Raw genomic sequence first — 134,287 nt, forward strand, 5'->3', positions numbered from 1 at the left:
GCTGTTATGGAAAACAGTATGGAGAGTCCTCAAAAGACTAAAAATAGACTTACCATATGACCCAGTAATCCTGCTCCTGGGCATATATCCAGAAGGAATCCTAATTAAAAAAGATACCTGCACCCCAATGTTCACAGCAGCAGTATTTACAATAGCCAAAATATAGAAACAACCTAAATGTCCATCAACAAATGAATGGATAAGGAAGCTGTGATATGTTTATACAATGGAATACTAGTCAGCCATAAAAAATGATAAAATAATGCCATTTGCAGCAACATGCATGTCCCTGGAGAATGTCATTCTAAGTGAAGTAAGCTAGAAAGAGAAAGACAAATAGTATATGATATCACTTACATGTGGAATCTGAAAAAAAAAAGAAATGAACCTATATATAAAACAGAAACAGACTTACAGACATAGAATACAGACTTGTGGTTGCCGGGGGGGGGGGGGAGGGAGGTGGTAAGGGATAAACTGGGAGTTCGAGATTTGCAGATACTGACTGGTATATATAAAATAGATAAACAAGTTTGCATAGCACAGGGAAATATATTCAAGATCTTGTAGTAGCTCACAGTGAAAAAGAACATGAAAATGAATATATATATATATATATATATATATATATATTCATGTATGACTGAAGAATTGTGCTGTATAGTAGAAACTGACAGGACATTGTAAACTGACTATACCTCAATCAAAAAAAAAAAAAAAAGGAGAAGAAGAAGGAGAAGAGGAAGAAGTGATGCTTGCAAGTTAAAAAAAAATACACAGAGAGGCCAGGAATGCTGTCTTTATGAAGAGACTTGAGTGGTTTAAGAGCCCCGGCATACCACTGAAGTGAATTCCGAGACTTCACATCATTTTAATGCCAGGATGAAGTAAAGACAGAAGAGTTTAGAATCCCCAGGCACCTTAGAAACAGCACAGGGGAACCCAACTGGCAGTCCCAACTGGTTTAAATCACAGTGTAGTGGTACGTAAACACTCGCACACAGGTGTTTTCATTGTGTTTAAAATGATTTATTCACAATGCGTTAATCATGGAAGCTCGTCTGGAAGTGTGGCTTTCCAGATTTTACCTTGATAGAAGTTTTCAGTAAAGATAAATGCTGCAGGTGAGCGAAAGAGGGGAAAAAAAAAACCCCTCTTGATTGCAATAGCCAGAGAAGGACTGCCCAGGTAGCACAGGGTGTTTCTGGTTCCTGGTGAGGGCCATTCTTGGAGCTTTGACTGTTTATCATCCGGGCTGGGTATGTGATTACACGTGACATACCAGGGAGGGGGAAGGAAAGGTGACTCCGAAGTCGTACGCCTCACTGATTCCACAGTAATGGCCATTGTCAAGGAAAATATTACCAAGAAGAGCGGTTGGTTCCACCTTCACAGGAGGAGAAAGGTGGGCAACCTGTGGCACAGGCCACACTGGCCCCCTTGCCGTCCCTGAGCCCACCAAGCCCAGCCCCCTGAGGGTTTGCACCTTCCATTCTCAGCCCGAAATGCCCATCCCACTGAGACGGGGGCTTCCTTTGTGCTCCTGTGATGTTCTGTCTATGTCACTGACGCTACATTCACCACACATTGTGGTGTCTGTGTAGGTACTTGTCTCACCTGCTGCATAATAAATATTCATTGAATGAGTAGAAGAGGAATGAGGAGAGACTGCGTCGGGGCCACGTGTCAGAAATCAGGGTCTTGGAGTTCTCATAAGTTGGTCAGAATACGTGTTATTTCAAGGAACATAATACTCGCATGCTCGTTGTGGGCCAGGCATTTCTGGAACAAAAGCCAGACAGTTTTAAGCAGCGTCAAGATGACGCTCTCCATTTCTTGGCTGTGGTATTCTGAGCACTGGCCTCATCTCCAGGCAGGTCATTCCCAAGCGGCAGCCAAGTCAGCACTCACTCCTTCAAAACAGCTCTGTCTCCCCTGGAGTCATTGTCTCCCTCTTTGTAACTGGGGGAGGGGGGCCCCTTAGTGGGTCTGAACCCAGGCCAGAAGTGGGAACGGTTTTGAGAGCAGGGTATGATATGAGGGCAAAAACAAAAAGTCACGAGTCCATTCGGGAAATCGTAAGAGGCCAGCAAGTGGCACAGGGGTCTGAAACAACAGCAGGGGACAGAAGGGGGGAAGAATAAATTCACTCTCCCCCTCCTCCACCTTACTGTCAAAATTACTCTCTACTGCCAGAGAGAAGGATGGGTGCTGGTCCCTGAGATTGTCTTTGCTGTGTGTTTGAGGTTCTGTAGATAAAGGAGAGCTGAAAAAAAGCTTCAGCTGACATTAACAGAGTAGGTTCTTGTCAGAGACGAGACACAGAGGTCAAGGCAGTGAAGTGAGGATTTATTAAGTGATAGGTGCTCTCAAGGGGAGGATGGGCAGACTCGTGTGCTGCAGCGGAGCTGCTTGGGCAAGCTGGTTACACAGGGTGCAAACATGAATGGGCAGGACATTCATTGGAAAGGGAGAGATTTGGGCTTGTATTCCCTGATTTTAATCCCAGATCCACCTTCCAGAGAGGAGGAGGGATTTTTGTCCTTGTTCAGAAGTGTCATGGCCTCGGTACATGATGGATATTTCCTATTTGTAATGAGGGCATAATAAGCAAAAGGTTACATTTGGACACTGGAGATTCCTGCCTATCTCACCTTTCCTTGTCTGCCTCTAGGACACTTGTCACCCCAAAATGTGATTTCTTATCAGTCCGGAGTTTCCTGCTTTCTCTGTCTGTACAAGCTCCCCCGTTGTCCACAAGATGTATGGTTTCCTGCTATTTGGCCCATGTCCCCCTGTCTCTGGTCACATCTATCCTCCTGCTCTAACAAGGTCACCGGTCAGCATGGGAACATTGAGCCTCAGTGTTTTTATTTGTTTAAACATTGTGTCTGGTTTGATATAAAAATATAAGTCAAATATAAAAGTTTTATATAAGCTTTTAAAAGGTCTCTAAAGCTATTATATATATGTATATATATTTGTGTGAAGCCTAGACAGATGACTTAAGCTTTTGTGTCTCATACTCTCTGGTACTTACCTAAAGGTTAACTAAGAGAATGCATGAAAAGCACCTAGCACATTGTCCAGTGCAACCATCAATACTGATAACTGTTATTGGCATCATTGTTGTGGCTTAAGAATTTTTTTATTGTGGTAAAATATTCATAAAACATACCGTTTTAACCATTTGTAAGTATGCAGTTAAGTGGCATAAAGTACATTCACCGTGTTGTACAACCATTACCAATATCCATCTCCAGCACGTCTTCCTCTTCCCAATCGGAAACTCTGAAACCTAGTAAACAATAGCTCCTTTTTTGGCTTTCCCCCCAGTTTCTGATAAGCACTGTATTTTCTGTCTCTCTGAGTTTGCCTAGTCTGCACATCTCATGTAAGTAGAATCATACGTTTGTCCTATTGTTGCCAGTGGCTGTAACCAGTGTTGCAGGTTCTTGTCCCGTCCCAGAAAGAGTTCAGAGACAAGATGTAGAGGTTAAGAAAAGTAAAGTGAGGATCTATTAAAGGATGGATGGGATACTCTCAAGGGAAGAGCAGGCAGGCTCAGGTGAGAGGCTGCCCTGAGTTTCTTTGGCAAGGTAGCTACACAGGGTGTAAAAGTGAATGGGCGGAATATTCACTGGGGAGGGAGGGGTTTGGGGTCTTATTCCCTGATTATCATCCCAACTCCACCTTCCCAAGGGGAGGAGGGATTTTTGTCCTTATTTAGTCTGGATTGGAAGTGCATGGTGTTGGTGCATGATGGGTACTTCTCATCTGCAAGGCTAATTGTATTGAAATGAGGGCATAATGAGCAAAAGGTTACAGTCAGATACTGGAAATTCCTGCCTTTTCTCAACTTTCTTTGTCGGTCTCCAGGCCACTCATCATCCCAAAAGGTGTGACCACTTATCAGCCCAAAGGTTCCTGCTTTCCTTTCTCTGCCCAGGGACCCCTGGTGCTTACATGATGTGTGGCTTCCTGCATTTGGCCTGGGCCCCTCTTTTTTGCCCAGATCCTGCCATGTGGTCTGTGTCCCCCTTTCTCTGTTCACATCTAGCTGTCTGCCTGCTCTGACACTATTGTGTCTGGCTTAATTAAGATTTTCTAAACAGCAAATGCTAAATCTAGACTTTTTAGTCATTGATTTCTGAGGTTTCTGTACTACACAGGCCCTAACAGATAAGTCTAAATTCCAACATCTCGTTGACAGTATATACCGGTTTTTATCGGCACAATGTCAGAAAGTGAGAAACCGTCCCTGCAGTGCGGGCCCAGTCTACTTCCACTGCATCACAGAAGCAGAGGGTTTTTTTCAGTGACTGTAGAATCTGTAAGTATTTCTGAAAGGTAGCTCAAGTGCACGGGTGCTTCAGCTGTGGATGAGGATAAAACATCTCTAGCCTGAGTATGGCAGCTTTTTAGTGACTGGCCTGAGGATGTCTGTCCCAAAGCAACTGTTAACTGTGCAGTCAGTAAACAAAACAGACATCAGCAAGGCATTTATATTTATAATTAAACAATGATGAAGGCCTAAATCAAGAGACAAAATCGTTCAGAAAAAGCTCCATTTAAAAACTTTCTCACAGGAATCTAAAAATAATAATATTAAGGACATAAATGAACTAATTATTATTTTGATTTCTTGAATATGTGTCAGCACATCTGACTGTCCTTTGTGATTTGATTACCGCATTCTGTTGGTTCTTATTTTGTAGTTGGCTTTATTCCTTTGATAACTATGTAAGTTTAAAAATCTAAAGCTCTAATCTGTTCTTAGAAACAATAATTAGTACATATATATAAACTAAAAAAAGTGCAATATGCTGTATGTATGTATTTACATGCAATACAATGTGTATGTGCAGTTGAACTGTAATAATTCTACCTAATAAAACTGAAAAAGGAAAAAGCTGTGCAGCAACTACACAACCTGCTTCTTTTTATCATGTTACGGGCTCAGTGAGCTGTTTCCCTCTCTGGCAAGTCTGCATGCCTTCAGTTCTGCATAACGATGCCAGTTCCGGGACAGAAAGCAAGAACTGTTCAGCCCACAATCATCAAGTACCAAGCAAAGTTGTTGCTGTAGCAACAAGTCACCCATGCGAAATCTCTTAGGGTTTTTACCTCTTTACTTCAATGACTTTTCAATGCAAATGCAGCCATTACCAGTCAAGTGGAACATCCTAAAACCGCTGCTTAAAAACCTGGGAGCAGGCTCTTTCCCCTAAGCTCAGCTCCCTCAAGCCTGGTCTTTCTTGTATTGCTTGTTTTCTGAGGGGAGGTAATTAGGTTTCTTCACTGATTTCCACTTGGAGGAGGTACCGGGGATTAAACCCGGGACCGCCTGGGCGCTGAGCCCGCGCCCTACCACTTGAGCTGTGCCCCTCCCCCAAGCCTGGCCTTTCTGATGTCCATAACCCCGACTCCGATAAGTCACCACAAAGCACAGTGCCACTTCGGACCGTAGTTTCTGCTTTCTCTGTATAATCTTGGGCAAACAATTTATGATCTCTGAACCTTAGTGTTTCACCTGCGTAACAGGCAAAAAAAGGCAGCTTGTGAAAATGCCTGGCCTGGCGTGTGCCGCGTAGTGAGGCTTAAAGGCAAGTGTTAGATTGAGGAAAGAAGCATGTGGAGTGTGTATGTTGTACTTTTCCAGCTCTCTTTCTCCTTGAAACGCTTTCTCATTTCTCTCCTAACAACCACTTCGCAGCTTCTTGCTCCAGTATTTAGGACTGAAATTTTTACCTCATTTGCCCTTCCACCAGCAGAGCCAGTCCTGGCATAAGCTGAGGCTACAGGCTGGAAATCACCGCCCTGCGACTCTCTTATGTTCATCTCATACATCCCTTGGCCCTCAGGACTCTGCCTGATGCTCTGCGGAAAGCAAAAGTTCGATAGCCTGCTATTTCTAGTTTTTAACCTAAATGAAATGGCATAGTTTCAGTCAGTCATTTGAAAGGACTCTGTGATAATTAAGAAAGGCAAACATTCTGTAAGAACAAAAGCAAAAGAGGTATTTACATTTTATATTAACCCTGCAGTCTCTGTCAGAAAGCGTGATGCTGTGGTTGTTGCACACTTCTACTTCTTTGAACAAGTATGCTGATATTTATTGAGTGCTTACTACAGCCCAGGCACTGCGTTAAGCACCTCACGTATATTATTTATTTCACTTAATCCATCCAGCATCCTAGGAGGTAGACGTCATAAGGTTAAGCAGCTTGCCTAATTACCCGCAGAGCTGGATGAAAACCGCACTGCCCCAAGGACCCGCAGTCTGGCTACCGTGCCCGGGTGCTCCGTGCTGTGTTCCAGGGCAGGTCCTCAATCCAGAGGAGGCAGCGCTGAGTCATTCCTGTAAACGAGCAAGCCTCTGCCAGACTTTAAATGATGGTCTTCTTCCTGCACATTTCCCCCTCTTATTCTCTTTATTTTTCTCTTATTGAGGTCCTTAGGTTTAAGTTTAATACTAAAACCTGTCTGTTCTCTGTTCCTTGCAGTAAGAACCGTAAGGCTTCAAGAGGGCCATCCAGCTTTCCAAGTTTGAAATCCTCGCCAAGGACGTGGCAACGGAACACACTGCGTCCATCCAAGAGTAAAAGGTGGCCTCAGAGATTCTTGTGGTCCAGATTTCTCTTTCGTAATCAAAATAGTTAAGGACACTTGATTAATTTTCTGTGTAAGTGTCCCTACACAATATTTTATTTCTTCAAGTAGAAAATATACAGTCCCAGATGCAGAATTTGTTGTGTATGTGAAAAAGAAAATCAAGACCCAGAAGATTTTATGTGGGATATGACAGCTTCCCAAGACAGTCCCTTGGGAAGGGTCTATTTCTTCTATTAGAATTTTGATTTCTACTTTTTTCCTGCTCATTATTTTTTTTTATTTTAATTTTTGTGTGTAGTTTATAATGTATATGGATATTTTATACAAACATAATATATACTTTATATATATGATTAATCTGAAATTATGTACTACTGTTTTATGTAAATGATAACATGTAATATATGTTCACATGTATTCATTATTTTTACTTTATTCTATATATTCATACATTTTTGTTCATATATATAAAGTATACGTCAAAGCGTTTTACTGATGAAATGAGTGATCATAAAAAGCCTGGAAAGCACAGAGATCTTTTGAAATTCTAAAGTATTAGTAATTCTCATGAGTTTGATAATTAAGCTTCCAGCATTTCTAAAACATAATAAGCATTCATTTTTTGTAACCTAAACAATCAGAATTTTTTAAAGGATACAGTATTTTCATAAGAGCTAAATCATAAATAAATACACCAGGTGATAAAATCAAAAGGCCACTTTTAGGATTCACCATGTTCATCTAAAGTATAATGATGATTAAAAGCTATAGCATGTTCTTGGGGCTTTGCAAAATTCTCAGTTACCCTCTAGCATAAATTGTCTTAATTGCCTCTAGTCTAAAAGCAAAATTATATAGTCCAAGTCATTTGCAAGTTATTTTTTCTCAAGCTGACGTCATACACTTTCAGTGGTTGCATTGTCCCTGAGATGACGTGCAAGGTTATCTAGTATCCTGATGGCGTCCAAGCCTACCTCATTGCCCAACACTACACCCCTCCAAGTCTATCCTAAGTTCAATTTTCTTTTACAATTTTCTTGCCTTTGGGCATTTACAGGATCTATTTCTTCTTAATGAGAGAGAGAAACCCTTTCCTGCTCTTTGCCTGGCTAACCTCTTCCCATCCTTCCCGTCCCAGTTAAAATCCTTTCCCTTCCCTTAGTTTGTATTAGTTGCCTCTTCTATGTGTTCCGTGGCATCTGGGGTGCTCTCCTTGCCTTTAACATTTATCACATTGCCTATTTAGATGTCTGTCTTCCAGCCTTGAACTGTAATACTCACCTCACATTTCTGGCAGATCGGACCATCTGTCTCAATTCCTTGGATCCAAGTCTGGGTGGAGAAATAATGGCACACGACTGAAGCCTTCTTACTTGGTAATGCAGAAGCTTCTCTGGCCCTTAAGTGGCACACTGCATACCCTCACTGGTCAGCTGGTTTAAACCTTGTGGACTATTTATTATATGCTTTGATCTTGATGCTATGTCATTAAAGAATAACTCAGCAATTAGTATCAAGATGGCAGGAGATCTGACTTCCAGTAGACCTTGAGCTTCATTATATGCTCATTGTAATATATTAGCGTGCTAAGCGACACACCTACAGGCACCAAGACAGTTCTGAGCCTGGTCATAAAAGGTCAAAAAGTGGGCAGTGGCCCAGATCTTGGGACTCCCCACCCCTTCCTCAAAGTAGTTAGAATAATCTTCCCACTTGTTAGCATATGAAGTTACCAAACCCATACAAACTAACAACTCCCACACCTCATGGCTAGTCTCACTTTTCTAGATGACCCCATGCTCTGAGGCTGCCAACTCTAGCCTCCTTCTTCTCAAGATGGCCTGTGTTCTGCCTATGAAGTGTGTATCTACTTTTGCTTTAATCACCCCCGACACCTCATAGCCTGTCTGGCCTCTGAGATGGCCCACACTCAGTCTATAGAATATGTATCTTTCTGAATAAGTCTGCCTTCACTCTACAATGGTTCGCTCTTGAATTCTTTCCTAAGCAAAGCCAAAGACCCTCATTTGGGAGAGCACGTCCCAGGGACTCGCCTGAGACCTGGGACACCACCATCCTCTCATGCCTCATTTTTCCTGTATCAGTATCTTCACTTAAATCATTCACCCACTCCTTTTTTTCCCCCCCTCTTGTCTCCTTGTCTTCTCTTCTTTTGTTAGACTGACAGGCTAGCCCTGCTAATATTTCTGATTTTCCTCCACATATCTACTGTCTATAGGAAATTAACCTTGCTCCTCCAGGCAGTGTCAGCAAAACTTACCCACTGATCTAGAATGGCCAGCTGAGAAATGCTGCTTAACAGGGGCAAGAGAATGCACTAGCAGCATGGGGGAAGGACCAAACTGATGTTAGATAAGATTTGGTAGGATATTTGACCCTTGATTAACAGTCCTTTAATGCAAATTTTCTCTAATTTGGGGAAAAGGAGTAGGCTTTTCTTTCTCATTTCCTAATCTTTTTTTTTAAATCACAAAATGCTTTTTCTCTATCTTTACATCTACCTGATTCTAGGGCAAGGATGTTAGAAATTATGCTGTCAGAAAAATTATATTTGATTATGAAAACAAAAACATTGCTGAATTATTTGAAATTCTATTCTGTTTGTGTTCTAATTCAAATTTGACCTTGACTTTGTTTGATGGCTATAGATTGTGTATGATAATCATTCATCAGCCATTTTTCTGGATTATGAATTCAGATGTATATTCTTGTTAGCTGATTTGAAAAGTGCTTTAAGTTTTCATTGTGTTGAATGGATCTGAATTGTGGATTTCCTCTTCTCCTCTCTCCCAGTGCTAACTTAAGCAAAATAGACCCGTAAGATTTACTTTTACAATATTTTCTTTTGCCTCTTTGTGAAATTGTTGGCTTTAAAATCTTCTCAAGATCTCAAAGCCTTACCACCCCTTCTCATGAAGGGATGATGCAATCAATTAGATTGGAGTTTGAATGTCAGTTTTCAGAAATTAGTGGTGGGAGGGGGAGGTGAAGCATTGTTTTCTATCAAAACTACCTGTTTCTCAGGGAAGGGACTTTGCTGCCTGCCAGCCTCTCCCACGAGAGATTTACAGATTCAAGAGTGCAGGGAAGCAGGAAGTAGCTCAGTGGTAGAGCATGTGCTGAGCATGCGTGAGGTCCTGGGCTCAAACCCCAGAATTTAAAAAGAGAAAAAACAAAACAAAACAAAACAAAACAACAAAAAAAACAAACTACAGATCATGCAGGGAAATAAATTATATTATGATGGGGGGAATATTATGCCTTATACTGGAAATTAATTTGTCAATTTCTTAGTGTCCAAAAGTTTTCTTTTAGATTTTTGATAAAAAGTCAGAATTATTTTAACTAGCTGGAAGTTAAAGTGTGAAATTCCTGTTAAGGACATTGTTTGCCTTTTAATGTTTGGATATATGATGAAGTAAACATCCTAAGGTTCACATTAGTAAAGTTACCACAGTAGTTTTCAATAATTTATTCTAATTAAACGTAGAAATGGTTGAGCAGGAGACCATGAATATGCAGAATCATGTCCTGTTACTAATCACCAATTAAGAACAGGCTGAGTTGGATTTACATGTTAATCAGTTTATTTAGCTTTTAACAAATAGAGTGGACTTATCTGTCTTGAGGAGTGAGTTCACATAAGTGACTTTTAAAAAGCTGAACTAGTTACTTGAAAATAATATATATACACACATATGTATTTCCTTAAAATTCCTTTTTCTTACTGCAAGATGTGGAGAATCCAGAAAATACAGAAAACAAAATAACAGATAATTACCTGAAATCAAACTACCCAGAGACAACTAATATTGTGTATCAAACTAAGTTTAAAGTAAGTGTACAAGTAGTGTGTATAAAATACCTATTTGTGCAAAATGATAGAAAACGGTAAGGTCTCCTCAGCTTCTGGCTGTTGTTTTGTTTTTGATTGTACACTTCCTGGTTTTTAACACAGAAACCTTGTAGATATACATACACACACACACACACACACACACACACACACACACACACGTGTGTGTGTGTGTGTGTGTATATATATGTGTGTGTGTATGTATATATATCTCAATACGTCTTTTTAATAGATAAAATGTATATTTACACCACCCAAACTTAGTACAATTTTAACAAAGCAATGCTTGGGAAAGCCTCAAGTTATACTGCAGATACATCTGGTAGGTTATGATTCAAATGTACATGTTTTGGGGTGCTCACAAAGTGTCCAAAAAAAGTCATGTGCTTCTTTGAAGTGAGTACCTGAAATGCCCTGTTGAGGCATACAAGGCAAAGGTTTATTAATAGGTCTATTATTAGTGATTAGTAAGTGATGTTTCAAGGACTTTATATCCTAATATGATAGTATGTTACATATATAAACATTTAGTGTGGCTTATACATGGTTTAGGAATTTGGGAGATAGGGGGCTGATATGATACATTATAAGATGCATTAGAATGATGAAAAACAGACACCTGCTTAACATTCTCTTGCTGATTTTCAGGACTGTATTATTAATGTTAATGTTGCCGAGACCAAATTTGTCCTTCTCGCTGCATGACAGGCCAATAAATTGGGAGATGAGGTGTTGGGGCAAGGAATAACGACTTTATTCAGAAAGCCGGCAGACCGAGAGGATGGTAGACGAATGTCTTAGAGAACCATCTTACTCCAGTCAGAATACAGGCTCCTTTTATACAAAAAAAAAAAAAAAAAAAAAAAATAGGGGAAGGGGTGTGGTTGGTTGTTGCAAACTTCTTGCTGCAGAAATTCTTTGTTCTTGCAGCCATCCAGGAGGGTCAGATCATGGTGTCCCTGTAAACCTCCAACAAAACAAATGCTATTTTCTATTCTGCAACTTGTTATCTTTCTATAAGTGCAAAAGTGTTAATATCCTTAAAGGTCATAGCCTTGAAAATAGGCTCTCCTGTCTATTTCAGGCTAACGGCAACATTGTTTCACAAAAGGTGCAGCACCAGCAAGACTAAGCCTAGAAAACAGGGCACAGGGTTAAAGCCAAAGAAACAGACCTAATATGGAGTCAGATTTGTTCTTTTCTATTACATTAATAACAATTAACATTAATGTGCAGGCATTAACACTAATTATATAGGTGTGTTAAATGCCTGTGCATGTAACTGTGTGTGCAAAAACAATTTCTGGAAGCATATACAAGAAATTGGTATCATTGATAGTCTCTGGGAAGGGGACTACGTCACTGGGACACGAATGTCAATTTTGAATCACGTGCATATGTTGGCTATCAAAACTGAAATCATATAAGTACAATCAAATATTATGTGAAAAATACACTCATATGACTAATTTTATCCATTTACAGTAAAAACAAACATGATTTAAGCTTAATGATTCACAGTCTCTACCAGTATTAACTGTATAATGATTTACTCAGGGGCTACTGAGATATGTTCACATCTATCATAGACTTAGACTGGTGGTCCTGAAATTCTAGTAAAGTATCCAGTGGCCGTTTTAAAGAGCCATTAGACAAGAGCTGGTATGTCTCATTAAGAAAGGTATTGGGGAGAGAAAGGGAGGGAGGGAGAGAAAGAAAAAACAAAGGAAGAAGAGAAGAAAAAAAATTGTCCTCACATTTCTGCATCTTTTTGCTTGATATTTACCTGATTCACAATCCATTGCTCTCATCTACAGTTGGCCTTCCGACTTCTCAGGTTCTGAATCCCTGGATTAAAGCAACTGCAGCATGGAAACATCCAGGAAAAAAAATTCCAGAAAGTTCCAAAAAGCAAAACTTGAATTTGTTGTGTGCCAGAAATGATTTACACAGCACTCACATTGTATTTACAATTATTTACATAGTAGTATTAGATATTATAAGTAATCTAGGGATGATTTAAAGTATATTGGATGGTGTGCATAGGTTATATGCAAATGGTACATCATTTTATATATAAGGGATTTAAGCATCCTCAGATTTTGGTACTGGGGGTGGGGGTGGGTCTTGGAACCAATCCCCCATTGATACAAAGGGTAGCTGTACAACTTTTGTCACCAACACTAATAAACTCCAAGTGGTTGTTGTTTTTTTTTTTTTCAGTTTTACTGACGTATACTTGACATTCAGCATTGTTTAAAGTATACAGCATAATATGACTTGTATACATCATGATTACCACAGTAAGCATAGTGTACACCCATCATTTCATATAGATACAAATAAAAGAAAAAAAATTTTCCCTTGTGATGAGAACTCAGGATTTACTGTCAACAACTTTCATGTATAACACACAGCAGTGTTAATTATAATAATAATTTTGTACATTATAACCCTAGCACTTAGTTAAACTGAAAGTTTCTATCTTTTGACCTCCATTCAGTTCCCCCTCCCCTTCTCTAGTAACCACAGATCGGATCTCTTATTCCATGAGTCTGTTTTTTGAAGTATAATTGACTTACAGCACTATGTTAGTTCCTGGTGCACAACGTAGCAATCCATTACTTCTGTACATTACAAAATGATCATAAGGATCAGTCTAGTTACCATCTATCACCATACAAAGATGTTACCTTACTATTGACTATATTCCCTCTTCTGTACATTTCATCCCCATGATTCATTTATTTTATAACTGGAAGTTTGTAGCTCTTAATCATCCTCAGCTATTTCCTCTCCCCGCCTCCCCTCCCCTCTGGTAACCATGTGTTTGTTCTCTGTATCTATCAGTTCCCTTTTTGTTATGTTTGTTCAATTTGCTTGTTTTCTAGATTGTACAATACATAAAATCATATGGCATTTGTCTTTCTCTGACTTATTTCACTTAGCATAATACCCCCTAGGTCCATTCATGTTGTCACAAATGACAGGATTTCATTCTGTTTCTATAATTATGTAATATTCCACTACACGCATGCACACATGCACGCACACACGCACGCACACACGCACAAGCCACATCTACTTTATCCAGTCACCTATAGATGGGCATTTTTAGGCTGCTTCCACATTTTAGCTATTATAAATAATGCTGCAGTAAACATAGGGGTGCATATATCTTTTCAAACTTGTTTTTGTTTTCTTTGTATAAGTACCCAGGAGTGAAATTGCTGGATCATCTGATAGTTCTACTTTTAATTTTTTGAGGAAACCCCATACTGTTTTCCAAAGTGGCTGCACCAATTTACATTCCCACCAACAGTGCACAAGGGTTCCCTTTTATCCACTAGGCATATCTTAATGCTCTCCCAGATGCTACTTGGGCTGCCAAATGAAATCCTGCCTGTAGGAACAAAGATTGAACTTCCTTCCTGTTCAATGATTTTTGGAACTGCCCTTGTTCCAGATTTGTCTAGCTCCAGTGCAGTGTAGGGAAACTCACTTGGTGTAGAGAATCTGACCCTCTGAAGATTTTTGGAGGCTTGTGTTCTAATTGCTGACTTACATCAGAGAAGTCCAAGGCCAGGCTTCTACTCCCCTGTGCATTAATCTCAAGATACAGGATTTTCCCATGTGGGAAAATAATAATGAATGAAATGAATCCTGGCTACCTTTCAGGCTGTTCATCCTTATGCCAAACCATTCATCCTCCAAATGTTTCCAAGAAGGCCTATTTGAACTTTTTTTTTTTCTTGTATAACACCCCCCTTAGTTTGTTAATCAGGCACCCACTCTTTGCCACAAGCCATGTGGCTGGCTTATTATGGAAGTCTAGCCTTGGCTGAAATAAACTACATGGTTTTTGGCCTTTTGGGGTGGGTTTGAACTAGTTTCACATTAGAACTTTAGCTACTTGCTAAATCTGGGAGCCTGATAAATCATGGCATCTCTCACAGCCATAAGAAGTTCTGATGACTGTTAAGGTTTATCAAGGCTTGGTGTCCCCTCCTCTTGCAGACTCAGGACAGTCAAGGCCGATTACTTTAGTACGATTCATTTGCAAACCACCAACAGCTTTCCAATGATAGAAGTTACCAGAAGTCCTCCAACAGCCAGTCTGACACTCTGTCCTCTAAGTGTTTTCTGGCTTTCCTAAGAACATTGTCTCAAATAATTTTTCATTCTAAAATTTCAAATCCACTCAACATAGGCTACACCAAACCAGCCTGCTCCGAATCCTCAGTTGACATTAGCTGGACACCTGGTGGTTACTGAGAAGAGGTTCCATTGTTGTCATCCTGTCAAGGAGGCACCAGGTGCACGTGTTACACTTAGGCAGTGATACCCTCCTCCCTCACCCCCACGAACACCCTAATGCAGCCGAAGTTCCTGTAAGATACCTCTATTAGGTCTGCTTTATCTTCCCCGTTACAATTCTGTCTGCTTCCTCATTTCTGCCTAACATCAGCTTTGTATGTCTCATTTTTCAAGTGGAAACTTTGAATTTTAATAGTATGCAAAATTCTGTGCTTGCAGATGGCGATCCTTGATCTTTAGAAACATACTGAGAAGCAGAAAAGAGTAATGCCTTAATTACTGTGATGCCAATCAGCTGACTGTGCGCTGTGTCAGGAGTCCACGCAAACCACAGCGGAAGTTCACAGGAAGGATGAAGTGGCAGAAGGCTTCACGGAGGAGACGGCGTCTGAGCTAAAGATGTGAAGGCTGGCTAGGGTTTTAAACCACAACTGAAACAGAAGAGTTGACATTCCAGGAAGAATAAATCATCAAGAGAATGGAAGATCTGAAATTATGTTTAGAAAGTCATCAGCGGCCCAGTGCTGGCTGAAACATGGAGCACATGACAACAGTAAATCTAGACACTGGGGTCAGCCTGTAGCATGCTTTGATTTTCCAAATTACAGAACTGAATTAATATGTAATAAAAGGGAAATGTCAAGATTGGAGCAATGTTTTAGAGATTAATTTGATCCCAAAATGCAGAACTGATTAATCAGGAGGGTGGAAAAATAGTTCAAAGATTACTGAGATAATAGTAAAGCTCTCTTGAAAGCAGGAATAGAAAATAACTGAGTGCTATAACAAGGGGTTAAAATAAGTTCTATAATGAAAACTATGAAAAAATAGTGTCAGTGTACAGCAGCCAGTCAGCTATTGTAGACCTCATGGACGACTTAGAAAGCAAAGGAATGATATCACACTGCTTGTTTTGTTAGCTATGCAGCATTTATCATTTTTCTTTGCACATAGTAGGTATTCTATACATATGGATTTAGATGATTTTTTTTAAAGTGTAAAGGTTTTTTTTAAATTGTGTAACATAATTTAAGTCAATAAATTTTTAAAGAATTTCACACATGTTCTGATTCTTTCCACAGCCCATTAACCCTTAGTTCCTCCAATGTCTGAGTCATAATCTTCAAGACAACCCTTTCAATAATTTTTGCTCAATCAACAGCTGGCAGTCAGTCCATAATTCTTTGAGTTGGGCTTCTTTGATTTCCAGTGGAACACGAGGACACTTCAAAAGCTCCTCACCTGTAATCTTTGGGATCTGGTTTCCTCAAGGAATTTACTTTAGGACTGTTACATATTTGGGGTCAGGGAAGGTGGATCTGCCTGGTTCTGAATTTCTGACACCCTCTAAATATGCATTCAGTTCAAATCATTTACTCCTAAGCTCATCACACCCTAGAACAGTACCGATCGTTGCCAATACCTAAGATAAAAAAGTTTGACTGTTAGGTTTTTCAATGTTTATTTAGCATCTCTGTCTTGTAATTCTTTCCACAGATCTAACATGTAGTTCTGTGAGTAATGGAAACCACATAGTTACTCTATGAGGAGTTGCAAATGACGTAGGTCTATGGGAAAAGCCCCATCGGGACAGACCTCAACCAGATGAGCTGCTTTTAACATATGATTTCAATATTCAGGATATTCCTGGTTAAACTGGCCTCAATTCTGTGGCAACTAACTAAAATTGCTGGATTTATAACTACTAGAAATTGAAGTGCACTACAATACTATTAATATATCACCACTGAAATCCTTTTGTAATTTATTACAAATTTTTGAGTGTGCCACCATAAATTTTAATCTTTACCTTTTATTTAAAAGAGTAAAACATACTTGTAACAAATTCACAGAATATAAGAGCATATGAAATAAAGAAAGCAAATTCCAGTGCCCCTGGAGGCCTGGCAGGTAACATCATGAACTAAGTTTAACACAGAGCAGGCACATTCCTTTTCAAGGGGTCAGTGTTTATCCAGATCCAGCCAATTGTTGCTAGGCAGGAATACAGGCCCTGAGTTCCCAAATCTTCTTATTTTAAGAGAACTGGAAGTCTAGGTTTTCTCATGAATGCCTTTGATTTTTATAACATTCTCTCTGTAGAAACCTTACCTGCTGTGACTGGATAAAGAAGTGTGGTATATTTATACAATGGAATACTACTCAGCCATAAAAATGACAACATTATGCCATTTGCAACAACGTGGATGTCCCTGGAGAATGTCATTCTAAGTGAAGTAAGCCAGAAGGAGAAAGACAAATACCATATGAGATCACTTATATGTAGAATCTAAAAAAAAATCAAGAAGAAGAAGACAAATGAATTTAAATATAAAACAGAAATAAACTCACAGACATAGAATACGAATTTGTGGGTGAGAAGGGACAGACTGGGAGTTCGAGATTGGTAGATACTGACAAGTATATATAGAATAGATAAACAAGTTTATACTGTACAGCACAGGGAAATATATTCATGACCTTGTGGTAGCTCACGGTGAAAATGAATATGACAATGAATATATGTATGTTCATGTATGACTGAAAAATTTTGCTGTATGCCAGAAATTGACACAACATTGTAAACGAACTATAAGTCAAATAAATAAATAAATAAATAAATAAATAAATAAATACCCATAGCTGCTGATTGAATCTAGCTGACAGGTCACCAGTTTGTACTCTCAGATATGAAGTTAAAAAGTGAGTCTTTGTGCACTAGCCTCGTTTCATACAGATGTGCTGCTAACAATTTGATCTATGTCTCTAAAGCATTATGTCTATTAGTCTATATAAGTGTTTTTGAAATTAACAGTAGATCGAGGCCCTTTCACATGTCAGCCTGTGTAGATGCTCTTCTACCTCATCAAGCTCGCAGTTTTCATTGCTGGAGTTACATAATTAAATTATCTATTCATCCCACTTAAGGGAAATTTATATTATTTCCCTTTTCTCAAATGACAGTTGGTAATAGATAGACATCCTTACAGATGTATTGTTCTTCTCTTGTGCTAACATGGATTCTGTGATGTGATGTTGTTGGGTGAGAGAAACAGCATGTACATTTGAGATTTTAATCGATATTTTGTAATAGCACTCCCAAACTATAGCATGTTAGAGAGTACTAGCTTTCTCATCTCTTGTAAATAGCAGATAGAATCTCAGACATTTTTCTCAGCCTGATTAAAAATGTTGTATTTAATTATTTTTTACTGGTGAGGTAGAGCATCTCTCCCTGTGTTAGCTGATCATTTGTGTTCTTCAGTAAATTGCTTCCTCTTAGCTTTTGCTCGTTTGTCTACTCAGGGTGTCTGTCTTAGTTACTGATTTGTAGAAGCTTGGTATTTTCTCCTATTCTGTTTGCTCTTCGCTATATAGTTCATGTAGTTTACCTCTTCACTTTCTTTCACTGTATGGAAATTTTAATTTTCTGTGCAATCAAATCAGCAAGTCACCGAATATTTGGCCCTTGAGTTCTAGGTCATACTTGGAAAGGCCATCGTCTCTTCAAGAGCATAAATGTATTCGCCCATATTTTCTGGTACAGTTATATATATATATATATATATATATATATAAAATAGAGATATACGCTTATACATATTATATGCTACTATACTGAATTGAGATATGTAATCCACATGAAATTTATTTCTCTAAAAGGTTGAGGTAGGGATTGACCTGGTTTCCCTCAAATGTCCAACTGTCCAAATACCATTTATTTTGGCAACTGGATCACGACTTTGAAGAGTCACCTTTGTTATATATGATTTCCCATACATAACTGAGTTTATCTTTGGTCTCTCTGTTCTGGGCTACTGATATATTTATCTATTTTAGTACCAGTACCAGATTTATACATGTCTATAGCATTATATTACATTCTTATATCCAGTAGGAAACTCCTTTTTTGAAGAATTTCTTGACTATGCTGAAGCATTCACTCTCCAGCTAAACATCATTTGACATAGTTTTATGACTCAGTAATATATCATGTATTACTATGAATACAAGATTTCTACAATGTTACTTGAAAAAGTTTGAGTTTACTCCTAGTTTATAATTGAGGTTGTTGGTGAGTGAAGTTTTTTAAATTCATTTTATTACTTGGATACAGTTGTTATATAGGAAATCTCTGATTATTTATACATCATTGGCAGGGACTATCTTATCTAACATAACTCTTTCTAAGCAGCTGATTTTAGCCCCCTGTTCTGTAGAATGTTGGGAGAAAAAGATCAGTGAGTTAAGCTGTCACAGAAGGAAGCTGAGGTTTTCGCAGTCTACTGTGTTTTTCTGAAAGTTTGCTCAGAGTAGGCGATGGTAGTATGTGACCTATTAATGCTCCACAAAATGGAAATGAGGTCAGTTCTCAGGACTCAGAAAACTCTCAGGACTAGTAAGAACTGATAACATACATTCTAAAGCCAATTAACTACTAACTGAAAATAAATTAAGATGTTTGTATTGCATTTCCAAGGGACAGTGGCACTCAGTGTTAAGTTCTGAAGAAAACTGTTACGAATAATTCTGTTAAGAGGCCTTGGTTTGAAATGTCTGCACAATGATTCCGCAGTTTATTGAGGTCAAATTTTAAAAACCCCGATCACCAACTTTGATCAATAAGCCTGTTTTATAAATGGGATTATGTTGAAAAGGTAAAAAACTTCAAGTTCTTTTTGAGTGTATTTAACAAATATTTCTTGCAGCAGTAGTAACAATCTAAATTTTACAAAGCTTTGTAGTTTACATAGATACATACCTACACATGTATATGTACATATCTCTTTTATATATTTGAGATCATTTAATCCTCAGAAAAATTCTTTGAAATAGAAAATGAGGCTCTAGTGTTACCTTGCTTTCTCAAAGAAGAAACTGAGGTTTAAGAAGGTTCAATGAGTTGTCCAAATTTATGTAAGTCTTAAGTGGTAAAGTCAGGGTTTAGATGCAGATCCCCTGAGGCTTATGTCAATATGCACCATAATCTACACTGCTGCCTCCAGAAAGATCCAGCATATTGTAAAATGTGACATGAAATACCCCAATTGTCTTGTCTCTGATCCTGGATTACGTGGTTGTGCAATCACATATACAATCTGCGTGACCCTGCTCTGACTTTAACATTGCCTGGATACACCAAAATGCTCCACCATGCAAGTCTGAAACTGCCTTTCTGCCACGGCCAATGAAGACTTCATTAAATCCCCCCCAATGCATTTTTTTTTTTTGATATCTATATTGACTTTATGCTAAGCAACTGTGTTTTATATTATAATCAATTACAACATCATTCCAAAAGAAAATTTTCAACATCTACAATCTTAAATTCAGTGAGCTGCCTATCCTGCCATTAGTATGACTATTTGATATTCACAAGGATTTGATGTTTTTGTGAGTTTTAGAATCTAGAATATTTTTAAAAGCATTTTGAACTTTTGTCTTCAAACTGTGAGGCTGTAGAATTTGTATATTGTTTTTCGTATGTCATATACACTTTTCCCTGGTAGAGAGGGACTGGGGAAAAAGAGGATAGAATATTAATAGATTAATCTCCAACAAATGTCCTTTGATGGCTGGGGAACATACTTTTAAAAATGCAGTTAGTTACACACTGAACCTTTTGAAAAATTGAGATCTTGTTATGATTCTTACTTCTAAAACCGTCACTTCCTCTTTTCTACCACTTTCCTCCCCTACTCTTGTCATATAACTTTTTCCACAAATTCACCAGATCCATTTCATTCTAAGCTATCTCTATACAGCAAAGTGCTGGATAACAAGTAGGGGGAAAAAAAAGGAATCTTTCAAATATTTTTCAAGTTGAAGAATAATATAAATAAAAGAATACCTTGAAGATTAACTTTAGAGTTCTATTTTGTGCTGGGTCCTCAAGCACAATAATTTGAACTTTGAATAAAAAGAACATATGACCGAAAAATAAGTAACCAAAGTGAAGTAAAAACAGTACCCTTTCTGTGAAAGTCTCAGAAAGTTCTGGTTAAAAAATGAAAAGTCAATATATCATATACTGTGTTCATCATACCACATGCCAGTTTTTAACAGAGCAAACTATCAGTCCAAATTACAGCTAGATGAAAAATCTCTTTCTAAACCAGTGACTGTAGTAAAGACAGAGACTATAAAAATAAAACATTTTCTCTGAAACAATAAAAAAATGCATAGAGTATCCTAACCAAAGCAAACTTTGTTTCATGCTTACAACTGAATTTCTCGTAAAATAGAGACACACTGTCATGGTGTTGCACCTCTAGGACCTCAGGGAAAATACTGTCAGTGTAACAAACTTATATAAAAATACACAAAGCATTCACAAGCCTTTCCATATAATATTCCAGCATATGTTTAATTTTCTCACTTATTTCTATGAGTTATTTTCTGTTTACTTGGTTAAAGAGTAAGATATTACCATAATGAGTCTGAATGGCATATTCCCTTGTTACCAGTAGAGAATTCTCTAAAGGTTTGGTTTCTTAGCATAACTTTTTGCTTGCTAAGTTTAACAAGAACTCTCAGGTTGGTTGAGTGTGAGTGATATTAGTAACATACAATAGAAGTTTTAATTAAACATCAATTTTGATACGAACATAAACTCCCTCTATTCTCCACCAGTAAAATATGGCAAGTAGCTTTTATGCCAATTACAGTTTTTCTTTATTTTAGAAAAGAGGAAGTTGCTCAAAAATAATAATTCCTGAAATTGACCCTTGCTATGGAACTAGGCTAAAAATCGAACAGGATAGAAAATGAGTTTATTTATATCCATTTTTCACCTAAGAAAACTTGAAGGACAAGGTCACAAAACCAGTGAATGGTGGGGACAGGATTCAGTCCAGGTCTACTTAAATTTAAAACTGAAGTTTTAGCTGGACGTACAGCTACAGAGGAGCATTGGGAGTAGCTGGCTTCCCCTGAACATATTCCTCAAAAGATATATCTTTTTAAGAAGACAAATTAGAACATTATACTGATGTGATGGCTGTTATGGTTATGATAGTGGCAGCAGCATGAAAATAACAATGTCACAATCTGGCAACAATCCTGCTTTAATCACTACACTAGAGTGCTTTCCAAGACACTGAGTACTTCATGAGGATTTTTGTTTGTTTCTATTTTATCTTTTCACCCATTATCTGATTATTATTGCTTGATCTTCCTAGAATTCCTGGAGGGACTGGGTTATCTTTCTTCTCCCACAAAAATAATCCTGTCTTCTTATGAAGAAAACGACAGCAGGTCATGAGATAATTACTTTTTCTGTTAGTAGTGGTAACTGCACCTAGATGTAGTCTTACTCTTTCATGTGCCCTAGTTGACGTATATTTTTAGGACATCTGGTAAGATTCAGTAGGTTAGAGAAGCCTGCAAACTATCATGGGGTATTGAGTTACACCTTTAAGAAAGGAACGTGAATGTATCCACCCAAACATCACTACTGGAAAAAGACTCCAGAGCATCTCTCACAGTTAAGAATCTCACTTATTAGGTTTTCAACAGAGAAGACTTCCTGCATACAAGTAGATGGTAGAGCGCTTGGTCAGGAATTAAGTATGATCCTGGACTTCTCAGAGTTTGCTTATGACATTGGACAAATGCTTTATCTATTCAGTGAAATGCCTCAGGCTTGAATCTGTGTTGGGACAGCTCATTGGCAACTAAAATATTTATCCCACATTATCTGGGTCTATTATTCATTGAACTGTGTCCTCTACAGATTTGTATGTTGAAGATCTGACCTCCAGTAACTTCAGAATGTAACCGTATTAGGAAATGAGTCATGGCAGATGTAATTAAGTTAAAATGAGGTCATATGGCAGTAAGGTGGGCTCCTAATCCAACACGGACTGGTGTCCTTGTAAAATCAGGAAGTTTGGACACACAGACACACATGCATGTGTATGTGAAGGCAGAGATGGAGGTGATACATCCACAAGTCAATAAATAGCAGATTTCCTGCCAACCACCAGAAGGTAAGAGAGACACATGAAGATTATCCCTCACGGCCCTCAGAAGGAATCAGTCCTGCCAATATCCTTGATCTCAGGCTTCTGACAATAAATTTCTGTTGTTTGACTAGCCTAGTTTGTGGTACTTCGTCATGACAGCCCTAGCAAACTAACACATGGTCCTTCACAGAAAGGTCTTAGTTGATTTAGGATTAAATATATGTCTCAATGCCTTCAGAGAGTTGATACGAAAAATGTTCTGTTTAAATAATTCTTTATATTTTATAAAGCTATTGTTAAGATAGCAGCACACTATGAAAAAGACTATTATAATAAATTCCTACCTGGATTTAGTTGCAAGAAAAGTTTTGCCTTAGTATGCTCATATATATGTTTTCCTTTTAAAATGTGTCTCATTGTGCTTCTCTTTTTACTCCAGCACCCAGAAAGCTTAGAACCAAGTGTATTGCCCCCAAACTGAACACATGTATCTGAAAACATCTACTCCTGAAATGAAAGTATTTGCCTCCTTTAGATGGTTTCTCTCATTGTATCCTCACTTGTCTCGTTGGATGTAAATTGTAGGTAGTTTCAAAGCCTTAATGAAATGAAAGAAAAATCAATTTCAATTTTTAAACAAATAAATGATAATATATGCCCTCGAGAAGTTAGTCAGAATTTGTGACAGTCTAGAATTATTAGCTGGAGAACAGAATTTGGGTAGTCTTGAGTGCTGAACAGCTACTGATTTGGAAAAAAGTGTTTGGGTCAGGGGCATGGAATCATGCTTTTGAGATCCAGGAAAACTCTTGTCCAAGCAACAGAAAGCATCAAAAACCTGAGGATTTTCCTATATAGTATATGGTCAGTCCATCAATAGTATTATTTTCTGTGATTGGTTCATGATGTCTATAAAAGGCTCACCTTTTTTTTGTATACAAACATTGAAACAAGCAGAGATAGCATAAGATTAATGTCCTAGGAAGAAACAAAAACCAAGCAGTCAGAAGAGGATCGATGGTGGCAAAAGCCAATGCAAGAAAGCACAATGACAGCTGTGGTAGCAGGGTTACAAGGAAGCAGGTATCTTGATGTCAGAATGAAGTGAGTCAGTGAGTCAATCCTGAATGTCAATGAGGTTTCCAGTCTGATGATACAAACTGCAGATTGCATTTCTGCACTGAAGTCCATTAGCCAGAGACACAAGACATCTGGAAATACAGAGCATCAACAGTGATGCCACAAATGTGTGCAGGGAGGACAGCATGAAATTCCAAAGTTCACCTGAACCTCAGTAATTCTCCAGATGATGCACAGCGGTGTGCCAGGGCACATCGATAAACACAGCCCAGCAGCTGGTGACTGAGGTGGGTGTTTGCCCTGATTGCCTATAGCTCAGCATTCATAGCTCCATGTCATACACCCTCTCCCTCTGCGATCACTGCACCTGCACTTAGGGCTGCATGAGCAGCCATGAGTTCCAGGCACTCGGATAATTTATGATCTCATATAATCCTCATAATAACCCTATGAAATAGATTTTTTAAAAAAATTTTGCTTTAAGATAAGGAAATTGATGGGGGGAGGGTATAGCTCAAGTGGTAGAGCACATGCTTAGCATGCATGAGGTTCTGGTTTAAATCCTCAGTACTTCCTCTAAAAATAAACATAAATAAATAAATCTAATTTACCCCCCCTCCAAAAAAAAAGAAAGAAAGAAAAATAAGAATGTCCTTTGAAAAAAAAATAAGGAAACCGAGAATCAGAAAAATTGAGTAATTTGTTCAAGCTAACCCAGCTGCTGAATGGCAGAGGAGAATTCAAACTTAGATCTGTTGGAATTTAAAGGGTTCTTCTCCAGCCTTTTCAAAGAGTCATTGCTATTGCTAATTCAACCATTGTCACTGCCCAATGTGGAAATCTCCAGATCAAAGTCATTTTTCTTTAGAAGAGTATTTCTGACTTTCCAGAAAATGCCTTGCCCTCATGATAGTCACCCTTGTTATTTCCTTAATGTCATTTATTCTTTCTCCCCATAGTGCTCAGCTCCGGGTACAAGGGCTTTTAGGGGACGGCAGATAATTACGTCTACTAGTCATCAGCTGTAAGTATACCTTCTGATTTCTACTCAGCATCTCAGAATGATTGATTTTGTTCCTCAGCGTGACCCAGTTGTCTTGCCCCTTTACAAAGTTGGGGATTTGGAGTCACAGCAACTTAAGGTCTTAATTGGTTTTATGGAGAAATTTCAACAGCTCTAGGTTCACACAGTGGACAATGACAAGAGGGTCTTAACATCCATGGGTCATGTAGATCTTGCCACCAGTCTATGCCTTCCTTCCTTCTTTCTTTTTTTATTGAAGAACAGTCAGTTATGATGTGTCAGTTTCTGGTGTACAGCATAATGTCCCAGTCATGCATATATATGTTTTCATATTCTTTTTCATTAAAGGTTACTACAAGCTATTGAATATAGTTCCCTGTACTATACAGAAGAAATTTGCTTTTATCTATTTTTCTATATAGTGGTTAACAGTTGCAAATCTCAAACTCCCAAATTTATTATGCCTTCTTTCTATCAGTTTACATTATAGTGCTTAAGTCAAGCAACCACACTGACACTCACTGTAGTAGCCTGAATCATGGCCAATTACGTCCATGTCCTAATCCTGGGATTGGAATGTTACCTTATAAAGTAAAAGGGACTTTGCAGTTGTGATTAAGTTAAAGATTTTGACATTGAAAGACAATCCTGCATTATCTGAGTGGGCCCTAAATGCTATTACAACTGTCATGAAAAGAGCTAGGGGGAGATTTGACTGCAAAGGCACTGGTGATATGATGGAATCAGGGAGAGAGTTGAAGATGCCATGCAGCTCTAGAAACAGAAAAGACAAGGAAAGGGATTCTGCCCCCTCAGAGCCTCCAAAATGGGGTACAACTCTGTTAATGTCTTGACTTTAGCCCCATAAAACCAACTTCAGACTTCTGACTTCCAGAATTGTTAAGTACATGTGTGTTGTTTTAAGTACCAAGTGTGTCTTAATTTGTCATAGCAGCCATAGAAAGCCAGTGAACACATAGTTTTAACTTTAAATGAAAAGGGCCCCAAATATTTGAAATGTTACCATCTTCTTTATCAAATGGCTTTCAGAAAATTTTAACACTCAGAGAATTCCACTCAATTTTACTAATACAGGGCTAGAAGCCCAGTAATAAAACTTCAAAAAAAAAAAAAAAAAAAGCAAACCTTCTTTTCAGGAAATGTGTTAATTAATGAGGGTCAACACTTTGCCTTCTTAAGAGTCTTTGTTTCATTAGCATAATATAGCTGGGAGTCCTATGTTTGAAAAAAAAAAATAGGAAGAGTTATTGAGTGTCCTTGACTATTTCCGCCCCCCACCCCACTTACTTTTAGCGCTGCGTGTCAGGCTGCAGGATGCAGATTTATTTTGTAGATTACATCTGTTTCCTGTATATCAGGTCTGTCCTAGCTGCTTATTTCTAGTATCTGGGTGAAATCACAAGTCTAGAAAATGCCAAGTAGCCCTCTATAAAGGTGAAACAGATGAAAGATTATCAAAGAATGCCAAATAAATACTCACACTTACCATAGTCATTTTTGTGTTCACTATGTAAGACAGTTAAAATATTACTACTCTTTCCCCTGTTACTTTTCTGTGGCTTACAGAGATTTGTATTCAAAACCTATTCTAATTAGATGTCATGAAAGACCTTCAGATTCAGCTACTTTCCTTTTCAAATGTCACTCTTAAGAAGGTAAAGCTAATGATCATGAGTTAGCGCAGTGTATAGTTTATACAGATTTTTAGACTCATGACCCAGCTCTGCTACAGCTCAGATTTCTGACTCCTGCTTGGAGCTTGGCCAAAAACACCTGAAAGCTATTATCTACTTAGCCATGGCGATTTCAGAGCCCCATGGAGCTGGTTCATCTCAATAAGGCTAGTAACTCACTGAACAAACATACTTAGAAAAGGGAAACATAAAGATGCTTTCTGGATTTATTTCAAATGACTCAGAGCAAGATACTATTTTGTTCTTTGTGGCAAGTGTTCCTGGTTTAAACTCACAGTAACACAGGTAGTCTCCCAATTGTGACCAGGAGTTGCTTTTTGAAACTCAGAAACTAATGACTGAAAATGTTACTGAGTACAAACTCGTTCTGCTTACCAACAAATTGGGAGACGAGGTGTTGGGGCAAGGAATAGCAACTTTATTTGGAAAGCCCAGAGACCAAGATGATGGCAGATGAATGTCTTGGAGAACCATCCTGCTCCAGTCAGAATGCAAGCTCCTTTTATACAAAAAAACAGGGGAGGGGGTGTGGTTGGTTGGTGCAAACTTCTTGCTGCAGGCATTCTTTGTTCTTGCAGCCATCCATCTGGGTCAGGCCATGGTGTCCCCATAAACCTCCAACAAAACAAAGGTTATTCTCTATTTTGCAACTTGCCATATCCACATAAGTGCATAAGTGCTAACATCCTTAAAGGTCAGGGCCCCAAGAATAGGCTCTCCTGTCAATTTCAGGCTAAAGGCAACATTGTTTCATAAAAGGTGTGGCTCTGACAAGACTAAGCCTAGAAGACAGGGCACAGGGTTAAAACTAAAGGAACAGATCCAATATAGAGTCAGATTTGTTCTCCTCTATTACAAAAAGACTTTAAATCCTTTTCTCACAAATTCAAATAGGTATAAAGACTTCCTGTTATCTAAAACTTTCTAGTAGGAACATTCTGAATCAAATAAGACTTGGGTCATATTTGAAACTATCAGTTAAAGATCACCACTTTATAATTCTTCTATAATTGGGTGCTGTTTTTATTGCACAGATTGAAAAACACTTACTGACTTGAGAGAGTAAATTGCATGCCCTGGGTGGATGGTGAGTCCTTTTCATAATTCACCGCACCTTATGCAAAGCTCAGTAGAAACACTACGGAGCAGAAGGAAGACAAGAGGCTTGACTAGTGGGCAGAGAATTTGGACAAATTGAGGTTACAGGGGCCAGCACGTGTGGACTAGAAAAAAAAGGATGTAATTCAGGAAAGAAGCTGAAAATGCAAGAAGGGGGACAGAAGCACAAGTTCCTAAGAGGCACGAGGGGTCAAGGGAGGCAAAACTGTAACAGAGGAAGGGGAAGTTCATGGACTTTGAAAAGGGAAAAGTGGGACTAACTGCTAATGTGTTGAATTTTGAAATGGAAATTGAGGGATATCAGATGGCATCTATTGTTTTGGTTAGTAAGATATGAATGAGACTAGAGTTCAAAGAAGGGAAATGTTCAGACACTATTTGTGAATAATGTGATAAAAGTCAATTAAAGATGACTGAAAAAAACTGTAGAGCAGTATGAAGGCTGGGGCGAGATTGCACAGCAAAAGTCTATAACAGAACAATCAGGTACCCTGGTGTCTATCAGCCTGTGGCTAGAATAAAAAAAAGCTGTAGGAATAACAGCACATCTTCCTCTAGTGTCAATTTTACTTGAAACATTTGGAATGAAATTTTAATTGCTTAACTGAATATTTTAAAAATATTTTAAGATAGACTGAAAATCAAGGAATTATTGAGAGAACGCTTCAAAGGGTTTAAGGGCTTCTCAGTGACTAATTTCTCAGTTACGCACAGCAACTCCTGGTCAAAATGGGGAGGCTGCAGTGTGCTGTGTTTAAGGTAAATGAGAAACGTCAGATAAGCTAAACGCTTGTGGTAAGCTGCTCTTGATAACCCCCAACACTGTCACTCAGACCCGCTACATGTGTCTGTTCATTTTCTTCTCCTCTTGGAGGAATGTTCATGGAAAAATTTCAGATGCTAGGGGGCTGTGCAATGGGAGGAGGAGCACAGAAAGCAAGGCAGCAGCCTCTCCCGGGGACTGGCGGAGGCTGGAGGCCAGCAAAGCGAGGCGTTCTAAGGTGCTTGCGAAAGGCCCTGCAGGTGACCCTTCACTCCGTATGACAAAGTGCTTCTCTCAATCTGTCCAACAGAGATGTTGTATTTATCCCTGTTTGACAGGTTTGGAAACTAAACCTCAGAGTAGTAAACAGTTTGCCTAAGACACATAGCTGATAAGTAACGAGGGAACTAAGTGTGGTGGGAAAGGCTCTGACAGCTTGTGAGACCAAGAGGCAATGGAGTGACTGCAGATCTGAATGAAGATAAAGCCAGGGTCGGCCGCAGGCAGGGCCTTGGCAAGGTGGAGAGATATCAAAGGGAGGCGCTGTTATTTATTGGTTGTTTGATACCAAAACCATGATTTAGATTTAACACAACTGTGTAAGCAGCGTTCAAAAAAGTCAAATCAGCCTTATACTTCCTTTTAGCTATTCAGGGTGGTTTTTCCTCTGTCTCCTCATTTTCCTTTCCCAGAGGACAGATGCTGCAATGAGGCTGAGGTTTCCTTCTGCTGTGCGGCAATCACAAATTAAGACCACGGAGTTAGCTACATTGGGTTACTTCTAAGTAGCTCAGTTTTCCTCCACACCATGTATGTGGGGAAAAGTATGAACTCCAGCAAGTTGTATCTTCTGCCTCTGCTCAGTAACATACGTACAGTGCACCAAAGACTGGGGACCAAGTTACACATCACTGTGTTGTCTGTGGTCTATCCTTAGGCTCCTTCACTACTTTAAAAGACTTTCTCCATGTTAACATTAAGAGCAAACTTTTCAATCTCTTGGGGGTTTTAAAATATTATTTTTGTTATTGTTCATTTAATATGTATTTCTTGAACACAAGCTGCATTTTCAACATTGTGCTATTTTGGGGGGTAGGGGTGGAGAGTAGGGGGAGGAACCAAAAGACATTTACAACCCAAGAATCATCTTTAACTGCTACCTGATTTACCTATGAATCAGCCTTAAGACTGTTTTCTAATAGATGGAAATCCTAAATTAGTAAGGTCAAATAAAGAAGGTCTGGTTGGTCCATTTTGGAACCTGGTGTCTCTAGAGAAGCAGGATTCATGAGAGTGTAAGAGTCAGGCAGAGGACTTGGGGATGTGAGGTAAAATCAATGTGTGCAACAGAGCTGGAAGGTCACAGTAGAACTCCCACAAATTAAGGAGGTCAAAAACGCACCTGGTGCACTGTAAAATGCATTCACAAGCTGTGTGCCAGACGGTGAGAACCAGCCAGGGCAGCTCCGTCCTTACCCACGACTCCCTTCCTCAGCTCAGCCCATCAGCAGCAGCAGCTGCAGATTAAAAACAGCTCCAGCAGGTCTAATCCTACTCCAGAGAGGCCACTATGTCTATACATTAAGTGATTTTATCAAAAAATGTTCCTCTGAAATGAGGTAAGCCTGGCAAAGGAAGTGGTGAATGTTGGTTAGAAGCGTGTCTTCCCTGAACTCACTGGAGTAGATTTCTCTGTCAGGAACAAGGAGCAATCTTAATGCTTTTTCTGGGAACCAGTATTTATAGATTCTTTTGATATGTTTCTCTGAACAGTGGAGGCTGATTGGAGAAATGTTACTGATTTTCACATTAGGCAAATTCATTTTTATACTAATACAGAACTGACTAACTTAACAAGTGTGCATCTGTGGTAACCAGAAATACCTCATCTCCTTGCAAATCAGTTTCCTAATCAAAAGAATTTTGTAGAGCATTTTGTTAAAGGCAAAAGGACTAAGCTTTCAATGTAAGGTACTAAAATCATAAGTAAGACTTAAAAATGGGAATGAGCTGTCATGAATGCCAAGTAGGTAAACCCTGAAATTTATTTAGCCATTCAAAAGCAGTAAGGCAGAAATGTCATAAAGGACATGACGCTGAATTCACAGCATTTCAGGGTGATGACAACAGTGAGAGCCCAGTGACAACAAAAACAGTAAGACTTAGGGGGCCTTCCTGGCCTTTCCAGCAAACGTTTACATGACTAGTCTGAAGATGTCTTAATAGGGATTTTGGAGATTTTATCAAAATGACTCCTTCCCAGATGCCAAAGAATGAGACACATGCATGCCGTTCGTGCAGACACTGGGATTAACTACCCTCCACAGTGCTGTGCAACACTCATTAAACGTCCTGCTGTGCAAACTATGTCCCAAGTCTTGGGACAACTCTGAAACATCTACTTGTGCTATTTTTTAATCTTTAAGTGGAAAAAAGAGGTGTGGGGAGAGAGGTACATGAAAATGGCATTAAGACGGATATGTTGGGAGCACACTAGAAAATCAACCAGGTTTCTGAAAACTTGGGCAAATTTAATGACTATGCTTAGGAGAGAAAATTTAGAAATTGCGACTATAGGAGCCCCTGTGTTGTGTGAGGTGCCTTTGCAAGAGCAAGGATGGTGTGAAAGGGACACCCCAGGCTGCCACCGTGGTTGATCTGGGTGGGTCCTGGGGAATGTTTCATACAAATCTTCCTATTAAATTGCTAGTTGTGGTAACATATTTGTGATTTCTGAAAAGCAGTTGGGTCAAGAAAAGATCACCTAGAGTTTCTGAAGGTTTGGGGGCTGAGGATGAGGGCACCATGACCAGGATGGGAGGTCTGAAGCCCAGCTCCGTCCCTCTCAGCCTTGTGTTAGCACTGGTGGTTTTGATGAAGATTCAAGGAGAAGCATACACCGAGTGTCTGCATTCTACCTGGCACAAATAAGAGCTGTCCTGATCACCAGTGTCTTTTTTATCACCGCTCATCACGTGCTGGGATGTGTATGAGAATGGTGAGAACCTACATTTAAAGAAAAACATTTAAAATGGAGAATTGTGAAAACAACAAGAATGAACAGCTAACTCCGGAGAGCCCTGGGCCAGGTTCCAGTGAAAAGCCACATGTGCCAAGGGGAAGGGCTCCCAGCCTGGGGCCTGCCAGGGGGTTCCTGTCAGCGGGCGAGTTCGGACACTGGACCAGAGCTCGTTTCTCAAAGGATGTCCACCGCGTTCACCTGGGATGTCTGGTTGAAAGGGCGGACTCTTCCGAGCCACTGCCCGTGCTCCCCGGCTCAGGAGTGCAACAAGGCAGAAACGAGAAATGGGAAAGGAGCCACTGTCAGCTGGGGTGACTCATGGGATGTCAAAACTCACTTGCTGCTCCCAGACTTCTCAGCTGCGTAGACCCTTGAGTCCTCTGTTGCTCTGGTGGTATGAGAGAGCGTTTCCCATGGGAAAGGCCACGAGGAGGAAGCGTTTCTTCTCCATGACATTGTAGGAACACCTGATCTTTTGGAATTCAAAGGACAGGACCTCCTGCCTGTTTTTGCACTGTGGGAAAAGGTGCATGTGTGGCAGAGGCCTGGCAAGCAGTGTCTTCTCATCGATGTGCAGGTCCACAAGCTCAGTGGCACCATTGTTAGGGGCTGGCACCACATTCATGATGGTCACTTTGCCGGGGTCCTGCTCCAAGAGGCAAAATGTTGCTGCTGAACCCACTGTGGGGTTGCTGGTGCTGCAGCTCTCTGGACGTGTTCTGAAACATGCCCCTGGGCTCTGGGTGCTGGACTGGCCACTCCCCAGTCTGTCACTGGGCCGAGGAACAGCACCTCACCAAGCCTTCTCATCTTAAAGCTGGGTCACAAATAGCACCTGATGCCCAGAGCTCTGCTCGTGACGACATGATCTCAGACAGGAAGAAGGCTGCCTGGGGTGAGGTTCACTCTCAAACCACATGAGCCAAGTCCTGTCACAGCTGACTGGCTGCTGCTCCTGCTCTGCCTCTTCCTGTCCAACCCATCACTATTCTCATTGTGTCCTTAAGTGAGGAGGGGCAATGAAACTTGACGATCATTCTTGCCTCAGCTAAGGGGCTTGGCATGTTCTGTTTTCTCTACCTGGAACGCTCAGTCACACAGCCACTTCGTTCAGGTCTTTGGTCAAAGTTACCATCTCAGGAAGCTGCCTCTGGGTGCTCCATCTAAGTTCCCTCACAAGGTTCCTACCCTTGCCCTGATTTTCTCTCTTCAGCGTTGACTGCTGACTACAAGTTCTGCTGCCCCCACCATAAAAGCAATGGGTTTTGTCTGTTCTGTTCTCTGCTATTTCCCCAGCACCACGGAGGCACTGAAGGGAGCACAGTTCATGCTCCCTCAGTCCTGTGAGCTGCATCAGCCCCGCCCTGTGCAGCCACATGCAGTTTAGGGGAGGTACAGCCTTGATCCTCTGGGAGTTCATGGGCCACCAAAGCAGGCAGGTAATAGTGACAAAAGACATTACGACAAACTCTGATACTGCTAGCTAAGGAAAGTGCAGAGCACTAGATGGGGCCACCCCCACGGCAGGCCCTTTGCAGATGTCATCTGTTTCTGCTCACAAGAGGACCTGAGGTGGGTGTTATCATTCTTACTAAGGACCGGATCTAAGATCTCTGACGCAAACCCAGATCCTCCGGTCCGAACCCCCGAGCTGCTCAGCTCTTCTTTGTTCTCCATCCTTGGAGAGAAAGTCAATAGTCACACTTTTTAGCTGCAAGCCAATAGGCAGCCCCTGCTCCAACTCCCCTTCATCCTTTTGTCTCTCACTGGCGTCTTTCACTGTACTGACTTGAAGCCTCCAAGCCCAGGAGTTTGAGCCCCTCCCTGGCACAAGGCTTGCTGGGATAAGGAAGACTTCACTCCCTCAGAAGAGAAAGAGGATGCAGTCCTCCCTTGGCGGGTGGGGTGGGGTGGGGTGGGGGGTTCCTGTCTCTTTCTGCACCCCTTCCCTATTCTTTCAGCAAACACATGCCTGGGATCCAAGGGGAGGCTGACTGGAAGTGGACCTCAGTGCCCATGGCTCTTGTGTCAGCTGAGGCAGGCCCAGAGGTCAGTGGCGCAGTCTCTGATCTCAACTGCTGACCCAAGGCAGCTGTCACTCACCTGTGTCTCAGGGCTAAGGGCCACACCCACTCCTTTCCTGTTGTACACTGACCCCAGGCCTCACTACCATCACTCTCATCTTGCAGAAAGGCATAAAGACTCCCAGCAGTTAAATCACTTGCTCACAAATGGCTCCTGTTCCTCCCAGATGCTGCCATTAACTGTGTTTCAAGCTCATTCTGATGCATGCAGAGTGGGGGCGTGAGGGGCGGGCCTCTGAGCCCTGTGCAGTAGGACTGAGGCTGCATTCTCAAACCAAGAGTCACAGACAGGGAGACCTACCCTGCAGGTCTAGCTTCACAATTTGAAAAGCATGGTAGCAGACAGACTACAGAGGAGGTAGGACCACTTCCATGAAAAACAGAGAACTGGCTAGTTTGGAAGCTGGAATGAACAAATCCCATCAGTGACATATGCTGGGCCCTGCGCTAAACTTTCTACAAGTCCTGCCTTATTGAATCTAAGTGACAATACCGGGAAGGAATTCCAGAGGAGGTAAGTAACCGGCGCCAGGGTCACAAAGCAAGTCAGCAGTGGGGCTGTTGTGGAAAGATCGGACCCCATCCCTGATGAGATGAGTAACTCAGAGACTGGGTCTTGGAGCTGAGAAGACAAGAGGCAGCTTAATTGCTTTGCCGGGCAAAGGGGACTCACAGCAGGCTGGTGCCTTCACAACTGTGAGCCCATCTTAGGGTTGGGGCTTAGTGATTACACAGTGAGCAAACTGGGGAGTAAAAAGGGGATATCAGTCAACAAGAGTCTCTGGTGAAGCTTCCTTCTGAATCTTGGTGAGTCTGTCCGGCATCGTGGGACCATCTGGTGGTTTGGAGGGTCATCAGCCCATGACCTTCTTTATCTGATCAGACTCACTAGGCACCAGCAGGGACTTCGGAGGGTCTGGTCACTTTCCTGAGGTTGTCATCCAGTGACTCCCTTCCTGGGGGAGTGACTCAGAATCCAAATATGATTGTAAATTTCAATTGCCAGAGTGAGGTAAACAAACAGGAAAATGAATAACTCCAACTCTAATTGTAACTGTGGGCCTGGGGCTGGGGCAGTGTCCGGTCAGTCAGATTTGCTGACCATTTTAAAAGCAAATGGCAAGTATAAGGCCAGGAACTAGTTAGCCTAAGCATAGCCATTTTGTTATTTCTCCTTCAGGGTCAGGATTTAGTCAGTGCACAAAAGGGGAGGGTGCCGCTGGGGACACAGGCCATGCAGATAGGAGGGCCAGGCCCAGTGGGGGACTGACACAACGCAGTGGTTGGGAACCATGGTGAAGCCCAACCGTGCTGGGGGTTCAGCTTGTGCGAACACACTTACCAGGTTGCCGGTGACCGAGCACTGAGCGTGCAAGGACCAACGCCCCGAGAGCACCGTGAGTGTGTGCGCAAAGATGGTGGGGAGCATGAGCAACAGGGCCTCGGGTGTTGGGGGAGAATAGGTTCTTGCCTCGCCCAGGAAAGATTTTGAGAGCAAGCCATGGTAAAGTGAAAGCAAGTTTATTTAGAGAGACACACACTCCATGGACAGAGTGCAGTCTGTCTCTCAGAAGGGAAACCGGCTTAGGCGATACACACTCCTTGGGAGGAATGCGGGGCATCTCAGACAGGTGAGAGGGAGCGAAGCCAGTAGGTGTGGGGTGTTTACTTCAAAGTAAAAGCAGATACACACTCACAGACAGAGTGCAGGCCGTCTCAGAAGGCGAGAGAGAGAGGGGGGGAGCGCCAGAGCGAGCAAGAGCGACCGTGAGGGGCAGGGTCGTCAGGTTTCACAGGCTCGGTAACCTCACGTGCTAACGGGCAGGAGGGTTGCTCCAGCTACTTTGGGGAAGGGGTGAGGGTTTCCAGGAAACGCCCCCCGACTCACTTTTTGACCTTCTATGCTCAGCCTAGGAACTGTCATGGCCCCTGTGGGTGCACCATGAGGCTCAAGGTCAACTGGAAGTCAGAATTTCCACTACCTGAGTTCCAGCTAGTTTGTCCTGTCCTCAATGGCTGTGTCTCTCCTTCAATGGTGAGTCCTCAGAATTGTCCACCGGAATAAGACATACCTCCTTAGGCTGTGCATGTATTTCAGTCGACACTACTACTAGAAAAATGTATAGCTATGGGTTTATTATGTTCCTTTCTGTCCTCTGATAGAGAATTTACTTGAGCTACTTTTTAAATTTTTTATTGCATATTGAATTTTCTGGGTTATATTGCATGTTCTTAAGATTCTTGAAACACATAGGCGTAAGATTTCACAAAAGGAGAATGGAAATGTAACAGGACTTTGATAATATTCTATATTTAATAGAAATAACTACGATGTTTCTTTCTGCCCCATTACAGAGTAGGACATTTTTACTCTTTCACCAATTTTCCAATAATATATGTGCCAGAACAGACTGCAACCTTTCGAACATTCTTTTCTTTTGCGTAGTGGTAAAACGAAGGCAAAGATGACATCACTTTGTCTTCCCTGCACTTATCAACTCTGCAATTCTGGACTCTTGGTGTCATTCCAATGTGATGACATCAGCTAAACACCCTCTCAGCTAAAAGCTTTCAGCATGGATTTTACTTACTGACAACAGCAAGCTTTTGACTTGTGGAACTTCACTTCTAGTTCTCCCGAACAGGTTTGTTTTGTAGACCACCTTACTTACCAATCAGGTCTTTGCATCTATAAAAGCATCATGTGCTACTCTCAGTCTCCAGAATGCCCAGTGGTTTTGAATGCTCAGAAGTGCATGGGATATCAGCGTAAGTTAAATCTTCCTTTCTCAGGGAGAATCATTTTAAAACAAAGAGATAATTTGAAGTTGTGAAATCACAGTTGGATTCCAATTAGGAAAGAAACTGAGACTATGCTGTTTAATTTGACTGCCTTTCCTGGTGACATTTTGAATTCTGAAGCAGTCTTATTTTTTTAAAAACAGGCTTTTTTTTTTTTTTTTTTTTGCCACATGTGTTTCTGTCACAACCTACATGTAATATTCAACAACTTAGGGGAGGTTAGTTCATCCTTGTCTTGCGCTTTTGATGTCACATTCAGGAAATTACTACCAAGATCGATGTCAAGAAGCTCATTCTCTTATGTTTTCTTCTCAGGTTTTTACAGTTTCAGGTCTTCTGTTCGAGTCCGTAATCCATTTCAGGTTAGTTTTGGTGAGTGGTGTAAGATAGAAGTTCAATTTCATTCTTTTGCTTGTGGATATCCTGTTTTCCCAACACCATTTGTTGAAGAGACTGCCTCTCCTCATTGAGAATTCTTGGCTCCCTTGTCAAATATTAGTTGACCATATATGCATGGGCTTATTTCTGGGTGCTGGTGGCCTTATGGAATGAGTTAGGAAGAATTCTCTCTGCTTATATCTCTGAAAGAGATTGTAGATAATTGGCATACTTTCTTCCTTATAGCTTTGATAGAATTCACCAGTGAACCTGTCTGTGCTTTCTGTTCTGGGAAGTTATTAATTGTTGATTCAATTTCTTCTTGTGTGAGTTTTGGCAAGTTATGTCTTTCAAGGAACTGGTTCATTTCATTCAGGCTATCAAATTTGTGGGCATGGAGTTGTTCATAGTGTTTCTTTATTATCCTTTTAATGTCCCTGAGGTCTGTAGTGATGTCCCCTCTCTCATTTGTGATGTTAGTAATTTGTGTGCTCTTTCTTTTTTTGTCTGCTGGCTAGAAGCTTATAAATTTTATTGATCTTTTCAAAGAATCAGCTTTTGGTTTTGTTGATCTTCTTTATTGATTTTCTGTTTTCAATTTCATTGATTTTTGCTCTAATTCTTATTATTTCTGCTTACTTTTGATTTATTGTGCTGTTCTTTTTCTAGTTTCCTAAGGTGGAAACTTAGATTACTGACTTTAAATCTTTCTTCTTTTCTAATATATACAGTTATATATAAATTTCTCTCTAAGCACTACTTTTGCCATATCCCACTAATTTTGATACTCTGGATTTTTTTTTTTTCATTTTCTTCTAGTTCAAGGTATTTTAAAATTTCTCTTGAGATTTCTTCTTTGGCCCGTATGTTCTTTAAAAGTGTTGTTTAATCTGTGTGTGTTTTGGAATTTTTCATTTATCTTTCTGTTACTTGTTTTAGTTTAATTTCATTTTGGTCTGAGAGCAGACAGTACATGATTACTTTTTAAAAAAACTTTAAGATGTGTTTTTGGCTCCAAGTGTAGTCTTTTGTGTTAAATAGTCCATGTGAGCTTTAGAAGAATGTGTATTCAGCTGTTGTTGGATGAAATAATCTGTAGATATCCATTATAGCCAGTTGATTGGCTATACATCTCTTCCAACTGGCTGTTCCTGAGTTGTATCTTTTTATAACAGACTGGTAATCTAGTAATTAAACTGTTTTCCTGAGTTCTGTGAGCTGCTTTAGCAAATTAATTGAACCTGAGGAGGAAGTTGGACGAACTTTTGATTTCTGCCTGTTGGCCAGAAGCATAGGTAACAAATGGAGTTGTAACTGGCCTCTGAAGTTGAGGGGGAGGTGAGAGCTAACCTGTGACAGCTGATGTTATCTCAGGTGGATAGCATCAGAATTGAGTTAATTGCTTGGTTTCGTTGGGTAAAAACACAAACCGAATGTAGTTTGGTGCAGCCACTGTGGAAAACAGTATGGAGATTCCTCAAAAGACTAGGAATAGACTTACCATATGACCCAGGAATCCCACTCCTGGGCATATATCCAGAAGGAACCCTACTTCTAAAAGACACCTGCACCCCAATGTTCATAGCAGCATTATTTACAATAGCCAAGACATGGAAACAGCCTAAATGTCCATCAACAGATGACTGAAACAGCCTAAATGTCCATCAACAGATGACTGGATGAAGAAGATGTGGTATATTTATACAATGGAATACTACTCAGCCATAAAAACTGACAACATAATGCCATTTGCAGCAACATGGATGCTCCTGGAGAATGTCATTCTAAGTGAAGTAAGCCAGAAAGAGGAAGAAAAATACCATATGAGATCACTCATATGTGGAATCTAAAACAAACAAACAAACAAACAAACACAAAGCATAAATACAAAACAGAAATAGACTCACAGACATAGAATACAAACTTGTGGTTGCCAAGGGGGCGGGGGGTGGGAAGAGATAGACTGGGATTTCAAAATTGTAGAATAGATAAACAAGATTATACTATGTAGCACAGGAAAATATATACAAGATCTTATGGTAGCTCACAGAGAAAAAAATGTGACAATGAATATATATATGTTCCTGTGTAACTGAAAAATTGTGCTGTACACTGGAATTTGACACAACATTGTAAAATGATTTATAAATCAATAAAAAAATGTTAAAAAAAAAAAAAAAACCAAAAAACCACACAAACCGGAGTGTCTGGTATTAGCTGGGGGGAAATTCTCAGTCATTAACATTTCAAACTATTTTTTATGTTTCTTTTTCTCCTTCTTCTCCTGACAATGGACTCTGGCTAGAGCTGCTGCCACTGTGCACTCACTCCTGCCGTGGCAGACATTGTAAGTGCACACATGGCGTAGTGCCACAAGAACACCCAAGGGCTAGGCGCCAAATCTCGGGTGGTCAGGCTGTGGGCAGGAGTATGCCAGGATTTGTATTTTGGCAGAAGCGCCCCAGCTCTACCCACTCTGCACTGCAGCTTAGTGTCAGATCTGGGGTGGACAGGTCCTGGGAGGGGTCTTCCATAGAGGCATCCCTGGTCCCCGGCAGCAGCGCAGCCACCTCGATTCCTGAAGTGACAATGTCCTGATTCCCAGCCCCAGCCTTCCCCACACCACAGCCTTGGACTACGTCTGGGATAAGCACAATGGAGAAAGGGATGAAACATTGGGTTGCTTCTGAGCAGAACTGCAGACACGTACACGGGCAGTTCATAGGTTCACTGTGACCACACAGGTCCCACTTGCTTCAGCGGTCACCTCCTTTGGGATGAAGCATGCACTGAAGGGCGATGGAGATGGATGCAACCTGACCCTCAGGGCTTCTACTTCATCAACTGAGGGGCAGACCCCAAGCCCAACAGGGCAATGACAACCACAGAGCTCCGGACACCACAACACCAATCACAGCCCCTATCAAGGGGATAACAGACACGTGCTCTGAGGAAAGACATGGCTGGCATCCATATGAAAACCAGCCCTCACACCAAAAATGTTTGACACAGTCTGCACAGAGATGCTCCCACATAAAAACACTACTTCGAGACCACAGTAGATAACCGTTTCTCCTAAATTCATAGAGACAGAGGAAGTTAGGTAAAATGATCAGGCAGAGGAACCACTCTTAATTAAAGGAACAAGAAGAATCCCCTGAAAGAAAAAATAATGAAACAGATCTCACCAGTCTACTTGACCCTGAGTTCAAAAAGGAGGAAATAAAAATGCTGAGAATGAGGAAAGATTATTGATAGAAATGCAGATCTTTGTAACAAGGAACTAGACAGCATAAAGATGACCCAACCAAACAAGTCAAGTTCCAAGATAAAAATCAATCACACAGACAAAAAAACCAAATGACACAGAACAAATAAATGATCTGGAAGGCAGAGCAAGGGAATGTAATCTCCAAAACACTGAATCACTATGCTGCATGCCACAAACTAACCCAATATTGTACAGCAGAGTACTTTAATTAAAAAATAATTCATTGGGTTTATCATGGATAATCAAAGCAGTGAACGTAGAGGCTCAAAACCAAATTTAGTCAAAACCATGATGGATACCACTTCAACACCCACTGTAATGGCTACTATTAAAAACAAAACAAAACCAACCAAACAAAAAGCCCAGAAAATAACGTTGTAAGGACGCAGTGAGACTGGGACCCTTGTGCACTGTGAGTGGAACTGTCAAATAGTGCAGCAGCTGTGGAAAAGAGTATGATGGTTTCTCAAAAAAATTAAACATAGTATCACCATATGACCTAGCAATTCTATTTCAGTGTATGTGTGACCCAAAAGAAGTGAAAGCAGACACTTGAACAGATATGTAAGCATACATGTTTTTAGCAGGATTATTCACAATAGCCAAAGGTGGAAACCATAGACGTGTCCCCTGACAGATGATTGTGTAAAGAAAATGTGACATATACATACAATGGACTCATTCAGCCTTGAAAAGGAAAGATGTGGTTACATGTTACAATATGGATGACCCTTGAAGACATTATGCCAAATGATACAAGCCAGTCACAAAGGGATACATACTGTATGATTCCAATTACATGAGGTACTTAGGGTTGTCAAATTCATAGAGACAGAAAGTAGAATGGTGTTTAACAGAGGATATGGAAGGAAAGAATGGAAAATTAGTATTTAATGGGCATGAAGTTTTAGTTTTTTGGAAGATGAAAAAGTTCTAGATATGGGTGGTGGTGATAATTGTACAGTGATGTGAATTTACATAATGCCAGTGAATGATAATATAAAAAAAATTAAAATGATATATTTGAAAAATGGTTCCTTTCCCCCTCTCCCTGCCAGAACCACAAGGAGATTTTTTTTCTGTTATTTCCTCTCTGTGCTTCATTGAGCTCCTGAAAGATAAATCTCAAAAAATTGTGAGGGCTCCCCTATGACTGTGTCCCCTTGGAGTTTTTAATTGTCAGACTTGTCCACTGAGCCCCTAGCAATTTGTCAATTATAGTTCAAGTTTTCCTAGCTGGGTGTGGATTCCTGCAGTAGTTTCTGCTCTTGAGAATTTGCTCTGTTTCCTGCGTTTGCCTGTCCGTGCCTCCAATCTTGGGGGCAGCGGTTTTCCCTGTGTCCTCACCTCTCTGAAAGATCCTAGAAGAGTTGTTGATTTTTCAGTATGCTCATCTTTATGCATGTTAGGACAGAGTGATGACTTACAAGTTTCTTATATGCAGAAACCAGAAAGCCCAACTTTAAAAAAAAATGCCAGCTTTATTGAGATATAATCCATATGCAATACAGTTTACTATTTAAAGTGTACAATTCAGTGGGTTTTGGTATATCATAGGTGTGTGCAACCATCACCACGTAGCATAATGTTTTCAGAGCTCACCTATGTTGTAGGATGTATCAGTGCTTCATTTCTTTTTATGACTGAATAATATTCCATTGTATGGATGGAACACATTTTGCTTATCCATTCATTAGATGGTGAACATGTGGGCTGTTTTCACCTCTTAGCTTCTATGCATAATAATTGTCCTTAGCTTTGGCTGTAGGCAGACCCAGGATAACCTCTCAGAGCCTCTCTGTTTGGGAGGGTAACCAAGAAAAAATTTTGTGTGACACGTGGCTGTTGATGAATCCAGAATGCTCTGCGTGAGTTTTCCTCTTTTTTTAAAAAAACTTTCTTGGAGATGTTCTTCATGTAAGGGTCCCATACAGGACTATGGCCAGGCTTGGGACTCCCTTCCAAGGCTTTCTTGCATAGCCTGGACCAGTCTCAGCCTCCAGTGAGAAACTCTGAAAAATTTGCCCCTGGACTGCCGCTAAGCCTGGACCACACTCCTAGGTTGTCACAGGCTGGCCTGCACCAGCTCTGCTGTTGGAGGGTGACTGAGACATATTTTGGGGTGGCTCCTTTGACTATCAGGGCCCATGTGGGCCTGAAACTGTTCCCAGGAGACTCCTCCACGGCTCCCTGAGTGTGACTGCATGTTCATTTTCATAATTAGAATTAGCTTCATCTTCATTTGTTCTAATTTTATGTTAGTTTTGCATGATTGTATGACCCTGGTCGTCTTTTCACAGGCGATACACTGCTTCATCTTCATTTGTTCTAAGTCTCTAAGTCAAAATACGATGTTAGTTTTGTGAGCCCATTATAACTTGTGATGCGATGGTTCATTTTATGGGTCAACAGGGCCAGGCTATGGTACCTAGATATTTGGTCAAACACTAGTTTAGATGTTATTGTGAAGGTATTTTTCAGGTATGAGGAACACCTAAATCAGTAGACTGAGCAAAACGGATTATCCTCCATGATGGAGGTGGTGACCTCATCCAGTCAGTTGAAAGACTTAAGGGAAAAAAGACTGACCTCACACAAGGAGAAGGAATTCTGTCTCCAGACTGCCTTTGGACTCAAGCTGCAACATTAACTTTTCTTTCCTGGGTCTCTAGCCTGCTGGCCTGCCATGTAAATTTTGTACTTGTCAGCCTCCACTATCACTTAAGCCAATTCCTAAACATTAGTCAATCTTTCTCTATTTGTCTCTCTCCAGTTGATAGATAGATAGATAGATAGATAGATAGATAGATAGATAGATAGATAGATAGATAGATAGTTAGACAGACAGACAAAGGATCTATCTTTCTGTACATACTACATCCTAAGGGTTATCTTTCTCTAGAAGAGGCTACTAAAACACATTTTCTCAAGTAATGTATTGCTACTTCATTTCTTCTAAATTGAAATAACATGGCATTTTTATTGCCCTTTGTGAGTCTGAGCTTGTTTCATTGTTGCTTAGCTGCACTGTGATTTGCTCTAACCTGAAAGGAGACCTCTATTTGGAGAGCACTGTGTAACTTGGCACATTTTTACAGATAATGCCTTGATTCACCTTCATGTGCTTAACTTGAAATGAGGGATTACTCCTCCGAGTATGACTGTGGGCTAGTTTCTACAAATTCTACTGGAATAAAGGATATATTTTTGTTGTTGATTTGTTTTCCTGTAACCACTGACAACATTCAAGCTCCCCTCTCCCCTCTGCTTCACTCAGGTGCTTGCAGATTAGATAAACTGGCATGGTTTAGTGGGCATGTTACTTTGCCAAGCACCTTGTAATGGGCTGAATGGTGCCCCTGCCTCCCTTCCAGCCCCATTAAGAGATGTGTCCAAGTCTGAATCCCTGGAACCTGTAAATATAATCTTTGCAGATGTAATTTAGCAAGGATCATGAGATAACCTTATCTTGGATTTAGAGTGGACCCTAAGTCTGATGACAATTAATAGAGACACACAGAGGAGGGAAGGGGATGAGGCTGTGTATATATGAAGGCCGAGGGGTGCAACCACGAGCCAAGGAATGCCCGTGAACACCAGAAGCTAGAAGAAACAAGGAAGGATTTCCCCCCAGGACCTGTGTAGAGAGTGCAGCCCTGCTGACAACGTGATTTCAGACTTCTGGCCTCCAGAACTGTGAAAGGATAAATTTCTATTCTTTTAAACCACTCAATTTGTGTTACTTTGGAGGGCAGTCACAATGGATGGGAAGCCCTAACTAGCCCTGAGAGGGAACCTTTTGGCCCAGAGAGCATGAGATGAGCTTTAATTACAGGGTTGCATGGCTCCCTTTGACTGGTTCAACAGTCACCATTAAAGAGGTACTATCACACTGCACACAAAAATAAACTCAAAATGGCTTAAAGGCTTAAACATAAGACAGGACATCACAGACCTCCTAGAAGAGAACACAGGCAAAACGTTCTCTGATGTGAATCACAGCAGTGTTTCCCTAGGTCAGTCTCCCATGGTGATAGAAATAAAAGCCAAAATAAACAAATAGGACCTAATCAAACATAAGCTTTTGTACAGCAAAGGAAATCACAAACAAAATGAAAAGACAACATACGAACTAGGAGAAAATGTTTGCAAACAATGCGGCTGACAAGGGCATAATATCCAGAATATACAAGCAGCTTATACAACTCAATAACAACAACAACAACAAAAAACCAAACAACCCAATAAAAAAATGGGCAGAAGACCAAAACGGACGTTTCTTTAATTAAGACATACAGGTGACCAATAGGCCCATGAAAAGATGCTCAATATCACTGATTTTTAGAAAAATGCAAATCAAAACTGCAATGAGGTATCACCTCACACCAGTCAGAATGGCCATCATTTATAAGTCCATAAGCAATAAATACTGAGAGGATTTGGAGAAAAGGGAGCCCTCCCACAGTGTGGTGGGAATGTCATTTGGTGCAGCCATTAAGGAAAACAGTATGGAGATTCCTTAAAAAATTGAAAATAGATTTACTATGTGATCCAGCAATCCCATTCCTGGGCCTATATCCAGAGAAAACTCTAATTTAAAAAGATTCATGCACCCCAATGTTCATAGCAGCACTATTTACAATAGCCAGGACAGGGAAGCAACCTAAATGCCCATGGATAATATATAATATTATTCAGCCATAAAAAAGAATGAAATAATGCCATTTGCAGCAACATAGATGGACCTAGATATTATCATATTAAGTGAAGTAAGTCAGAAAGAGAAAGACAAATACTGTATGATACCATTTATGTGTTGAATCTAAAAAAAGTGACACAAATGAACTTATTTACAACCGAAACAGACTTACAGACATGGAAAACAAACTATGGCTACCAAAGGGGAAGGGATAAATTAGGAGTTTGGGATTTGCAGACACAAATGACTATATATAAAATAGATAAACAACAAGGTCCTACTGTATAGCACAGGGAGCTATATTCAACATCTTGTAATAACCTATATGAATGGTTATTACAATAAAAATAATATGAAAGAGAATATATATATATATATATATATATATAACTGAATCACTATGCTGTACACTGGAAACTAACACAACATTGTAAATTAATAAAACTTCAGTTAAAAAAAGAGGCACTAGATGGTTAAGAAGTGCTACCTGCTTATGGGGTGTGACCAACACCCAGGGTTTTGCATTTCAAGGCAACAAACACCACAACTGAGGTCATCCCAGTGTTTGAGAATTTTTAAGGCTACCCTCCTTCCCCCCCACCACAGGAATGTTGTGGAGCCTGGTTGCTGGAAGTGTCCCCTGAAACATTTCCAAGTCTCTGATGGCTCTGAGAGGCCACGCTAAGCTTGGCTGCAGTAACCGGTCCAGGCCACAGACTGGGCATCCTCCTGGGAGTTGGTGACAGTTATGTCCCAGATTGGGACTTTCAAGACAATCAATGCTCTCTAATAGATGCCTCTGATGGATGTCCTCTGATCAGTGTCCTGATTGATAACCTCTGACTGATGCCTTTGCTGCATGCTTCTAATCAATGCCTCTGATGGCTGCCCTCTAGTTGATGCCTTCAATGCATGCTCTTCTGGACAGGGCCCCGGAGTAGATGGACATTAGGGCTGCTCTTCCTGCTACACCTGAGGGTCCCATGCACCTCCTCCCCTCACCCTGTCCATGCTCCTGCCCTCTCTAACTTGGCTTAGGTGAGTCAGAGTCATCCCTGGCCCTTTGTATCTCTCATGCTTGACCCTCCCTGAGGCAGGAACATTGTCCCATTGTTGCCAGCATGGCCCTCCACAGCTCAGGGAGCTCCAGGCTGCCCATGAGGTGCCCCCACCCAGCATCTTTCTTGCTCTCAGGGCCCCAAGAGTCCTTGCTGTGTGGCATGTGAAAGGAGGAGCTTGCCTTGGCAAGTGGTAGCAGGACTTTGAGAGCATGTTCTACTGTGAGCAGGGCTGAGAAGAGCATCATGAGGTTGCTCTCATCCCAGAAGCTGGATGGTCCTGTTGGTCTGAGCCCAGGATGCTCACCAGCTTGGAGTCCTGCTGCTGTTCAAAGTGAATGTTTGCACTCAAAATGCCCAAGGAAGGCATTGTTCTATCTTTTGTTGCCCATGACATTCCTGCAGCTGTCACATAGTGCAGCCCCCACCAAGCCTGCATGGAGTGTGTGAGCATTGGCTTGTCTTGATGGATGCAGCACATTCAGTGCTTGATGCCAGGAATTGCCTGACTTCTCCTCTCCCACTTCCTTTCCTTTCCCATTATAGCCCCTCTTCCAAATGGGGGACTTAGAAATATTTGGCGGGCATGCCTCCTACCACTCGGCCTCATGTGTGATTGTGGCTGGGGCTAGAGACCCGCTCCTGCATTTCTCTCACTGGCCAGAGTTGGTCTTCACTGTGGAAGGAGACAGAAGAATTTTGAGAAGCTTATCTGGTGACTGGGCCCCCATGTGACACTCCTTGGGCCTCAGTGTCTGGCCTGGGCTGGTCCAGGTTTCAGGAGAGAGACTTAGAAAATTTTTCAGGAGGTGCTCCCCAGGAACCAAGGCTTAGCTCTGGGCACCCTTCCTGGGACTCCCTGGCTGGCCTGTGCAAATGTGCCCATTCTAGAGGTTATGAAATGAGAACAACAGAGGCTTCTTATTCAGAGCTTGCTAGAGCAAGGGGTCAGCCACTTCCACCACATCTGGCAGAGATTCAAAGGCAGGCAGGGAAGGGAAAGAGCTTTATGCCAGAGAAAGGAAGGCACAGGTGTGCCATTGAGGCTATTGGCATGAGGAAGGCAGGGGCAGCTGATGAGAAGTGGGTATCCCATGTGATGGGTTAGAAGAGAATATTTGGCTTGGGGAGCAAAAGTCTTGAGTTTCTGGGACAATTGTTGCAAAGTTTGTGGATCAGAGATCCATCGTCATGTATGGTTTGGCCTTTGTCCTTTCATATTTTCCATCTCTCAAGGGTGACTTGAAAACTTTTGGGGAGGCACATCCCACAGTCAGGGCCTGCACGGGACTGTGGTCAGACCTGCCACCTTCTCCCTAGGCCTGTGCCTGGTTGTTTGGTCCCCATATTGGAAGGGGGTGGAAAGGCATTTCAGGGAGGCGAATGTAAAGAACGGTGCTCGTGTGGGACCGTGGCTGGGCACAGGACACCTCTCTGGATGGCTCTGGATAATTGCCTCTGGAGGGAGACTTAGAAAAATTTGTGGAATTCTGTTCAACAAATGGGCCTCAAATGAGATGCCGCCAGGCCCAGGTCACCTCCCCAGGTCATCCTACTCATCCCAAGCCATTGCCCTTCCTCCAGAGGGGGACTTGGAAAAGGTTTTAAAATTTCACAATTTATATATTTATTTATATTTAATTATAGTAAAATACACATAACATAAAATTTATCATCTTAGTCATTTTAAAGCATAGAGTTCAGCAGTGTTAATTAAGTATACTCACATTGTTGTGCAAAAGATCTCTAGAACTTTTTCATCATCCCAGACAGAATCTCTGTACTGATTAACCAACTCCTTGTTTTCCTCTCCCTCCAGCCTTGACAACCATTAGTCTACTTTCTGTCTCTAGGGCTTTACCTATTTCAGACATTTCACATAAATGGAATTATACATTACATGACCTTTTGCATTTGGCTTCTTTCTCTCGGCATAATGTCTTCAAGTTTCATCCATGTTGTAGTATCTTTCAGAACTTCACTCCTTTTAAATATACATGTGCATAAACAAGAGATTCATTTTAAGGAATTGGCTCACATAATTATGGATGTTGCAGTTGGCAAGTTAGAGCTCCAGGAAAGACAGTGGTGTAATTCCAGTCTGAATGCTGACAAGGGAGACCCAGAAAGAGGTGACGTTTCAGTCCACAGGCAGGAAAAACCCGATGTTGCAGCTCAAAGGCAATCAGGCAGGAGAGAGAGGTTCCCTCTTGCTTACAGAGGACCAGCCTTTTTGTTCTATTCAGGCCTCTGGCTATTGGATGAGACCCATCCACGTTAGGAAGGGAAATCTGACTTACCTCAGTCTACAGACATACCAGAGTAATGTTGACCAAGTATCTGGGCACCTGGTGGCACTGCTGAGTTGACACCTAAAATTAACCATCACATCAGACTCACACCATAGTGCAATTGATTGGAATTATAAATCCACTAAACATAACCAGGATTTTACCAGGGGGGGAAATATAGACATTATGTAAGGATAAACCTGTTGGGAATCAATCTGTCAGTACAACACTGTAATGTGAAACAGAGCAATAGCTCTGCCCACAGGAGCCTTGGAATCCCAGATTAACTGAGACCTGGCTTGTGATCTGTTCCCCAATCCGTGACAGCATATGCGCAAAGATTGACTTTGTTAAGAAGGCTGAGAAGATGCTACTGTAATTCAACTGATCTGCTTTGTAAGGATCTTAGACTACTTATCCTGTAATTGCATTTGGCGTGATACTGGGGTAATTAGTGACACAAATTTGATTTTACTGTTCTATTGGTATCAATGATGAAATTTATTGGGAAAATAAATTAAAACCCCTACAAGCTGTTCTTCTGATGAAAGCTGACTGAGAAAGAGAAAGAACAGATTTTGTTAGTCATCAATTAACTGTTTCTTAAAGTTCACATGGTGGAAGGAGGCAAAAGAGTTCTCAAGCTTGTACATAGTTATGAATAAGTCTGTGTTGGAATATTTGGTAAATGGAAAGATTTCTTTAAAGCAATATCTATCCCTTATTGGAAAAGACAAACAATCAGCATTTTGGTGTATATCTTTCTTTTTTAAAAACATTTTTATTATTTTTTAACATTTATTTTATTTATTTTTTTTAAATTTTTTGGAGGACGGAGGTGATTAGGCTTATTTATTTAATGAGTTTTTTTAAACCGAGAAATGGGGATTGAACCCGGGACCTTATGCATGTTAAGCATGTGCTCTACCACTTGCGCTATACCCTCCCCCCTCAGTGTATATCTTTCTGTTTCTTTTAGACTATAAGCATTGAATGATGCAGAAGGAAGAATAGTGATGCGTGGTTTGTAATTCAAAATGCTTGACTAAAAGTCAGAGGCGTGGACTGTGTAAATGCAGGTCTATTTCAGGTGCTCTGTTTCAACCCTATGCTTATGTTTGGGATACCAGTGTCACAGTGCTTACTCTTGGCTACACCTGAATGAAATGTAGCTAAGTAATGATTGCTATAGCTCTGTGTAGGGGCTGCAGTAAATGAGGAGGCAACCTTAGCTGTTTATCAGCATTAGTTTTAGAAAATGTGCAAGATTGAAGGTTTGCACCTGGTTTCAGTTATGTTCTTTGGCTTCTGCTATTGAGATTGGCCATGCAACTTGGTTTTGGCTGTATGATCTGAAGGATATTAAAAACTCTTCCTCACATGAGACTGTGGCTCTGCTGCCACCAAGATGTTTCACACAATCTTGGTGATTCATGATCTGGACATAAAGTGTGTTCTGTGAGACAGAGAGGACCACAGGACTTATAACTAGAAGCCTCAAATCTCTCTGATGTTTACATGTGCCTTATTTTTCCTGCTGTACCAGATAATGTCTTCAAGCTTTAACCAAGCTTTAGCATGTGTCAGAATTTCATTACATTTTAAGGGAATGATACTCCATTGTATGGATGTACCATGTTTTGGTCATTCATCTGTCAGAGGGGGGAGTTGTTTCCACTTTTTGGCTATTGTAAACAATGCCCCTAGGAATATGGGAAACCCTGCACTTAATTCTTTTGGCTATATACACAGAAGGGGAATTGCTGGATTATATGGTTCTATTTTTTAAATTTTTTTGAGAAACTGCCAGACTGTTTTCTATAGTGGCTGCACAATTTCGCCTTTTTACCAGCAGTGCATGCAGGTTCCAATTTCTCTACATCCTCGCTAATATCTGTTGTTTTCTGGGGTTTATTTTGGACCCCTAGCTGTCAAGAGTTTGCTGGCTGCTGCCTTGATGTGGCTTTTCCAGAGGTCTGAGCATCCCTTAATAGAATGGAATCTGGATGTGGTGACTGAGGTAGGACTTCAGGGGGCTAGCAGTGATGGCAGGATCATTCTGCTGTGCCCAGTGTGGCTGGGGAAAGCATTCTCCACACATTTACTTACATTTAGGGGATGGAAGCCACTGCCACTGTTCAGGAAGCACCTGGGGACAGTTCAGGAGGGTTAACTGGCATATGGAAGACCCTCCACTGGTCAGATTGTCCCAGGCAACCAGGAGTAGGATGTGTGGTGCTGGGTCATCTGATGAGCTTCCCAAAAATGTTTTCAAGTCCTCCTCTGAAGGCCTGAGCTACTCCCTTCCTGCCTGGCCCTGGAGTGGGACTCATGAGGATCCAGATTCTTCTGCCACTCCATGTGAGGAGTCGACCAGATGACCCACAGGGCTTTGGGTCTCTCATGGTGATGGGACTGTTATCAGTGGCCAGGCTGAAGTTCCAGGAAGTCAGCCTATAGGGCAGATATTCCACACTGACTGGGTGTGTGTGTGTATTTTCTGAACTGGCAGACCAGATTGGACCACCAAAATGGTGGTGACACATTGATCTTTGGTTACTCTGAATGATGGGCTACAGATAGTTCACCACCCAAGACAACTGCTGCTTGAATTGTTTATGTATTGAGTCTCCTCTGTCCTCATGTCCAGACCTCAGTGCTACTTCTGATCCACCTGAGAGTGGCAGAGGTGGTGGTATGGGTTCTTTACCCCACACAGGATATGACCTTGAAAATTATCAAGGCCAAAGTCAATCGAAGGTCAAGTTTAAGGTGATGTTCAAGGCCAAACTCAAGATTGAAGCCAAAATTTCAAGCAGCAATACAAGTTGTGAGGATGATAGTCAAGGACACTATATGATGTGAAAAAGATCAAGGTCAGGGTCAATTTGCTAGTCAGTGACAGAAATAAATGTTTGATTATGGTCAATGCCAGGATTTGATCTGAAGTAGGGTCAATGTAAAAGTTCAGTTCAAGGTCCCATAATCACTCAGTAATAAAAATAGTCAGGATACAGGATATGGATCTGATAAGAGTCAAGGTCAAGGTCAGGTCCAGATCAAGTTCAGGGGAAAGGACGAGGTCAAAGTTAAATCAAGGACAATTTATTAGTCAGTAATAAAGAAGATCAAAACAATTGTAAGGGACAAGATATAGGTGAAAAAGGGAACACAGATGAAAAAGGTCAAGGTCCAGTTCACAATCATGTCCCAGGGTCAGGCCAAGGTCAAGTTATTAGAGGGAAAGTCAGGAAGATGGTCAGAGACAGGTTATGTTAGAGGGTCTATATCAAGTTCAAGATTATGTCAAGTTCAAAGTCAAGTCAACAAGACCAAGGTCAAATTCTCTGTCACTATTAGAAATGGTGAGGATGACATTTCTGCAGAGACTTAAGTTCTGAAAAGGGTGAAGATCAAAATTAGGCTATGGTCAAGTTCAGTGTCATAAAAGCTAAAATCAAGGTCATAATAACTGTCAGTGATAGAATGGATCAAGGCAATAGATAAGGACAGGATTTGTTTAAAAAAAAGTTCAAGCTAAAGTTAAAGGTCAAGGTTATTATTAAGATTAAAGTCAAAGTCAAATTATTACTCATACAGAGTGCTAAGATGATAGTTCGGGATAGATTACAAAACTGAAACTGATAACGGTCAAGAACAATGCCAGTTCAAATTCACATTCAAGGTCAGATTCAGGTTCAAGTGTTTGTGTTTTTGTTTGTTTTTTTAGTTAGGGGTAGAAATGAACATTGAGGATAATGAAGGACAGGATTTGATCTGAATCAGAGTCAATATAAAGATCAAAGTTAAGGTCAAATTAAAATAATTATTCAGTGATAAAGAGAGTTGTGATAATAAGGACAGGACATGGGCCTTGGTCATACAAAATGGGTCAAGGTCAAGGTAAGGTGAAGGTCAAAATCAAAACCTGGGTCAGATAGTGTTACAGATATCAGGAAGACAGTCTGACATAGGGTACTGGTCTGAAAAGGTCAAGATCAAGGAAAGGATAATGTAAAAGTCAAGAGGAATCAAATTATCAGTCAATGAGAAGAATGTCAGGAAGATAGGCAGGAACATATTATGGGTGATGTCTTAGTCTGCTGAAGCTTCTGTAATAAAATATCACAGACAAGGTGGCTTATAAACAATATAAATTTATTTCTCACAGTCTGGAGACTGAAAGTCCAAGATCATGGTTCCATGGTTGGGTTCTGGTAAAAACCCTCTTCCCAATTGCAGACTTCATGGTGGAAGGTGTAAGGGAGCTCTCTTAGGCCTCTTTTCTAAGGGTCTTAATCTAATTCATGGGAGCTCTGCCCCCATAGCCTAATCACATCCCAAAGGCCCCACATTCTAACACCATCACAGTGGGTATTAGGATTTCAATGTGTAATAGAGGAGAACAAATCTGACTCTATATTAGATCTGTTCCTTTGGCTTTGACTGCTGTGCCCTGTTTCCTAGGCTTAGTCTTGCTAGCTCTGCACTCAAGGAAAGATAACAAGTTGCAGAATAGAGAATAACATTTATTGGAGGTTTTGCAGGAGCACCATGAGCTGGCCCATGTGGACGGCTGCAGGAACAAAGAATTCCTACACCAAGAAGTTTGCAACAACCAACCACACCCCCTCCCCTGTTTTTTTGTATAAAAAGGAGCCTGTACTCTGACTGGAGGAGGATGGTTCTCCAAGACATTAGTCTGCCATCCTCTCGGTCTGCCGGCTATCTGAATAAAGTCGCTATTCCCTGCCCCAGCATCTTGTCTCCTGATTTACCGGCCTGTCGTGCGGCGAGCAGAACGAGTTTGGACTTGGTAACAGAAATAGTGAATAAGTAGCCCTGGACTTTGCAGTACTTCAGAACCACCTACAAATTATAGAAGGAGAAAAAATAAGCAGGAAAATAAGAAAAAAAGAATACGGAAGAACAGAAAAGAACTAGCAGGAAGGTAGGTATAAGCCCATATTATTGACAATTCAATTAATTATAAATGGTGCAATTATTCCAACAGTCAGAGACAAAAAAATTAGAAGATCCAACTGTATGCTACCTATAAGTACCCCAGTTTTAAATTAAAAAAATACTAAAAGTGAAAGACTGAAAAAACATATATCATAAAAACCTTAATCATAGAAATGTATGGTGGCAACATTATATATTATATTATATATATTATACATTATATATAAGATAGAAATATTATATATAAGATATAAATATTACAAGGATAAAGAGCATCATTTCATAATGATAGAGGAGTCAACCTGTCAACAGGCTATGAAAACACTAAATGTGTATGAAGTTGAACAGTTGAGCTATAAAGTATCTGAAGAAAAATATATAGAACTTAATGTATCACATTTTCTTCACATCCATTGATCAATCTTGTAAATATCCATTTATCACATCTACCATATATATGACATATATATACGTACATATGTATCTCCAATATCACATATATAGCACATCCCAAACCACTCAACAGCCACTCAGGGAACATTAACAGAGATAGAACTTAGAAATAAAATGTGTCTCAATAAATTTAATATGATTTATATCATAGTATGCTCTCTATCAGAGCAAAATTAATTTAGAAATCAATAGCAGAAAAACCCCCAATAATTTTCGAATATTTGAAATGTAAACAACACACTTTATAATTCATGAGAAGAAAAATTTTGAAGTAAATTACAAATAATTGGAATTAGATGAAAATGACAATTCAACATATAAAATTTGCAGTGATAATGTTCAATAAGGTTCTATTAAATCATTGCTTAGTAGGAGTTACAATTTGTAATGCTTTTATTAGAAAAAATAAAGCTGTAAACTCAAGAAAGACTTGTACATGGATCTCTAGACGCGTGCATCTTTTGACCACCTTCACATATTTGCCATCTCCGTATCACTATATCATGAGATACTCTTATAGGCCTGGAGTGACAACTAAATCTTAGGGAACACAGATCATTTTAAAGTGGTGTATTTTTACATAGAAAAGCTCTTGATTAAAAAAAAATTCCTGAAGAAATGTATTTTTTTCCCATAGTCAAAAAAAAATTATCAATATGTCACAGTTCTCACAGCTTATTTCATGAACTTTTAACATTACTATCACATTTGTTAGTGACATATCCCCTTCCCATTGGCCACGTGGTAGCAGACACAGCTTCTGGGTGTCATTTGGCGGGGGCCAAACGAGGTCATACTTGTTCCCTCTGGGTCACTGAGCTTCTCTGTCTCTGCCTTGGTTTTAAGAACTATAAAACGAAAAGAAATCATCCTTGTGTGATGTGTTCCTGAGCGCTTTTGTAAGGACAAATTGAGATCATGGATGTGAAGGCATATTGCATTTTAAAAACATTATATGAGTAAAAGATCATCTCCCAACCTCAAATAGAAAAATAAGTAAGGAAAAACATGAATACATTAAGAGAACTTGGAAAAGTTCCAGCACGCTTTATTGGTGGCAAACTTAGCCCTCATTCTCACACAAACAAAAATGGTGGGGGAGGGGCGAGTTGTAAAATGGCTGTGAAAAGAGAAGGTAGAAAGATTGTTTTGTAATATCTGAAGCATGCAGGCTGCATTTTCAAGCCCGATTTGTAAAAGGATGGGCAGTGCTGGTGACACCTGGAGGGCTTAACCCTCCTTTAGATAGAGGTGAGAGAGATGCGAAGTAGCCCAGCACCAGCACCTGGTGAGAGAGATTGTCACTTTTCAAATAAGAGAAAGGGGGAAATCAGCCAGCACTGTAGTCACCTGTCTCCTAGTCTCTTCCTTCTTCCACATGCTCTCCCAAATCCTTCACAAACTGTGCTTAATTGATTGTATAGCTTTTTAGTTATAAAATTCAGCCCCTCCGAGAACCCTTCCCATAGATAGGAATTGGGCGAGGAGGGATGTACTGAGGGGAAGCAGAACTAAGTCAATACTCCAGTGACCGCACACGGAGGCATGTCGCTGTACAAGATAGTACAGGAGCCGCTTTATTTGTTAATCAATGGACATCCAACTGCCGGCCTGAGATGTAGGTCAGGCTCATTGGAAATACCAGCCACCGATCACATGCCATCTTCATTATATTTCCAGACCGGGTGTGCCTCTGATTCCTGCACACTGGGGTGCATCTGAGCTGCAGGAGGGAGAGGAAGCACCTGTGCCTTAGTGGCGCAGGTGAAGTCCCAGCTACCTTCCTGAGGCTTTCTCGGGTGCTTTCCCATCTCTTCAGCAGTCCCTCCTCACCACCATCTCCCCTGCCGTCTTGGCCCCCAGCCTCTGTTTAACCCATGCCTTTCCCGCTCTCTCCGGGCTGAAGACACAGAGGGCTCCACACAACCAGGCCTGCCTAACAGCCTGGAGGCCTTGAGCTGCAAGAAGAAAACACTCGCACCTTCCGCGCTCCCCTCCGCGCTGCAGCTGCCTCTTGCCACTCAGGCGGTTCGACGTGGGAGTGGCCCAATTAGGGCCCGCGGTCTCCTCGGGGGCCCCGCCTCTCCCGGCAACTTCGCCAATGAGCGGCGGGCGGAGGCGGGACGCGCTCCGCTCTTACGTCTGCAGTTCTGGCGACGGGTGTGAGCCGACGTGGGCGCGAATGAGGGACTGCGGCTGGGCCGGCGGGTGGCGCGGGGCTCTGAGCCCGACAGCGGGGACAGGCGCGCGGCGCGGGGTCGGGGAGGGCGTCAGACCCTGGCCGCGGTGGAGGGCGGCCTAGCGGGGCTGCCCGGCGACCTGCGTCCGAGCGCGCGGAACGCTGCGCCTCGCTGGGGACAGTCCGGAGTCCGCGCTGTGGAAGAGGAGGAATACTTGCCGGAGCTGATGGCGGAGAAAGAGCCTGGATCCCTGGTTTGAGCACCGTCGCGCCTTTTGGCCGAAGGTGGGACTGGCCCCCTGCGCTGGGCGCAGAGCGCTGGCCCCCTCTTACCGCGGCGGGGTTCGGGGAGCGAAGGTGGGGAAGCCGCCTGTCTCCCTCGCGGGAACTGTCCCTGAAGGTGCTCCAGAGCTGCGGGCAGATGCTACCTCCCCTCCCTCCACGTCTGAAGCTGGGGAGACGAAAGCTGGGAGGTGTAAGGGCAGGGGAGGTGTGCCATTAGGGTCCCTGACGGAGGAACGAGTAACAGGGCTATTTTCACTCCGCAGAGGGAAGGGAGATCAGTTTGGAGTGATCAATGTAGTGTTTTAAGAGCTTCTTAGCTACGAATCAGCATTTCTTTTCCTTTAACTTATTTTTGTCTTACCTTTTTTCCTTCCTTCCTAGTGATTTTGATATCCTTTCGTCTAATTACAGTGTTTCCTATGGATGGTCTTGGGATAAACCTAGATTAAATAATGCAAGTTCAACCGTGTTTGTGAATGTGGAAGAGGCCGAAGTGCATATCAGTTTACTTGAAGTGTGGTGATTGGGGGCCCTGGGAGGTCTGGTCCCTGGCGTCGCTCCACAGTTGATCAGCTGTTTTACCAAGTGTGCATTTTCTTTCGTGTACTTGTATTGTTAAAAGAGATTTAGTTCTCAGAGGAACATGAATGTCTTGTCTTTTGCTGTCTTTTGAAAAGGTGGTTTAAACACACACACACACACACACACACACACACACACACACACACACACACACTTCTATATGACATAAGTATTAACCAAATTACTCCATTATCTTGAAATAGTGCTGTCTAACTGCTCAAAGGTGCTCACGGTATCTGTAGCAATGTACATACACCTTTTTAAAACAATTCCAGATTTTTTTTGATTAATGCTTCATCAGTAATGAATTGCTTCATCATCAAATTGGCTACAGTGCAGTTTTGTAGGTTAGGTTGTTGTTAACTTACCTATAGGAAAACTAACAACTTTCTCTTCCTCAGCCCATCAGCATTAAAATAAATGCTTTTTTGAGATTTAGTTGACATTGGAAGGAAAAATCCTAATCCTCCATGTATGATTCAGATAGGCATTAGGCTTATTGAAATGCTTTACTGATGGATTATTATTTACAACAATAAAGTGTCAGGGTTTTTTCTATTCTGTACACCAGGCAACGAAGAAAAGCTTTATCATCAAACTATTGAACACGTGAAACAATGAAACTTTCTCAAGGAACAAGTTGTTTTTGTAGAGGATATGGAAAGGAAAATACAATCATGCTTACTACTTTCTTGGTTACTGAATGAAAAAAATAGAAATTAAACGAAAATGAAAGCCAATTAAAAAATTAAACTCACCTTATCTGTTAAAAATAATTACATGAAATACTAAGAATATTGAAAATTAATGGATTCATCAATGATTAAGAATGTTCAAAGAGATTAAAAATGCAGTTAAGTCTTTTTAAATCGTTTACTTCAATGTATTTTCCAGAAGTGTCTTAATCTAACTGATCATATCTTTAAAATGGAAAAAAAGAAGTTACAAATTGATCATTTTCTCAGATGGGCTAATTAGACTTCTTTCTCGGGACAGCAGGCTCGATGATTAATTCATCAGTCACTTAATGAGAGTTAGTGGGCTTACTATTGAAAACTGCCAAACTAAGTGCATGTGAGGAAGTCTAAATCGCATGTACAGGTATTTCTGCAGCTGATAAAACTGTCAGAGAAGGCTGTGCACCTGCTTCCTTAACATTTTATTTTTCTCAGGAACTTGAGTTTTTGCTCCTTAGGAACATGTTCCCAGGGACCTTGTAATTTGGTTTTTTCCCAGCAGGGGGAAGCATATTCTGCTTTCGTGAAGAATTAGGAAGAAAAAGCTCTTAAGTAGAAAACCATCTAAGTAAGAAACAAAGAGAGGGTCCAAATTTCAGAGAAATCATAGGAAAAGAGAATGGAAGTGATGATAATAACCTTGATTATATAAAGAGAGAGGCAGAGAGATCTTTAAGGTTTAAATTAATCCTCTCATTGTACCTGAGACTCTATGCGTGCTTATTTAAGAGTAGAAGCTGAGCGTCCTTTTGAATCTCTGATAAATCGTTACATACATTTTACATTATAGATCTTTTGTTATCTTTTGAAAAGCCGCTTGCCAAGATGTGTAGGTTTTGTTTTGGATCTCTGTAGGAGAGGGCTGTTGAGATGATTTTATTTGCACACCTGGAAATGCACTGATGGAAGGCAGTGGCTGTAAATAAACCTGCCGTAGATACTCATTTGAAAAGAAGGTGCGCACTGAAGTGCATTTCAGTCGGCACTGTGCAGACGCTCTCAAGTCAGAGTGAATAATAAAATGATCGGAAGATTCCGGGCTTCAGAATGATTTTCTGGAAGCTAATATATGTAAGGGCAATGATGTAAACCAATGAGCTTTCACAGTGATTTATTTTGCTTTTTTGATTGATGGTTGATGCAAATCAGAGCTCAATTGTGACTACTTCACTTAGAACTGAAGGCCACTGGTGGAGTTAAAAGTGCTAATTTGTTGATTATTTTGTTATTTTTGTTGTAGTTTGTTTATTTCACTTGTTTCTGCTGTGTGTTTTCAGTAGGAATGATTCTGAGACAGCTAATGAAAGAGCCTGAAGATTGTATTTTGTTGCTACTTTGAAAAGACTGATGTGGCTTGAAGATTATTTACGTTTGAGTTGTTAAAATGATTTCCTTCTGTGATTATAATATTGTTTAATTATCCATTTGTATGGAAGGTGCTTTTGTGGATAAAACAGCAAATTCAGCATGAGCTTTAAAGTTCCACTCAGCCTCTGAATTTGCTTGCCAGATGAAATGAGATGAGGTTACTTATATCTATGCTACTTCTGGGAAACGCACCAAACTGTGAATCCAGATACCTGGATTTTAATTTAACTTAATTTACTCCTACTACTTATGTTATTATAATTAATGGACAGAATTTATTACATGATTTTTAAAACGTACACACAACGCTTAATATAACAGTTCCAAAGCCTTGCGTATCTTCTGTTCCAGACTATTTCAATTCTCTATTATTTCATTCTGTCAAGAAAAATGCTAATGTATACTTATGTTAATAATTAATGGATAAATTAATTTAAAAATTATCGAGAAAAATACCCTGTCTGCAAGGAATTCATAAATTAGTTCATGTGAAAAATAGTTATTTAACATTATCTGAGAAGTAATGTAGCATGATAGTTAACAGCTCTAATTCTGGACTCAGGCAGCCTGGGCTCAGCACTGCTGTGTTACACCACGGTGGGCGTGATCAGCTCCCCTTCCCAAACCAGTTCAGATGTCAAGGACTGATGGTGCCAAAGTCACACACAGCCAAAAATGTGTAGTGTTTTTATAATTCACGTTCTGAGGTTTTCTCAGGAGAGGTGGGCAGCATCTGAACTTGTCTTAAAACATCTTGAGCTAAAGGAGCTACTGGTTTTGGTTTTTACTGCGGCCAGGCTACAGGGCTAGGGTGAGAATTCCAACGTGTGGGCAAAGGTTTATGCTTACACCGCCCGCTGGTGTCAAGAGACCTATCCAGATGTGGAGCAGGAGAGGGTGAGAGAGGGCTGGGGTCCGAACGCTGCCAGTGGTCAAGCACGGAGATGGAGTCCGACTCTTAATTACAGCAGTCTAACCCCGTTACTTCCTAACTGCGAGAGCCTGGGTGAATTACTTCTCTCACTATATAATCAGCATAACAGCAAACTCTTCCTCATAGATTTGCTTCATTTGCTTTATAAATGTGGATAATACAATTCCTTATCACATAGTTAAATGTGTGTTTTATGAGCATTAAATTTAAATGGGCATATGAGCATAATGGCATATATATATGTTTCCTTAGAAGCTTTTCTGGCACACAGAATGATCTCGGAACTGATTTTCTTCTTAGGCAGCCATTATGTGCTAGACCCTTTGTGCTAAGCAGAGGATGTGGCATTTAACTACCATCAAGAGCTCACACTGTCACTGGGGAGAGCTAAAAATAACCAGGATTAGTGCTATAAATGAGAGAAAGGAATAGTTTAGGTTTAGAGAAGGGGAAGCTTAATCCTAGCTATGGAGCAGTTAAAATTTGAGGTCCACTTTGGAGGCTGAGTAGCGGTCCCACAGGGAGAGGGGTAGTAAAGCTCTTGCTCACAGAGAGGGCGTGTCCTAAGCAAAACGCTGCGCTGTGGGGCGTGTGAGGTCCGCAGTGGGACGGCAATCAGAGTGCAGGCTTCGTGGGGAGGACTGGACGCCCACAGGGCAACCAGCGCGCTGTGAAAGAATTCTAGTGAATTTCCAAATTGTGCTTTGTAAATTATAAAACCCATGTAAGATTTCAAAAACAGAAGTGAATGGCGATGGGAACAGCTGAAGAATCATTCATACATCCTGTTAGAGGTTCTGTTTCTCTAGTTGAATCCTGACCAATGCAGCCCCCTCACCAGCCTTTGCTGTATTTTGGAAACAGGGGAAATTAGAAGAAATGATACATTATATTACTCTGAGGTCTGAGCTGAAGTGGCGTAAGGTCCCAAGTAGAGAAATGAATGTGCTCTAGCAATGTTCTGAAAGAGTGACTTCAGATTGGTGGACAGAGCAAAGAAAGGTTCTTGAAACAAGTCGTAAGTAAACTGTTGTTTCGTTAAGTGAGTTTTCACTCAGCTTAATAAGGACTGTGTGATTATTATAATTTTATCAATTCAATATTGTGTAATTATTCAAATAATGTAAAATGATACCTTTCTTTTCAATGTGCATCCCTTTGTACAGTATCATTCTACTACTAACATACAAATTGTGAGATCACCTTTGAATATTTAGTTTCAAAGTCTGAGAAAATCATGCAGTTTTGGTTCTATAAACACATCACTTATGCTGGAAAAGTCGTCACTATTCTTAGAAAAAAAAAATCAACGGGATCCCTTGCTGCCATTGTGGTAAGGGTAGAAGGTGGCAATTTAGCAACTTCCTGTCTGTGACTGTTACCCGTATGTGCCCTGGTTATGTGTTGGCCCAGGCCACCTGGACAGACGTGTGACTGACTGGGATTTATCCACCATGAGCTGTTCAGGGTGCCACCGATGGCTCTGCCTTCAGTACTCTCCCCTGATGTCCATTTTATACATTTTGTAGATTAATAAGCTTATAGCGCAGATTTACCATTGTGATTTTTTTGGTTCATCTAAATAATTTTTTTTTTTAAAGTAGCCACCCGTATGTCTACTGATTCTCAGATCTACTGAGGTTCTAAAAAAGCAAATGCTCCCCAGAATGGCGGGAGAAAAGGAGGCTCCTTGGAGGAGGGGTACTGCTTTTTTATCACTCAAAAGGTTTGAGTTTTAAAGAATTTCTGATCTGGAATCCAAAAATCTGAATTTGACGCCTTGCCATTTCAATGTCAATATATTAGTTGTCTGGGCATTTAGTAGTATTTTAGGAGTATTTCAATCTTAATTTCCTTATTTACAAAGTCTGGATAAGAGTTATTTTATCTATCAATTAGGGCTATATTGATTATAGTCCTATAAGATAAAATACATGATAATAATTGTTCTTAAAGTGCTATGAAAATACATAGTCATATTGCACAGTGAGGGATTTTTATTCCAATAGTAATAATTATTAGGATTATCATAATTAAAATTAACTGTGTCCAATATGCCATGCAATCTTTTATGTGCTTTACAAACTTCTACTCTCACTATAACCCTATGAAGCTTTTAAAGTACAGTTACTACCGTAATTTCACAAATGAAGGAAATTAGATTTTCCAAGTTCATGTACCTGACAAGTGGTACTTGTCTAGTAATTTAAAGGATGGATGATTGTTGTTTTTCACCCAAAATATAGTTCCTCAGTAAGGTAATATATATTTCTTAATTGCTTATTATGTCACCAAGAAGTATCCAAAATAGTATTGCGTTTTTGCTCCCTGTCTTTGCTAAGTAAATTTGGAGGCAGAATAAACTGGAAAACATGCTGTTGGCTGCTTACAATTCTTGCATTTATCTATAATAGATGATCAGGAATTTTCAAAAAAGCTAGAAATATTCATAGTTCTCAATACATGGAGCAATTGTTACCTTGATATAAATAATGTTAAACTCAGAACTTTTCTTACTCATTTCTATAAGCTAGAGCTCACAGGGTTTGTATAAAAAAAAAGTCACTTCTGCAAATGTCAAAAACATTACAATTCAACTAGTGCTGTAAATCCCACAACACTATCTCCATTTTTATTCAATCTAAAGTAAAAGAAATTGGGCACACTTTAAAAAGATCCAATCTGGTAGGAAGGGCTTTAAAGAATACATTTTAATTACGTGTTTTAAAACTAAATGATGTGAGAAAGTACACAAACCTCATTTATCAATTTTACACTATGAGTAACAATAGGCTTGATAATGATGTAAATTAAACATTACTGGAGAAAATTTTGTCTATTGAGGCTCAAAAATAGAAGACCAAAGATACAGTGGCATAGTTGAATGACTCAAAATCTAATATATTTTGTTAGTTAACATTCAGAAATACATGATTACTAAACTACCATGTAATAATATCATCTATGGTAGTGATGCAAAGGAACTCTGGCATTTGACCTAAGAAATGATGGAATATTTTTTAAGTCTAGGAATTAGTGATTATTGCCAGTATAAATCTAAATCCTTAAAGTACATAGTGCATTTGAGAATCTGAGAACAGATTCACATTTCTGTTCTAAAAGTTTCTAATCTTATCTCCAGCCCCTAGAAGTACGTTTTAGAATAAGGATGGCAAAACATACAACCCAGATGACTAGGAAATGCTTTGTCAGGAAATATGCAGAGAGACAGCTGAAATCTACAAGTTTAGTCTGCAGATGAGCTTCTGGACCATGAAACACACCTGTTGGAGGAGGCTGCTTGTCAATACTTCCAACATAATCACAGATAGATTAATGCATTGTCACATTCAGGTAGTCAGTGTTGTATGGGAATATTATTTTCTCTAAACGGAGCCATTTCTTTTCTATTCCATCTCTCATACATGTAACAGCAAAGTTATGTATTTTGAAAAGGTTGTTTCCAGAAGACAGATGAGCTCTTTTAAGCTTTTGATGGCCTGTATAAATGCTTGCCTTGAAGCTGTAGGGATATAGCACAACTCGTGTCTTCCTCAACATATTTCAAAAGTAGAATTCTGAAGCAGCAAAGAAGGGCCTTAGAAGGGCTCAAGTGTATGAAATAACTGCAGGAAATTCACTTCATTTTTTAAACTTCATTAAATGCTCTGTGATAATGACTGAGTCACCTCCAGAAGAAATCTAGAGGAGTGCCATCAGACTCTGCCTTTGGTCATAATCTAGTGAAAATCAGTATCCAAACCAAATTCTTAAAAACACAGATTTCCTAGTTATCACATTGGTGGAATTATGTAAGTAGTGTCTATAAAACACAATTTTCAAAATTTAAAAACATGACCCTCATACAAATACAGAATAAACGTGTCAAAGATACTTGTTGAAAACATTAATCAATTAAGGAACTAGTAAGATGGTCATGCTAGTTCAAGAAATAATTTGAGAAATGAATATTTATATAATCACCCAGTCAAAAGAATGCTAAATTAAACACACTAATAGATACAAAACTGGTTAAAGTCCTACAGAACATTAAAAATACACCATTGAAGTTATCTTTTCAACCAGTAAGAAATCCACTAGCTAACATGTAACTCCATAATGTCTGGGTGCTAATCACCTAATAAATAGCAAAGATAAACACAAGCACACTTTCCTACATAATTAATAATAGTTCAGGAAGCCTGTTAAATAATACTTCATTATGACAGAGGAAGGAAATTAAGATATCTTCTCGCTTTATTTACAAATATTAGATACACACACGTGTGCACACACACATGAACACATCTCTCCCCTAACAACCCACAAAGTGGTTACTATGTGTAATTACAGTAAATAAACAAGTTTCATAGACACACATAAAGCATTCCTTCAGGGAAATCCAAGTAAATTTGCATGACATTTTAAGAAGGCATGAAAGTCACTGTAGTTTATACTAAACATACTAAATATAAAAGTGACCTTATTTATACTCACTGTATAGCTAACTGCAGTAAACACTGAATAAAGTTTAAAGTGAACATAGAAAAACATTTTGCGGAGTATTCATTTTAAAGCATGTACACAAGACGAATGTTTCATTAAAATATTAGCATTATATGTGTTTCTGTTTCTACATTGATGATACAGTTTAGGATCAAAACTTTGCTGTCACAACACTCTGGACAGCAACTGCATGTCATGGTCGTGCTTGGTGACCAGGCGGAGTAACATAAAAAAATTCCCATAAAGTCAATTTGACACCCCCTAAGTCTTAGTGTAACAGATAACTTTAGAATAATTTCCTAACTATATATTACATGTACACAACCAAAATGCTTACTAGTAATTACTGCAAGATAATTCCCAACACAATTAGTTATGCTTAATTGATATTATAATGAAAGAGATACAATCAATCAGTATTTTTGTTAAGTCCCTTAATTTAACAGGCTGAATATTTTTCAGTTTCAGTTGACTGATCAAGTTTGAAATATTTTCAATTTTCTCTAAAAATTTAAATGAACATCACAAAATAAGTTTTTTTAAGTTTGGACAACTTTAAAAATCCATCACATTTGTATACACAGATTGAAGCACAGTATAAAAGGGGAAGTTAGATCATTTCCTGCAAAATAATTCCCTTTTATTTGATCTGTGATAATCACAATCCATCAATAAATACTAATAGTTATCAATTTATCCCTTACAAGACTTAATACTCATAAATCTATAGGACTGTCAAATAAATAATGTCGAATTCCCTTTTCCAAGTACTTCATGAATCATGGATGCTATTTCACCTCTTCAGTATATTAAATCAATTGAGTTTTGGGAAAATTGTGTAAAAACTAAAATTGATATTTCCTAACATTTATTTCGTCACCATCATGAAACTGTATGTAGCTTATTTTATTTTGCATTATTCAATAGATAAGTTTGGTTCAGTAAATACAATTAAAAGGATAATTTTGCTCATGTAAATTATCTCTCATATATAAGAACTCAGAAATGCTTACAGTCACTTTTATATAGAAGGCCAAAAGTCCATTTTACTACCATTTTCCTTTTTACAATAATATATTGTTAAAGTAAAAAATAAAGTTACCATTCTACTTAATTGGTCCTATATGGCAATAAAATGAAATAAATGCTTGAAAATACACAAATCAAAAAATGCTTCCATGGAATTATACGTAACAAGCAAGAAAATTATTAAATGGTTATAAATATTTGACAAATTTTGTGTGCTCAGTAGCATTCTATAAGTAGTTAACAATAAGATCATTTTATAGTTAGTAGGTAATGATCCACTCTTTCTATAGGTTTATGCTTTATTTAAAATGAATGCTATTTGTTGACTTTTTAATATTAGGCGACAAGAGAACCAAATGAGCTATATATTGTGTTGCCTACTTTTTCTTTTTTGCCAAAATACTTTCCTTCATCTACATTTTCAAGGTATTTTTCAATGATTAACTGATTTTTTTGTCATGCTCTATTTGTGAATTTTTTTCTTCAAATGGTTTAATAAAATGGTTTAATTAACACATGTAAGAGACCAGTTTTGTCCTTTCAAAACTGGGCTAAACTCATTATTCCATTTTCTATAGTACTTCCTGAATATATATAATCTCAAAGCAGGATGTCATACATAGATGGTACACTTTTTATGAACATTGTATTATTATAATCTCTTCCTCTTGTCTTATTACATTTCTTGTTATGCTGCAGTAGGAGCCAATATATAAGTAGGCTCATAAAAATTAGGCATTATGACCCAGAAGGACATCTTTGAAAATGAATTCTCAAACACAATTGGCTTTTAGCTTCATATAAATCTTGGTGGTTAAGTTACCTTTACTCCTAAAATCCAATGATACATGAATAAAAAATAATGTTTTCATACAGGGTAGGCTTAATTTTATATTTAAGCACAGTTTGCTATTTCACAATAATACTAGAACCAGAATACTGTGTTTTAAAACTTTATGGAACTAATTTATAGTGTAGGGCAGGCACAAACTTGATCTCATGGCAGCAAAGTTTTGTTTCCATTTCAGCAATACTGCCTAACACAGTATCAGGCCAGCAAATCTTAAATATAAGTTAAGCTAACATGATCCATTACCTTATAAAGCTATAGAGCACCCTGAGGAGTCATGCTGCATATGCCAAGTGATTTTTCAAACTTTAATCATCTTAAATGTCAGATAAAGGTGCTTTGCTGTCATTCTTTAAAACTGGGGCAGAAATCCCAAGCATGCCTGCAAGTTACAAAGAAAGCCTCGTCTTAATACTAGTATTAAATAGACAACACCCTTTCCAATCACCATTCATTTTGCCGCTCACAGTAAACAAAAACATGATAATGCTATAAGGCAAATTCAAAATAAAGTTATTTTTTAAAGGTAAAAATATAGACATCTCCCTAGCAAGACACAAACTTCTTATAACCATCAGGTCAATTTGAATTTCTGTTTTGGTCATTACCGGTGACACTGACAAAAGTTTGGCAGCTTTACAAACATCTTATTATGAGCATAGACCCAAATGTCCTCCACAAAAATATGAGCAAATGGAATCAAGTGATAAATAAAAAGACTAATACATCACAACAAAATAGAATTTCTTCCCATAATTCAAGGCTGGTTCAAGATATGTATATTAATCAGTGTAATTCATCATATTAACAGACCTAACAAGAAAAAAGCTCAAGATCCTATCAGTAAGTGCAAAGAAAGCACTTGAGAAAAAACAACAGCAACATCTGTTTATGGTAAACTCTCTGAATTTGGAATAAAAGGGAATCCCTCCACTTGACAAGGGTATCTGTGACAACCTGCTATCAGCATCATACTCAATAGTGGAGGCCTGTGTGCTTTGTCCCTAAGGTCAGCAGGAACAAGGCAAGAACACACTGTCTCCTGAGTCGTATTCAACATTGTAGTACATGTGCTAACCAATGACAGGGAATAAATGAGAAGCATACAGAATATAAAAGTAGAAATAAAATGTTTTCTATTCACGGATGAAATGACTTTCTCTGTGGAAAATCTGAAAAACTTTTTTTCTAGAATACATAAATGAGTTTATCTAGTCTTAAAATACAAAGTCACCGTCGAACTAGGGATTTTATTTCTACCTGCCAGCAATGAACAATCATAATTTAAAAATAAATATTTACTATAGCACTAGATAAAGTTGAAATATTAGGTAAAAATCTAACATTCAGAATCTATGTTAAAAACTATAAAACATGAAAGGAAATAATTAAACAAGAAATTAGTGAAAGATGTTTTTGGACTGAAAGACTCAATTTTGTTACGAAATAAATTATCCCCAATTTGATCTGTAGATTAAGTGCAATCCTAACTAAAATTACAGCAGGATTTTTATAGGTATCTGTTAGCTGACTCTAAAATTTACATGAAAAAACAATAAAAAATGAATAGACAAAAATTATTTTGAAACTGCAGAACAAATTTGGAAGAGGCACACATCTCAATTTAAATATTTACTTAAAAGCGGCAGTAATCAAGACAGCACGGTATTGGTGAAAGCAGAGATCCACAGATTGATGGAACACAATAAATAGATTAGAAATAGACTCCCCAAAGTTCAGGCAATTGATTATAAAGTAATCCATTTGACGCCTCCCTCTGCCGCCCTCTTTTCCTTTTCTTTTTCTCTCCCTCTTACCATACATAGACACACAAACACACGCACATTTCATTTATGCCCCACAAGTTCCATCTCCACCAGAATCCCAGTTCTGCATTTACCATCTGCAGGTTTACCTTGTGGTCCGCCAGCTGCAGGATATTGTTAATTATATACCGGGCCATCACTGGGCGCTCCAGGGGGAGGCTCAGGCAGTGACCGACAGGTTCGCGGTGAGCCGCGTGGGCAGCAGCATCTCGGGCAGAAGAGGCAGGAGTTCCGGGCCTCCACGCACCTCTTCAGGGCTTGGTAGGAGCTGAACATCTCCATGCTGGGCGCTGCATCAGGGTTTTAGGCTGGCCTGAAGCTCAGCTGAGGGTCACTGAGCTAGGGGAAGCACTCGGGCATGACGCCCAGGAGAAGGCCCAGGGGAGGCCGTGGTCAGCCACAAGCCCTCGATCCGGTGGGACCTGGCGAGGTGCATGGAGTCCAGGGGCTCCTGCAGGAACACACGAGTGGATGGAGAAGTGCTCGGCGGCAGTGGAGGGCTTCCTCTGGGCCGGGCTTTTTCCAGACCGGCTTCTTCTGGGCCCGGACCGAGTACGGTGGCGCAGGCTGACGGGTGTGGGTCCGCAGCAGGTTTCCACACCCCCGCCGCCTCCCGCTTCTTGTGCATATACCCCTGACATCCGTACCTGCCCTCCGGGCAGATTTTCTTCACCCATTTGGAGAAAGAATTAATTTATTATGGTTATCATCACAATCATTATTTTTAAAATTGTGTCTTCTAATTAAAGTTTGTGTGTGTGTGTGTATGTGTGTTTTAATGCGTAAGTTAACTCCCAAGTTGACTGGATAAATATTAGACAAGCAGATACACATTTAAAAGAATCCATTCTGAAAACACTAAATTATTCGGTAAACCTTCTGCAGATAACTTAAATAATTGTTTCTCAGAAATATTAACTACATTTTACATATAGAATACTAAATGCAAATTTTACTGTCAGAATTTTTCAAATATAGAATTAGTAATTTTTTTAAACCATTACTGGAGAATTTATAAGCATAGATGTTGAAAGAAAACCCAAGCCAGCATATAAAAAAGCAATAAAATAATTGGCTGATTCAAAAATCATAATTACTTAATTCAGTTATCATATATAAAATCATCTAAATGATTATATAACTTACGTGCCAGCAATTTTGCTTACATATCAACTGTGTAATATGTTCTAGTTAAGCAGAATATTAAAATTTACAGATATAAGTATCACTTTTTCAGCAGTAACACTTTACTGAAGTGTAATTTATATAAAAGCAAAACACCTATTTAAAGTGTATATTTTGACGAGTTTCAGCAAATGTATACAGTCATGTAAGAACCACTATGATCAAAATAAAGAATAATTCCTTCAGATCAGAGACAATATGTTACTACCTTTATTCTAATTATTAAAAGTAGTCTCCATTGTAGATTTGACAGTGTGAGCAGAAGATTTCTCTACCTTTCCACTTAGATTTCATTTCTGTGGTATTGTAGAACACTAATGAGTCTGTGATAAAGTGATTTGAATACTTCCTTTGACATTATTTATGTACTAGATGGCTCTAGACAGTTCCTTGAAACCCTCAATTTTCCTGTTCGATATGATACCTTCTGTCCTATCCATGAAGATCTGTACTTGATCTAAAAAAGTTTTCATGAAAGTCAAATGAGATAATGCAGTTAAAATATTATAAATTAGGAAACAGTATACAGATACATATTGTTTAGCATAATTATTCATTCAGCGAGAGGTTCACAGTTCACTCCTGATACAATTTTCTGTCAATCAGGTTTTGCCCCCTGCTTTTCTGTTCACTTCCTGCAAATACAGGATAGAGAGAAAGCATGTTAGTTCCAAATGAACACGAAACAATGTGCCCCAGGAGAACATTACTAAAATCACAGAAGTAGTGGGTGCACCCCCGTTCCTGCCTCTGCAGAGAAGTAAGGAAAGTGTGCCCACGACAGGGGTGCTACAGCTTGTTCTCAGCCTACTAATTCTGTAAGGTGAGCAGGAATTTGGGGTGAGGTGTATGTGATGGTTTCCATTTGGAAATATCTTGGAGATAATAAAGCAGAGTGGTGAAAATTATGGTGACTTTCTAAGCAGGAACTCTGGAAATCATGACAAATTAGACACAAAACTTGAGTTCTATTTAAAAGTTTACTAGAAAATGTTAGAAAACACAGAAAGAACTCTAGACGTGGTTATGAATACAACCTACCAGCAAAGGGAATCTCATGAGCGGTCATTACGTCTGCCCCCCATTATGCCCAGGTGTTAGAGGATGCATTCTCACTCACCCACAGCGGTACATGGCTGTTTGCTACATGTGTGGTGCCATTTTAGGGGGCTGGTCCTGCTCACAGTGATATGGCAGGGTTCCAACACCCACTCCGTAATTGCTAAGTGGTTTTCTGCAACTGGCAGTCCAAATATTTTGATGCTGCTGAAGCTAAGGGTGATTAATTGGGCCTTTCCTACTCAGTTGTTATGTGGCAACGTAGGTTTAATGTTTTGAGCAGGCTTTGAAAGGCCAGGGGATTTTTTCATTGTGTTAGAATTGTGACAGCACGGGAAAAAGTTAAGGTATGAAAATACATTTCTTTCCAATATGCAAAATGTATTATCCCTTAGGGACTGTGTTTTTCATATTTCCATCCAAGATGACTTAAATCCCAGTTAAATATTAACTGATTGTGAAAAAGAGTGAGCATGTTCTTTTTTTCAACTCCCTTTAAAGCCAAGTTTTACCTGAGCTTGGGCTCATGATGTCATTCTGTAGTATTTAAAATCTAATTTGAGTCCTGTTTCTATTTAAAAAGAGCATTGCAACCTGCTAATAAAGACTTATTTTATCTACCACGTATTAAACATTTACTACAGGATAAGCACTTTGCTAAGCGTATACACAAAATAAGCTTATTGAGTATCCTTGTCATACAATAGAATTCACTTACTAAACTTTATACTTCGATGGGTTCTGACAAATGAATTTGGCTGTGTGATACTATCACAATCAAGCTACAGAACATTTCCTTCATCCCCAAAATTTCCCTCACAGCCCCTTTGCAGTCCAGACCCTCCCCCCAAGCCCAGCCTTTCACAATAACTAACTTGTTTTGTGCCACTATAATTTTGCCTTTTCTAAAATGTTACATAAATGGCAGAAAACAATATGTAGTCATTTGCGTATGCCTTCATTCACACAGCACAATGCTTTTAAGATTCACCCATGCTGGGCTTTACATTAGCAGTTCACTCAGTTTTAATCACTGAGTGGTATTTAATTGTGAGAATAAACAAAATATGCTTATCCATTCACAATTTGGTGGACATTTGGACTGTTTCCAGCTTTGAGCTAGTATGAAACAGTCTGCTATGAACATTTACATACATGGACCTATATTGGACCTCGGGCAAAAATCTCTTAGCAGATTGTTGAGTGATTTGGAAATGTGTGATTAATTATATAAAAAGCAACACACTATTTTCCAAAATGGCTATTCCATTTTGCATCCCCGTACCCAATGTATGGAAGTCCCAGTTGCTTGGTATCCTTGTTAATATTGACTGTCTCAGTCTTTTAAATTTAGCTTTTCTAGTATTAATTTCAGGTATTCTAATGGGAGACGGCCTTTCATTGGTTTAATTTGCATTTTTTGTAAAAACTAATGTTAATGAGCCACTTTAAATCAGCTCATTGGCCATTGAATTAAATTGTTTGATTAAAGTGTCTCAAATGTTTTACACATATTATAAATTGGTTCATTATTATTGAATTTATGAACTCTATATATAATTCAGATACAAATCTGTATAAATATATTATATATTATGTAAATACAAGTGGCAATTATTCTTCTACTCTATATGCTGACTTTCACATTCTTAGCAATGTTTGCAAGCATGTTTTTAAACTTTTGATGTTTATTCTATACATTTTTCTATATATGGTTCTTATTCTTTGCATCTTAAGAATTATTTCCCTAGCAAAAGTTACAACAGTTTTCTTCTATGCCCTTCTACAATTTTTATTGGTTTAGCTTTTACTTTTAGGTCTACAATCAATTTCAAGTTTTATTTTGTATATGGTGCAAGATAAGTGTCTTAGCTCAGATGCTATAACAAAATACCTTCGACTGGGTAGCTTAAACAGCAGATACTTATTTCTCATAGACCTGGAGACCTGGAAGTCCAAGATCAAGATGCCAGCATATTCAATTTCTGGTGAGGGCTCTCTTCCTCGCTTGCAGATGGCCACCTTCTTGCTGTATCCTCACATGGTAGGGACCAAGAGAGAACTCTAGTCTCTTCCTTTTTTTATACAGACACTATTCCCACCATGGTGCTTCACCTTCATGACCACGTAAACCTCTCAAAAGCCTCACCTCCTAATATCATCACATGTTCCAAGATTATTCCATCCCATTGAATTACCTTGGATTATTTGTCAAAAATCAATTGATGGATCTGGACTCAATCCTACTCCATTGTATATACATACATATGTATATACACATACACACATATATAAAATATTAAAGCAATAAAGTATTTTTATTGAGATATATTTTTCATATGATTAAATTCAATCACTAAAGTTTATACTTTGATGGGTTTTAGTGACATTTCTGGCTACTATAGTTTTATAGTAAGTTTTTAAAACAGAGTTCTCCACCATCTTTGTTCTGTTTAAAAATTGTTTTGTTGTTCTGGTTATTCCATGTACTTTGGTCTTCTATATAAATTTTGAGATCAGCTTATCAATTTCTACAAAATGATTTTTTAATTTCTTTGAAATTAGAAATTAAAAATTTGGAGAAATTGGTAACCTTAAATATGTTGAAACTTTCAATACATAATTATGGTAGAAATTTCTATTTTTTTGGTTCTTATTAAGTTTCCTTCAACAGTGTTTAGCAGTTCTTAGTTTACAGGTTTTACACATATTTATATTGCTTACATTTAAATGTTTCATGTTCCATGCTGTGCATTTGGTCTACAAATGCTCTAAATTTTATTGGTAATATTTTTTAAAACCATCTAATTTTTAAATATTGACCATCAGTACAGTAAAGCTGGCAAATTCACTTAATTATAATAGTAGCTTTTTGTAGATTCCTTATTATTTTTGATATATGACTAAAAAGGGATATCTTACTTTATCATATTTATGCTTTCTTCTAATTTTTTCCATATTTTACTTACTGGAACCTGAGTTCAATGATAAATAAAAGTAGAGATAGTAAACAACATTGCCGTGTTCCTAGTCTCAGGAGGAAAACTTTCAATCTTTCATTATTACAGTGTCAGCTGTAGATTTTTCATAGTTTCCCTTCATCAGCTTTAGAAATGCTCTTTCGTTCCTAGTTTGGTGAGATTTTATCATGAATGGATGTTGAATTTGAAGTGCTTTTTTCAATGTCTACTGATAGGATTTTTAATTTTTTTTCTTTTTATTCTTTTAATAACATGAATTACATGGATTGATTTCCACATGTCAGTCTTGCATTTCTGGGATAAACCCTACTTGTCCTTGATGATTAGACCTTTTATATATGGATAGATTTGATTTCTTACTATTTAGATTGGGATTTTGTATTTATGTTCACAATAAATATCAGTATTCAGTATTCAGCTCTTGTAACTGTTTTTCTAGACTTTATTATCATGGTAACAGTAACATCATAAAATGAATTTGGAAAATACTCCCTCCTATAATTTGTAAAAATATGCAAGAAATTGATGTATTTCTTCCCCAGATAATTGGTAGAACGGACCATTGAAGTGATCTGTGCCTGAGGCTTTCTATGTGGAAAGGTTGTTACACATGAAGTCTCTTTCTTTAGTAGATATGGGCAATTGTGATATTTCTTCTTTAGTAAATTTTCATAGCATGACTATAAAGAACTTTTCTGTTTCATCTAATTATTTAATTAAACCTTTTTCAGAATAGACTTTTGAATTGGTAGTAATGTCTCCTCTTTCATGCCTGAAAATACTAATTAGAGTTTCTCTCTCTCTTCTTTTTTAATTGATCAATCTAGCTGGATATTCATCAATTTTATTAACATTTTTGTGAAACCAGATTTTGCATTTTCTATTTGGATTCCCTCTTCCTATTTTAGTATGCCTACCTTTGCCATTACTCTTTCCTTATTCCTGCTCCTTAGGGTTTAAATTGCTTTTCTTTACTAGCATAATAAGGTATACGCATAGTTCATTGAATTGAGAACTTCTTTTTTTCCTTGTAATATCAGTCTTTAAAGGTATAAATGTCTCTGTAGGTGCTGCTTGAGCTATATCCCACACATTTTGATATATTGTGTTTCCTTTGTTATTTAAATATTTTCTAACTTTGTTAGTTCTATTATGACACATCAACACATGAATTATTTTTAAACATCTTGATTTCTTGCTAAATACTTGGCAATTTTCTGTATATCTTTCTGTTATTGGTTTTAACTTTGATCCCATTATGGTCAAAGAACACACATTGGATAATTTCAATACTTTTGATTCAGTTAAACTGTTTTTTTGGCCCTGAATATGGTCTCATCACAGAGTATTTCTGATGCAGCTCAAAATAAAGTACCTCCTACTTTTGAGAGTTGGACGATCTATGGCTATCAGGTAGGTCAGTGTTAGTGATCCTGTTTTCTCGAACTCTGTAGTCTTACAGATTTTTTGTTGACTTGTTATGTCAGTTACTGAGAGAAAGGTATCAAAATTTATTACTGTGTTTGTAGATTTTGTGATTTCTCCTGCATTTCTGTATGTTTCTGCTTTTAAGTATTTTGAAGCTTTGTTATTAGGTTACTACATACTACTATGCTTACTATCTTTTGATGAGTGTATTTTTATCATTTTGCAATGTTCTGTTCATGCCTGGTAATCTATCCACTCCAGCTTTCTTGAGTTTCTCTTAGTACCTGCACATACATATTTTTTCATTTCCTTATACTATTTTAATAACTTTTTATTTTAACATAATTTCAAATTTACAGAAAAACTGTAAAGATAATACAGAGATTTGCCATATAGCAAACACTCAGTTTACCCTGTTAGTAGAAATGTACATATTATGGCAAATTTGCATTAGACACTTGTATATTCTCCCTCATTCATTTATTTATTCAGTCATTATTTATCACTGTAGACACATGAATATGTATGTTATACTTTGGGATAACAGTTTTGGGTGATTATGAAGATGCTTTAAAATCACATGCTGGTTTTTGTGTGGACATAAGTTTTCAAATAATTTGGATAAGTACTTAGTATTCTAATTGTATGCTATACTATATTTAGTTTTATCAGAAACTGCAAATTGACTTCCAAAGCAGCTGTATCATTTTACAAAGAATAAGGGTTCCTGTTGCTCTGTGTCCTCTCCAGCAAGTGGCATTTTCAGTGATTTTATTTTTTAAGATTTTGGCCATTATAATATTTGTATGGTAGTTGATCTGAAAATGTTTTTATTTTCTCTTCATTTTTAAAGACATGTTAACTAGGTATAGAAATCTGGGTTAACAGTTTTTTCTTTTTCTTTTCTTTTACCACCTTGAAAAGATAACTCCATTTTCTGATTTGCTTAGTTTTTGATCAAAAATTTTCCATCATTCTATCTGTATTCTTTGCATATACTACATATTTTCCCTCTGGCTTTTTTAAAAATTTGAGTTTGGAGTTTATTTAATGACATCAATGTGTGAATTTACACTTTTCATCAAATTTGGAAAGAATTTGGAGTATTATTTTTGATTTTTTTTCCTGTCCCTCCTTTTTTCTGGGAGTCCAGTTGCACATTCATTGATTGTTATTTATTACCCCATGGATCTTTGAGTTTCTGTACATTGTGTTGGTCTTTAGACCCCTGAATTTATGTTTCATAGTTTCAATTGACATTCACTGATTTGTCTACTCATGGACTATTACAGGCCTCCGTTGAGTGCTCACTAGGAAGACTGTAGAGAGGGGATAAGACTGAGACAGGCTCCTCAAAAGAAAAAAGAAAAGAACTAGAAGGTAGAGCTTTCTAGAAAAGCAGCTATTTTCATTAGGTTTTGTTTCAAGGTATGACAAACATATAAATAGCAATTAAACAAAAATAGAAAATTGAATTTCTTTTGTGGAAAATATTAGAGCCCCCCTTTTTAATAGCACTGTGAATTTCCAGTATAGAAGACAAAGTTGGAAATGATGGAGATATAAAGGTAGTTACTAAAACAAAGTCCTAGAATAGATGATCAAGGAAATCAGTGTACTATAGAATAACATTTCTCCATAGAACAGTTGTGTCTTAGACAAATGGCTCACATGCCTCGGTAGCTAATGTGTGACATTCATCCAGATTGTTTTCATCTCACAAAGTGATGTTTCAGATAAGCAACAAATCATAGCAGCCCTGTTTCAGTAACCATTCTGAAATGAGTACATAGGAAATAAAGTTTAAAAATATTCCAGAAGGGTAATATATTTGCCTGTAAGTGGGTTATCATGTTTACAGCACTACTAACAAGACAGAAGTCTGTTCTTAACGATATTGGATGAGAAGAAGTAATGAAAATGATGAGGCTCCTTTTCCCTTTTTCATTACAACCAGGTAACACCTGCCCTGGAGGAGGTAACATTGCTCAGAGAAAGGCAGAGAAATTCTACTCAGGAATAGTGATGGACAAGTCACCTGGGTACTTAAGAGTTAACTATTCACAACTTCTTCTTTCTCCCCAACCAAAAATGATTCTAATTTTCAGCTCAGATTTTTGATTCTCTCCTCTTTCTTCCTTGCCTTAGGATCTGGCTATACCCTAATACAACCCCTCCCCTCCAAAATTCCAGTATGAAGTTGGTAAAACACACAGCTTTCACCCTTGGCCCATTTTCTGTTTAGAATGTGAGGATAGGGCATGAAGGAATGTTAGAATTTGAATTCCAAGTTGAAAATTTACATAGGTTCACATATGAGTTACTAAGCTAGTGTTGTAAGAACATTAGTACAACAAACTGTAATTTAATGTTCTCTTTTTCTAAATTCCAGTGGATTTTGAATTATGAATAATTATTGTAATTCTCAGTCAATTTATTGAAAAAACCCCAGTACTTTAGCTTGTACTTGGCCTTGGAATTGAACATAGTGTAATGCATACTGTGTTTTGGATGAAATGAATTAACATAGTACAATGGTAAAGGAAAATCCTGCATGTTTCCTCATTATACCAGTTTCTTTTCTGGTGGATTCTGTGAAATATGAGCTGAGCATTTTGAGCTACTATTTGACAATAAAATAAGCTTGACTTCCCCTTTCCTTTGAAGTTAGTATTTTAAAAAATAATTACTTGCATAAGTTATCAATCTCTTATTTCTTAACATCTTATATCATTTCTCATTTTTGATTTAATCTTCTGAGTTGGTTATTTTTGGGTGACTAAGAAAGCACGCATCAGAAACACCTTGAAACAATTATTTGTCCTCTTCTGTCCAAGCAGATGCTGCCCTGACACCCCAGCTCTCTACATTTGGCATCATCAACACACAGAGAAGTAAATTAGTTGTTATTCTTCAAGGTCCTGAGATACACAATTCTTGACATGTTCTTTTTGTTATCAATACATTACTGCAAGTTTTTTGAGGACAGAGACCCTTTCTGTTTGACCATTTTATTCCCAAGAGTTTAACATTGTTCCAGGTCCATAGCAGGTAGAAAGTAAAGATGCATAAAATGCCTGGAAAGACTAACCTGAGACTAAAGCAAAACTGTAAGGATAGTATTCTCTGCTGGATGGTTGAGACATTTAAGTGTGTCTCAAATTATTTGAGATTTGTGTTCTTCTTTCATTACTATCATAATTTTCTGGCAGGAATTAAATACTTAAAATTATTGAATTAACCAGTAATAGTAATCTGTATTAATTACAATATGTAGTATAATAATTATAATATATAGTCTATATATTATAATATATACATATACATATACACATACATGTACATATATATACACATACACATAACTGTATAGCACAGTAGGGTCTTCAAATCCATGGATGTAGAACTCATGAATACGGAGGTCCAACTGTAGAACTTATTATACATACAAAGATTTATAATAATAAATGTTAACCATATAATGTTTAGTTTCACTGTTCTCTAGAAATATTATAAGCCAAAATCCCAAGGATAATCTCTTTAAAGCACAAATATTCTATATCTGTCTCTTGACTAAAATTCTTTTATGGGCTTCTTCACTTTCCAGGAATAAAAATTTATATTTAATTTTATTGTCATAACAAATAAGAATCTTATTGCAGTAGTGCCTTTTTTAGGCTTTGGTCTGATCTTGAAGTCCATCTCACTGTACCTGTTACGCTTCAGTCATTCTGGAAGTTCCCTCACACCACTTCACATGTTGCTGCCCTCTGCCTGTAACAGACGCCCCTCCTCCAAGTCCCGACCCTTTGTAACTCTCCTGTGTTATGTCTCAGAATATATTACCTTCCTTTGCTCCCTTGGCAACATAATCTTACCATTATTACACAGTTTGTCAAATTGAATTTAATTTATGTTTTTCTTTATGTCTCCACATTTATATGATGAATGGAAGGAATTGCATGTGTAGTTTATTTTTACTTTTGTTCATTTCTGTGTTCCTTCTCTTAGAACATACGCTAAAATTAAATTTACTTTTTATCTAATTAAGTATTTTAAGCATTGGACAACTGTGGCTTTGTCTTAAAATACGCTATTTAAAAATCACTTCACATTTAAATGAATTTCCAGTTTTTCACTTGCTCTAACAATTATTCTTACATCTAAATACTCCCCATCCTGGGAATCTAATGATCAGTCTGCATTTAAACTTTAATACATGTAAAATTCCCAGTTCTTCCCTATGACAACTGATTAAAACTTGTAATGACTTTTGAAAAGGAAGAAAGTTCTGTGAATAAAAAATATGTTCTTGCAATATTAATAATTCTAAAGAATGTCCTCTTTTATAGTCTTTTTTCTTTAAGAAATTATATTAACAATTAAATCATCAATCACAGGATTAATATTTGCATCAATTATTCCTTAAGGAAAATGTTCATGATACATCTATCCAACTGGTTCCTATGTATAAAAACCTCCCTGTAAAGTAGTAAGTACAACTATGCCTTTAGATTTTCTTGAGCTTCATATACTGTAAATTCAAGCATACCTAACTGGTTTTAGAGTTTAAATTGGTCACACAATTTAAAATGCTATGTCTGTAAAGTTTTCATTATCTTTGTAGTAGCAGAAGTTTTGTTTCTGCTCCATGCTACTCCTGCTGCATCTGTCAATAGAATTTATCACAGTGGATCACAGAGCATAATCTTCTCAGTTATCGTCTCCATCTCCGAGACTAAGGGCAGGGTGTTTATGTTCCATTTACTCTCTTGTTGAACATTTGTTTCAGGCGGTTTATATTCATGCTTCATGTGTGGTTAATTTCCCCCCATATTTTTTTGACACTGAAGCTGTGGATATTAATCCTGCCATAGCAATGCTTTGTTTTCATTTTTAAAATTCATTTGCCTCCTTCAGATGTTTGGCCTTTATTTCATTTGGTCTTTAAAAAAAAATTCCACTGGAAAATTGTTCCTGCTCAGTCTGATACAGAGAAAAATTTCTTCACAAAATTTACATTCTAGTATTTTAAATGATATACCAGAAATAATATTCATCTTCTCATTTTTTAGTTCTGGATATTTTGCACTCTCAAACTCTATGCAAACACCTTCTATCAAAACTTACAGATACTGGAAAAGCTTTAGAGACATTATTAATTATTTTTCTTGAAATGGTGAAACAACCAATAATTAGAAGTAAATACAATTTTGCTTATTTTACTGGTAATAATGCAAGGAAAATATTTAAAATTTAGTAGTTAAAGTATTACTTTGTGGTCTTTTTGTTCCCTCAAAATATTTTACAAGCATAGTTTTTTAGTTATTGAAAATCTGAATCACTGCATATACACAGAAAAGTGTACAACTCATAATTATAAAGCTTGATGAACTTTCACAAAGTGAATTCATTTAGCAGTTACCTAGACCAAGAAACAGATCCATACCAGAACTCCTACAGCTCCCTTATACCTCTTTGCTGTTGCAAGTCCTCTCCCCAAGGATAACCAGTATCCTGATTTCTATATTCAAAGCAGTTGTTTTTGCCAGCTCTGAAACTTCGTTCAAATTGAATCATTGTGTTTACTTTTGTAAATTCAATGTTATGCTCCTGAGACAAATTAAGTTTTACTAGTAATTATCAAGTTCCAATATATAGTTGCTTGGTTTATATGTCAGGAGTTCATGTGTAATGTGAGATATCTCAAGGGAGCAGAGAGTTGCACAATGCAAGTTAGCTGACTATCATTACATTGTCTTTCAATATAATGTGACATCTTATAGTTTATTTCTGCTCTACTTAATAGACTCGTGCATTTTGTAACTTAGTGTTAGTTAAACTGATTATCACAAAATGTTCAAGAAACTTAAAAAGAGCCTTGCAAAGAAAACAAGTGTTTAAGATAATGCTGAGTATACAGTATTTACCTTTAATAATGCTACTTGCTTTAACATCTTCTTGTCTGAATTAGATTGCCACACCAGCTTTCTTTATTGTTTATGAATTATATTTCTTTCCATCTTTTTCCTTTCATCTTTATGTAACATCATTGTACTTAAAATGTCTCTTGAAAGCAGCATATAGTTAGGTTTAACTTTTCTTAATCAAGTTTGACAATATTACTCTTTTACATAAGAGAATTTACTCAATTTACATTTAATGCAATTACTTATCTAGATGAGTTTAGGACTAATATATTACTGTTTTTAATCAGTATATCAGTTGTATATTTTTCTTCCCTCTTTTCTTGTCTCATTTTTAGTTGTTGTTTATTTAATAAGAAGAAAGGAGGCCAAGGGGAAAGGCGGTGGGAAGGGATAAATTGGGAGTACAAGATTTGCAGATACTAACTACTATACATAGATAAACAACAAGTTTCTACTGTACAGCACGGGGAACTACATTCATAATCTGGTAGTAACCTATAATGAAAAAGAATATATATGTATGACATAAACATTATGCTGTACACCAGAAATTGACACATCGTAAACTGACTATACTTCAATTAAAAAAAAAAAAACCCTCGGGGGAAAAAAAAGAAAAAGAAAAGAGGTAGTCAAGAAAGCACAGTAAAGTATCAGTCTTGTCAAGAGTGAGAGAAACAAGAACCAAGACAGAATGAAAGCCAGTCTCCTTGGTGTATTAGTCAATATTTGCTCAGGCAACACACACTCCCAAATTGATTACAGGTGACAGTAACAGACATTTACTTACGTGCTTTTATATTCAAGGGCTGTGTGGGTCTGTTGCAGCTCTTCTGGCTACAATATCGTTCCACACCTGAAATGAAGGAGCAGCCCAGCCACTGCAGTGTATTTACAGTGCTTTCTGATTTGGAGGACAACCTGTATGTTCACATTTCATTGATCAAAACATTGTATACAGAAACAAAAGATATTAAAGAGATGATAAGACATTTGGACATTAGAATGAGGGACTACTGTATACCTATCAGATCTCTAGTAGAAAATAATTTAAAAGAAAAAAGAAATAGTATGTGATGAGATAACTGATAGTAATTTCCTTAAAGAAAGAAATGATTGTTTAGAATCAGATAAAACATATTAAAAGTAGTATAAAGATAATTCAATTTACACAGACAGTATTAGACACATACTAATAAATCTACAGAATTCAAAAGAAAATGAAACTTGAAGCAAAAGAAAGATAATCAAGGACAATTCTACTGATAGCAGATTTGTCAACAAATAATTTTTGAAAAGAAATATGTAAGTGAGTAGGTAAATTTGAGATTATATCGACTGGCTAAAGGAATAATACATAATTTATTTTAACAAAAATGTATAGAAATAATTTTATAGATAAAAATAGCAGGTAAATAGGTGAGAGTTGTTTTATTGGCTGATTTGTCTCCCCTCAAAATTAATCTGTTGAAGTCTCAGCCTCCAATATCTATAAATATGACCGTAATTCGGGACAGAGTTTTGACAGAGGTAATTAAGCTAAAATCAGTTCATTAGGATGCACCTCAATACAATATTCTTAGAAGAAGAAGAAATCTGGACACCGACACAGAAGAAAGACAATGTGGAGACACAGGGAGAAGACAGCCATCTGCAAGCCGAGGAGAGAGGCCCTCCCTTCATGACCCTCCAAAGCACCAACCTCGCAAGTACCTTGACCTCAGACTTCCTGCCTCCAGAGCTGTGAGAAAATGAATTTTGGTTGTTTAAGCCACCTGGTCAGTGTTTCCTCATCCTGGGAGCCCTAACAAACTAATACAAGAGGAAGTTGAAATTCAAGTATTTGATGGCATTGTTAATGACAGACAGACAAGTGTCTGATTTACTTTATCTTTCTTTTCCTTTATTTATTTTACATCCGACATCTACTTTTAACCTTTAGGGGTGAGCACTAAAATAATCAAAGTGTATATCTTACAAACCACTATAAGAAAACAGTATGTATAAAATAAGGAATATGTGTAAGTAAATCATGAAACAAAGCTAAAAATAAGATGCTGTAAATAATCACAAATGAAACAATAATCATAATAATTTTATGTGAAGTAATTTTCTACATTCATGTGAAAATTTTCAACCTTTATAAACCAAAACTGGTGAAATGACAAGTGGGTATTGAAAACTCTATAATTATTTTGGAAGATTTTTGTCAGTCCTTTCTCAAGATTTAGTAGTTCAAGCAAATGGACATAAAATTTTGAACATATAATTTAAAAGTTCAATTTAATTATCACAGAATGCATGTTTTTCTATTAATTGGGGTATGATATAAGTTCCAATCATTTAAAAAATTCAAACAATATAGATGATTAGGCATTTGCCTTATTCTCCCTTGAAATCAGGCAAAATAAGAAAGGAGAAAAAAGCAAAGATTCCTCATTTAAGCTAAATATGGAGAAAGTTTAAAGCACAAACAGGCACTAGACTAGCCAAAGAACAGCAATGCGCATCGAGGGAACGGAGCGCAAATGCCATGGGTGCAGCTCTCAGACAAGGCTCAAAAAAGAAATCTACAAAAGGCAAGTTACATATAGTGAGATACAATTTCCAAAATATTTATTTGTCACTAGTGAGAATGGGGTGTGAAATCTTTCTGCAGCGTCTTCTGTGGAATCAGCTGGTTCCCAACACCAGCCTGGGATCTGCTCCTGCTGCTCGCAGTGCGGTCTGAGGAGCAAAGTATGAGCTTCGCTGAGGAGACTGTTAGAAATTCAGAATCACAAGCTCTGAGTCATTGCGGCAACATGACAAAAGGATGTGTATTCACATTAACCCGAGGACCACTGGGGTAGGTCAAATGAGAATATTCAGACAAGCAAGCCGTATTTTCAGGAAGCACTCAGTCTCCAGGGCAGCAAACTTGGAGGGCAGAAAGGAGGACAGACAGACAGACAGACAGACCAAAAAACAGGGAGACAAAGACAGAGACAGAGACTTTTCACTGGGTAAAATGTTCAGCTCCTGTCTCAATTGTTTAGGGAGGAATAAAATGTAAACACTCTCAGAAACAAAACTGTAGGATGATATAGAAATACTAGCCTTTTAAAAATATGATTTTTACTTCACCCCTACTCAAGAATGCTATGAATGCGTGATCTGAGTAAATTTCCCCTGCCTCAAGGATAATTATTTTTTCAAAGGGAGAAATAATATGATCTATATAAAGATATTTGAAAGTGCAAAATTAACATGCAAAACAAATGATAGCTGAAGAGCACTCAGGACAAACGGATGAAAATGGAGACAATCGTGCAATATGAATTAAAAAATCAATGGAATATTTACCAGTCTGAAGAAAAAGCACCAAGCCCAATGACACAAGGAAGATTAAAAAGTGGGAAAAATAGGAGGTGATGAAATGTAATAAAAATCAGAATGAGAAAAAAAAATGGAAATAAAATAGTGACAAATAAAGTTTTGAAAAAGGAGTGAAGAAGATAGCAACATAGAACACTGAAGCTACTAATGAGAGGAAGAAGGAAAAGAAGGAAAGTTAGCAGTGGGAAGAGAGACAGAAGAGATCAAGTCCACGTCTGGAATGCATGAAGAAGAAGATCACAATAGAACAAGATAACTGTCCTGAGGTGGTAGGCGATGTAGAGGTAAACAGTGAATGCTGACATTGTATCATGGGAAAACTTACCCAGTTCAGTCAACAACAAGATAATGCTCTTAATTTTTAAATAAGAATAATTTTAATAGGCATTCAGGCCAAAATGTCTTTCCATTTATAAGCATGTGGAGGGATAAGCAGGATTATCAGCTGTAAAGTCATAGTGAGTTCTTCCAGGTGTACCTGTCAGTCGGTTATCCGAGTGCAGGACTAGCCCTCCCACGCCCGGCCTCTCAACTGCTGCCAGACGATCTGTGTACAAACGATTCCTGTGAAAAGCATGGCTACCCCTCACTCCAGGGGGAGCAGTGAAGCGTGGTATCAGCATCCCCCAGGTTTTCCCAGTGGAGGGCAGGCGGAGTTCCCGTAAGTTCCTGCGAGCCTAAATTGCTGTTGTGCTGATGCAGTTGGACTGCCCCTCGCTTGCAAGACTGGGCCCAGAATCTCTCCATACAGGAAAGGGCTGGGGTGGGAGTAGGAGCTTGGAGGTGGGGGAGTGGTGCAGTGAAAGTGAAGAAAAGTTCCATACAGCACTGAAAATAGATACCAACACATGACTCCAACATACGTCTCTCAAATAGAATAGTAACAAGAAAAGCAAATGGAAGTATGGTATTTTATAGTGTTTAAAATATGCAAAGCAGTATTATTTACTGGTCACAGCATCTGTAGTAAATTAGAAATACATCCATGGTATGTGATAGGTCTTCCATAGTGAAATATTGCAGACTGGGTGGCTTAAACAACAAATTTATTTTCTCACTGTCCTGGGGCTGGAAGTCTTAAGGTCAAGGTTTCGGCAGGGTTGGTATCTTCTGAGGGCTGTGAGGGAAGCGTCCTTCCAGGCCTCTCTTCCTGGCTGGCAGATGGCTGTCTTCTCCCTGTGTCTTGTCATACTGTCTTTCCTATGTGTCCTCATTTCCCCCGTTTAATACAGACATCAGTTACATTGTCTTAGGGCCTACCCTAATGACTTCATTTGAACTTGATTACCGTATCTTCAAAGAACTTCACATTCAGAGGTACTGGAGGTTATGACTTCACACTGGAATTTTGGGGGGACACAATTTAACCTCTTAATACATGGCAATAATAAATACTAAATTCATATTTATGATTACTTTTAGAATTTGATGTTTTAATCCTAAACTGGGCAGTGAATACAGAGGTGATTGTTTTAAATTATTCATAATTCTACATATACCTGAATTCTTTAAAAATAAATTAAAATTAATAATACAAAAGCTTAGAGAAAAAAATTAAGAAATAAGTGAAACCCTCTGTTCCAAGCACATAGAAATATATTTTTTTAATTAAACAAAGACAGAAAACTATGTTCCAGAAGGAGGTTGACAGCTAAAACAGAGTGGATTTTGCTGCAGATAATTGTTAGGGATACCAAGCCTGAATAACAATGTCAAGCAGAATTGCATTAAATTTTACAGGATCTTTAGTTTCTGGGAGGTGGATCTTGGTTTCCTTCATGAAAGGTACTCACCTGAACATTCCCTGGGCTTCCTCTCACTGGTCTTTTTTTCAGAGAGAGTAATCTTAGTCTGTGGACAATTTATAGAAGCCACAATTTAGTAAAAATTACCTTCTCTAGGAAAGGGTAACCACTTCACATACCCTTCATCCTTTCCTAACTTCCCCCAAATAAAAGGCTGAGTTTGTTTGTTTTCCCGGTGCTCCTGCTGAGTTGTCATTGTGCTGCAGCAGCTCTCCTTATCAGGTAGTACTGTGATCCACGGTTTAAGTATCTGCCTCCAAAATACGCTGTAACCTGCACACGAACAGCAACTAAATGTTCATCTTCATCATCTTATCAAAACGGTTAGTTCCTGTCACTTATAAAAGCATCAGTACATAACTGTATTCTTGATGGACTGAAAGTGTCTTCCCGTTTGACATGAATAATAGATTTTACTCTAAATACTCATTTTTTTCCTGGATAACCATTTTTACATACCAGGTCTCTATCTGTATGGTTTCGATTCATTCTACTTTTATTTCTTCAAATATCTGGAAAGTTGGCTGTCAGATGTACAGCCACTGGGAGTACCTATACTGAGTACTTTAGTTAGAACTCAGGATTCATCTGAGCATGAGTGTTATACATGACATTAAGATTCCTGGCTACATGCAAAAGCCACTCCTCCCGTGTGACTGACACAACACTCAACAGTCACGGTTGCATGGATCTGTATAATGCTATATGATATGTATGTACAGGGAAGCAAAGTTAGAAATCCCTCTTTGGAAGACAGAGCATCCTCCTTTCTTGGCAGGACCAGATGACTTGATGACTACAACTTCCCTGGGAATCTAAACCTGAAAAAAATTGTCATTTAAGTATAGTCTTTAACAGCTCCTTCCTCTTAATTATCATGAAACTATAAATCTATTTGCATATGAGTAATATGGGCAAGTTCTTGGAATTTAGAATCAAACTCACAGGACTAACCAAAGACCATTTTCTTATTAAAAGTGTTCCGCAAACCTTGTGGCGGAAACCTACCCACATTTTCTAAGCAATCACAGCAGCCGCTAAACTAGGGACGTCTTCTCCATTCTTGTCCTTAAGATCTTTAAACCTGATGGTCTTTCACGCTGTGAGTTCTTGTTACTTACTGAAATTAGAAAACATTTATCAATTATCTCCTATGAAATTTTATTAATTTGCCTCTCAAACATTTCTATTCATTTATATAAAGTGTATCCTGCTATCATCCCACTATCCAAAAGAAGGGGAAATCCATGGCTGTTTGTCCTCTCTGTTGTGAACTAAATGTGACTAAATAAGGTTTCTTAGAACTCCCTACCCCTTTGAAAATCCACACTTCATCTTGTTGTTTGATGGATCATAATTTAATGGAAATAAAAAGATAGCAAGCAGAATACACCATTATAGCTCTCAATTCACCCCTATAAAGTGATCTCTGACTAAAGGTGAAATCAGCTCAGTTATCAGAACTTATTACAATTTCCAGAAATTACAATTACCAGGATATTGCTTAACTTCTGAGAGGTAAGGTTTTTAACATATACATGCTATCAGGTATATTTTTGGACTAGTCAGTGTGGAAACAGGATTTTGACCAATTGCAAATGGTCTGTAAGTTAATTTTTCAAGGGCTTTAATGGCAGAATCTCATTGAAAAGGAGATAAAATGCCTTAGCTGAGCATTATGCTGTCTGTCATCAAGATCCTGGCCTCTGTAATACTCCAAGAAGTCAAATCACTGGAGATATGAAAAGAAGTTGTAATAGACTTTGCTTTGGATTCTGCAAAAAATTACTGAAAAAAATCTGACTGTAAATTCATGAGGATAGTTTCTAGTACATCATGAAAGCGGCTCGGTGGTGACAAAGACCTCAGATGGGAACTTTCAAAACTTTGCCTCTATACCCCATCAGTACTGTGAAGAAATTGTACTAATGTTGCTGACTGCTTCTGGTTTATGTCTCATCTGTCACAATGATCATCGTGGCAAAACTGTGAATATGGAACTTGGATAGTAATCTAAACCTCAGTGTCCCTTTGAACATCTCCCAATAGATTTCATACAACCACCTACCTGCTAAGGGTTTTGAAAATATGCTTTTATTAAAAAAAAAAAAAACCTAATCTGTAGGAAGATGAAACTTTCCTTTCTCAGAGAGCTAAGGCTCTGACTGATGGACAATTTTTTATTTGATTTTGTGTCTCAGGCTGGGTAGTTCCAAGCTATGTCTCCAATGACAGAGGCATTCATTCTACTAGAGTTTTAATAGGGAAATCTGAAAAGTTTGATCACTTACTGAGAGACTTCATTTTGACCCTATCATTCTTAATACTTAGGAAAGGAAAATAGAGTCAATGACATTTTTAAACTAAATTAGTAAAGTTAGCTGGCGCTTGGGCTTCCTTGGGCCAGAGTGCTGCCTCTGGCCCTCGTGTCCATGAGGCCCACACTCTCCAGGGCCCATGACTTTCATCATCAGGTTTAATGCAGGTCACCTATGGGCTTGGATACTTCACTCATGATTCTGGACTCTAATTTACCTCAGGAGTACATCACAAACTATGTAGGAGATTCGTGCAATATATCCAGTCTTATTATGGATGGATACAAACTTCCTTTCCTTCCATTCTTGCTCTAAATGGCCTAAGACTAAATAATTTGCCTCCTGGAAAATATACCAGGAGGGGAAAATGTCTTAGTATCATGTTGGAAAAAGGCTCTTTTGAAAAACTTCAGCATCACTCAATCTTCAGACTATTTAGACCATGGTTAAATGTGTCGTAGCTGAAAAGATATGACTTAGGCTACCATTATGACAGGAAATGTAAAACTAAGCATCTTAATAATCTTCCATAAATAGGTTTTAGATGGTATATCAGTCATAGTTTGGTCAGGAGAAAGAAAGAACAATGTAATTTGAAAAGACAAAGGTCAATATAAAGAATTATTTACTATTACAGGGGATTGGAGTGATATGAAATTGGTTGATGAAGTAAAAATAACTATAAAGAATATAGAACAAAGCTCATATCCAGAAATTATTGGAGAAGGCAAGGTGGCGGCTCACTGAGGGGCAAAGATACTGCTGTGATGCTTGATCGCTTAACTTGCTAGAAATCTGTTCTCTGTAGAGTGTTGAAAACCCACTCTTAAGACCTAGAGGAAGCTAGAGGTGTTCTGCTACAAAACTACCTTAAGAGAAGGTGGTCCTGGTGGAGCCGTTGTTCTCTAGGAACTGCTGAGCACCATGTGCTGAAGGTGCTGGATGACTGAGAAGCACCACACTGCAGGAGTTGGACGATAGGGAGTCTGTGTGCTACAGAGCCAGCCAAGTGAGTGTATCGGAAACAGGAAGGAAAACCTTCCTGCTATGTGCCTCTAAAAACCTCTACTGACAATGTCTAATGTTATAATATCTGGCAAAGGAAAAATGTTTAAAGGACCCCTATCCTGCTTCACAAAGCCCAAAATGAAAGGTGAATCTGGAGCTAAGAGACAATAAATAGGTAATTGGCTCAGAAAGAGACAAGGCTTTGCCCAAGAACTTTGTATCAATAAAACAATTGAATTAGGTGGGTGAATCCCACACAAGAGCTACCAAACAACATCTACGTAATTATAGTCACAAGTTTCATGCTTTAATTGGCACACTGTTGTTTTTCTATTTTTCTGGTTACTTTACTTTCTCTTTGCTATTAGTAATGTAAAAAACAATTTAACCATAATATTTACAAAGTCTATATAAAATTTTCTTCTGTGTATTTAGTCTATCGTTGGTATGAGTCAAACAATCAGCTTCAATTTTTTAAATGATTTGATTAAATATTAATTCAAACAGTATTGGTTTTCACACATTTTTTTACTGAGTTCCAATCAACTCCTTTTAGAACTAATCAATTATTAAAAAAAAAAACAATAATTGGACTCAACTACTACTTGTTATTTTATATACAGTATAGCAAAAAAATGCGAGGCAACCAAAAATCTAAAACCATTTTCACATCATGTCCATGACAAAACAATGAAACAGTATCCAGGGGCCATGTTTAGAAATTTGCCTCTGTTATCAAACTTTCTTACAGGTAAGGCTGGGAAAGAAAACAGAAAAAAGTTGACATATTTAATAAAAATCTTACATAGAAGTCTTAATGTTTAGTACATACATTTTCCAGTTCTTTTTCAGATCTAGTCCTTCATCTATTTGGTTATATCTCCTTTTTATATTCTGCATAACTAACTATGCTCCTCACTGTCTTAGAATGATACCAAAACTATACAATAAAATGTATCAGCCTTAGTAGGGGAATTGGGGCTAGAAACAGGTGATTGTGCAGCCTCCGACAGCTAGTATTAGGTTTGTGGTACAAAAACCTATTGGCTGTTAAATGCAAGTTAAATTGTACCTATTACTTGGTAAACTGCTGATGGACTGAAAAATAGCCATTGATGGGGTGATGTTACTTACAGTTCATTTAGACTCAATATTTTCCTTTTTATCGAGAGAAGTTGCTAGATAACTTAAATCGAGGATAAAAACTGAGTTCTAGCTGAGATCCTGAGAAACTCTTGACGGCTTTTTTCTATCCTTAAATCTCCTCACATAGTGCTATGAAAGTATAATGAGAAATAGGAAAAATCTTACATGCCATAGTTCATATAATAACAGGGGCTAGAAAATGTCATTGAAACTTCTCAACAAAAATGTTAGCAGTAATGGGCAGAAATGAGGGAGAGCAAAGGGAGAGCAAGGTAGATACGGTATTGTTTTTGCAAAAGGTCCATGTATCATTTTAGGAGAATGTTGCATTTAAACACCCACTGAACTCTCTCAGATCTTTAATATTATTAACAAGATTCTGAAAACAAAGAAATTATGAAATTAGGCAATTTAGCTAATACTTCCATATATAATTCTGTGACCTCTTCAAATTGGAGAAGGGATTTATTTCTTCTGTTGGTTTAGTTAGGACACTTGATTTCTGGTTTCGAAGTCTGAAGACTTTGAGCACTAACCATCACCTCTGATTTGTCTTTGTTGCAGTGTTCAAGTATGTGAGTTTCAGAATCTTAAATTCCATTTTGCAGATACTTCTACCAGATGATTCAGTAAATGGTCTTTATTTAAAACACATAACCTTGATAAATGAAGTAGAGCAAATAACTCCCACCAAAATCTGATATATAATCATGACTATTCAAAGAGTGGTGAAAATCAAATGATCAGCTCCCCAGTTGGTAATGGCCTATCTGCCAACCCCGGCTGAGGAATGAATATGATGGGGGGTTGAGAGTCAAGACTACACTATGCCTGTCAATGTGACTTAGATCCTTCTGTGGACTACCGATGTCAGTATTACTTTGGAAAATTCTGCCACAGAGAATTGAGACTATAAAACAATAAATAATTTCCATGTTTGCTTGAGGAAATCCCTACAGATCAATATCCTGGCCATCTGGGTGAGCAGCCCATGTACAAAGCAAAAGCGTTTCTCAGTTCATAGCAAGGTTCTTAGACTTCTAATCCTAAACTGTTGTATCATAAATTCTGCCCAATTTCAAGATGGTTTTGCCTTGAAAGACCCATGGTAAACTACTTGAGCTCAGACTGCAAAGCCTTATAAACTTTATTTATATTTGTAACTTCCGCTTACTGAGACACAGCTCTGCTAAGGTGGTATTTTTTCTTAAAACTTTGCTTTGTTAACAAATTTGTGGTGTTTTCGAGAAGTCAATGATCCTATTCTTTGTGATCTGAAATCCTCATTAAAAAATTAAAGCATTTAAGCTGACAAACTGTTTTACAAAATGTGTTCTTCAAAAACTCTGTGAATTAAAATGCTGATAAGCAAATTTTAAAATGTCTTACTGCAAGTATTACAAGTCTTAACCAAGTGTGTGATCTTTTATTCCGTAGTATCCTGTAACATTGGGTAGGATGTTATATGTAGAAAATTCAAGTTTTATTTTATTCTTAAATATAAATTTGTGAACTATCAAGTGTAATAAAATCCACTGGAGACGAGTTGGGAGATATCCAGATTCCTAAGGGTATTTCTGATTCTAGAAACTTGAAGTCTTTTCTTCAGCAATAAGAAACCAGTCCTCATTTATATATTTTGACCAAATAATACTTTATACATTGTGTTTATCAATACATTTATTCAATTTTTACCAATTTCTCATTACTCACTCTTCTTTATGAGATAGCTGGCTACTCATAATGAAGAGTACTGGTCACGGGCACCTGTGAGAGGGAAGGGAAGAGAGCAACTCTTAGGGGAGGCTACACGTACATTCCCACAAATTTGCGTGGATAATTAATTGCTCTCTTCCACAGTGCTGGGATGCAGACACACACAGCATATGCATGGTATTTTCTGTAAATGCGTTTCCCTGCACATAAAATTTATCTTTGTTTCTCTTGTGAAGCATATAAATTTTCTATTAAAATATTAATTTTCCATTAAAATATTAATATTATAATACCTTATATTGTGTGACTAAAATATATATTTAAGAATTACACTTATTTAACTCAATAAAGAAATGTTTAAAAAAAAGAATTACACTTATGAATTGGATATGATTACTAGTAGGCAGTTCATTGTGAATTTGTTTTCTTAATATCAGTGAGAGTATGGCAGGGCTGACCATACCCTTTGTATTTAGTTTCACTTGTGACACATTTTTCTAGCCCTGGGCAATGATAGAGTTTACCTCTAGACTAAGCCATCCACCCTGAAATGGGTTTGGATGCTTGAATCTCTAGTAATTTTAAAGTTATGGTTATTATAGCTAAGTTAAATGCACTACTTCCCTGGCCAATAAAAACATCTTTAGGAAAGCTCTCCAACCTCCCCTCTTACGCTACTATATTGCCAGTCAAACTACAGCCAGAGTCAAGCTCACACCTTTACAGTGACCTCTTCTGTTACCTCTGAAATCTAAGCACCAAATAAATGCAAACATAATGTTTCAGAAGATTGAAAGGCTATGATAATGGAATTCCTAGGAGGAACTTTGGATTTTTTCTAATAACTTAATGTGTTAACATTTCATTTGAGGATTCCAGAATAGAAATTGTTTTTTACTTTAATGGAGTGTTTTTATATTTGTTAAGATACTATTCTATGTGTTCTGCTAATTATAAGCCTTTATGCTGTTCTCTTGTCAGGCTAGTTTCATCTTGTGTTACTTCTTTTTCCTATTTTCTATGAAATTATTGCTAATACAATAATTAGATCAACTCATTGGAAAGCACATTAAAGAATAAATAATACTAACACTTTCATCAAAGTGTGAGAAGTCTGGGACAATGGCATTTTTAAAATAAAATTTGTTTTAAAAAAGTTCTTGTTATGTTACGGGAAGTTTTATTCATTTGTTTGTGTTATGTAGATTTGTATACTGTGTCTTCTTTTAGGAATTATATTTGAAGATTTCAGTTGGAATACATAAAGCTACAGACCGCTTATATATACAAATATATTTTTTATGCTCTTAAACAAATTTCACCAGTCTGTGTGCTTTCATCTCTTGAGTACCTTTTGTCTTCCTTTGATGAATTTTTTCTTTCATTGAATTTCATGAGCTATTTACATCTGTGTAACCCACCTTTGTTTTGGATGGCTCTTTCCAAGTCTGATGCTGGCACTAAAATTTATGGACAGCAGGTTCTGAGAATACTTTTTACATTATTAGCATGACAGATGTCTTCTGAAATAGGCAGGTTGTTCTATCTTCAGCAGCCAACTAATGTATATTCTTTTTCATCAATGCTGTTTCTTTAATGATAGAAATGCTCTAAAGTTGCGATTCAAGGCAAATACTCTGGAGCCTTGTTTTGCATACCCAGACATTCATGACCCATTCTTCCTCTATGAATAATATTTAAATAATGCTACTAAGTGTGGCTTTTTATTTGGGAAACAGCATGCTTCTGCAGGCTGACCTTTGAATCAAAATCAAGTCTAACAGTCAGGACTTCCTAGTTCCAAATGTTACTATTCTGTGCAATCAGCAAGATCTGTCTGTCAGCAAGCTGAGAGAGTCTAGGAAATTTTCTAAGAATGCCTACGAAGGAAGAGCTTTTTAATGAATCTCATTTATACTCTTTAGACTTTTATTGTGACATTCATCAGATTAGTCCCTTTACTGCTTTCAATAAAAGAGGAAGATTGTGGTTTAATTTCTAGGGTTCCTAGAGTAAGGAAAAAAATTGAAAACACTACTTCTGTTGTCTTTTAATTTCTCCTTTTTCAACACGAGTCCTGTTAAAGTTGAATTTATATCATAGTTAAGAAATTAGCCTTTATTTAAATGTCTTTGAGCTAAATAAATGAGATTAGACATCAATTCATTAAGGTGAAAAAAAGTAGATGAACCATAGTTCTTCTTTAAACCACACACACACACGATGACATAGGCGCTTCTAAATATTTTTCTGTAATTAAAGTAGAAAACTCTGTACTTTTAGTGACCACTGCAGGGTTTATTTTATTTGATTGATTAACTCAGGGTCAAAGATTCAAATTAATTACTCTTATTAATTATTCTTCTGTATTCATAGCAACGAATTACATCAGTCCTCATAAAGGCTCACTCCTGTTTTATTTGTATATTTGTCCCTTTATTCACTTTATTCCTCATTACCTATTTCCATATCCCTGCATGATCAACTATTCTGGCGGCTTTGGTGAGTATCCTTTTACTGATACATGTACTTGCTAAATATTTAGTTTTTATTCTGAACTATTTTTTCTGCATGTATTTTTATTTAAAAATAATACTCTGCTCTGGGTGTCTTTTTTACCTCTTAGCACTACACTTTTAAGATTTGAAAACCAACCTTGATAGCCATCTTAACATTTTGCTTTTAACAAGTGCATATTATTTTATGGGATAAAGGAACCCACTTTCCTTACCAATCGCCCTAGTGTTGGAAACCAGTTTTCCTCCACATCCTTTTCTTGGGCCTTTGTGACACTTTTTCCTGGAGGCAGACCGTAAGGTGGTAGGGATGCAGATGTCTGTGTGTCTGCCTGTGTTGTCATATCCCACTTGGTGGCCTTCTCCACATTGGTAAGCACTGCCAGTCTGAGGGTCTAGTCAGCTAAGGTAGGACTGGAGCGGCATTTAGATTTCGTTGTTGCTACTGCAACCCTCAAAGCACCACAGGCTGTAAACGTGTCTAGTGTTCCCTTGTAATGTGAATAGAGGCTGGCTGGCAGTGAACTGTTCTTCATGCTTTCTCTGTCCTCAGCTTCCAGTCTTCCCTCTGTAATCCCTCCTCTTTCCCTTCCTGACAGTAAACTGCTGTTACTTGTTACCTCACGCCTGTCAGCCTGGGGTCGGTAGGCAGGGAGACGAGAGGGTGCATTCCCCACGGCTGGGCTTCATCTCCAGCCCCTGCAGCATCTCTTGCCCTGGAGATCAGGGCTGTGGCTCCCTAAGTGACCCCCCTCCCCTTCCACAGGACACCTGTAGTGTTCTTGGCCCGTAACTTTACCACATTCCCTTGGGTCTTCACTTGTGCCTTACAGGGAACAGGTGTGCTGACTTCCACAGACAGCTTAAGGCTTCTGCTCCACTGGGAATAGAGGAGCCAGTCCTAAAGGGTCGTGCCTTTCCTTCTGCAGCTGCTGTTTGCCTCCCCGGGAGGAATCATGATGGAGACTTTCTCAGGGCTCCCATTCAACTCCCTAGCTTTCTTGGGAAAAGCAGGTGAAGTTTGTGGTGAAGAGACCACACATGAGGGTCAGTTCCCTCTGTGTCTGTGACTTCCAGGACTTCAATATCATCAGTCTAGTCTACGCTTAGCTTTTAAAACTTCATTACGAATTTTAACTGGATCCTTCTTACTGACTGTCACTCTGTCTGGATCTCAGCATCTGCCCCAGGCACTGCTCATACCATCTCTCCTTAGGAGTCACCTGTCTTTCCTTAAACTTCAGATGAGTTAGTTGTCCTGTAATCTCAGCTTTCTGATGTGTTTAAGAAGAGCTGTGGTGTGTGTATCATCTGGCTTTTTATGTCATAAATGAGAGCCTAACCTCAGCAGGAGCTGAAAGTTTATCAGGGCTACAGTTGACGTGGGTTAGCAAGTGTTTTAAGCACTATGCCAAACACATTCCTTCCTTCCTCATTTATTAGACAGTCTAAATTTATCACATGTCAAGTTTCCATATATACACTGTCTGTCTCCGAGGTCCCCATTCTAATACTGTGGCATCTGTTCTTAAATAGTACCAAAATATTTTTGTTACTATAACTTCATGGAATGTCTTTAGTCAGGTAAATACTGTTCTTTGCTTTAATTTTTTCAAGTCTACTTAACAAATCAGGACACAATCTTCTCCTAAAAAGTTTTGGACAAATATATTGTGTTATTCAAAATGAAATATAAAAGTAAATGCTATTGATTTATAAAACAATTGGGGAAAACTGATATCTTTTTAAAGTTCAGTTGTGTGATTGAGGACTGCAGAAAGATTCTATGCTAGAAAAGCATCATTTGTCCCTCCAAATGCACTCTCTGCCTCTCTGCACTCTTGTTACCTGTCTCAGGAGACTCATCTCGATACAGTGCAGGAACCAGGACCTTTTGCTCTCTAGTTTCTGTTTAGATTTTTTCATATGAAGCCACCATCTGAAAATCAGAGTGTGTGAAAATTGAGAGGTCAGGGTATATAATCCCCCAGCTACGACCTGGTGGGGATGTTTGGCCTCGCTCCTCTATTGAAGGCCACTGCCCCCACTGGACAGGCTTCTCCTATGGTGATGGCTTTCATGGGGTTGCAGAATCTGCTACATCATGTTACCACTTCAGATTTTCTTATAAATTTCCCTTAAATCTGAGCAGAGCTCTGTAGATGGTCTTCAAAGTCAGCTATCAACCAAATCTCCTATATCCTTAACCTCTTTTCAGAATGATCCCTCGGCTTTCCCCCTTGAACTATGGCTTGTTTCTTTAGCATAGTTTCCCTTCCAGCTTTCTCAGGATGTGACTGTTTCTTCTTCTGCTGTCTAAAATGTGAGTAGATTGCTTGTAACAGCCACCTTCTGTTTGCAGTTGTTTCTTTCTTCGTCCTAAAAACAGGAAACTCTGAATCTCATGACATCAGTTTAGCCATTGGTGTATCTACTTACAGCAGAAATCTGCCATCACAGAGTTTACTTTCTTTAAAGTTACTGGCTCTTGGCATACTATGTCTTTCCAACAAAATTTGCCTTAAATTTGACATCGGTATCAATAAATATATTTCCAGAACTCTGGTGTCTCACTTTCTTGATTGTTTCCTCTTTAAATATTGCTTCTTCCACCTTACCTAGTAACTTGACCCAGTGGTCCAAATTTAGACATGTCATTGCCAATAAATACAATGTCTCCAATAACTTGATTCAAGCATGTATCTTTGTGGCACTCCCTTTTAGCTTTCCTTTGCAATTCTTCTGGTAACTCAACTCTAATCATCCATTGACCCCACTGGGACATGTAATTAACTAATACCATCAATTTTTCATGCCCTCTCATTCAGTCATTTATTTATTCATTCAACAAATGTTTAGTTTGCGTTTACTCTGAGAGAGGAATTTTCTAGTCAGTAGAAATAAAGCAGTAGATGAAATAGATAAAAAATATATGCCTACTTGTAAGCAAACTGAAATAATATATGCTTTTAGATAGTGATAAATAGGAAGATAATAACAAAATAAAGAAAGGGGTCTGGAAATGTCAAGAAGATAAATGCAATTGTACTTATGGTGGCATAAGAAGGCCTCACTGAGAAATAACTTTTACAGCTTTACTCCTGTGTAATTGTTGTGCAATAAACAACACATATGTAATGTATGCAATTTAGCTAGTTTTGATGTCTGCGAATAGCCATGAAACCACTATCACAATTGAAATAATCAGGACAACCAACACTCCTAAATGTTTGCGCATGCCTTTTTGTTATCTATCCTTCCCTCCTTTCCTCTCTCATCTCGAGCAACTACTCCCTTCTGCACGTATTGATTAGTTTTGTACGTCTAGGATTTATATAAATTGATTCTTGTGGTATTGATTGTCTGGCTTCTTTAACATCGTGTAATTATTTTAAAGTTCATCCACGTTGTATCAGCCGTTCATGTATTTTTAAGAGTGAACACGTTTCTCTTACATAGAATAGTGTATAGTTTGTTCATCCTTCACCTTTTCAAAACTTTTTTTTTCCAGATTATGGCTACTAAAATTAAAGCTACTATGAAATTTCACATACAAGTTATGCACATATGGTTTCATTTTCTTTTGCTAATTGCCCAAGATCATATTGGCTGGGTCATATGATGGATGTATATTTAACTTTTTGAAAAACTGCTGAACACTTTTCCAAAATATGTATACCATTGTATATTCCTACCAGCACTTAGTTCAAATCTATGGCGATATTTGCTATGGCCAGACTTTATAAAATTTAACCATTTTATTGGATGAGTAGTGGTATTTCACTGTGGTTCAACTTGAATTTTCTTAAGTATTAATGATGCTGAGCATATTTTCATGTGCTTATATTCTGTCTTTATCCTTTTGTGAATTTGCCATTTAAAGCTTCGGTGAATTTTAAAAATTGCCTTCTTATTAAATTATAAAAGTTATTTATATATTTTAGAAATAATTATTTCAAAAGATACATATGCTGCATATATGTTATGTTTTTCTTTCACCACCTTTTTCAGTGATGTTATGAACAACCAATCAACCTCACTATATTTTAGTTTTCCAAAAATGTTCAAAAATACCATATACAGATTTGTCTCCTCTTTTTTTTCCTATTTTTAAAAAATTTTTAATAGACTTTATTCTTTTAGAGCAGTTTCAGGTTTACAACAGAATTGAGCAGAAAATACAGAGTTAGCACATAGCCCTCCCCACCCACACATATATACTCCCCTACCCTCAACATCCCTCATCAGTGTGGCTCATTTGGTACAATCGATGAACCAACATGGGCAGATTATTGTCAACCAAAGTCCATAGTTTACATTAGGTTTCACACTTGATGTTGTACATTCTATGGGTTTTGACAAATGCATAATGACATTTAGCCACTATAGTATCATACAGAATAATTTCATTGCCCTAAAAATACCATGTGCTCCATCTATTCATTCCTCCCTCCCTCCCTCTCCACAAACCCCTGGAAACCACGATCTTTTTATTGTTTCTGTAGCTGTGCCTTTTCCAGAATGTCATTTGGTTGGAATCATACAGTTTTTAGCCTTTTCAGACTGGCTTCTTTCATTTAGTAATGTGTCTTTTAAGTTTCTTCTGTGCCTTTCATGACTTGATAGATCTTTTTTTTTATTGCACATATGTTTTTTAATTTATATATATGTACTGTTCATTGTTTCTAAGAACATTTAGAGCTTTAGCTTTTGAAACTTACATAGTTATCAAAGAAATAAAGCTAACCACAAAATAAGAACTAACTCAGAAAGATACATACATCTTGCTATTAATAGCAACATTATTTGTAATTGCCCAGACATGGAAGCATCCTAAGTGCACATCAATAGTTGAATAGATTATGGAGATACAGCATGTGTGTGTGTGTGTGTGTGTGTGTGTGTGCGCGCGCGATAGAATACAACTCACCCATAAAAAAGATGGATATTTTGCCATTTGTAGCCCTTCATTCACATTTTTTTTTTCACTTCAAAAACCAGAACTTTATAACTGGCAGAGACATTTCCATTACATCAAAAACAACAAAATGCCTACAAATAAACTTAACCAAGGAGGTTACCTGTACCCTGAAAACCGAAATGAAACAAAGAAAGGAAAGATTTCTTGTGCTCTTGGATTGGCAGAATCAACACTATCAAAATGGCCACACTACCCAAAGCAACCCACAGATCCAGCGCAACCCCCATCAACATACTTGCGACATTCCTCACAGAACTAGAACAGACAATTTGAAAATTTATAAGGAGCCACAAAAGACCCCTAATAGCCAAAGCAATCTCTTGTAGGTCTTTTTTTTCTCTCTCTCTTTCTTCTTTTTGTTCTCATTTCTTACTGTTTGATGACTAGAGAAGGTCCTTTAACATTTGTTGTAAAGCTGACTTGGTGGTGCTGAAATCTTTTAGCTTTTGTTTATCTGTGAAACTTTTGATTTCTCCACAGAATCGGAATGAGAGCCTTGCTGGATAGAATATTCTTGGTTGTAAGTTTCCCCCTTGCATCACTTTAAATCTATCGTGTCACTCCCTTCTGGCCTGTAGAGTTTCTGCTGAAAAATCAGCTGACAACCTTGTGAGAGTTCCCTTGTATTCATTGTTATTCATGTTATTCATTGTTATTCATTGCTTTTCTCTTGCTAATTTTAATTTTTCTCCTTATCCTTAATTGTTGTCAATTTGATGAATATGTGCCTTGGTGTGTTGCTCTTTGGGATGATTCTGTGCGGTACTCTCTGCACTTCCTGGACTTGGGTTACCGTTTCCTTTCCCAAGTTGGGGAAGTTTTCAGTTATTGTCTCTCCCAAAATTTTCTCAGGTCCTTTCTCTCTCTCTTCTATTTCTGGAACCCCTATAATGTGAATATTAGGGTGCTTCATGTTGTCCTAGAGTTCTCTTAAACTATCCTCATTCCTTGTTACTCTTTTTTTCTGTTCTGCAGTAGTGATTTCCACTAATCTGTCTTCTAGCTCACTGATCTGTTCTTCTGCCTCATTTAGTCTATTCTTGGTTCCTTCTAGTGTATTGTTCATTTCAGTGATTTTATTCTTCAACTCTGGGTATTCTTTATACTTTCCAACTCTTTGCTAGAATCTTCACTCTGTGCATCTATATTCCTCTTGAGTTCTCTGAACATCTTGGCCATCATTACTTTAAACTCTTTCTCAGATAAGTTACCTATCTCCTCATCACTTATTTCTTCTTCTGGGATTTTATCTTGTGCCTTGGCCTGGGAGATATTCTTCTGCTGCCTCATATTGTCTATCTTTCTATGTGTTTGTGGAATCCTTCCACAGGCTTTGGGATTGTTGTTTTCTTATTTCTAGTATCTGCCCCTGGTGGATGAGGCTGGACTAGAGGCTTGTGCAGGTTTCCTGGCATGAGGAGCCGGTGCCTACCCACTGCTGGGTGAAGCTCAGTCCTGGACCTCTGGTGGCTAGGGCTGTGTCTAGAGGCCTTTGTGGCTCAGGAAGTCTGCTGATGGGTGGGGCTGTTCCCACCCGGTATGTTGTTTGGCCTGAGGCTTCTCTATGGGCTGTTGGGTGGGACTGGGTCTTGGTGTTAATGATCCAGTCAAGATGTCAGCCTCCAGGGAAGCTCATGTAGATGAACACTCCTGGAATGTCTTCCACCAGCTTTTATGTCCCTTGGGTGAGCCACAGCTGTCCCCCACGTCCCCAGGAGACCCTCCAAATCCAGCAGGCAGGTCTGGCCCAGATTCCTATGAAGTCACTGCCTCTGTCCTTGGACCTGGTGCACATGAGTTTCTGTGTATGCTGGAATGGAATCTCCATTTCCCCCAGTTCTGTGAGGCTCCCAGAGCTAAGCCCCACTGGCCTTCAAAACCAGATATCCAGGGGTCTCCTTCTCTTCTCAAAGCCAGGACCCGAGCTGGGGAGCCTGATGTGGGGAGAGCTCTCACTCCTGTGCAAGGGCCTCTGCAACTTAACAAATCTTCAGCTTGTGGGTCGCCCACCCCGGGATATGGGGCCCAGTTATATCACAAGCATGCCCCTCCTACCGTCCTGCTGTGGTTCCCTCTTTATGTTTCCAGTTGCAGAAGATCTTTTTTGCTAGGTTCCTGTCTTTTTTTGATGGTTGTTTAGCAGTCAGTTGTGGTTTCATTGTAGTTGTGAGGAGGGGCGAGCTCGTGGTCCTACCACTCCACCATCTTGACTGGAACTTTCTCTTTTGCTTTCATCAATGGAATGGTGGTACAGGCTAAGCCAAGGACAGGAAGGGAGGCTGGGGGGATCCCAATGCCACTTACTTTGTCAACCGTTACCCAATGATGGCCTTGGCATCCCAAATAGAAATTTGAACAGCAAGTACCCAGGCAGGCTTTACATCCATAGCTGTGTGCTCTGCCTCCCTGCATTTCCCACATGACATTGTTTCTCCTTCGGTGCTGACAGATGCAGAAGCCTGTAACCCAGTGTCTCCTGGGAGTTACCGGTTCCCCTACCTGCTCTTCCTTTGTGTAGTATACTCTGTGTGGTTTGGTTAAGCTCACCCTAGTCTTGCCAAATTGCTGTCCTTAGAGAAAAATAAACAAGTGGTCAGTTTTTCAAATCCCTGAGCATGACTTTTCGCTCAAGGTGGAGATGGACGCAGTCTCATGAAAGCTGCAGAGGAGCCTCAGTGAGCTTGACTCTGAGATGTTTTTAAAGCAAAGTGCCTGCAAATCTTACCGCCAAGACTGTGGTGTCTGGAGCAGGAGAGGATGGAGAAGAGGAGGATGCTGGGTCCGTGGGATGGACCGAGCCCTCGGAGCCTCCTGGCTCTCATCACCTCTGCCCAGCCAAGAACTTGCGACCCGAGAGCAGACACCGCCCACCTGGAGGCGGGTGGTAGGGGTCATGTTCTTGCTCTTCTCCAGGGACCCTGCGGAGAAGCAGGCATCAAGACCACTGATGAGCACTGGGAAATCGCAGGGTTGTGATGTCCGCGTACGTGATGAGATGCCGGGGTGGCTAACATGAGGGCAGACATGTTCACAAGCTGGGAGTCCTGCTGATACCGGAGCGAAGTCAAAGCAGGGCTCCTAGCAGGAGGAAGCAGTGTGTCCTGAACCATCTGCAGCTTCCAGAAGCTGGTCCAAGAGAGTCTCTGAAATGGAATAAAAAAGAGCCACAGTCAATCTCAACAGGATCTGTAGTTGTCAGTGACAGAAATTAACTCCTGCTGATTTGAGTGACCATGAGTTCTTACGAGTCATCGTTTATGCTTTGCTCCCAAACACTCCTTGGAATCAAGACACCATTCCCCCCTGCTGGACATAGACACGTGTCAGGCTCCGGGGACTGCTGGCCACCAGCTGCACCTCTGCCCGGGCTGTCCCTTGGGACCAGGCCTCCCAGCCCTTCTAACCAGCTTTGGACCCCAGGCCCTTGTGTCTTTCTGAGACCGCATCACTTGACTGTGCTCATCACGGCTCCCTAGAGAAGGCCAGCATGTTCTGTCCCCCACGGGAAGACCCTGCAGAGGGGCTGGGGCCAAAGGAAGGATAAGGTGGTGCCATTGGACACCTCCCTGGGGTGAGGGGCTCACTCCCAAGCCACAGGCATGGGAGGTGGAGACACACTTCCTGTGTCCAGCCGGCTGGAGGCAGTGAGCATCCAGGCGGGGCAGGCTGTAGGAGTGGTTGCTCTCCCAAACTAGACCAGGAGCAGTCAGACTGTGGTTCCACCTTGAGATCAAAACCAGGCACTGAAAAGCTGAAAGTGGAATTTGCCAGTTCACCATGGACGTCAGACCTCCCAGGCTGATGCCACAAAGCGCCCATTCTGGGGCCTAAAGCAGACATCTTACCCCTGCCGGTTCTGGGGCCCAGGTGTGAGATCAGGTGTGGGCAGGTGTGGTCACCTGAGGCCCCTCTCCTCGGCTGCTGTGGACGCCGCCTTCTCCCCACATCCCCCGAGCACAGGAGCCCCTGTCTCTCTGGCCCACATCTCTCCTAGGAAAGACACCATTCGCGTTGGATCAAAACCCATCCTCATGGCCTTGCTTCTGTCTTTAATTTTATTTTGTATTGAAGCATAGTTGATCTACAATGTTAGGTTCAGGTGAACAGTAAAGCAATTCAGTTATACATATACATACACATCTACATATATATATTTTCAGATTCTTTCCCACTATGATTTATCACAGGATATTGATTATTGTTCCCTGTGCTGTATGGGAGGTCCTTGTTTTTTTAATCTATTTTATATACAGCCATATGTATCTGTTAATCCCAAACTCCTAATTTATCCCTCCCCCCTTTCCTCTTTGGTACCAGTTTGTTTTCTATGCCTGTGAGTCTACTTCTGGTTTGCAAATGAGATCATTTGTGTCATATTTTAGATTCCACATCTAAGTGATATCATATGATATTTGTCTTCACTTAATGTCATCATTTCTAGGTTCATGGCCTCATTGTAACTCCTCAGTCACCTTCTGAAGGGCCCCATCTCCAAATACAGTCACGTTCTGACGCCCTGGAGGTTAGGGCTTCGACACGTGAGTGCTCCGAGCCCAGTTCAGTCTCTTGACGCGGCCTCCCTGCTTTTCCATCACCGAGGGCCCACTCTGCGTCAGGTGCATGGCCAGCCTTCAGCCTGCCCCGCCCTCCCCGGCTCAGCCGTCACAGCTCACCCACCTCCTCCTGCCTCGCTCAGACTTTGTATCAGAATAACTCAATGTCACCAAGCCGGAAAAACCTAAAAATCTCATCTCTTGTGTGGTGTGCGTTTAGCACCGTCCCGTTCTGTTGGAATCGTTTCATGTGCAGTTAAATGAATGTTGGACGTGTGATCAGCAAGCCATAAACAGAAAGGGCAGGGACTGCACAAGGTGGCTTGTGTACTGTCTGATCATGTAGATTAGGTATTATGATGGACAGATAATATATGTCAGATACAAACACAAAATAGGAAAGGACTAAAACAATAGCACTCATTTCTGCAATTTGTTACTTACCAAGCACATTTCTTTGTTTCCAAATTGATTTTTATTGGACCATGTGACTTTTAAAAGACCTATAGTGTGGCTGTCTGAGGTGCGCTGCATTGACGGGGAGCTTCTGCACAAACTGCTGATTTATTCACGGCCTCACCCAACTCCGTGACGTGTACAGGTCGAACCCACAAAGCACCTTTAGCTGTGGACCCACCAGGGAGGAAGAATGTTGGGTGTTGGGTGTTGGTGGACTAAAGCAGAGGAGGCCTTCAGCATCCACCCTCCCACCCGCGGACCTTTCTCCTCTCCTCCAAGGACTGAGGGCTCTCCCGGGCTTCCTCTGTGGACGATGTACCCCCAGGATGGGTGAGTGAGGTTGCGTCTGGTGCGTCTTCCCTGTCGGGTGGAGATCATGCCAGCTAGCTCGGCCTCAGCCAGCCCTGAACAGTGCTCAGCCCCTTCCACGTAATCCCCGCCCCAAGCCCAGCTCCCAGCCGTCAAAAGAGTGTTGCTTTTTATTACAATTTCTACCCTGTTTTCTAAAACGGAAGTGGTTGGGCCCTACCCTCCCTCTCTCTCCCCCTCCCTCTGTTTCTCTTCCTCTCTCTGTCTCTCTCTGTGCTGGGAGCAGAAGGGTTTTAAGAAGGATGAGATTATTTATATCTTAACTCCTGATTCTTCACTCTCTCAAACCACCATGAAAAGTGTGGCATGCAGAGGGGAGATTCACCTTTATCTTCTTAAAGAGATAATTTTAATAAATCAAATCATCTTCTGGAAGTGTGTTGTTGACAGCAGTTTTTGTTGCTGGTTCTCTCGTGATACGAGTGAAGCATACTTATTTTTGAAACCCGGGAATACCTCTGGGCCTTGGTTTGTATATTAAGAATGAGAATATTTCAGTAACAGTTCACAGAATAACCCCTAGTGCGTATGTAGCCTTTCTCCGTCCTGACCTAATGAGATCATTGCAGATGGGACTTAGGGGAATCGGCCTTGACTTAACTTTAACTTCTTCTCAATTTTTTTCATGTATGGGTGACATTATTCTAAAAAGTAAATGTTATTCTTTTTTGTTGGTGTTCATATGGTTTCATTTTGAAATTTTAAAATATTGAAATATTTAAACATGGAATTTGATTCCATTGTAATTTTGGAGGTAATCGTCAGATTTCCCTGTCTTATTCAGTCATCAATTACTCTCCAGTAGATTTATTCATACTCAGCGTGAATATACACCTGCGTGGTCCCTGTCCTCATCTGGGCTCCGGCGACAACGTGGAATACAGTCCTGGTTGAGTCTGACTTCATCCAGACCAAGCCTCCCTTCTATCCTTGTGGTCAGGGGCTGGAAGTGTGGGTTACAGATCCTTTAACTCTGCTAATGGATGTTTAGATTTCAGGAGCCAGACCTGTAGTGGCGTCAAGAATCCATTTGTTCTTCTCTGTGACTCAGGAGCCGGGTGGAGGGATAACTACTCAGGCCTTGATGGATGTGGCTCCCCAGCCTGCCTCCTGGCTCCGCAGTTCACGACACCGGTACCGGGTGCCAACACTCCTCGCAAGGCAGCAAACCCCGGTCCTCTTCCTCCCGCTCCCCTCCCTTCAGCTGTCCTACCGTCTCTTTAGCATCATGCCATCTACACCCCTGTCTCCAGTTCCTCAGCCACCATTCAGACATTCACAGGACACCCCTGTCACCCTGGGGCTGACAAGTAAAGAGGACAATTAGCATCTTGGTTTGAACCTCCTTTTACTTCTGCATAAGTGGCAATTTTTAGTCACAAATCCAAGGTTAAATCGTTTCTATCTTTTATTTGCTATGTTAACATTACATTGTGAATATTTTATGCATATTTAGCCCTCTTAAAAAATTTTAATGCCCGTGCAATGAACAGACCCGTGGAAACACCATCCGTGTTCCATTTAACTTTTAAAAATTTAGGATTATAGGTGATACTGAGGTGGAAATGAATGTAGATAAATTTCACAATGTTTTGCAGTGGAATTGTTGGGTTAAAGCGTGAGCATATTTTTAAGGTCTTGAAATACATTTATTACCAAATGCCCTTCTGTAAATCTTGATCCATTCCTACATCAGTTTCACCAACAGCAGATGTTTCTGCTTGTCTTTAGCAAGACTGTATATTTCCTGTAAAACAGCTTCGTTGGAAACTTAAACCCATACAAAGTCATTCTTTTAGGTAAATTTGGATTTCCTTTATTATAGCAGAAGTTGGATGCTGAAGACACACAGGACTGTCTTCTCTGTGCAATTCCCATGTGGCTGGTGCCTGCCTTCCAGGCGGGTGCCCAGTTCCGGTCATTGTGTGTGCTGTGTTCTCCTTAGTTTGGGGGAGACCCCTTGCTGAGCATGTCAGCCCCTTGCTGGTGTGACAATGAGGAAATTCCATGCCCTCCCTGGCTCCAGTGTTCTTTTATCTAAGACACTTAACATTTTAGACAGTTAGCATCTTTATCACCCAGCAATGGTCAGTGTCCACCATCTCTAGAGCCCACTGGGACCATCACCACACCTGCAGGCTTCCCTCCACTCTGAGGTGCACACCCTGCTCACACTGTCTCAGCTCACTTTTACAGGACCACTGTGTGTTACACCTAAGTAGCTGTGGTTCACATACTAACAGAGTCCTGTGAGTTCTCTGAAGGCGGGTCCATGTGGATGCCCCCTTGTGTCGCACCTTAGCAGACACACAATAAGTGACGAAGGGGACGTTGTGATGCCCAGAGTATCCTGAGAACTTCAGGGCATCTCGGAGGTGAGTTAGCCCTGCAGGACCCACAGCAGGTGCCAAGGCACCCGGGGACCTGTGGGATATGTTTAGTTTTTGAGGATAACACAGATATCCATGGCAGCTGCCACGCACCACACAGACCATAAGCACGAGGTAATCGGAGTTCCCATGTTGGATGGTGCTGTTTTTTCTCAGTGATGCCAGGCTCGGGGGTAGCTGGGTTTCGGTGGTTGTTGTGTTGGAGAGCAAGTGTCACATGAAAATCCGTGCAAATAAGAAGAGGGTGGTAGTGTCTGAGCTGATGCTAAGATCTGAGAAACTGTGTTGTGCCTAACAGGTGCAGAAATCCCCCCTGCTAGTATTGGCTGTTATTGAAGAATGGAATCAGATCTGTGCTTGTTCTTTGCATTATGTTTATTTTATTTCCAAACATCTACAGAGTTGTTAGCATGGAAATACTGATGGAGCTGCTGAGCCTAACCACCTAATACACTGAATGGTTAACCATTTCTTTCGGCCCAGCTGCACTTCGAAAGAATTGCCGAGACATGAGAGGCACCATAAGCTGAGAAAGTTTGGGAGCCTCTTGGCATAATCTAATTTGATGGCTCTTAACAGGGCGATTTTGCAAGCCCCCCTCCAGGGGACATGCACAGTTTCCTGATGCCAAATGTGAATCCCATTACCCCATAAAACTAATCATAGATTTGCACACTGTCAACCCTTGATGGCTTTTTGACACTTATTATTTGTATATGATTGATGAGGACTCTTTATCCACAAATAAATGAACAAGGAGAGGTAACCAATCATGCAGTTGAACACAGCGCTAAGACGCACATCTTGCAGTGACACGCCTGCCGCTAATGGGAGGGGCATATTCCAAGTGCGTCAAATCTTAGGAGACCACTTAAAGTATAAATAATAAAAAACAGCATTCCTGGCTCTGACTTGGCTTATCTCAGATGAAGGTTGAGACAACCTGTCAAGATTTTCCTCTGGGCTTCGCTGCGGTGTAACGTCTATATTTTGTAACAAGGAATGATTTAACCCAACATGCTTTACATGATCCTATTCAGGGCTCTGGGCTGATAAGAAAAGCATTAATCATAAATATGAGAAACTAATACTTTAAGCCCTTACTCTGAGGATCCCATTAGCTCTGGTCCCAGAACTAATTACGCACAGTCAGGAGGCTCGTTCATGTAAATATGTGTTTTGTCACTAATGTGGAACCTGATCCCACTGTTGAAGATCCAGCTCACTTGCATGTGCAAAATTTATGTGGGATCAAGTCAAAACGACCATGCCAAGCATAATTAAAAAGCTGATGGAAATGGAGTAGATGTGGCGATTCAGTCGGCTTCCCTGTCGTCTTAATTAAAATATAATTTCCCAAGCGTAATGTGTTTGAGATTGTAAAGATAATCGTTTCTCCCAAATCATATAAGGCTTGCTCCAAGAATAATACAAATTCTGTTCTTAATATGTAATCATAACAGTATTCTTACTCACCTTTATTGAGAGAAATCATTTAGACTCATCCCTTGCCTGCACACGTTGATTGTGACAATTTTCATCCTTGGGACTGAATCTAAAAATGTGTGTGTCTACTGTGTTGAGTCAAGGGAACAGTGTTGGGAAGGGGTGGAAGGGAGAGTCTCTGAAACACTGCGCTCACACGTCATCTGACACGAGTTAGGCACACCCCCGGGAAGGAGACTGTATCACACAGAAAGCCGGGAAGAGCTGCCTAACTCAGCTCCTGTAAGTGGGAACCTTAAGTGAAATGTTGGTGATGGGCTGGGTCCTGGTAACGGGGGGAGGAGACGGCTTCTGGATCTTACAGCTGAATCACGAGCCTCAGACACGTTTGCATGGCGATAAAATGCACGTAAATAGAACTGGACATTTTAACTGTTTTAAAGTGTCCAAACCAATGGCATTTGGTACATGCACGGTGTCATGCAGCCATCGCCGCTGTGTGGCATTGGAAGTCTCATCGCCGTTGAAGGAAAAGCCATACCCATTAACAAGTGTACTTTGGGCTAGAAGTTTTCTAATGGTGAATATGATTTATTTACAGAATACTCTAATCCACTGAATGGCAAACTGTTATAAAATGGCTCTGCTGTGTTCATTTACAGTGAGTTTACAGGGAGTGATTCTAGGTTTCTGAGTCACACCAAGTTATTTTAATATTGTGCTGAGAAGGTCACTATCAAAAAACAGTGGCGAACTTTGCTTTTTGATGGATTCACATGCCTGGGGTAAGATGATCTGCAAGTGACAACAGAGCTTAAATATGTCTGGGAAGCAAAGAGCAGTGTACCAGGCTTCACACGCAACATTACAGGCTGCTAGCAGCTGAAGCGGGTTTACTCTGAAGAATGGTAGACGTAACTTCTTTGAAAGAATTATAAGCAAAAGGATTGCATTTAATCTAATATCAGCACTAAAGCTGGTGGCAGTCTTAAGCAGCATTTGGGTGGTACCTAAGAGGGCCCTGAGTTAGCATAGCATACGAATCAGCTTTTCGATTTGTACCAGGTTACCTGCATTACTGGCTAATGTTGATACACTCAGTCACATGCGAGAAGCACCCTGCAGCATCATATTTGTGCTATAAAATACCCTCAAAACACATTTTAATTGTTTTAACAAGATAAAGTGTGTTATTTTTGCATGAATAATATTATCAATATTGCATCAAATCTCTTCATTTGTTATCATTAATGGTACTTAAAAGAGATGTTAATAGAGTAATTCATTCTCTTGTGACCTTGGTCAGGAGTACATGATGGTTTGTATTCGTTATGCTGGCCTAAGAGAGGGCTTCTGTTATAACATCACTTAATTTATATTCTGGAAAAATGCTCCAGGGACAAGTTGCTCTCATGCATTAGAGTTGTATCTAAATCACAATCTTTGAAGACAGCTGGGGAGGGCAGATAACTAGTAAACAGCCCCTCTGGGTACTCTGGGCTCTTCGGAGGTGGAAATGAAAGGGCACAATCCCCGTGACCTCAGCTAAACACACAGCTTACCTGTGCACACTCAGCGGGCGCGCACGTGCCATACGCTGGGATCTACTTTAGATCTAAAGTCCTGGCTAAGTTCTGTAACGTGTGTCCTTCCCGCCACCCCTCACAGAGCTGCAGGTGCCGTCCTCATGCCTAATTAGGGAGACAAGACCAACGACTGCCTTTTAAAGTGTGAACAGCTCTAGTCCTTAGCTCCCTCTACCCTTGGTTTGACACCAGCAGGTGCATGTATGTGTGTGTGTGTGTGTGTTTGCACAAATGATCTGTAAGGGACACGTGATGATACACCTGCTTAGAAAAAATGGTTCCCCCGTCTTCTTATAAAAGGGGCTCCATGTACATCTGTAATTTTGTAGATCACAAAAATGGGCATGTATACAACACAACTTTGAAATGTCAGTGTATTTTTCATCAGTTAATTAGATTGGCCATGGCTTTACTGCAATATAATTCTTTAGAGGTACTTTAAAAATAGTTTAAAACTTGCCTGGGGACATCAGAGTGGACCCGATAATTTAAATTTGTGATCTTCACAGAGCAGGTGTTACTGCTGGGACACATGATACGCACAAATCTGGATTTTAGAGCAAAGACAGACAGGTTACTTCTCTTTATTTTGCAGAGATGTAAACCAAATCCAACAGATTAAGTGACATTATCTAAATAATGTCATTATCTACATAACTAAAAGGTAGTTAGTAAAAATTCACAGCAATGTGTAATAAATACAGGCATAACTCGAGCTGAGTGTGAGCTACGTAGAGAAGACGGCAGAAGGGAGAAAACGCACAGGGGTTCAGAACAAAGTTCTAGAATTGGGTCAAGTCCTCCCTCTGCTACTCAGAGTCCAAGGGTGGGGCCGGCGGGGCTGGCGTTCCTGGTGGGGGTGGTGACGCTGGGAGCGTTGGCTGTGGTCTTGGTGGAGATGAACGTTATGGCGATGGTGGTGTTGGCGGTGATGTTGGCATTGCTGATGGTGGTGGTGTTGGTGTGGTGGCTATAAAAGATCGAGGAGGGAGAAAGATAAGCAGGTCTTTCAAACTGTCTAAGAAACAAAGTAAATGCAGCTGGCCCTCTGTACCCCTGACTCTCTCATCTCTGGACTCAACAAACCTTGAAGCCTATGGTATGTTTACGATTTGCTTTTGGCTGAACCAGGGATGCAGAACCATGAATGCAGAGGGCTGAGTGTGGGACCTGAGCATCTGTGGATTTTGGTCTCTGTGGTGGGTCCTGGAACCAAGCCCCAGGGAACTCAAGGGACAAGTTCAAAGTGCTGCAGTTTCCATCCATGTCTCTAGTGAGCAGCCTGCCCTGGTTTTGAAAACTGCCCCAAGCCTCCCTCTGCATGTAGATGGCATGAGCAAGGAGGAGCGCTGACCTGACACTGTTCTGTTCTGTTTTGTTTACCTACTTCTGAATCCTCTGTGAATGACAAAGTGAAATCAGAAAACCTAAACCTTTTGTGTTGCTGAATATTCTGATCTTTTTTTTTAAACTGTAAAGATGTATGATGAATGACAGTGAAAATATGATGAATTATAAACATGGAATCAAAGGATAAATCCTCACAGCACAGCTCTAAAATTAGTGGCAATAACTGACATTTTTATAACACTAAAAGGAAATATTTTAAGGTCAATATTTAATCAAGTCTTTCTGCCTTTTTAAAGACTTAGTAAAAAGTATATTACTGAAGGCACAATACTATGAAGAACATATTAAATCTTTTATACTAAGCTAAGTGTAGTTATTTTGCTCCCTCTTGGTCTTTGGAATCTGGATTCAGACATCAGCGCTGACATGTACTAAGGAAAGTTGTGTGTTTTTGACTATTCAGAATCTCAATTTTCTTATCATAAAAGTTAGGGAGAACAGTATTCCACTTAAAAGGCGATGCAAGAGTTCTTGCTAAACATAATAGCGTGTATCTGAGGTGTTTATCACAGCACCTAAAACACAACAGCTGATCAATAAATGCTAATTTCCACCATCTTTCCTGGTAAAGAATCCCAGGAACACAAAGAGGAGGCCAAGTTTTCCATGGTTAGTCATCAAAGGAAAAAAAAAATGTGGGCCTAGAGACAGAGCAGTTTTCAGCCTGCCTTGGTTTTGAACATTATGAATTTCTGCTTCAATTTTAACAAACAATAAACATTTGTCAATTTGTTTTACAGATAGTCACACAGTAACAAAAGCTGCACCTGCTGTGAGAAGTAAAATCAACTCAACTGTCCCCCTGTGTTGAGTTGTTTCCTAATTTTAACTTCTATAGAGTTTATTATTTTTTATTGAGGTATAGTCAGTTACAATGTGTCAATTTCTGGTGAACAGCATAATGTTTCAGTCACACGTATACATACATATATTCATTTTCATAGTCTTTTTCATTCTAGGTTATCACAAGACACTGAATGTATTTACTTTAAATTTTGTTCTTCTTTCTGGTTTTTAGAAGCTGCTGGCATTCTCTGCTAAGTCATGTTTATTATAAAAAAGTCAATATTGATACTATATAATTAAAGAGACTGTTTTTTCTTCCTCTTTTCATCAAATTGTGTGCACTAATCCCAGGCCCACCCAGCACTCCGTGCCCAGGGACCCTTTATGGGGCATTTGAAACTCAGCTGATTCTCAATCTCAGTGTTTGTTGAATTGAATTGAATTGAATTGAACTGAATTGAAGCTAATAAAGGGAGTATTTTATATTATGCTAGAAATAACATTAATTTTCTCAGAAGCCAGCAAACAGAACTACCTTATTGTAGTAAACCATGTTTGCAACTGACAGAAAAATTTGAAATATGCACTTTGAAACGTTATCGCTGGTTGAAAATGGCCAAAATTGTCATACTTGGCCACCAATGGGCATAAAACCACAACTGGTCAAATTACAGTTGATAAATAACAGCGACCAGTGATTGACGGCCATTATGGGGATCAAGTCTTGACAGTTCGGAAAAAAACCGTCAGCGTTTCAAAACAGCACTGCCCAGAACACCAGCATGGGCTTGGAAATTCTAACTTTGATTTGTGTTGCTTCTGAGCTCAGAGACATTTAGATGGTGAGGAAATGTACAGTGTATTTGTGAAAAGCAATGTTTAGGGGGAGTAAAGAGGACACATACGTAAAAGGCATTTCATAAGTTTGAATTTTAGTGTTTTTAGATCTATTAAGTCACCCCTTTGGGGACTATTTGAAAATACATGAAAGTGGAAACTGTGAGCCTAATGGTATGGCAGGAAAAGGAGTAAATTGCTCCTCTGAGGTTGGGGAGGGTTGACGAGATATATTAACCCTTTCAAGACCCTTGGGCAGATTTCTTCCATGGATGTTAAAAAGTTTAGTGTCTTCAAACTTTTGTAATATATCTGCCAACGTGATCAATGACTGTTAAATCCAGTGTCTTGAGAACTAGTTCTGTTTTCAGGTCTGGAAGAAAGCACATTTTTCTGTGTTTTCTTCTTAAAGAATATAAACACATACACTCCAAACTTTAAACACATAAGAATATTTCTTTAGTGTTATACTGTTTCCGTGTTTTACCTTGTTATTTTTAACTTTTTAAAAAATATTTTGATGATGCACTCCAAAGATATTTTAAAATGAAGGTATTGTTTAGTTCATATAATTTAATGCTTTCCCGATCTCACAGTTTTAAAATATCTGCAGCTCTGTGCATACTGTAAGTGTGGGGGAAATCATGGATGTAACCCCAAGCAAATACTGCTTTGTGCTGCCGTCCAGCCTGGGCAATAATGACCCCATGTAAATGTGCTGAGTAATTTGAGTTAAATATTGCATCCATGACCACCTCTTTGGGCTCTACCTACCTTCTGTTTTGTTTTCACTCTGCTTAGAGTATTTATTACAGCATCACAACAAGTCGTGGGCAGTCGGTGTTTTATTCTGCGCAGTCAGCTGTGGAGATGGACAACTCTGAGGGGCCCCTGATGTCCGCCCTCTTCTGTCCCACAACAGTTATCATCTCAACGCTCGCTAGATTTTGAGTCCAGGAAAGCCCCAACTCTACTGCATACTTAAGATCACTTAAAAAATTGTTTGCAAAATTAACGACTTTGTGAGGAAATACTGGCGTTATCACCTTATAAAACTTTTCATCGGCCAGATCGATTCATCATCTGTCTGTCAACCTATGTATCTTCTATCGATCGATTGATCGGTTGATCTGTCCTCCTCCCGCTCCTCTGTCTCTAGGCTCGTTGTCTGTCTCTCGCCTATAACAAAATGACCAGGAGGGCAAGGACTCTGTCCGTTTGGGCCACTCTACTCCCAGCTCCGAAAACAGTGCCCGGCACACAGCAGGCACTCGGCACACACGTGCGGGATCTGCACGAGGCAAGACTGGCCTAGCAGCGCCTGCTCGGACGCAGTGAAGCAGGACCGCGGATCCCCCACCCCACCCCTCTCCCCGCGCTCCGCCAGCGCCAGCGGGGACGCCCTTGCCGGCCGCACGTGTGCCTCCCGCCTCCGCCAGGAGAAGGTCCCAGGAGGGGCTGCAGGAGGGGCCCAGGAACCACGCAGCCACAACCTCGGGTGGGTGGGTGTCACTGCTGTCCCCACGCGGTGACGCCTTGCCCACCTCTGCCTCCCTTGTCACAAGTCCCTCCTCTCTTATTTCAGTGTTGAGCTAAATGACAGGCCCCCCTCACCCTTCCTCTGTCCCTGCCCTTCCCGTCCCCCCGAGAGCCTCGAGTCCCCCGGCGCTGCCCTCCCTCCCCTCTTTCCTGGGGAGCACGGCGTGGATTTGGGCATCCCGCTGGGGCAGCATCAGGCAAAGCGAGGCAGCTTCCCTCGCCCCGACCCGTGAACCGGGGTCAGGGAACTAAGACAACCCGAATCTTCTAGAGACATAAGTTCTGTCTGGCTTTGACCCTCTGCACTGTCTCACGAAATTCCTCACGAGAACATTTTCAAAAACACGTTGAATATTGTAGATTTCTCATTCTATTTGGCCATGCTGCCTGATAACATATTTAAGTTTTCAGAACGGGTGATTTAAGGAGCCAAGAGGGGATGCAAATAAGGGTGGCCGGGTCAGTGAGCTTCCCAGGAGCTCACCTGCATCAAAAGAAGGTGTCAAGTGTGAGTGCCCAGGCGTGAGCGTCACCGTACAAGGAACAAGATGGAAAGTGTGAGGATACCGCGCTGCTTTTTACCAATACGCAACATCAGTACGCTGCTAAGTTTTATATTAATTACCTTCTCATTCCAAGTTTTCATTTTCTTTGACTGTTTTTATTTTTTTAGAATCCAAAGTAGTACGTCGGCAGATAGCAAGCGTTGCACAGGTATCAATATCTAAATGGAGACAGGTGTCTGTCTAGACATACGGTGCCCTGTGCGGATGAGAGAGTTGGGCACATTGTAGGCAGCCTGGACGCGCAGGTGTCCAGGCGGGTGTGACTCAGGTTGTTACACCGTGATTTACTACATCACGGCTGATGCTCAAGAAGGCGTGGTTTAGTAGTCACTGGTTATTTCAATTTACTCTTTTTGCGTTTTTAATTACTAAATGAATCCCTCATGGTCAAATGATTAATTGCCCAATAATTCACTGCAGTACTTTCTTTTCCTATTTGCGCAAAGCGCAGTGCATAAAGAAAGTATTTGGAATATGGGCTGACGTTATATATGATAGCAATGCATTCATACCACTCTCCTTCAGGGGCTGTCAGGACTTTCATGATAAAACTCCCATTTTCAAGGTGCTTAAAACTAAGCTGGGAAAATTCATTTTCAGCTGGCAGCTGGCATACTGGATGTCCACCAGAGAGCAAAGTTTTTAAACCAAATTTGAGAATTTATTGGGCCATTGTTACAATGTCCCTTTGTTGGAATCTGTCTAATGTTTCTTCTTTTTTTTATAGTTGGTGAACAATATTATATAAGACACAAGTGGACAATACAGCGACTCACAAGGTCAGTTATAAAATAATGGTCGTATCCCCAGTGCTGTATGATGTATCTCTGCAGCTTACTTTATACATAATAGCTGGTGCCTCCGAACCCCCTGCCTCTGTACTGCCCCCCCCCACCAATGCTTGTTCTTATGACAGGATTTATGGGAGTGGGGACAAAGGACCAAGCATATGGTGTCATCTCCATCACCTGCTGTCTCGGTACATCCCACCAAGTCTGCAGTCATTTTAGAGCAGACTACCTGACACTACTCGAAAGCTCCCTGCTTTTATGTGACTCCACATTCCTTCTTTCTGGACTCAGGTCCTGTTTTTCCACCCTCCCACCTTCCACGTGCTAATCCCCCTATGAAGGCTGAAGTTTCTGCCCTTCCAGGACACCCCACGCTCACCTGAGGTATTACCACTGAGAGCTGGCCTTGAGATGAGTTAAGGCCATGGGACCCAAGGCCACGATCAGAGCATGTTTGCAGTATGCAGTAAATAATGGCTGTACACATGCGTCAATTATGTAAGATTTATAACAAAGGAAATAGAAGCATGCATGCACTAGAGATACTCTGTAAGCCTAATAAACAAAGAAATTCACATTCCGTATGTGCTGACAGAGAACAGATTAAAAGCAGAACAGGTGCATCATAGGCGTGCACCTCCCTGTGGCAATAGAATAAAGTGTTGTTAACCCCATCATGTCTCCTGCTTAAGTCTGTCCAGTGGTATGGCAACTCCTCGTGCATTTTTTCATTTTGAGGCCGCTCACCTCCTAGAACCCCATGTCAGCCTCCCTTGGCTGACAACTGCCATGACTTACCCTGAGCATCATTCCTGCAAGAAATTCTGCTTTTCTTTTCAAAAAATAATTTAAATAATCATTAAAAATAATTTTTAAATGCCAGTATAAAATAGATTAAATATACGGAAAATCAGAATTCATTTTCTTTTAGTCAAAAATCAGAGTCAGTTTTGTAAATGTCCATTTTTTCTAAAATATATATATTAAATTATATGAATTGATATTATGGTTGTATGATGTTTTATATCTATAAAAAGTTCCATATATAGTATACATAAAGTTTTTTATCTATAAAGTGTATATATATTAAAACTTTACATATAAACATACATATAAATTTTATACATGTTACTATATATAAGGAACTTTATATATAGAATACATATTTATATATATAATTAATTAATGATATAGAGTTATATGCTCTTATAATTTTCAAAACTTCCCACTCTTGTTAGGTACTCCTTATAATCCAAATATATATGTTTTCATGTGTCTTTTCTCACTTAAACAAGCCTGCCCATTTTGCTGCTTACTTCAAAGAACATGTTTTCCTGAGGTCGATCCTCTCAATCTTATCGTTCTTCCCCACTGGATCATTTTCTGTTCTTAGGTTAGTCATTTCTTTTATCCTTCTGGGTTTACTCTGTTACCATTTCAACTTCTCAGTTTGGTTACTAAGCTAATTCATTTTCTTTCTTTTAGTAATGTTTGTACTTAAGTCCCCAGTTTTCTTAGTAATTATTGTTTACCTATAGCCCAGAAATTTCGGTATGTCGGATGATTGCTGTTTTTACAGATTCCTCACTGCCATTCTGCCCATTGTAATGTTTCTACATGAGCTCTGGGCTCAGATTGGACAGGTCTTCTTGGGTGTCTGTGTGGTGACACTGGCTGGGAGAAGAACTCTCTAGAAGCCAATATAATGCAACAAGATCCCAGAAACACCACCACCACCACCACAACCACCAACAAAAATCCATAAAAACAGTCTAAATGATAGAGTAATACACAGAAGAGACATTTAAAATAACTTGATTCGGAAGAGAATTCCATCCCCATCACTTCTTTTGAAAATCATAGTGGAGACTTCAGGCAAGGAAAAAAATAGTAAAATAAAAGCATCCAGGGAAACACTGAGGTGAAAACTCGAGGACAGTGTGACCATCTAGATAGAGGGTTCGGGGGAGCCAACCACAAAGCACGGAACTGACGAGTCATCTTGGTAAGGTTGTGGAATAAAAGATCTATGTACAAAAATCCATTAAGTCTCTGCACTAGCAGTGTACGTGTCGGGTGTGCCTGTAGGCTCTTATTGCAATATATTGGTTTCCAGGGAGTTTTTCAGTTTTCACTGTTTTCATCTTTGAAGGGGATTGCTTTTTCTGTCCCAATTATGTATAGTCTGAACTGTGCAAATGTACCTCAGAAAGGTATTTTTGTTTGATCATATGAGGTTTTTACTAGTCCAGCATCAATGATCATAAATTTTTCTCCACTTGGTGAGTAGAATAAATGCAAACACTTAACCCATGGGAAATGCAGGTCCATGGTTTCAGATTCTTGGGAGCACTGCTTCTTTGATGTTCACCTACAGCCTGGAATAGGCATAAAACGTCCTTTTGGTTTCTCTGAGTCAACTGCTATGTTTTTTTCTGGTCAAAACTTTTAATAAAGTTACAACTTTTCAAGGGTTCTGGCAAAAGGCATTGCCCCATTTCCAACTGTCCATCTAAGCAGGCTGAAGACTTCATCTTCTGTGTCTTCACAGACAGTGAAGCCTACGTAAGAAGTGCCTCCACCCTCATCACCACCTCCATCAACACCATCATCACCTTATCCACCTCTACCACTATCCTCATCACCACCACCACCACCTTCACCACTGTCCTCATCACCACCTCCACCACCTCCATCATCACCACCTCCACCATCTTCACCACCTCCATCATCACCACCTCCACCTCCACCATCTTGTCCCCCACCACTCCCTCCATCCTGGGTCCCAGCACCATCTTTCATGCTGATGGTTTGATTTTCATTTCTTTCTTGTGGCTTTATTTTTTGTAACATCAGCACTGCAATAAAGTAGTTTTACTTAGAAGTTTACCTAACATTTCTAGAGGTTTGTACTGAGAACATTTTTGTTTTCATAGTTGAGCAGATTGTTGTAAGTGTACATAGGGTATTATCTTTTTCATGGTGGAAATTTCACTAGCCTCTAAGCCCCACAGACGACCACACTGCTACAGTGTTTCACTGGTGGTTGGCTCTTCCTGAATGTTGGATGACAGGTCATTACTTTTCCAAAGAAATCTTATGCAAATCACCTAATTTAACTGCCTTCAATAGTTTTAAATTTGTTGTTTTAGTAATTCCTTTTGACTGGCAAAATTATGCCTTTCATTGTGTCTGGTGTTTTATTCCCAGATTTATTATAAATGTGATGGCGTCAACCATCTATTCTTTTCTTTTTGTTTTCTGCCATGTAAACTCAGCTAAATGAAAGTGCTTTCCCATCAAATTTTAATAAAGACTTAGTAACTTTCATAGTCTACCTTTGCTTGGAACAGATCCTAAAGTAACACCTGTTACCTGTGAAAGTATTTCTTATAAAAAGATAAGGCAGCATTTTATCACTGCGTGGGCATTGGGTCCAACCCGTTCCACCACAGGTTGGGGTGACAGGCCAATCATTTAGATAGTTACTCATTTCCTGAAGTAAGGTCTCAGATGAATTGGAAGGAAGAGATAAATTGCATACGTGCAAGAAAAGAGACAACCAGGCATCTAAGCTAGAGAGAGAGAGGGAGGGAGAATGAATGAGAAATTAAATATGGACAGTTGGGACAAAGAGAAAGAGACAGAGAAAGAACCCCCATTTCACATGAATTAGCCACATGCATTTGAAGAGATCAACATTTAAATGCATCTTTTGATGAGTTTTTTGAACAACAAAGAATCTTGTTTTTAACTAGTTAATCAAATCTTAATTAACACATACATTTAACTTTTACATTTTATATTACGTATTAAGCAAAGTTCCTTTGTCCTTAAAGTAGGAACAATGCTATATTTTTATTCCTGTGTTCTATTTGCTGATATTCATTTACCTGTTTTATCAAGGCTGCTATAAGTATTTGTTGCATTTCACTGCTTAATTAATATAAAATTGTGAAATATACCATGTTGATGTTTTCCATAGACATTCCAAATGTTCTGTGTGTATGTATATATTATAAAATCTTCTTTAAGGAGTTCATTATTTTTCTGTTTTGCTCAAATACCTGATCTTACTGCCTTAACTTTTTAAAAATTACTTTTGATGTTGACCATGAATCAACATCAAGCTATTTGATCAGCCAAATGATTAGCCAAAAAAATAAAATAAAATAAAGAGCACGTGATCATTAAAATGTAAAAAGAACAGGAGGTGTGCCAGTCAAGCCTATGTCAGTGGTGACCAGAATCAATCTGCTTGTTGGTGAGCGCAGCCTGTAAGGACCAGGGTGGAGGGCGGGCTCCTACACAGGTAAGCATCCCCCAGAAAGGGATGCAGGCACCGCCCACTGGGCCGCCTCCCCAGGGGCTGGACAGGAAAGGAGAGCAGCTGTCACTGAAGACAGCACCTTCATCATCCACTGACCCTCGTGGGCCTGGGGCTGCCTCCAGCGCCCCCTCTCCCCTCCTGTCCTCAACAGCACACCATCCTCCAAGGCACAGTCTACCAGCTTAGTAACATTATTCCCTACAGCAGATGTCACTGATTTAAGACAATAATAATCAAAAGAGGTAAAAATGTGGCATAACCTGCTTATCTGAAACAATTCAGTGCATCTGGGGCCTGCCTCATCTGGTCTCCATCCAAAAAGGTGTGTTTGTTAACAGGGGCAGATGTAGACACACCTGCAGTGTTGCAGTGGTGATTGCTTGTGAGTTTACGGAGTGTTTTGTGGTCTTCAGTACACTGTCATATGAACGTGTGAGAGAAAAGCAAGACTTAGATGTCCTGGGTGGTCCCACGTGGTCTGGCCACGCTGGCCCTGCCTGAGGTGGAACTTTCTCCTGCACCCCCTTTTCTCCTCCTCATACAGGCATTTCTCCTGGAGAGCTAGCCGCATGTTTGCATCTATGTGTCGCACTCAGAACAGATCTTCGTCTGTCTGCTCATTAAAATCCAGGAGCTACAGCATAAAAGCATAAAGAAAAGGACCCTCACACTGCAGCCCAAACTTTGCTGCACGTGATCAATACACGCCAGGCGGAGGTGCGTCTCCTCAATTGTCTGTTACAGATGTGCGTGATGCCCTGTGTCCAGGTAGCAGCCCCTGTGCCGCGCCGGCAGGAGTGCTGTTCATGGAAGGTTCACCTGCTACCTCGCCTCCCAGCCAGCTGGAGGCAAACCAGACTGATAGCCCTGAACCAGCGCGGCACAGCCCTGATGATCTTACACCAGGCAGCCTGATGTACTGCTCTGTCATCTACCAATCCCTTTCCAATATAGATCCGTTCCTAAATGAGCCGTCCCTTGTTTTGTACCATGAGCAGTAATTTAAAAAGCAGCACATTGGTTTTAACTAATATTATGAAGGCTTTGGATGTGCACATGCTTACAGCTGAGTGGGCTTCACTCATCTTTCACTGCACAACAAAGGATCCTGATTAAAGTTCAGACACAGGGAAAGAGAAATGTGTCTGCAATTGAATGTGTCAAAACTTATACCTGCTCTGTTTTATTATAAATCTCGTTTCAGTATCAGTGGTGATTTTCTTCCCTGAGTTTTCAACAAAATGGAAAGAGCATCCTTAAGCCCAGGAGAGAACATAAGAAATGGGGGGAAGTGCTTTTTGTAAAATGCTGTTGTCCTACTATAAATGCAGTTCGCTTTAAAAAATAAGATCATTTGCATTGTGTGTAACTCATTTGAAAGTGAATCATTTATTAATGGATGTCCAGTATTTGCTTTGGTTCCAAAAGTGAAACTCTCTCCAGTTGAAAGTAGCTTCTGACTGTCCTGTGTAGTCAGAACTAACTTCACTAAACTACCTGTGAAAATAAAGAAAGTGGGATGCAGTTTTGCAACAGCATCAGAAATCAGAAGCCAATCTCTGTAGGTGTGGGTGGAATTTCCACTCACTGCAAAACTAAAAAAAATCTACATTTAAAAAATATGCCAAATTGCACTCTGCTGGCTGAAGAAAGCAAGTTTTCTGATTTAGAAGTAACTAGGGGCGCTTATGCCCCCATTTCCTCTCTCAGGGCGGAGATGCAAGGTCCGAACCAAAACGAAGAGCACACGACTATTTATCCTCTCCAACCATCCAGGCAGCTGCAAACCTTGCCTCCACCCTCAGCATCTCCCTTCCTGGAGGACAAGATAGATCTCACGTGAGATTACCTAAGAATACATTCCAACACATGAGTAACACAAGTAACATTTGCAGATGTTAAAATATAAAGGTCTCATAATGTTTTTAAAGTACACTGTTGGTAAAGTAGTTAGCAGGCTATTTTAAAAGAGCCTCAAAGCTCCAAATGTACCTTAGTTTGTGTAAGACTGTAGCACAGTAAACGTGCAAGACACTTTACCCCCAAATACTGAAAACTCCGGGATAACATGCTGGGTACTGACACCTGGCCCCGGCCAGGCGCAGGCCTCAAGTGGTGGGGAAATTAGTGCTGGCCTTCTGGTTTCGTTTGGTTTTAATGGGAGGTGGTTAGGGATATATATGATAAGAAATAATGAGTTCATGGCCTCTAAGGACTTTCTTAGTTTGTACTGTGGCCCATTATGTTTAAATTTCACTATTCTTTACTTTTGCGCATTGTGTGTTAGTACAGACTGAAACCAGTTCATTTTTATTACTTCACAATAACACAACCGTGAAGATGACACAATTGAAGCATGTTCACCTCATTTATTTTGGTGGGAAGTTTTCTGACACAAACATACCACCCAAGAGGAAAAATATTTAAAACTTGTTCTAACAGGGGAAAAAAGATAGACCTTTTATTATACTGTAAAGACAAGTTAACTCCAAGTAAATTGACATGTTAAATACACCTCCCCCCAGACGCACACATGCCTCTCCCCGAGCAAGTGTGGGTGGGCAGCTACATCATCTGGGGACAAAAGACGTTTAAAAGCATAAAGCAATAGAGAAACGTGCATTCAGCCTACAGAGACGGCCTGCTCTTCTACGCGGTGTGTTAAGTGCTGAGTGTCAGCCGTGATCTGTGACGTGGACCTACTTTCTCCGCGGGGCTCAGTCTGCCGAGACTGAGGATAAACAAGTGTGGGAGATGCTTGGACTCCACCCTTTACCCACCTCACTTCATTCCCATGGAGGATGCGCAGACCGCCTTCCACTCGGAGCACACATTTAGAGTTTTGGGGCTAAACCCGTGGCATTAAGTCCTTTCTCAACTGATTTTCATTTCCCTGAAGCTTAAACAATTGAAAGATTAAATAAATTGCCCCTCAGCAGGAAGAGACCCAGAAAGGGGCCCAAGAGCATCACTGAGGCAAAGAGCATGCAGGTGATAAGGTGGACCTTGTGCTGTTTGCACAGATGCCAGGCTGTGTCCTGGGCACACATGAGGGTTAGGTGAGAACAGTTACACGATGCTCCCAGGATCACCTGGCCACTGGGAGTCACAGTCCTGCCAGGTGTTCTTGTCACGTGCATTGGTTCTCTCATAGACAACCTGGGCATATGGGCTCTGGTGTGTTCCAGCAGACAGGCAGCTGAGAGGATTTGGGAGGGGACCTGAAGAGGTATCCTTGGATGGGCTTTCAGGACCAGCTCCCACCCACACCCCAGAGCTGGGCCATCAGAAGAGCTGCTGCCTCTGAGGTGGTGGATGCCAGAAGCCTGAGCCAGGGCTGTCAGTCTGGTCCCTGAATCACCATCCCTGCCCTGGTCTGGAGCTGCCTTTCCAGCTGGTGCACAGGAGGTGTAGGTCAGATGTGAATGGCTCACCTGGCGGGTCTGCCCCATCCTGGGAAGAGCAGAAGCAGTGTGGTGAGACCAGCCACATGGGCTGGGCGGTGAGTGTAGTAAGTTAACATTTATTGATGCATGACTAGTTCCTCAAGGGCTTCTCCAGGGAAATTAAATTGACTTTAATACAACATCAATATTTTTTAAAAAATGAAATATTTCTTCTACCCATGTTTGCAGACTAAGACTTGTATTTGCTATCCAAGTAAGTATGTGTGTGGGTGGGTGCTTCATCGTGGTAAGTACCAAAAAGTTCAGGGTACAATGACGCTTTGACAGTTGGGCATCTATATACAAAATGTACACGAGCCCCTACATCACACCATACACAGAAATTAACTCAAATGGATCACAGGCCTAAAAGTAAGATTCAAAAATATAAAACTCTCAGAAAAAAGCGCATGAGTAAGTCTTCCTAACTTTGGTTTAGGCAATAATTTCTTGGGTGTGACACCAATAGCACAAGCAATGAAATTTTAAATGGACAAATTGGACTGAAAACTGAAAACCTTGTGCTTCAAAGGACACCATCAAAAAAAGTGAAAAAATAGTACAAACACCAGAAGAAAATGTTTCAAATCATTTATCTTGTATTCAGAATTTTTTTTAAAACTTGTAACTCAAGATAAAAAGGCAACTAACTCAATTTAAGTGGGCGAAGGAGCTGAATAGACATTTCTCTAAAGAATATATATAAATGGCCAATCAGCACATTAAAAAATAAATCTGAACATCGTTAGTCATTAGGGAAATGCAAATCAAACCATAATGATACCATTTGTCACCCACTCTAATAGCTGTAATAAAAAAAGAGAAAATACCCAGTGCTGGGAAAGATGTGGAGAAATGGAGGCCCTGATACACTGCTCCTGTGAATGTAAAGCGGTGCACTCACTGGGAAGAACAGTTTGGCAGCTCTTTAAAAATGTGATTAACCCTCTGACCCAGAAATTTGACTTTTAGGTATACAGTCAAGAAATGAAAGTATATGTCCATATAAAAACCAGTACACTAATGTTCATAGCATTATTCATAATAAGCAAAACTGGAGACAGCCCAAACGTCCACTCACTGGTTAAATGGATAAACGAAATGTGGCAAAGACATGCAATGGGAATAAAAGGATAAAAGGACAAGGTGTGGGAAGTACGACGTGGCTGAACTTCAGAAGGATCAGAAGCTCGGGGCAGGGGGAAACAAAGCAGCGCACGGGGTGTGAGTCCATTTCTGTGAAATCTCCGAAAGGAGAGAGAAGGGAGGTTCAGGGCTCCCCAGGGCAGGGTGTGGGGTGCGGGAGTCAGTGTCATTAGGTATGTGTTTTCTTTTTAAGCTGATGGAAATATTCTAGAATTAGATTGTGGTGACGTCTGTACAACTGTCTGTACACAGACTCATTGAGTGTGCATTAAAATGGGTGAAATTGATGACATCAAAGAAACTTTTCAAAAAGAAAGAAAGAGGCAAAGAACAGAAATATCACCTCTAGTGAAACCACAGGGCTGACAGCTGACTTTCCAAAAGCAGAAAACTGAAACACCATCAAGTTGTTAAAAAATAAACTTGACTAACTACCACTGATACAATGTAAAACTGTTTCAAATATTACACATTTTTCCACAATTTTTTCACACATAAGCGCTCAAAATATTGAGTGTTTTTACCAATAGATCCTCACTAAAATTACTCCTAAAAGTAAGCACTTGAAGAAACATCCTTGATGCAAAAAAGGATGGTGAGGGAAGAAAAGAGTAAATATGGACACATTGGCTATAAAATAATTAAAATGTCTAATTTTGTGGAGTTAAGCTCAAAGTGAAGTATTGGAAAACAGTGGCGTATATGTCAGGGGGGTGACCGGAATGAATTATTACACAGGTCTTGTTGGATGTTGTATTTAATAATAATTTTCTAACATAGGTGGCAAAATGGAAACCAGGAATGGAGAGGAGCGTGTGTCATTGGTAATAGTCTCATCCTGAAAAAAAAACCAAAACTGGAGTCAGCTGATACTGTCAAGAGGTTATTGAAAAAACCCAGCTCATCAATGACGTGGTGTGAGATGTTATTCTGATGGGAGAAGAATGCCGGGGGTAGCGGGGTGCGTGGATCAAGGAACGGTTCATAAAGTGAAGAGGAGACAAACCTCTAGACGTTTTCGCATTGTCTTACTGCCCGTGTGCAGCGGGAAGTCACGCGTTCTTGTGCGCACTGTCCAGCGTCCAGAAAACCATGCGTTTTCCTGAGTGTCTCCGTCTCGGCTGACCTGGTCTCCTCCTTTATCAAAGGGCCCTGCTGACCCCAGGAGGCCACAGCATTGAGCCACGGAGAACAAAGCAGCCAACAGGTGCAAACGTTTGCGGCCTTCGGTGGCAGTCAGGGAAGCTGAGCCCTGTTTGTTGAGCCCTGGGGTCTTGTCAGGGCGCCCTTCCTTTCTGATGTGAAAAGGTGGCTCTCTGCAATGCCTCAGTGTAAACCCGTGCAGGCCTGCCAGGAACCAGCGACAGGTGACTTCCAAAACACGTGCTCTCCAGTGACAAGACCTGCTTTCTTGGTACCTACTTTTTGGGGGAGAGGGGGACTAAAAAATACAGAAAAAAAATCCTTAAGGCAGTGGATTCATAGCAAACAAGAATACGTATCAGGTAAATTACAAAGACAGAGTTGTATTCTCCTTCGTTCATTCAGCATGTTTGAACCCACCATTCGGATCACCTGCCTTAGGCAGTGAGCTCCCCTTTCTGGTCAAACCATTAGTTAAGGTCGGCCTTAGGCTGAGTGAACTTTCCATAGTTCCATGTCTTTGGGAATGGCCCTCAATTTGTGAGACTAATAATAATCCAGCTTTAGATGAAAAACCTTCTCTTAGAAGTGTCCAAAACCAGTTACCTCCTGCCCAATATATACTTTTTATAATGCCACAATTTGCAAAGCACACAATTTTTCTTATTTATATAACTGGTTTAAAGATGAAAATTGTTGTCCGGGTGACTTCTATAAATTATCTAAAATAACTAATCCATTAGTTGTCCCATTGCACCATGTGGATTATTTAAAAACAAATATATCTAGAAATTATTGGAGCTTTTAAAAAAAGCCAAATAGAGTTTTCAAGTGCCCTGATGACAAATACAGCCACATCTACAAACCTGAAATCAGACTGCAGGAGGGTTACAACACAACACCCAGCTGGTTTTTTGTTTGTGTTTGTTAAAACCTGTGAAAACCAGCCAATTAATTCCATTGTCTGCTGTTCCAGCTGCCTGATACGGTGAAGGTGCAAATGCCAGAAGTTAGAACAAGTCACCTATAATCGGATGTCAAAGTAATTTTTTTTTATTGAAGTGTAATCAGCTTACATTGTCAAAGTAATTTGGCAGGAACCAGGCGAGGCTTTGGCTTCTGAAGTCCACCACGTTTATGCGTGTTAAACGTTTGCGTGTGTTGACTCTGTGAAGTCACTTACACTAGTGTGCATGAAAGAGGTTCTGAGACGTTTTTCAGATTTCCACAACTGGCTAAAGATTTAAGAGAGGACCTGGGAAATTCTTACGTGTGTGTGTGTATTCAAAATCAGCTGTTAGTCAGCAGTGACCCAAAGAAGGTAAAAGACTTCATTTAACACAGGTTACTTATGAGGTAAATGTGTGAGCATTATACTTGTAATGAACTGCGTATTTAATCAGCATTCTGCAATTGAGTCATTATGGTTTCTAAAGAACCAGGCCAGTGAGAACCTAGGGGCTAAAATTAAGTTGTTAGGGTTTAGTTTTTGATGGCATGTTAAACGGCTGTGTATAACTTCTCAGTGGAGTGGGGTTTTAGAGCCAATGGTTGGCTGTATGTGGGAGTACTTCCAACAGTCATAAAGTATGGTCTAAAACAAGCCCACTTTCTTAAACAGGTGATTGCTTTGGGAAAGATTCTGGAGAGTTGCAGAGGTAGTTTCAGAACTGCTGTGGCTGACAGGAGAAACTGAAGGCATATGGCGCCTTGGGTGGGAGACAACATGGTTCAGCTTGCAGTGGGGAGACTCATGGGTTTACATGACTGTGTCCATGACGTGCTGCGGGACCTCCAGGGAGTTCCTTACACCGTCAGACAAATGGAGTGGGTGGAGCCACTGTGGGATGTTAACATCTTGACATGTGAGTGAAGAGAACTAAACAGTTGTCAACACACAGCCCTCCTTTGACAGGTGAGCAGCTGAGAGATTTGAAAGTGACTTTTCTGAGCTACCTGGCAACTCAGTGGCAGGGTCAGATTGACCCACGTGTCATCTTTGCTCATTGTTAGTCCAGCGCCTTTACAGCCCCGCCCTGCTGTTCTTTTTCTCCCAGAGGCAAAAATACATGTGTCAGAAGGCTTACTTAATCTTTCAGTCTGTTCAAGGACAGACCAAGAGCAATGAGGTGGGAGAAATGGTGAACGGGGAAGAGAGCAGCAGGTGGTGAAGGGTGGCGATTCCCCCGAGGCTGCGGATCTAAACTGGGATCGCCAGGGGCAGTCAAGATCCAACCCCCCTGCATTCCAGGGAACGTGTGCCTTTTGTTGTGAAAAATCACTAATTGGAAATTTGCAGAAAAGAAGGGAAAAAATGAACAAACCCAAAGTGATAATGTGCAAAAAGTATACAATATAAATGAATGAAATGAAACAGCCAAGTTCAGAGGCTAATGTTAAGAATAATAAGTTGTATTTAATGTAACGTGACTGTCGTGTCAAGCGGATACTCAGAACAGACCAGAGAATGTGGTGACAAAAACGTATGAATCAAAGCAGAGAACTGTTGTAAGTTCTTTAATCATGGATTCTCTAGAACCTAGTTGAATAAAAATATTTTGAGGCTATTCCCTGTGGAGGTTGTTATAGAAAGTGAATGGGGTTATTTTATCCATATTAAAATGTGGGATTTTCTGTTTATGACATCACCATTTGATTAGTGCTTAAATTTTATCTGAGAATTAAAAGTAAGTATGAGATCATAATAATATAATACTACTTTTAAATTGACATCTTAAGAAAAACTTGAGTAACTACAATAAACACAAGGTATTGACAACAATGAATACTTAGAGAAAATGGTTCCATGGAGTTTTTTTTTTTTTTTTTTTTTAAACTTAGAATTCGGTTTTGGGCGTGAAAACTCTGCCTTTGTGGTATGTCGCAGAGTCTAGTTTACCCCAGATCCCAGTATTAATGCTCATACTGCTTCAGCTTGGTCCGTTCTCAGAAGCCTGGGCTGCATTACCAGGGGTGTTTGGTGTTTCCAATAAGCTGAAATTGTGCACCTGGGTGTGTGTGGAGATGACCGAACACTGTGCTGACGTATCCTCTCAGGCACTCGGGATCGAGGAGGAGGGCTCCAATATCTGAAGTGCAGAGTGCAAATGGGTTTCTCCACTTCATGATACAGGGGATGAAACCGAGACTCAGCGGGCAGAGTGAGGCTTCTGTTAAGATATATCTGGAAATTAGTCATGTGTAGGTAAATTATCAGTCACACTTGAGATCAGACATCTTGCTTAGTCATTCAAGAAGTACTGGGTGGATGCAAACAAAGGTAACAAAGTGGATTCCGAAACAGGAGTCAGGCGCCGGTACCTTTCATTACCGATGTGATGGGTGGACGAGCATCAAGAACCCAGTCTTAGCTCCCAAGACCCTGGCTTTTAATCCACAAGCTTGGAAAACAGATACCATGTTGTTACACCTAAAAGGTCCTTCTTTTGTTTACTAATGGATAATAGCTGACAAGCTGATTAGAATTTTTAATATATGCCATCTACTTTCAGTAACAAAAGTGACATTTCTGGTATATGATTATATATTTGTGTCTATGTGTCTGTGTGTATACATATGAATTCTCTGTAAAGAAAAAAGACAATGAAAGTCAACTGTTTATCTACTTTATATGTGTTCAACATCTTGTAGTAACCTGTGGTGAAAAAGAATGTGAAAATGAATATATGTATGTTCATGTATGACTGAAGCATTATGCTGGACACCAGAAATTGACACAACATTGTAAACTGACTATACTTCAATAAATATATATATACAAAAATAAATAAAGATTAGAAAAGTCTACTGTTGTCTAATATGTTAATGTTTATTTGCAAAAGGTAATTAATATTAAACAGGATCATTGAATACATTTTAGTAAACATATTTCTTTAATATAAAGCCATTATATGCTAAATAAAATACCCTAAGTGATTGTATTTGTATTCTAAAGGGCATTCAAATTTCATATCTCATTTTTGTCCTTCATTATGAAAATTATACCCATTATGTGTTAGTTAGTATCTGCCTGTCCTGAGTCCCATTTTAGGTGGGAAATCCTAGTGGGAAACAAGCTAGAAATTGTCCCTACCCTTAAAGGACTCTTATTCTACAGAAAACATAATATAGTGTTTACTTGTATTTTGTTGTTTGAGTGGCTCTGCTATTTTGTATTTCCCTCCTAAATTTGTGTTTTTTTTCTTCGCTGTCTTGCACTTCATTTTAGAACAGCTTCTGGCACATGGTAGGTGCTCAAAATAAATCCGTGTTGAACAGCAGATAAGGTGGGGTGATCACTGAGGGTGCGGTCAGTGCTCTCCGGGGAGAGTGGAGCCCAAAGAACAGGAGTGTCTCCTGGGGCAGGTGTGCAACTGAATGTAATGGGGACGATGAGGTCCCTTTTGGAAGATCATGCGGAAAAAAGGGGTTTTAATTAAGAAATTCCTGTTTGAGTCCCAAGTCTGATACCAAATGGTTTCTCATCATGTTACATCTCAATGCCTTACCGTTCCCATGCGTGAAGGTTCTCTGTTCAAAGGTAAAAAAAATCATTGTTAAATATCACTTAGCCAAAGCAAATCCTCAGTACATACACCGTAATTTATTCAGCTCTAAAGAAGAATGAAACTCTGCCATTTGCAACAACATGCATGGACCTAGAGAGTGTCATGCTTAGTGAAATAAACCAGACAGGGACAGACAAATACCGTATGATATCACTTATATGTGGAATCTAAGAAATAATACTAATGGAAGTATACAGAAAACAAACATAGACTCACAGACAGAAAACAAACTAGTGGTTACCAGCGGGGAGATGGAAGAGGGAGGGAAAGATCAGGGGTGTGGGATTCACAGACACAAACTACTGCATATAAAATGATGAGGAACAAGGACACATTGTCGGCACAGAGGATTATAGCCCTTATCTTGTGATAAATTTTACTGGAGTGTAATCTGCAAAAATACTGAATCTCCTTGCTGCACACCTGAAACTAATATAATATTGTAAATCAGCTTTATGTCAATATAAACAGCATTTTGAATAGCATTTTATTTTATACGTCTCTCTCAGCAGGTAACTACAACTAGTTTTTGCTAAGTATATCCTAATAATAACCTGGATTCTTGCTATCTTTTAATCCCTAAAACCTGTGTCAAGCCCGATCCTCATGACTCAGTGAAAGCCTGGGTTTTAAGAGCCAATGACCAGTGCACCACCGATTAAGTAAGACACCCACAAAAACATGGAGAAGTCCTCTTTTAATACCAGTAGGTTCTGGAGATAAAATCATGGAAATAAGAAGAGAATCAGTGTCAAGACCCCAAACTTGAATATAAATGCTAACATAATTTGGGAATAAAAGGATATTCAATATTTTATTTTGTTTTATTTTTGTTACAGAATGTTCTCCTCAAATGAAATCTGAAGAAAGATGGAAAATTAGTAAACTGGATTTTAAAAAACTGGGTAAAACCGGAGTAAAATAGTTGATCTTAGGGGCTTGGAGGCTGGGTCAGTGGTTGTGTGCTGGGTTGGGGGTACTTCTCTGGCTCAGGGAAGCTGAGTGTTTGTTTTTTAGGATTCTGAGGGATGCTTGGGGCCATGCTGGTAACTTGAAATCAGCCCTGTTGTGAGTATTTACATGGTGTAGTTGGCACAGTCCACAGAAAAGGATGGTTTCTCTCCCAGAGAGCAGGCAACCCATGGTAACCAGCACACACTGCAGATTTGGGACAGAAATTCAGCCTCTCTGAGGGTCAAACCCTATTCTGAGAAAATGAGGTAGTAACTGTGTTGTTGCAAGATGTGGGGCATGTGTTTCACAGGGAGCAGCGGGTGGAGTGAGCATGCAGGAAATGCTAGTTCTTTTATTGGGAAAACCACAGGGACAAGACCAGGTGAGCTCAGTTCTGCCTCCCTGCAGTGCTGTGTGATACCACCTGGCCCCGTCACCCTGCAGGTACACAACGAGCCTTCACTCCCAGAGCGCCTTCCCCAGAGATGGTTTCTAATTCCCCACATGCTCAAGACTCTAAAAAGGGCCTATTCACAAGCTGCTCACCCAACACATCCTGACTCTACACGGTGGTTTCTGTTCCTAGCTCTGCCCCACCCGCCTCTCCTGATGTCTATCTGAAACCTTGAGTCCTCCCCGCTCCACTCCAGGAGGCAGCAGACAGTGGTCCAAGAGCCGGGCATGGCCCAGACCTCTTGGTGCTTGGTAAGGTGGGGTAAGGACATGTCATTCTGTCCTTGGTTGACTGGAAATGCACCGGAGACTTGGCTGTGGGCACGACCACCCTGTGGAGAAGCAGGGCGAGCATCCATGGACCAAAAGCGACCACTGATCAGACTGGGGCACTGAGACGGGCCGAGGGGCTCAGACCAGGGCACTGAGACAGTCTGAGGGCAGAGGGCAGACTTGCCCTGTATTTTCAAGGCAGAACTGAAAGGACCTGCACTGGATGTGTTGTCGGTTAAGAGAAAAGAATTTAAATGCCTTTATGAGAGAATTGGTGAATGGTGGTGTCATTAATTAAGACATTAAACATTTAGATGGAAATGGATTTGGGGGGCTGTGAGGGAATCCAGAGCCATGTTTCACGCATGTTAAGCTGGGATGACTGGTCGACTCAGGAGGGGAGCTGGTGAGCAGGCAGCTGATAAATGAATCTGGAATTCAGAGCAGAAAGGAGGCCTAGCGATATAAATTTGGGAACTGTGAGCACATTGTTGATGGTGAGAGGAAACAAAGATTTGGAAGAGATGTGAGGGCAGGACCTGGGCACTGCAGATGTCGGATTTGAGAAGAGGAGGCCCAGAGGAGGGAGAGGTCGGTGAGACAGGAAGGCTGCGAGGAGGGTGCGGGTCCCCAGTGCAAATTTCAAGGAGGGACTCACTTTGTCAAAGCCCCTGAGACAGCTTCTGGTGAGTGTTGAGATTTGGCCAAGTCAGATGGGAGACTGTAGTCGCAGAAAACATGATTCAGTGGCTTCCAGAGAGGGCATGGTGAGGAAGGGGAGTCAGGAAGGGGGTAGTCCGCCTTTAACAGAGAACTGAAAGCTTGTTAGGTTGCTGGGTGAATGTCCTTCTTTGTCCCTCCCTTCTTTTTTTCCTTCTGTGGCTTCCGGGAAGAGTCTATAGAAGAGAGTGTTGAATCACATAACTTTTCCCTCTTGCCCTTTTATTCTTTCTTCCTGGAAAATGGACCAATTGCTACTGCCGCAGCAGCTGTCCTTTGACCAAGAGGTAACCACTAAGACTAGAGTACCATGCTCAGAGCACACGAGTAGAGACGCCGACGGATCTTGAATTAATGAATCCACCTTCAGGATGGGATGCGTGCCTTAGCCTGCCTGTCTCTGGGCTTTTTACACACACACACACACACACACACACACACACACACACACACACACACAGCGCTATTCTTTCAGCCCAGTGTATTTCATTCCTTGCACATAAGCCTAATTATCAGATGTTCTTAAATACCTGATTTAATCCCAGAAGTGGGATATCAGTTGGGATCCACCGTCCTCCCCCAATTAAAAAAAAAAATCAAAATCCAAGAAATTTCAAATTTTATTAAGACTGACCTTTGTTGAAAGAAAAAGACAAAGTAAAAGCCAAGCCTTTGCCATGTGTAGACGTGATTGGTGTGCATTTCTAGTACAGAGCGGGGTTTGTTTTGTTTGTTTTGTCTCTTAGACAGGATTAGTCATAAACTTCATCAGTAAGAAATTGTTTTGGATTTTCTCCAGATCATCATTGTTATCGACCACACAAGTTAGAGCAGAGCAAATCATTGTTTGATAAAACTGGGGGAGATTCCTGGGTCCCTACAGGCGACTTTAGGGAGACTTACTGAGAAGGAGGAGATTGCATCTGAGTGGCTCAGGATTTAGCTGAAGCAAGAGCTTCAGTTATTTCATCTTAGAAAGAGTATGTTCCCTTTGAAAATGAAAGGCGTGTATCTGGCCCCTGAACACCCCATCAAGGCCGTGGGGACTTATCACAGCAGGACGTCCCAGGAGCTCACAGAGTGGCCTTAGAGCCCGCAAGTCGGTCACCCGATGGAAGGACAGACAATTTAGTCCACATGAAAGCAGCGAGTCTTGTTTAATGTTGCGGTAGGTTACCCTTACGCATTTGCTCTGCACTGTTCCGCTGTGCATAATTTAGAGAGGTAGGGGCTGCATTTTGGTATTAGTTACCATTATCAATATACTATTTGTCT

General features: G+C 39.7%; 1 long non-coding RNA gene and 1 other non-coding gene across 2 annotated transcripts; one reads left to right on the forward strand and one right to left on the reverse strand.

Moving 5' to 3' along the window:
- Positions 1-16,281: 16,281 nt before the first annotated feature.
- LOC116149052 (small nucleolar RNA SNORA18) lies at positions 16,282-16,411 on the reverse strand. The gene has a single exon (XR_004132689.1). It is a non-coding gene; the product is annotated as a small nucleolar RNA SNORA18 (small nucleolar RNA).
- A 39,247-nt stretch (positions 16,412-55,658) lies between these two features.
- LOC116148888 (uncharacterized) lies at positions 55,659-121,657 on the forward strand. The gene is made up of 3 exons (XR_004132459.2): positions 55,659-55,964; positions 115,916-115,967; positions 120,854-121,657. It is a non-coding gene; the product is annotated as an uncharacterized LOC116148888 (long non-coding RNA).
- The last annotated feature ends 12,630 nt before the right edge of the window (positions 121,658-134,287 follow it).

The sequence above is a fragment of the Camelus dromedarius genome, chromosome 20, assembly GCF_036321535.1.
Source record: "Camelus dromedarius isolate mCamDro1 chromosome 20, mCamDro1.pat, whole genome shotgun sequence".
NCBI classification, from domain to species: Eukaryota; Metazoa; Chordata; class Mammalia; order Artiodactyla; family Camelidae; genus Camelus; species Camelus dromedarius.